The 144,179-nt window shown below is 36.5% G+C and overlaps 4 protein-coding genes across 4 annotated transcripts in view; 1 reads left to right on the top strand and 3 right to left on the bottom strand.

Annotated features, from left to right (window-relative positions):
* Positions 1 to 36,840: 36,840 nt before the first annotated feature.
* Positions 36,841 to 77,340, top strand: pdx1 (pancreatic and duodenal homeobox 1). Its single transcript, XM_028801053.2, has 2 exons — positions 36,841 to 37,249; positions 75,820 to 77,340. Exons 1-2 carry the CDS (start codon positions 36,844 to 36,846, stop codon positions 76,194 to 76,196), a joined length of 783 nt encoding a protein of 260 aa, XP_028656886.2. The 5' UTR covers positions 36,841 to 36,843; the 3' UTR covers positions 76,197 to 77,340.
* Positions 77,341 to 82,910: 5,570 nt separating this feature from the next.
* On the bottom strand, positions 82,911 to 89,302 carry LOC114650052 (homeobox protein CDX-1-like). Its single transcript, XM_028799488.2, has 3 exons — positions 88,656 to 89,302; positions 86,252 to 86,397; positions 82,911 to 84,022 (listed from the first exon to the last, which is right to left on the bottom strand). Exons 1-3 carry the CDS (start codon positions 89,077 to 89,079, stop codon positions 83,822 to 83,824), a joined length of 771 nt encoding a protein of 256 aa, XP_028655321.1. The 5' UTR covers positions 89,080 to 89,302; the 3' UTR covers positions 82,911 to 83,821.
* Positions 89,303 to 94,516: 5,214 nt separating this feature from the next.
* urad (ureidoimidazoline (2-oxo-4-hydroxy-4-carboxy-5-) decarboxylase) lies at positions 94,517 to 105,187 on the bottom strand. Its single transcript, XM_028799490.2, has 2 exons — positions 104,960 to 105,187; positions 94,517 to 95,155 (listed from the first exon to the last, which is right to left on the bottom strand). The coding sequence occupies exons 1-2, from the start codon at positions 105,132 to 105,134 to the stop codon at positions 94,806 to 94,808; spliced, it is 525 nt and encodes a 174-aa protein (XP_028655323.1). The 5' UTR covers positions 105,135 to 105,187; the 3' UTR covers positions 94,517 to 94,805.
* A 3,231-nt stretch (positions 105,188 to 108,418) lies between these two features.
* flt3 (fms related receptor tyrosine kinase 3) overlaps positions 108,419 to 144,179 on the bottom strand; it is a 127,565-nt gene continuing 91,804 nt past the window's right edge. Inside the window, exons 11-24 of the mRNA XM_028799487.2 lie at positions 141,114 to 141,222; positions 140,421 to 140,605; positions 138,256 to 138,362; positions 138,045 to 138,177; positions 137,812 to 137,916; positions 135,765 to 135,875; positions 133,735 to 133,888; positions 132,688 to 132,812; positions 132,384 to 132,508; positions 126,404 to 126,526; positions 121,760 to 121,871; positions 119,952 to 120,051; positions 118,617 to 118,722; positions 108,419 to 110,877 (exon numbers count right to left, since the gene is read on the bottom strand). Coding sequence (XP_028655320.1) covers positions 110,803 to 110,877; positions 118,617 to 118,722; positions 119,952 to 120,051; positions 121,760 to 121,871; positions 126,404 to 126,526; positions 132,384 to 132,508; positions 132,688 to 132,812; positions 133,735 to 133,888; positions 135,765 to 135,875; positions 137,812 to 137,916; positions 138,045 to 138,177; positions 138,256 to 138,362; positions 140,421 to 140,605; positions 141,114 to 141,222 — 1,670 coding nt within the window. The 3' untranslated portion in view covers positions 108,419 to 110,802. The remainder of the gene's footprint in view (positions 110,878 to 118,616; positions 118,723 to 119,951; positions 120,052 to 121,759; positions 121,872 to 126,403; positions 126,527 to 132,383; positions 132,509 to 132,687; positions 132,813 to 133,734; positions 133,889 to 135,764; positions 135,876 to 137,811; positions 137,917 to 138,044; positions 138,178 to 138,255; positions 138,363 to 140,420; positions 140,606 to 141,113; positions 141,223 to 144,179) is intronic.

Below are 144,179 nucleotides of genomic sequence, written 5' to 3'. Positions count from 1 at the left end.
TTTTTTTTTCCGTTTGACCTTGTAAGCTACACAAGATGCAAAAAATTAACTTTTCCACCTTTCCATTGTCTGAGGGATTCTTACTTTATAATGCCCAGGTTCTCTGCCAACTTACTAGGCACATCCGCAAATGAATGAATGAAGAAAACAACCGCTAAACATATATACTTAATTACAAAATTCACTTTCCTAAACCTTTTGAATATATAATAATAATTAGTTAATGCGCTTACATGTTATGCAGTGTATAGGTGCTTAACAACGTAAAATATTTGAGAAATACACGGTGTATTGAACATGATTCAAAAGGGTGGTAAATCACATAAGTATAATTTTATACTGCTTTATCCCCTAACAGTGAAATATTTAAAACCATGGATCTGAAACATGTCAAATGAAATTCATGTCATTGTTTAACCCACTTAATCCAGACCAGGGTTGCAGGAGCCTATCCCAGCTAGCATAGGGCACAAGGCAGGAACAAACCCTGGGCAGGGCACCAGTACCTTGCAGGGAAACCACACACACCGAGCACATTTAGCATTGCCAAATCACCTAACCTGCAGGTCTCCGGACAGTGGGAGAAAACCGGAGCACCCAGGGGACACCCATGAAGACAAAGGAAGAGCATGCAGCCTTCAGGCATGGAGGACCCAGGATGTGAACACTGGTCTCCAGCAGCACTAAAACTGTGCCACCTGCGTATGTCAAGTGAAAGCCTTAAATAAATTAAACCATATTGTTACTTTATATTACATCACTCATTAATTCATATTTTTAACTGATGTTTGACATTAGATGGTAATTGAAAGTCAGAACTTAACCTTTACAGAACCGGCCCTAGTTGAAGACAATACTGGACTTGTTGGGTGTCAACTTCAAAGGTACAGTTACTCACACTCATACATATATATTTACTTGGTTTTGCAAAGACAATAAATCCATATTCAATATCTACTTTTAAATTAACAAGAAACCAGAGGTCAATATGACCTGTTAAGTATGGTGTGAAGAAATATATACCTTTTAAAAGATAAAAATAAAAAGGAAAAACAGTAATAACCTGGAAATTAATATAATAAAAGGGGAAGGGTGTATGCAAAACTTAATTTTAATAAAGAAAGCAAGCAGAGGTCAGACACCAGAAAGTTAAAGGCTGTCTTATTTAGACTGTCCAAATGCTTGGATACAGGCCATCAAATAGTGGTGGTGTGAAGACATCACGATTCACAGTTTTAGCAGTAACAAATTAAACTGTGAATGTGGCAAATATAAACAACATGGTAATCTCTATGACAAACCACCACAAAGCGGTAAGGATCATGCTGAAAATTGTGCAAATTCACACTGTGACTGTGTCACCGCCATAATAATATAAATAAACAATGACTACAAAAATGAAATGAGCTGACACAAAAATGTGCACAAATGAATCCTGAAATGTCAAAATTAGGTTTAATGATAGACACAAGCGAAGAAACTACTCTGGATAAGACCCTCACAAAAGGCTTATTTTGAATCACCAGATAATGCAATGCATTTGTGCTGTAAGAGGAAACTCGCATTTTCACGAAAACTCCCACAGTGAGACCAAAAAAACATCTTAGTGGAGCGTTAGGGCAAACATTGTCATACAGGTAATGTAAGAGAAAACAGATCAGACTGTGAAAATACAGCCAAAAGATAAAACTTCTAAAACAAAATCTAAAAGAGGAAACAAATCCTTCTTCCTTAAGAAATAATTTTAAGTGTATTATTATTATTATTTTTATTAGCAGCTTATCTCCTCTCCCATGTTCTGGTAACTAAAGAAGTCTTTTCTTTTATGCTCCTGGCACTTTCAGTTCCCACATAGACTTTTTCTCTTGAAGTAAAGAAATTGCATATTTTTTCAGTGCACCATATTTACAGATGTTTACTCTTCTAGGTCAAATATTTCTGTCCTTTTTACTCTTTACTGTTTCTCTCTGTTATTTATATGTAGGCCTTCTTTTCATCCTGGCCTACTACTTTATTATGTATTGTAATAAGAAATACCTAATTAGCACTTCTTCTAAATTTTAAGGCAAGGCTTTGTCAATTGTGGCCCAGGTGTCTATCAGTTCTTCTTCATCTTGTTCTTCTTGTTCTTGTTCTTGTTGTTGTTGTTGTTCTTCTTCTTCTTGTTCTTCTTCATCTTCTATGTGGGGCCAATGTGCCTGATCAGCCTTCTCCATATAGCTTGATCCTGCACCTTGTCCCCAGTCAGATCTTTTTAATAAAATCTTCATTTACTGTACTTTATCCATCCTAATCCACTTTGGCCTCTTCACTTTGTCTTCCCATGTACTTTTTCCATCACACTTTTGCCCACATATTCATTGTCTGTCCTCATCAAATATCTATACCACTTCATCTTACGGCCCTGTACTTCCTTAGATATTCTCCCACTTTTGTTGTACCCCTGATTGTCTCATTTTTTATTCTGTCCTTCTTTGTATCTCCACACATCCATCTCAACATTCTCATTTCTGCCACAACCAACTTCTTCTCTGTCACTGACTTTACTGCCCATGTCTCAGTTCCATACATCATTGCTTTATTCTTGTAATCTTTACTTTCATTCTTTAACTACACAATACTGATAAGTTCTTCCAATTGTTACATCCACACTGCACTCCGTGAGTTATCTCTGTTTCTAATTCTCTAATTTTGGCTGCCAGTGATCCTAGATACAGTATTTAAGCTTATCCACTCTTTTTAATAGCTGTCTCTGCAGGCTAATTTCTCAATCCAGATCATAATTAAACCTCATATATTCCGTCTTCATTCACTTTATCTTCAGTCCTCGATCATCTAAAGCTATTCTCCATTCTTCCAATTTCCTCAGAACTTCCTCTTTTCTGGTGCTACACAACACAATGGCATCAGCAAACAGTATGCAGAAGTGGGATTGGTCTTTTATCCCATGAGTCAACACATCTGTAACCAGATCAAAGAGGTAAGGACTTGAAGAAGGTCCCTGGTGCAGACCGACTCTAACTGGGATCTTGTCTGTTACCACAACACTGCTTTTAACATGATCCCTCATTCATTCATACATGTCCTGGACAATCCTCACATACTTCCCTGGTACTCCTTTCTCTCTTATGCACCTCCAGACTTCATGACGTGATACTCTATCATAAGCCTTCTCCAAATCAATAAACATCACATGCAAACCTTTCTGTTTTTCTTGATGCTTCTCTATGAGCTGTCTCAATAAAAAAGACTTCATTGGTTGTTCCTCTCCCTGCCATAAAACCAAACTGCTTTCCCCTATTGTGGTCTCTTCAATAAGCCTTCTCTCTATAACCCTTTCCCAAATTTACATTGTGTGTGATATCAGCTTTATCCCACTGTAGTTACAACAATCCTGAATATCGCCCTTCTCCTTATATGTGGACACAATCACACTGTTCCGCCACTTCTCTGGTACTCTCTCCTGTTCATGGACCTTCTGTACTGGTAAGATTTAGAAATTCGATACTAATAAATTACAAATAAACAATATGAAATCAATTAAAAATTGAAAGTGGCCAAAACAACAGATAATCTGGGGTATAAATAAAAACAGCAATAAAAGCAACATGAAAAAATCTGCATTTACACAGAAAAAATTACACACAAAGCATAGTCCTACAGAAACTGCATGATGTTAGCATAATAATATTCATCTCTCTCAACTTTTCTAGTGAGTATTAAAGACTTAAGAAAACAGATATACTTTCTCTTCTTTCAGGAATCACTTGAAAAATGTTAAGACGTTTATTTTAGAATTTCAGGTAAACTGTGGTTGTGATGGAAAACAATAAGGCAAGGCTCAAGAAATTGAAAAAAATTATTAAAAAAGAAAATAAAATTGAAAAGTAGATTTGTGGAAGCCAGTTGGCCACATTTTTTCAATTTGTTTTGTACCTTCTGTCATTTATTTTATTTTTCATTTTTGTATTACATTGCAAGTAATCTTACTTTTTTCAAGAAGTCCAAGACAACACTGAGGCATCACGTTGAGTGTAGTTTTCTGATCACAGTGGAATTTTACACCTGCTATCTAAAGAAAGGATTGGATTATAAGGTCTTATGATCATTTAAAATTGGCAGACTTTTTATTTTTCTAATTGGGTTTTTAGAAATTTTTAAGAATCTTTTCCATTTGTGCTTTTGCATTCTGCATATTATCTTCCTTACATATGTCAAATGTGTTTTCTTCTTTGTGCTCCTTTGTTTTGTTAGTTTATTTTGCATTTTATGCAGCACTGCTTCCATAATAGTTTAAATAGACAGGTGCCCACAATGACTGTGTAGTCATGGGATGGATCAAGCTCTTGCATGGTATAAATGAGGGTAAGTCAATAATTATCTGCACTTTTGTGATAATTTTGTTTGGGATTGCTGTATAGCTTTCCCAGCACACATGAAGAAACATGGTTTGTCTGTGGTCACAGTGGTAAACTTTCAACTTTGATTAGTCATTTGATCTTATACTTTTCCTGGAGTAAACATGGCCATTACGCTGTCCATTTGCACAAAACAACAGCAGTGAACAGTGATCTCCTTTTACTGGGTAGGGGTAATTTTTTATCATGGTGGAGTGATTATGAATGAATTGAGATGTTCAAAAATAGTTGCACCAAAGAAGGAGAGGGACATCTCTCCATGTCTACTACCGATGACAACTTTAAGTAAGTCCATACCATGATTCTGACAAACTGATAAGGATTTATACAATGGTACACCTTAGGCCTATAAAAAAACACATCAGTGCTTGCTGCTTTTCTTTGGTGCAAATGTAGAGTGGAGTGGCAGTGTTTACTCCTAGAAAATAATGAAAGAAACTGACTGTTCAAGGTTGAAACCACAGACACATCATGTTTCCACATGTGTGCGGGAAAAGCTGTACAGCCAACCCAAACAAAATTAATACAAATGTTTAGATAATTATTGTCTTACCCTCATACAAAGCAGAGATCTTGACTTCCAGTATTTTACAGGGCTTCATATATAACAGAATATATATATTAGCATTTTGTTGCTAAAACATGACCATAAACAAATGTAAATGTATATGATACAAAGTTACATGTTTTTTGTATGCTCACATGTCTCCACTCACTCATTTTAGCTCAAGAATATCATCTCCAGAACTGGGGGTTTATAGCTTTATGATAAATGGAGGTCTACGTAAGGTATGAAAATTTAACCCATGAGAATGCTAAAAAAAATCAGTGGGCATAAGTGTGCCACGTAGAAGAGGGGAAATAAGTCATGGAGTGGAGGTAACCAAAAGGATTGGGCTGGGATGTGGCCAGAGACAGGCAATTGGTTAAAAATACCAGAGAGAAGACCACCATACCAATTGCCAAAGTCCATGTGATTGGCTACAAGCATTACCATAGACAAGATGAGTTTCCACCACAAAATAGCAGGATTTTGATGTCACCATATTAAGAAGAAAAATAGCAAAAACGGCATCTACACATCAGGAATCTTTGAATTATGACAAATTAACATATGCACTAATGCAAGATTACTTCTCATATGGTCATCATGAGAAGATAATAACAAAATAAGCAATAATTATATCTAAACTATAAAAAGATAAACATGAAGGATTGAATGAATAATAGTTTAGATATTGTTCCCTGCCTCTTAGATGTACCACCATAGTATGATGCTGTCATCACCATACTTCACTGTAGGGATGATATTAGGCAGATGATGAGTAGTGCCTGGTCTTTGTTAGATATAGTGCTTGGAATTATGCCAAAAAATAATTTGTTGCTTTATTGGAATAGAGAATCTTTTTCCTCATGCTGTCAACAGTCCTTTAAACTCTCATATGCCATTTACTCGAGTAACGTCTGTTTAGCCACTCTACCATAAATCCCTGATTGATGGATTGCTATTCAGATGGTTGTCACATTTTAGCAGAGTACTTCTGAAGCTCTGTTAGAGTGATCATTGAGTCCTGATGGTTCCAAACTTCTTCCATTTCACATTTATTAAGGCCACTATGCTCCATGAAACACACAAAACTTTAGAAATGGTTTTATACCCTTCCCTGATGTATATATCTCCACACTTTGACCACGGAAATGTATGGAGCTTTCCTTCGATTGGTTCATGGATTGTTTTTTACCCTGACATACAATGTGAATTTCTTGACCTTATATACAGAGGTGTGTGGCTTTCAAGACTATGTCCAAGTAATTCAGTTTATGACAATTGGACTCCAATCAAATTCTAGACTCCTCTAAAGCATAATTAAAGTAAACAGGACATACTTGACCATAATTTGGTGTATCAGCGCAAATGGTCTAAATGTTTATAAATGAGGGATTTCAGGTTATGAATCTGAATACATTTTCATATCTTTCTGAAAACATGTTTTCACTTTGTCATTATAGATCATTGACTGTTAACTGAAGAACAAAACATACGAATGTATCTATTTAAAATTAAATCTACAACAAAATAAAGTGTACAGAATGTGAAGGTATCTGAATATTTTCTGAATCCACTGTGAAGTACACTTACACAGGTAAAAGCAGCCAAATCTCTAAATAAAAACTACAAACAACAAAAAAGCCCAAAAACTGATAGAAATCACAACACTAGAATATAAAATACTACTGGAGCTCAAGAATGAAGTATTTTGCAGTGACACAAAAGTGCACACTAGTAGGCACACTTCCATCCAAATGTGCCTTTTTAAACTTTTGTTACACTCCCATTATGTTACATATTAAGTATTGCATAACAACAGACAGATATGCCAGGGCCAATAAGTAAATAATAAGCAAAAGAAAAGATATAAGCAGAGTCCTAGCCACCTCCTGATGATAACAGTTAGGGCCCCAGTTTATATCCAATATTTTACTAAAAATAAAGTAGCTGTTAATACTAGACCTTGTCTGAAATTGTATTACATAATTTTTATTAGGCATTCAATATCATGCCTTAATAGCATTATTCAATTACAATTACTGCCACTGCTGACTGATTAGAAATAGGAATTCTCCATAATAGAATCTACTGCTGACTCAGTTACTTAATTTTATAACCTTTCGTCTAGGTGATATTGTTTCAGCTGTCATGTGTCACATTTCATACCCAGGTGTCTTTTTGTTTAATTTTTCCCAATTGGCTAAATACCATGTACTGTACATCACTCTCCCATGTTTGCAGAAAAATGTCTCTACATTGTTATGACAATATCAAAAAAAAAATTAAAACACTAATGAACTTTTACACTGCACTATATAACCTATCCGAACTGTCCTAACTGGATGCATCAACACATTTTTAAAGAGATGTTGAACAACAAATAAATAAATAAATTCCAAAATATAAAGGTTAACTTTGCATTTAGCTACAACCACAAGAACCTACAGAAAGTGCTATTCAATTATATGTGCATGGGTGCCTACCTACTTGTGTTAAAATGAGCAGATGAAAAGAAGACAACATCACCTGTTAGCGTTCTAGTGTAATGGCAATAATTGCAATTATTTATTCAACATGGTCAAAATAATTGACAAGTGTGCAATTAAAAACATTAAATTAGACAGAGTTCAGCTTCATGCAAAACTGATTTTCCTCAGAAATTCCATAAAGCTCAATTTCCCATTTGCACAAAATATCTGTTTTTCTCCCTATTTTCTCCAAAGGTCCAAAAAGGAGTCACATGTTTTCTGGTACATAGAAAATGTTGTGTTAGCCTAATTTTAATGAGATATTGATATAATGCAAAAATGTTTGTTAAAGGGTTTTCTTCACAGAACAGAACTTAAACACTACCAGCAGCCACCTGCCAGCATGACGATGGCAGATTCTATGCCCCTGTTCCCAGTGGGTCCACGGCGTGCCTCTGGTCACCCGGGCGAACTTTCGCTCAGTTGTTAAATGGTGCAACTCAAACCACCTACAACTGAACACCAGCAAAACCAAGGAGCTGGTGGTGGATTTTAGGAGGACCAGGCCCCTCATGGACCCCATGATCATCAGAGGTGACTGTGTGCAGAGGGTGCAAACCTATAAATACCTGGGAGTGCGGCTGGATGATAAATTGGACTGGACTGCCAATACTAATGCTCTGTGCAAGAGAGGACAGAGCCGACTATACTTTCTTAGAAGCCTGGCATCCTTCAACATCTGCAAAAAGATGCTGCAGATGTTCTATCAGACGGTTGTGGTGAGCGCCCTCTTCTACACTGTGGTGTGCTGGGGAGGCAGCATAAAGAAGAGGGACGCCTCAAATCTGGACAAACTGGTGAGGAAGGCAGGCTCTATTGTTGGCACGGAGCTGGACAGTTTGACATCTGTGGCAGAGCAACGGGCGCTGAGCAGGCTCCTGTCAATCATGGAGAATGCACTGCTGACAGAGGAGCAGCTTCAGCGACAAACTGCTGTCACTGTCCTGCTCCACTGACAGACTGAGGAGATCGTTCCTCCCCCACACTATGTGACTCTTCAATTCCACCCGGGGGAGTGAACATTAACATTATACAAAGTTACTGTCTGTTATACCTGCATTTTTATCACTCTTTAATATTGTATTTTTTGTATCAGTATGCTGCTGCTGGAGTATGTGAATTTCCCCTTGGGGATTAATAAAGTATCTATCTATCTATCTATCTATCTATCTATCTATCTATCTATCTATCTATCTATCTATCTATCTATCTATCTATCTATCTAAAGTAGAGCAAATGATTAATTTTTATGTGCTTCTCATGCAACCATATTTTAATTTACAAAAAAACAAACATTTTAAGTGAAAGTTGTTGAATTTTCATATAACAGTGAAATTTTGCAGGTTCACAAATTGTTGGAGGCATTTCAAATAATCCTGAACAATTATTTAATTAAAACCCAGATAAAAACTTTCCAGTAGCTACACGTTGACATTCTCTTCACAATGACAATTTCACTTGTTCCCAGGGGTAAATGTGGCAATTATTAAGACAAAACCGATCATAAAAAAGAGAAGAGGAATCAATTATTTTCAGGGAATTTTGAGTGAATGAAAAAAATGTAATGCTAATCTATTAGAAGTGCAAATATGCAACTCTTCCAATAATTTGTACCTGTTATGTTGTTTGCTAAATGAAAAACTTTCATGGGCTTTTTGGAATTTGTAGAACTTAGTTTCACTTTCATTTATTACTGTTGTTTCAATTCATGATTTTGTATTTTACCATCAAATTTTAGATTTACTATATGACATCATCTTGATTTTTATGGGTGCCACAATTTTGTGCAGTTTATTTTAATAAACTTACAGATTTGTACATTTAGAAAGTGATAGCAGAAAAACTTTGTGTTTAGAGCCTGTTTTCATTCCAAAATCAATTATCAGTTAGAATAATCAAGCAATTGCGGTTGGCATTGCGGTTTGTGCTCTACTTGTCCAGCATGTGATAGGTTTAACAATTCTTTATGGAACAAGCATGCTTAAGAGCCTTGCACTTTACCAGGAAAGTAGGGAATTAATATTTTTAGGAATTGTTTTTGAATAAGTAATTTTTTTCCAGAAATAAAGACATTAATCTACGCCAGGGCCTCTTACACTTTTTTTTTCATTGTAAACCAATCTTGGCCTTCTTAGTGCCTTCGAGGTTTGATGATCATTGGAATTGGGGGGGTTGTCCTTGGTGATTCATGGAAGGTCGTCACAGCAGAGTGATCAGTACCAAAGGAATTGGGTGGATTGGAAAAGATTGCCACAGCACTGTTGATTGCTTAATCAAGCCATGGACACCCACCACAACCCACCTTGCAAACCAAACGCAACACATTCATATTAAATACAACAGTAACTCGCAACCCACCGGTGGCAACCCTGACCCAAAATGTGCCTACATAATAACTTTAAAACTATGATCTCTAGATTATTACCACTTTCCATTTTAATATTTTGAAGGTATTCTAACCATGCATGAATCAAACTTGTTGAATATATGATCATGTTTGACAAAAATAATACTTGTAGTTCTGTTGGAGATTTATTTAATGTTAGAGTGTGATTGAAATGACTGAATCTCTTACTTTAAGGGCAAGGAAAAAGTGTTGTCATTAAACAAGCCAGGGTCTGTAAATGTGAATTAAAATCTTTAGTCAAAACCAATATCCAAACTACTAATTCATATTGACAGTCAAATACAAAAAGTTCATAAGAAGATTTATTTCTTTTATATCATAAGGATTTGGTTGTCATGTCTGGATGCTGTTTTAAATCAGTCATTTTTAATTACATGGTCGCCATGATGGCATGGGTCACATGGAATACCTAGAAATCAAACAGAATTAAAGTCCAAAATGGTGGCACCCATGAAAGAAAATACACAAAACAGAAGTGTTCATAAAAACAAGCACATACAAAAAGGTAATAAAATGATGTTGCCAAATATTAAAATTCTTAAAATAAAAATGAAAAATTAACATTCAGAAATGAAAAAAAATTATTCAAATGTCAGATTATGCCCTCACAGAACAAACACATAGATAGTATTTTTTTTTACGCTCCACTCAATTAGATATTCCATATATTTTTATTGGCTTTCCCAGTGCACTCCAGTTTCATCCAAAATCCCAACCACATAGATAATTAGTGTGAGCTATTAATCAAAATAGATATCACCAGGCTCATTTTTCATGTCCTCTGTTCCATCACAACACAATCTATAAGACCCAATAACTATTAAAGGGAAGGATCAGGGGAAAGGGAGGGACACAAAGAGGAAATGGGGTGCATCCCAAAAACAATTATGACCAATTATAGAAATCTGTGAAAGAAACCATGGCCTTGTCTAGCCAATCATTACATTTGTGTGGTCATTTCATCAACATAGGGTCACAGAACTATGTGATTGATTACTATTATTTACATATAATTGTGTAAACTGAAAAAAGAGACATGAAATGATTGGTGTCCCAGCAGACAATTGCCTTAGGCAAAAGGGTAGACATATATTTAGTCCATTAGCAGTGATTGAAAATAATGACAGAAGGTCTGCATTTGAATATAATACAGTTGTAATGTCAAATTTTCTCCACTCTGGGAACAAATGTGGAAAGTATGCTACAGACTGTGTAATACTCCCCATCTTCCCCCTATGCCCAACCGAATCAATCCTCATAAGATGCTCACTTGACCCGCTTGTTTGACAGCGGTTGAAGTGCATACATCTTGTATACACGTGTACCTACTTTTTGTTTGACCGTACATGCTAGATATAAATCTTAAAAATTCAACTCATTTGCCAAGAGTGAAATGGAAAAATTCAAAATTTTAAAGATAAAAACTGCAATAGACAATAAGAATATAACTAAAAACATTTTACTTCAACCTGTGGCTTTTAAGTCATTAACTGGAGTGATTTTCTGATGTTTTAAGTTGTTTATAATTGTGTCTTTTATATATATATATTTATTTATTGTTTGTTCGGTGTCCTTGAGTTCTCTGAAAGGCACCTTTGTATAAATAAAATGTATTATTATTATTATTATTATTATTATTATTAAGTCATTAACAAACAATATATAATGCTTAACAGATTTTTAGTTCAATTAAATTCAATTAGTCATTAATGTCATAAAGTAACAATTCAGTCATTTTTATTCATCAATATAAAGTCCAAAGACATGCAGGTTAGGTGGATTGGGAATTCTAAATTGGCCTTAGTGTGTGCTTGGTGTGTGGGTGTGTTTGTGTGTGTCCTGCGGTGGGTTGGCACCCTGCCCAGGTTTGTTTCCTGCCTTGTGCCCTGTGTTGGCTGGGATTGGCTCCAGCAGACCCCCGTGACCCTGTGTTTGGATTCAGCGGGTTGGAAAATGGATGGATGGATATAAAGAAAATTGAAACATCTTCTATCTGTCTTTTGAGATTTTCAGCTTTGTTTGATGTTATTTATCCATTTTGCACACTTAGGGCCTTACTTCAACCCTCAGATTACATCTTGTCTGCTTGTTGCCTATCACACAAAAATGGCTCAACCAACTTTCATAAAATTTTGCATGTACTTTAGTCCAGCTTAACATAGAGTCTGTATTGTGTTTCAAAACTTTCACTAGGAAGAGGGATTGTAATGGGGGACAATCCAAAAAATATGCATTGTTCCAAAACGGTCATCTTGAAATTGTGCATGTATAATAAAACTAAACCTACCTAAAATCCAAGCTACGTGGTATTTTAAAATGTAAACAGGAAAATTGGTGTGTGTGGTGCATTACTCTAAAATACGAGTGACGTTCAAAAAGTTTCAGCACTTTTTTTTTTTAACTCTATTTATTTAGAATTTCAAAAACAAATTACATCACTTTCTACATAGTCACCTTCATTTGCAGTGCAATTTTCCCAGCATCATACCAACTTTTTAATGCCTAATTGCTACTCCTCCAGAATTCACCATTTCCAATGAAAATATATAAAAGTGCAGAACCTTTTGAACGTCCCTCATAGTTCAGTCAAGGTTCGTGAAAATTTGAATGTATATTAATGTTAATACAACCTAAAAGCTAGACTTTAATGCCTTTCAAAAGTTCTATCGAGAACTGTTACAATCAGAGGGGTGCAAAACCAAAACTGCATTATCACACTGAAAAAGTTCAGCCAATGGTAATTAATTTAGCATATTTTGTTGGTTTAGTCCTACTTACAGAGAAGGCTACATTCCCTGCAGTGATTTAATGAAAATGGTACAGTGGATGTGACGGGAGACCAACACAAACATTGAGCATCACTCAAAAATGGTTATACAATCTTGGTTTCACAAAATGTACATGATTGTTCATGTAATTTAATATACAGTATACTGCAGGCTTCAAAAGGTTTTGGGAATCTTATTGCAGAATTGAAACAGGAGGGTCAAAACCACAAAAAATATGCATTAATGCAAGCAAAACAGCTGACTGGATATTTAAAGAAATTTTCTATGTATATATCAGTTAACCATCTTAATATACACAATTTATGGAGTTTCAAACATTTCATCATGAATGTCGGTTCAATAGACAGAAAAACACAAATACCAGAAGTTTTGTCCAGCTTACATACTGTATCAAAGATTCAATTATTAAGCAAACCATCTATTTTACCAAGGTGGCTTTAAACAACTATTAATGTAAACCAGAAAATAGGAGGAAAATAGCAAGGAATTTCCACAATTATGGACTCCAAGTATGCAAAAAAAAGAATACATTCTCGACTCATGAGAGCAGAGAAACTGACAGAGAAACAGTGTAGATGACTTAAGCTGGACTTGCATTTCAGCCAGCATGGACAAAGGGTTAGCATTTGAAAAACACATAATATTTGCTTTCTCACCTTAACCCATTTTACAGATATACCCAGACAATGACATGTACTTCATTTAGTTAGTTATAGCTCTTTTTACACCATCTATTGTAAAGTTAAAACTGTTCCTGCATTGTAAAAGTTTGTAGATGTTTACTAATGAAAGTAATAGTTTTATGTCAAAAAGGGGTACTTTTGCATTTTTGGAAAAGAAATTTAAAATTGCCCACCAAGAAAAAAGAAACCAACATAAACCATCTTCTAAAATACAAAACTACAAGAAACTCTAAGAAAATGTCAACTTACATAAATAAATATTAGCAACTCCTCTTGGCAGCCATTGTGCTGTTCATTCATAAGAAATGTTTGCAAATAAATTCATACATCAGCTGGATACAATGGGAATAAGTTAAAAGATAAATGAATGCAAAATGATAGACATAAGAAGTAAGCATATTTACCATAATGACTCAGTGGGAAGTCTGTTGCTTAAGTACAACTTTTGAAGAGGAGTTGAAAGTCTTGGTGAACTCAATATGGTCATCAACTGGGCAGTGTATGGAACTGACTAAAAAGGCTAACAGAATTATTGTTATACAGCTGTGTGAATCTCAATTTCAAGTTAAGAGACGTTATGCCTAAGCTATATAATGCACCTGTGAGACCTCATCTGAAAAATTGTGGACAGTTTTAGTTTTCAGGCTACAAGGTTGGACAGTCTAGAGATGAGAGGCAAGAGTAATTATATCGAGACTGTGGGCATGAAGTATGAGGAAAGGTTGAAGGAGCCAAAGCAAAGAAAGCTTAAGAGGACACACAAACACAACAGGACAGTTCATTAATTTTAACTAAACTTGTAGAATGTCTTGTAGATACCACGGGTTAATGTTTATGTTTATGGTTTATATGACTGATCTAATGGTTAAGCAGCATTATTGCTTACAAATAAATATACAAGGGACATCAGTCTTTCTCTGCAGTTTGAAGAAATCAGCTCACTTAATTTTAACTGACTGAAATAAATGCTGCCTTGAAAAACTTGAAGATCCCGTCAATAACATATCATGAAAGTATTTTTTAAGATCAGGTAAGGCTGATGGCAGTTGTGAAATATGAATATAAATGTATGTTAATCAAATTATAAAAAATGTCCCATTACACAAGAGACAAGAGGCATGCAGGTGCAGTTTTAAATACAATCAATACAAATGACCACCACTACTTTCTTCAAAATGGAAATTGCAAAAGGAATGTTTCAGAGCTGGTAGATTTGTGTCGGTTAAGATATGAATGAATCAAATTAAACATTATAATGTGTATATGATTTTTTGTTCTTTTTGAATTGCTCATATCTGCAATTCTTCACTCAAAATCTTTTCCTTTATAAGCCAACACCCAACCTTTTCAGTCTTTTCAAAGTTCTTTTGTGAAGAGACGTGTGTTTGAAACAAACATTAGATGTATTTCTAGGCATTTGACACCATGGCAACTATAACTGTTTACTTCTGTTTGAATTCCTCATTGCCCGTGAGATGGAGCTTGGCTATGATAGGCGTTATCTGTTTTTCTTTTTGGTCATTCTTGCATACTGTAGTATATTACACATTTGTACATGTTCATGCTTTATTCATGTAATGTTTATTTTGTTTTTAAAGCAACAGTTGTATTTCTTTTCCTGATTTCTACCTCAGACAAACGTCTTAACACAAAAAGTGCCATAATGTCAGTGGGGCATGTAGGTAATCATCTAATGTTATTTTTAAAGAAAAAGTTTTTAGTACATTTTCAATTTATCTTTCACATATAGGCTGAGTTTGCTGTACTCATTTAAAAATATAATATAATTAAATAAAACACAAAATACCATTTTAAAAAATTCAAAAATATTCTTATGTGCACAATAACACTGTTCAACATACATATAGAATGTTTAAGTGGCTTAGAAAAAGTTAACAAATAAATGAATATTTCATTTTTTTTAATAAATATTGTGACACACTTATTAGTGCTGCTGACTCACAGATCCAGCATCCTGGTTTTAAATCCTGCAATTGGTCATTTTGCATGTGGAATTTGCACATTCCCTCTCTAACTATTTGGGTTTTCCTCCAGGTATTTCAATAATTGATGATTGGAATAATTGATAATTCCAAATTGGCCCCTGTGTGAATGTAAGTGTCTTACATTCATTCAGTTGTGTGTGTATTTGTGTGTGTGTGCAATGTACTGTCACCTGGACAGGCCTCTTTCTTGCTTTGTGCCCCCTGCTGCAGGGATAGGATCTGGGTTTTGGTGCTCTTTCTTGAATTAAGTTGGTTTGAGAATATTATGTTTTGTGACTGCAGCAAAGCCTGTAACTCAAGCCTTGAAAAAAGATTACATTGAGCAGGTTGTATTGCTTTAGCCACAGAAAGCACAAGAGCCCAAAGGTTACCTGCTATAATGTCTAAAATTACTCTAGCTGTCCTAAAATTGGCATTTTGATTACTTGTAAAATATTATGTAGTATCAGAAGATACTGGAGAGATAAAAGGTTGTTGCAGGTAACCAAGTTAATGACTGGGAACTTTGGGAGTACACATCCAGTCAGGGATGTGTGAACTCAGGCAGGGTCTAATAAGGACATAAGAAAAGATACATTAATAATTCCTGCGGCAGAACTAGTGATATATATATACAGTCATATGAAAAAGTTTGGGAACCCCTCTTAATTCTTTGGATTTTTGCTTATCATTGGCTGCACTTTCAAAGTAGCAACTTCCTTTTACTATATGACATGCCTTATGGAAACAGTAGTATTTCAGCAGTGACATTAGGTTTATTGGATTAACAGAAAATATACAATATGCATCATAACAAAATTAGACAGGTGCATAAATTTGGGCACCCCAACAGAGATATTACATCAATACTTAGTTGATCTTCCTTTTGCAAATATAACAGTCTCTAGACGCCTCCTATATAGCCTTTGATGAGTGTCTGGATTCTGGATGGAGGTATTTTTGACCATTCTTCCATACAAAATCTCTCCAGTTCAATTAAATTTGATGGCTGCCGAGCATGAACAGCCTGCTTCAAATCATCCCATAGATTTTCGATGATATTCAAGTCAGGGGACTGTGATGGCCATTCCAGAACATTGTACTTCTCCCTCTGCATGAATGCCTTTGTAGATTTAGAACTGTGTTTTGGGTCATTGTCTTGTTGGAATATCCAACACCTGCGTAACTTCAACTTTGTGACTGATGCTTGAACATTATCCTGAAGAATTTGTTGATACTGGGTTGAATTCATCCGACCCTCGACTTTAACAAGGACCCCAGTCCCTGAACTAGCCACACAGCCCCACAACATGATGGAACCTCCACCAAATTTGACAGTAGGTAGCAGATGTTTTTCCCGGAATGTGGTGTTCTTCTTCCCCAATGTAAAGCGCTTTTTGTTATGACCAAATAACTCAATTTTTGTCTTATCAGTCCAAAGCACTTTGTTCCAAAATTAATCTGGCTTGTCTAAATGAGCATTTGCATACAACAAGCGACTCTGTTTGTGGTGTGAGTGCAGAAAGCACTTCTTTCTAATCACCCTGTCATACAGATGTACTGTATTCAGCAAATTGCTCTGAATTGTAGAACGATGTACAGATACACCATCTGCAGCAAGATGTTCTTGCAGGTCTTTGGAGGTGATCAGTGGGTTGTCTGTAACCATTCTCACAATCCTGCACATATGCCGCTCCTGTATTTTTCTTGGCCTGCCAGACCTGGGTTTAACAGCAACTGTGCCTGTGGCCTTCCATTTCCTGATTACATTCCTTACAGTTGAAACTGACAGTTTAAACCTCTGAGACAGCTTTTTGTAGCCTTCCCCTAAACCATGATACTGAACAACCTTTGTTTTCAGATCTTTTAAGAGTTGCTTTGAGGATCCCATGCTGTCACTCTTCAGAGGAAAGTCAAAGGGAAGCACAACTTGTAACTGACCACCTTAAATCCCTTTACTCATGATTGGACACACCTGTCTATGAAGTTTAAGGCTTAACGAGCTAATCCAACCAATTTAGTGTTGCAAGTAATCAGTATTGAGCAGTTACATGCATTCATATCAGCAAAATTACACATTATCAAAATTTGCACAGCCAGTTTCTCACATTTCATTTAATTTCATACAACTAAATACTGCTTCACTAAAAATCTTTGTTTGGAAAACACCCCAGTACTCAGATGTTCCTAGGAAATGAAAGACATACCACTGTTATCATTTTTGTTGAAAGTAGAGTAAATTATTATGCAGGCTGAGAGGGGTTCCCAAACTTTTTCATATGACTGTATATATATATATTTATATATATATATATATTCACGGCATTCGTAGTCTGTGTCACAATCTGATTGTGTGGGTGGTTACCTACCAGGTAACGCTTGTGGTTGGCCAGCAAGTCTGCTAACATCCGCCACGGTGCCCTCAGTTGTGAGAAGCAGATCATAGAATGGTTGAAATAGTTTACTGTCAAATAATGCAAAGAGTACGCGACACGTGTTTCGCCCTAATTCTGGGCTCATCAGGCGTACACACTCTACTGCACTCCCTCTCGAGAATCGAACCTCGGACGTCAGAGCCAGAGGCTAAGCTCCTAATGTTGCGCCACGGCGTGTGGTTCGTTTATTTGACAGTATGTAGATCGGGGTAATTACATTCACGGCATTCATAGTCTGTGTAGGGCGAAACACGTGTCGCGTACTCTTTGCATTATTTGACAGTAAACTATTTCAACCATTCTATGATCTGATTCTCACAACTGAGGGCACCGTGGCGGATGTTAGCAGACTTGCTGGCCAACCACAAGCGTTACCTGGTAGGTAACCACGCACACAATCAGATTGTGACACAGACTACGAATGCCGTGAATGTAATTACCCCGATCTACATACTGTCAAATAAACGAACCACATGCCGTGGCGCAACGTTAGGGGCTTCGCCTCTGGCGCTGACGTCCGAGGTTCGATTCCCGAGAGGGAGTGCAGTAGAGTGTGTACGCCTGATGAGCCCAGAATTAGGGCGAAACACGTGTCGTGTACTCTTTGCATTATTTGACAGTAAACTATTTCAACCATATATATATATATATATATATATATATATATATATATATATATATATATTGTCACACATGTGCGATTAGGTGACAATTTATGGCTCAAATAAGTATGATTATCTGCCAGACCAAGGGCTAACACTGTCAGGTAACATTTTCTCTCTCACCCCTTTATAAATAGCATTTTGTCTCATATTACTCAGTTCTCCATTAAGTTCAGTCTATAAAGACAATAATTACTTTAAATTCTTCACATACTGTATTTTCAAGTATATAGGGCAGTTACCCCAAACCTTTTCTGTTGTTCTTTTGGTTTCTTCACAATATATATAGCAAAATAAGCACAAACAAGCACATTAAGTATTGGGGATTCTGCCCGTATACTTGCCAATAAAGAACATAAAGAAAATGTCTTTACAGACACAATTTCAAAATGGTACTGGATAACTAAAAAAATGGCAGTTATATATTTTGGAGACGGGAAGAGGCAGGTGCAAGGGGACTTGAACCAGAAGTGGCATAGAAGATGATAGAAGACGAGTTCTTCTGATGGTTTGCAGAGGGAGAAAAGGAGAAAGTTCTCAGAGTACAATGCCAACCTTTGGCCCAGCTGAGAAACACATTTATTTGAGCCTGTAAACTGTATCCCATGCGCATGTGCATATATATATATATATATATATATATATATATATATATATATATTTTTTTTTTTTTTTTTTTTTTTTAATTAAATATTGCAGTGTTAGATAATATCAGTTATTTAGTAATGTACCATGCATTACTAGAAATCACTCCCATTACATTTGTGAAAGGCTAAAGTTAAAATGTAATCTGGGGATAGATATTGGATGTTTCCACCAGTGCAAATTTCACAGCCAATCCTAGTTAGCACAATATGTGGACAATGACTCCTGTTTTGTGATAGTTTGAAGTGACTTGTAAAAAGAATGGTGAAAGGAAAGAGTGGGTGTTTGCTGTTATGATTTGTTTGGATTTGTAGGGGTAGCATTGGGCAGAACTCTGGTAGATGACAAGAACTTCCCATAGAAATACACCCCCAAGTATAACCTGACCAAATGCTAGGAAACACCATGCTGCCCAGTGTACAAAACATTATAGAAATAAAATTATTTGAAGTTCCTAGGAAATAATTTAATGAAACCAAAAGTGTAACTGCCAGGTCTGATAACTGATGCAACACATTACTAATGAAGGTATTTTATATTTTATATTCAACTGATCCAATACACATGTTATTGTATTGCATAAGTATGACTCTTTTCTCCATACTTTTTATTCTGTCAGAGTATATTATCCTATTCATATTGAGCCTGTTATCCTATTCACACTGTACAAATAGTCAACTCACATTCTACAATTGACTGGTATATCATAATTTGGGCTCCATCCTTATTCTTTACTTCACTTATTGTAAAACAGTGTAAAGGAAGCAGAGGTCTACTGAGGCAAGATAAGGAAGGGCTCAACCCTGGGGGGATTGTCAGATCATCCCAAAAACAAAATCTCTCAAACACAAATTTAGGGAGACCATTTAGTGTAATCCACATGTTTTACTAAGATAAGAGAGGAAACTAGAGTCATTGGGGAAAGGCCAGCGAGACAAATGGAGAGTAAGCAAACTTGACACAAACTGTGTCTAGGCTGGTTAATGAACTCTGGATCCTGGAATTGTGAAGCAGCGGCACTAACCACTCTGCTGCACTTCAGATGCATTGGCTAATTTACTTTCTACAAATATAAAACATTGTACTTTAGTTTATGAGCATCTCAAGCTACAAAATTAGCTGATCTTAATTGATCTACTTTGTCTTTTCTCCTCTGTACACTCTAGGCTTATTTCCCTACATAAAAATCAACCAAACTCCTATTCAGGTTTGACTATCACCAATTAGAAAACTGAATTTGGCCTATATCAATTTAAAAGGCATTAACATTCCGCAGGGGTTAGTCTGCCTTTATACCGAGTGTGATAAGGCAGCAAGCCGTCGCCACTGGGCAAGCAACTTTTATCACATTTCACAGTCTTTGACATATGTCAGTTTTTATCAGGAGGCCCTTTGTAACATTTCATATAGCAAAACTTTACAACAATAAATCATGCATTGTTTCATTGATATGTTCAAATCCAAGTTCCAAAAACCTGCCAATCCAATCAGTTCCTTAACTTTAGTTTGGTTACTTATTGGGCTCTAGTAAAGATATATATATATATATATATATATATATATATATATATTGTAACACATTCATGCAATGTCTGCTAAAACACATGTCAATCTATAGCTCAAGCAGCTGGATTTGTTATTCATCAGTGCAGGGAAGCATTATTTATTGCAAAGTCATTAAATTCACTTCTTAGCTCTGATACATTATATTTGACACAAAGTCTCTATTGTGCGTAAATGGCTCTCCTCTTGCACACTAACATAACAGGTTTGTTCTGCATTGTTACAGCTTGGTTAATTTGGCAAGATTATGATTTTCATCTTAGCTAAGAAACAAGCAAAAAAAAAAAGACATTTTACATTTATAATTTTCTGATTAGGATATGCTTTTATCCAAAGCAACTTACAAAAGAGGCCAATACCATTTAGTAGTAAGCATTACAGGACAAGGTTAAAAAATTGATTACCACAAGTGAACGGCACAGAACAAAATACAAGCCATCTACAATTCCTTGGTTACAAAACCTAACAGCTAATATCAGTCAGAAAGAAATCCCCCAAACAAAAGGGTCTTCAAACATATTTTAAACACATTGGGGGAAAGCGACAAAATGTTGTTTGTTGAGCTAATGCTGCATTTGTTTTGTTCCATTCTTCTTCAATGCAAAGAGTAATCATCAGTTCAACACTAGTAAACACTTTCATACCCAGAAACTATTATAATTTTAATTGTTTAAAATTGGGGCAGCACGGTGGCGCAGTGGTAGCGATGCTGCCTCACAGTAAGGAGACCTGGGTTCGCTTCCCAGGTCTTCCCTGCGTGGAGTTTGCATGTTCTCCCCGTGTCTGCGTGGGTTTCCTCCAGGCACTCTGGTTTCCTCTCGCAGTCCAAAGACATGCAGGTTAGGTGGATTGGGGATTCTAAATTGGACCTAATGTGTGCTTGGTGTGTGGGTGTGTTTGTGTGTGTCCTGCGGTGGGTTGGCACCCTGCCTGGGATTGTTTCCTGCTGTGTTGGCTGGGATTGGCTCCAGCAGACCCCCGTGACCCTGTGTTCAGATTCAGCAGGTTGGATAATGGATGGATGGATGTTTAAAATTGTCTTTCCCAAAGATGTGTTTTTCCTTATAACAAACATATAGCGTGTTCACTCCGCATCTACTGCAGCTTGATAATGTATGTTTGGACTTGAATTAGTATCGTGAGCACCAGAAAGAGTCATTTAGTCTCCAGAGCTAAAGAAACAAAGCTACAAGCAACATTCTTAAGTTTAAGGACAAATAGTCTGCCACTAGATTCTTCTTTCCCAACACATAGTTGACCTGGAACATATAAGGTTGCAGGGTTAGATGCCACCTGCCTACACAGGCTTTCGAGGACTGCATTCACTGTAGAGCTCTACACTCACATTCTACCATGAACTTATTACCTACTAGATAATGTCTCAAGCTGTATATGGCCCATTTGATTACTAAGTTGTGTTTCTCTATAGCTGAACTTCTTATCTATCAATGTCCTGCTCATGAATTACACTACATCTTCACAAAAGATTTCTTTAAACTGAAGAAAAGCTTCAGTTATCTATTTAACAATTCTAGATACTGTGCCTTTAAGCAGATCAGTGAGTGGTGCAGAAATATTCGAAACTCTTGGCACAGATATCCAGTATCCACTAGACAAAGGAATGACCAGACCTGCTTCTTGGTCTCTAGACAAGGTTGGTTTTGGATAGCAACCACTTTGTCAAACTTAGGTTGGAGGATGCCACCTCCAATGGTGTTACACAGATTTTCCACTTCCTGTCTCCTTATCACACTCTTTCAGTCTTTTAAGCAATCAAACCATCTGCTTTGATGCCATCAAAGATGTCCGGCAGGTGTTGCAGATGCTCTGGCCACAACTTGAAACCATGATGACATCGATGTATGCCCTGGTGTAAGCTTCAGCCTTCTGTTAAGCACAGTCTATAAGGGTCTGAAGATTTGCCACTTCACCATGTGATCCAAATTCCATGACACTGAATTGGTATAATCCACCTTGTGCCCAAATGAGTTAAACAGCTTTCACTCAGGTGTTGATGGAACCTGCCAGTACCCTTTACACAAGTCAATGATGGCTAAAATCTTGGCAAGACCTAGTTGCTCCACTAGCTCATCTAACCTTGGCATAGGGAAAGTAGTGAAGGCTGCAATTGAATTTAATTAGTTATAGTCCAGGCAGAATTGCATTTGCCTGATCTTTTAATGACCAATTCAACTTCCTTGGATGTCTTTGGAGAATCCACCTGCACCAGAGACAATCTTATACAATTGCAAAAGTTGTTTTACTTAATAAATTCAATGATCTGTTCTACTGTGTGCTTTTTAGGTTGCTACCATTTCATGTAAAGGTCTTTCCACTGTGCCAGTAACTCTTTGGAAGATTGACCTTACTCCCATTCCAAAGAAGTGAAACAAAGCCTGGTCATTTAAGTGCTATTCACATACTTATCTAAGATGACACTCTTCACTGAAACATATTGTCCTGACCAAAAATCCTGGTCTAGCTTTTTCTCTTAACAATGGTACCAGCTAAATTTCCCACTCTGCCTTTGGTACACTGCAACCAGTGGACAGGTAATGGCCTACGTCCTCTGTCTCCTGGAAAGGCAAAACAAGTGGAAAATCCCTCATTCAGGCAGATGCACCTCTTCTTCTCTCTGCAGGTTTAACAGGGGTTACTTTTTTCAAGAAATCTACAGAAATTTGTCAATGTATTTTATTTCAATTAGTTCTCATCACTCAGGATTTTATATGTTCACCCCATGTCTGTGATGATTTTGTATTCTGGGTTTCCCCCCACTTCCCAAAGGAGTCAGATTAATTGTTCATTTCTAATCACTCCGTATGAGAGTGTGTGTGAGTGGGCTGTGTGATGGACTGGTGCCACATATAGTGGTTGGTTCACCCTTTGTACCAAATTCTCTTAAGGTAGGCTATGGTCTCTGAAAACCTGAACTGGATTAAAGGGTTCAGTAATGGGTTGATGGACAGTCCTTCTCACCTTTCCTAATTCAGCTTTCCATTCATTTTTTAAGTATTGGCCAACAACTCATTTTTCAATCAATTTCACACCAAAGAGGATTTCATGAAACCTGTAAGGATAAAAATTAATACATGAATGCATGTTAAAAATTACATCAAAATACACTTAATTGCTAACCTTTTAAGAAACACAAGTCACAGAATATGAGATAACTTTGACATTTCAGACTGCAAAATGAAACTAAAAACAAATAAGTGATTTGTAGTAATAAGGACATATTTTCATTGAAACCAACTACTTAAGCAGAAGATGAAAAATTGTGTTTAATAGCCTTAATTAATGACCTGTAGACATACTTTGTTTCTGTTAATGAATATAATCTACAAACTCAAAATATTTCAGTATTCTGGACTCAGTTGATGGGCAGAAAAGACTGGGCAAGATACTGCTTGAATTAGATACAGAATTGATTAAAAGAATAAAACAGCCTTTAATTAAAACTCTTGAAATTAAATTCATTTTTCAAAGAAAAGGGATTGTATGCCCTTTATATAAGTGAATGATATTTATGGCTTTGCACTAGCTGAATGACAAACACTATGTTTATCTTTTATCTATTCTAGATAACAACATTTGCATTGTCTTCCCATTCCTAGCAGACACAGTTTTTGAATAGGGAAGTGAAAGAAAAAGTTACAATTCATTCAATTATTAAATTATTCAGGATATTTTGAAAATGGCAAAATACATCAAACAGTATGCTCATAAGGATTCATTAGTCTTGGATGTGCAGAATGTGTATTCCCTAGACTGTACTGAAAATATCCTGCACAGGCCAACATATTTCTCCACCCTTTAAGTGCATATTTACTTCTTTTTATGCCTTTAAAGTGTCCATGACAATATACATACATATGATCTGAAGAAAGGGAATTGCATGGCCAGATAAAAAAAAAGTCTCATTAAGCACATTTTAATATACCATATATAAAAGCAAATCAGGTTGTTATTAAATTCTCTACCTATCCTCTCTGTCTCTTTCTATCTCTTTCTGTCTGTCTCTGTCTCACACATTATTAAAATGTATTAAATATTTACTCTAATTTGATTGTCCACATTTCTTAAACAGAAATAAGCCTCGAAATTGCTAAGAGAGATCAGAGAAAGAATCACTTAAACATGGTGCCATACTGAACCAAGCATTTTAGAACTTCTAAATGGCATAATCAATACATAAAAGTTTATTGTCAAGTATTTGTCTAATGTTTAATAATAATATTTAATCATTTCATATGGTCAATCCTACCAAATGTATGGCATCCAGTGAATTTTTATTGGCATGCACTATTTAACAGGTAGCACATCACTATGGTGTGAAAGAGAAGAAATACTTTACACCATAAACAGACTATTACATAAAATATATACATATGCAAGTGCCAAATATAAAAAAGGGGTTTAGTTTAAACAAAATACCTCCAAACAGTGATTACAAACACAATTCTTCGGTCCTCTCTACTACTACTACTCCTAAGCAACTGTTCAACTTGCCTGGACAAGGCAGTGAGGTCTCTTTTATTGGAGTCCCGGTATGTAGTTCTGGTACCAGGGCTTCACCCGTTGGAAGTGTCCAAGAATAGGAAGTGTAACTCCCTGTAGCACCCCCTACCAGCACCCACGGACTACAATTCCTGGCATTCCCTGCAGGCATCTGAATGGGTACCGCAGCCCAGGGATGCTGCCACCTAGAGTATGAGGGAAAGGCAGTAAGCTGAATACACTGCCTTCCCCTGTCCTTCTGTAATGTTGGTAACCCATCCGGGGAAGGATCCCACATGCCAGTCCCCATATGTTGTCTTTCACAATATATATAATGTGTTTTCTTATCTCCTTCCATACCTCCCATATAGTCTCATCCACTCTTCTCCCAACTCTGACTACTGGTGCAAGCAAAACCGGCTTGTTTTCTACCAGTCCTGGGAGTGCTTGATGTGCCACACCCTCATACACCGGAAGCACTTCCAGGCCAGACTGAAGCCATTCACAGAGGATATTGTGTTGTCCTGCAGGTCCCCGTGGTGGCACCCAAGGTCCCTTACAGGGCTGTCTAATGTCACTACAACTCTCAGCTTATCCCTACAGCCATCCACATGGGAGTACCACCAGTGGGATGCTGCCATCGTGTGTATGGGAGATAGACATAACTCCCGGCAGCAGCCACCTTCTGTCTTTCCAAGCAGGCCTGGTATGAAGCTGGCAACCCTCCCTGGTTGGGACACAGGACCATCCTTGTCCTTCCGTTATGGCCTCCCACCCTGGCAGGGGACCTGCCTCCATCCTGGCCAGAACACCAGTCTATTCAACATAGCACTCACAAAAATTATATTGTGGCAGGTGGCCGGGTGTGGTCATCAGCCGCCTGCCTATTTAAGGAGCCGCCTCCCCTCATTAAGGACTGGAGTCAGGTGAGGAGAAGGACGAGGTCTGGGAGGAGGCAAAAGAGTGGCCCATGAAGAGAGAGAGAGAGAGAAGGCTGTGTGAGAAGCCTGGACTTTGGGGGAGTCTTGGGGTTTGTTTGTGTGGCACGGAACTTTTGTAAATAGTGTAAATAAACGTGTGGTGGTGCAACTAACATGTCTGCCTGTCTGTGTCCGGGGCTCGTTCACAGTGGCGTAGCAGGCAGGATGCTCCACCTGATTCAAGGCGGGGACCTGCAATAAGTAAGAAGTCTGTGGATGGCCCGGCACAGCAGGGGAGCCCACCCACGGGCCGCAGGGGTGGTGTGCGCACAACCCCGCGAGAAGGACTCGTACCTCGGTACGTTACCGGTCCATCGAAGGACCATGTTCCCCAGCGGAGGTTGGACGACACGGCGGCAGCAAAGGGTGCTGCCGGGAAGGAGAGGCTGCCGCTTAGTCAGCCGCAGCAGCCGCGGAGCTGTCCGGAGGTTTGTTTCCGTATTAGGAGGGGAGACGAGATGGCCGCGGACCGGAAGTCCCTCTTTGTGATAGGCATGGGATTGGATAGCGTGTCCTGTGTGCCCACCAGCGAGTGGATGGAGGCGGGACCAGGGAATGTCCAACCCAATTGGGCCGGAGGGAAAGGCCTATAGAAAGCAGTCGGCGAGTGACGCTGATCGACAGGTAAGCTCACCATCGACTGACTTTCTCTCCTTGGCAGCGGTTCTGCGGATGTTGCAGATATGCCTCCTGCTCGCCGGATCGCCGCCACCAGAGTTATGTGCCCTCCGAGCAGAGACGCTAAAGCCGGAGAGGAAGACAGTTGTGTCAGGACAGGCGCTGCCAGCGCAGACGGAACGACGCGACGCTGGATCTTCCGACCAGAGAGGTACAACGGGGATGGTGAGTAGAACTGGCCCCGTACGGACACAGGCGGGACAGGATCTGTCTTTCTATTTTAGGCAGAGCCGAACCGTCACAGCCTCCCAAAGAAAGAGGAGGAATCAGAGAAGGAAAGCCGACTCCTCCAATATGAAGGGACGTGTTGCTGGGCGCACACGTCCCGAGAAGGGCCGCCCTCTGCCGAGGCAGAGGGAAACCCCACTGCAGGCTGAGGGGACAGGAGTGTGTCCAGTCCTGTTGGCAGTCCCATGGCAGGGGACACGGAGGTCTCGGAAGGGGAGGCCGGGGTGCTTGTCGGAGGGGGGAACGTTGGCCCATATACGGTGGAAGGGCGCCGGGTGGCGGCGTCAGGGCAACGTCTCCGCCCCCTGTTTTTCTTTTTATTTTGCAGGACCGGGCCCTGAATTAAAGCGTGGCGGTCTACCTTCGAGGAAGACCTGCCCTCGCGGGACGGGCCACTGGCCCCTAGGGGCCTCAGCTTGTGGGGGAGTACTGTGGCAGGTGGCAGGGTGTGGTCATCAGCTGCCTGCCTATTTAAGGAGCCGCCTCCCCTCATTAAAGACTGGAGTCGGGTGAGGAGAAGGACGAGGTCTGGGAGGAGGCAAAAGAGTGGCCCATGAAGAGAGAGAGAGAGAGAGAAGGCAGTGTGAGAAGCCTGGACTTTGGGGGAGTCTTTGGGTTTGTTTGTGTGGCACGGAACTTTTGTAAATAGTGTAAATAAACGTGTGGTGGTGCAACTAACATGTCTGCCTGTCTGTGTCCGGGGCTCGTTCACAATATACACACACACACACACACACACACACACAATGCACACACATTCTGCTGCATAAGTTGAATTGAAATAGTGGCAAAACTATGAAGTTAGTCTAACAGTAAAGTAAACTTTAGGAAATGATTAACTTTGCAATACTCAACAAATTAACAGAGGTGTCTGGTTTACCAAAGAGTTCAATAAGATTGCAGTCCATACACCATAAAGGCTTAAAAAAAGTTCATGCATTTCCTATGGTTTTGCTTAAAAATAAGCTTCAATTTGCAGTGTTTGTTCTGTTAAGCATTTTATAGTTGACATTAACTGTTTCCGTCCAATGTTTTTCAGTGAAGTCTGAGCAATGATAAAATTGTTTCCATTACCTAAAGGCCAACTGATCCTTAGAAAGTTAGGAAATTCAAATAGAAATTCTACATCAAGATGCTGGTTTGATTCCACTTGCAAAAAATAGGTAACTGAAACAATAATAACATGTTACATAAGTAAGTTATAATGATAATTTTGTAGCATAACTAAATTGTACACTAGGCTTAGTAATTTAAATACATATTTTGTCATATTGTGTATTTTTTGTGAGCAGTTGTGAAAAACATTATTGGAAATCTAAAATCCTTATGTTTATCTGATGTGATAAACCCAGGGCGGCAGTGAGCCCCAAACCCCAACACAATCACAAAAACACAGTCCTTTATCAAAAATAAATGAAGGTTTTATTTAAATACCTCCAAAAGTATTACCAATACACACAAAACACTGGTCTTTTCTCGCCACAATATGTTCTCTCACCGCACTGCCCTCCTCCAGTCAAGTGTTGCCTCTTTACCACCCAGCTCCGACTTACCTGAATAAGGGAGTGCGGTCCCTTTTATTACAGACCCGGGAGTACTTCCGGTGCCAGGGCAATTGCCCGATGGAAGTACTTCCGGGTCACACGGAAGTCCATTATTTGAGTAAGGAGCTTGTTTCCCTGGAACGCCCTCTTGCGGCACCCCGTGACTCCAGCAGGGCTGCCCTGCCAGATTACATTTCCCGGCATGTCCTGCTGGCTTCCCACTGGGTGGGGATATCTAGCGTGCTGGGGGGATAACAGTTCCCTAGTGATCTCTCTGCTTCTATAAGGGCTGTCTGTCCATTTCTTCCTTCCGGGTCTGCCTCCTTTCCTGGCCGGGATGTCCATCCAGCCCATGTGGCATCTACACTGAGCTTGCATTTGAGGAAACATTTTGGAATCATAAACTTAGCATCAATACCTTTCCCGATTATGCTAGTTATTAAACAACTAGAAAAGAAAATGACTTCAAAGATTTGGTTTCACTTTCTCAGTCTGTTTGGTGTTTCATAGCCTTTCACTAGTTCCTAGAATATGAAATGCAAGTCATTCATATGTATGGAACTCCTTAGCAGAAATTCCTGTTGGATTTTGTGTAGCCTAGCATGTTACACTGTCATTTTGAAAGTGACACCATTGAGTATTTGAGGCAGAGGGTGACTCACAAAACACCCAGAAAAAAACATACAAGAAAAATGTTTCAGGGAGACATTTATTAAAGAGATAAACTAAAGAAACAACAACACTATGCTTTAAATGCAATAAACTCAGTTTATTGAATGTTCTTGTTCTAACTAAACAATACGGTAATACTAGTGTCACATAACATGGATAACTTATAAGGCATTTCTTAACATGTAGTAAACCAGCCCTACTATTTAAGCAACCTCATAAACACATAAAAAACACCTTTAGGACTTGTATATTTTTACCTTATGTAAAATCAGTCCTGTTAAAAATAATAAGATCAAAATTAATAAATCTGTGTATTTCATTTTTGCTATATCTTTAAAGCACTGATATCTGTGCACTGTGAAATGAACAGCCTCGACACACAAAAAAGGTTTGAGGCAACCACCCGTATACTTGAACCTGGCAGCAAAAGGGCAGATTTTGAGCACAAATGAATACAGTGTTGAATCCAAAACAGAACTAATCAATGGAGGGAAGATGGAAGGTTTTAAAGGTCTGTCAGGGGAAGTGACATCCTCAGGGTCAGAGCCGGAATTGATGTCCTCGGAGCCAGAACTAGAAGTGATGTCTTTAGACTCAGGCAGAATTTCACGTATCTGGTCTGCAGAGAGAAAAGAGGAAGGTTTAGTGCACCCCACCACCCCTTAGCCTGGAGTGGAATTACCTTCTTTTGGTTCTTTTGGCTGACTCCCATGTGCACGTGTGTGATAGCACCATTTAACTTTGATGTTTAAAGTATAGGGCGTAGCATGAATACAACATTGATTTCTATCATTAATTAATGATTTTAGAAGCTTGCATTACTTACTGTACAGCCCATGAAGAATTTTAATCAGAATTATGGTGGTCAGTTTATGGTGTCATATTGCTTTATGGTTAGTGGGACTGACATTCCAGTGCCCTGGTCACAGGACAGACCTCACATGTATTTGGCAGGCAATTTATTGTGTGCATTTGATTTACCATATCTTCTTGTTTCTTTGTCATAAGCATAAGTGTCTCAACTTGCACACAATCGGGTCTCAGAAATTATGATGAAAAAGCCCAGGCAGAAAAGAACCAAACAAAGGCTTAAGAAAATATATGGACAGTAGTTGACTGTACAGACTGAAGAAAAGAGAGAAACAACAACTTTTATATAATTAGTAACATTTTAACACAATGAAGTGCAAAAAAAAAAACTAAAAATAAAACAGAACTTGTATTCTTCATCCACTACATTGTATTGCTACACAATACTATTGACTTCCTACTGTTTTAGCGTTATTAGCTTTTTCCAATTAAGGTTAAAATAATTTTCAAACAATATAGTTATTCTGGGGATGGGATGGTGGCAAAGTGGTTTGTGCTGGTACCTCACAAATCCAACTTCCTGGTGTCGAATTCCATGCCTGTAAATCATCTACATGGAGTTTGTACATTTTTGTAAGATTTTTTTTCTGGACACTACAGTTTTTCCCTCACATACTCAAAGTTGTATACATTGAATTAATTTGTAATTCTAAATTAACCTCATTACATCATTCTCTTTTCCTCTCTTTTTCATCCCCTTTAAAAAGTACAGAGCTCTCAAGATAAAAGGTCATGGCATTTTTATCAAACTTCTAGATGTTGCTGCAATTTTTTTTTAAATTGTTTCTCTCAAAAAATGACAAAAAATATAAATCAAAATAAATTTAGCAAAAGTTCTTTAACGTCAAAGGTCAATATAATAAGACAGGTAGACACTGTCAGGTTTTCAAAAATTGTTTACCTTTGGAGTTTTAGAGTCTCTGAACCCAGTCAGATTAAAAATAAAAGATGTTCAATTCAGAATACCTTGCCTCACCTGATGATTTAAAAAACTTAACATCTTCTCCCCAAACTTCAGTTTTTCAAAAATTTTCCAAACACCTTCAATATCTTGATTTACATTGGTACTAGATAGTAGACTGCCCTTTGAGGTTCATACCCCTGCCTGAACTAAAACCTCATAATCTATGAAACACTAGCTCTGATTGTTAAATAGTTAGCCTTGCTTTTATTATTAATGTACTTCTTTTTATACAAATCTCCTGGTGAAGAATCATGAGGTGACAGTAAATACAATGGCTCAGCTACACATACAATGTAAACTTTTTAGACAGGTGACATCTCACACTGCCCTTTTACTCTAAAACCAAGTTACCCATCTATCAGTAAGTGTGTGGCTCATACTTTTGTAACTCTTTTACAAGGTAAGTTGTTGAGGTTCCACTTGTATTGACTTTGATTTTTTTACACATTCAAGCACTTAAATTTTAGGTTAGTTGGATTTATGATGTACCGGCATCTCCTCCATAGTCAATACTTGCATTGCAATGACCATGTGCTGTGTAAGAAGCCATCTAGGAAAATGGATGGATGGCCTGAAAGCCATTAGATGTCCAATTTAGAAACAATCTGTAGTAGAAACAATCGATATACATTAGGCCAAGTTAATATTTTTCTAATACTGCTCCATCTATAGAGTGTAACCCCCTCTAAATCAAGATCTTGATTTACCATACTCGTCCTGCATCCTGTCATTTCATGTAGCCTTGAAGTTTGCACCTGAGGGTCAGAAATCTGCTAGCAAACTAACAAAAGGCTGACCTAAATAAGACCATCTGTAGTCCACTGCTAGTATACTAGTTGTTTAATTAACTCTTTAAAACAAAAGTGGCAAAGAAATTCTACAGAGCAATGACATAGATGGAGTGGTGACTCCATGGCTAAGAATTTGTGCTGGTATTTGGAAGGTTGCCAGTTCAAATCCTATTACTGCCAGAAGGGATCCTACTCTGTTCACCTAGAGTTGCTCCAGGGCTGCTGTATGATGGCTGACCCTCTGCTCTGAACTCAAAAAGTCATGCAAAAGGTATAGTTTCTCCTCAGGGATTAACAAAGTTCATCATCATAAGGGAATCATTTTTGGTTACCAAAAGATCCATCCACATGAACGTTTCTGGCAGAACTTTTTTTCAAATTAGATCCATAACTTGTCCCATGCATCAATGGTAACAAACTTGTGAAAAACCAGTGGATTGCTGATTTTGCAGGCACCCTTGCTGCATCTCTATATATGTAAAATGCAATGTCTGTCTGTCTGTCTGTCTGTCTGTCCGTCTGTCTGTGTTGTCTGCTTTTCATGAGAGAACTACTTAACGGATTTAGATCAGGTTTTTTTCTAGAATTTGCTTGCTTGCTAGAATTTTGCGGCTTCTTGCATTTCGTTAAGTAACATAGTTTGCTTGCAGGAGCGATTTATTCACACTAAGACAGGAGTTACAGGCCGAGGGGAAGGGGAAGCGTGACATCAGGACTGTGGAGCCAGACGGGGCCCTCCTCACTCACACACCAGCTTCCGTTCGAGTCGTCCACCTGTCGCCACGTTTTGGAGTGTACCTTGCCTCCAGTTAGCTAGTGATACATGTTTGTTTATTGATTTTTAAAGTTTGTCCTGTTACACAACTACGTGGGCAGAGCCGAGTTGGGCAGATAATAAATAATAAATAAAATGGCTAAGTTTAGGTTTTCCAAATAGGGGTATACATCAAAGATTTCTGTTTTGTCCATATATTAAATATCTTTTCAAAGCCCAAATAACTGAAACCTTCCCGGAATTAAATGGTTCTTTGTCAAGTAACACTTCTATTAGGAACCCCATAATCCAGAAAAGTTTCATTTTAGAGACACTGTTTTAAAGTATGTGTGAGCATAGTGTCTTAACATTGTTAAAGTTGCTTTGTATAATAAAGATTGAGTGCAACATCTTCATTTTCCATTTCGAGACATCCTCTCAGCTGCTTCAAGATGACAGATTGCAATTGGAAGATCATGTCAGAAATTAGCACAATGTCTGGAAGAAAAACAGCAAATTCATGTATCTTTGTGTCGTAACACAGAAAGACAAAAGTCTTACTTAGATATCCATTTTCACCGCACTGTGACAGAATTATTGTAATTCATCTGTGACCCTACTGACACTTTGGTTGATTATTAGAAACAACAACCTTGTTTCTCCTTCTCCTTAGCATTTTCTTCTAGCTTTGGGTAAACCAGTTCAAACAATGGGATTCTGTAAGTGTTAGATTCGCTTAATTGATGATTCGATTTGCTTTCACTTCTCCACACTTCACACTCTTAACAGCACTCTATCATATTTCAATTTTCAAACAATTTGGCTCGACGTGCTGCAAATGCATTTACTGACAAATGCTGTCATGTTTAAAAACAATGAACAAATACAAATACCATTAAGCGACATTAAATTAGCCTATCGGTGTGGAAAAGGTACTTTAACTTTATTGCCACAATTACCGGTTCCATTAGGTTATATTCTGTTCTGATGCTTTATCTTTTAAATACGTTCAAGCAATTGCTATTGGACGAGTAAAATACATCGTTACATGAAAACCACTTCCTACTATGTACTTTTTATATGCTTGTTAAAAGAAAGACATGGTGTAATACGGTACATTAACGCTGCTGTGCCTTAACGATGTGCGATATATATGACATGCTGAATGTGGCTTACAACAATACATATATTAGTCGCTCATCTACTTCACATCAGTGTATTCAACCATTACGTAAATAATAAAAAATGCATTTTATTGATATAGAGCCGTTCCCATTCTCAAAGAGCTTCTCAAGTATTCAAAATGGTAAAATAGCAATAGAAGCATGGAGAAAGCTATAAATATAAAAATCACTATCAAAGCATGAAACCTTATTTCAAGCTTTTGCTTTAATTTAAATAGAACTATAATTAATCATTATATATTTGTGACGAACACAATTTCATATTACCTCTATTTAGTTATATGTCCCCGAACATCTACCTTCACATTTAAGTCGATTTCTCCTTAACAGGTCCGTAATACTCCAGAGCATATCCCGCCGGTAATTTAACCAAGCCAGTATACAGCCTCGGGCGGGACGCCGGTCCATTTCATTCTTATCATTTTACAAAAATATAACTTTGTTATTTATTACTTTACCTTTATTTGCTAGAGAAATGGTTCATAAGAGAAAGAGAACACTTTTGTTCTTGTCACTAAAGGAATAAGTTCCCTATCAGTAATTCAAACTAATAAAATACTTTTTCAGTAGCCTAAGTATAATTGGTTTACAGCCTTTTTTGTTTATTTATCCATAAGTGCTGCTGTTAAATGGCTCGAGAAAGTAATTGCCTAATGGTTCCATACTGAGTAAAGACGTTCACTGCCCGTTTAAGCACAGGCGAATCAAATCATAGCGGAAACCTATCTGGACGCTAATGGACTGGGATATCAGCAAAACGTGGACTGTGCGTTATTAAATATAAATTACAGATGCGAGGCCTTCTTGTTGAAAAAAATTGCACTTTTGCATCTCTTGCATTATGAAAATAAATGCAAATGTTAACATTAGTCCTACAACATTTTTCCCAGAACTGCAATTCTTTCTTATCAACCGTCCCGCTACAGTTAGTATTATGCATTAGAAATCGATCTGAATTGTACACCTTGAAACTTGTCCGTTTAACTTTACGTTTAAGTCAACAAAAAATAGGATGAATTATTTAATAACGCAGCTTCCAAAGATACAGGTAGGCCTAGATCTATTGAAAATGACAACGGCACAGTTATATCAAAAAACACTTTTCTTTTCCATTTTTTTCTTGTAGGCCCTGAAAAGAAATGTTAAATGGCGTTAAATGAAGCATTTCAATGCGAACAAATTTACAGAAATGTACAATTAGACGAAGAGTGCAAGGCAAACATGCTGTGTATGTGAGAAAGAGCCGGCGAAAGCAGATATACTAACTTGATCTTTGTCCTTTTCAGTAGCTCCCGCCTTCTCATATCCCAGTCACCAAGTCAACCACCACAAATTTCTCACTGATTATCTTTAAAGGTCAATATATTTGAACTAGAGGGCCGAGGTGGCCTAAGAGAGCTATTCCTCGGGATAATCGATGCGTTTGCTATCGGTCGCTATATTGATAACATTGTATTTGCCCCTAAAGTTAAATGAGCACATTAACTACTTGAAAGGTAAACATCAGAGTATATGTTAAAGTATAGGGCAAGATTTATAACATTTTCTGCTTCTGCATTTTCTAGTGAGGAATTATAAATTCGTGAATAAAATCAAACACCTATGAAAGCCAAGACAAACAAGTCCATCAAATGACCTTTCACACCTGCTTCTCTACCATAAAGCTGCAGAGCACCAGAATACTTAATGTTCTAAACAACGTTGCAGACCTGAAATTTCATGTAAATTAGCCACTCAAAATTGGGACAGTGCGAGTGAATGTTGCAGTGTGAGTTAAATCTTTTCGCGACAGGTCCACCGCCAGTCTAACGATGGTTCTTGCCTTGCACCCAGTGCTGCTGAAATAGGCTCCGGTCCCCCAAGGCGTTTATGAAAATCGGGTTTAAGAATAAGGTGAGTGAATTAAACAAATAAATATAATGTAATGTTTATAGTTGATTTACCTTAAATGCTAAGTTTTAGCACTGCAAAAGGCAATATGGCTCTTTGAATAAATTACGGCAACATCGAATCCTTTGTGTTTCTTCGTCTTTAGATATTTTACTGGTATAGAAATGCGTCTTAACTCTCTGGTTTGAAGTTTGTTCTCATTTGAGGCAAACTGGCCTGTTTTCCATATGTCTCTTGGGGCTTCATTTGTCAATATACTTCTTATAGGTTTAACGTTATGAGCAACTTGAGACTGCTGTCAGATAGATAGATAGATAGATAGATAGATAGATAGATAGATAGATAGATAGATAGATAGATAGATAGATAGATAGAATTAAACATAATTTTATACGCCTTTCGTTAAATAAGATGTACAAATTTGACTGATAATACATGATAATCAGTTGTCTTTAGTATTGAATTTACTTCAGGAATGTTACCATGTCAGTCCGTGCAGATGGTATAAATGTGTCATAGTTGCTATAGCAGACTAATTATTAATCGCCTCGGCAGACTGCATGCAGGCAGAAAACAGGAGCCTATCATACTCTCTGTGTAATGGAATCAACATCCTTTGCGTTTTTATCAGTGGCCTGGGCCTCTGTGACTAAAGACTGGATAAGGATGTCAATATTGTGACTGACAGTACATCTGGCGCTTTGTTTTACACAGTTCTAACTACAAACTGCGGATTACCTTGGCGATGTAATCTCAGTAGAACTTTGGATATCTGTCCACCTGTGTTAGCCTTGAATTGAAAGTTTTTGACACATAGGTGTATCACCAATACCAATATGTAAACGTTTGTGTTTGCCCAGGGGATTGATTGGAGCCTACGCAATTTTCCACTATTATCAGACTCTGGAAAGTAGAACAAAAACCGCGTTAAAACGGAGAAGTTTGTCATCTGATCGTATCTTAACAGGCAATCCAATAGAGGCTAGCCGCCAAGTCACATGACCGCACAGACACACCTATGTGAGTCCATAATGTGGATTTTCCTTGGAGCAATTCAAAGTAGGCTTGGCCAATATTAAAGATACACACTTATGTTTCCTCTTGAGCTAGACCCCTTACAGAGATGAATAGTGAGGGACATTATTATAGCTCAGCTCAGCTGTATAAGGATTCCTGCGACTATCAAAGGCCACATAACCAGGACTATAACCAAAGCCCACCGCCTTGTCTCTACATGGGGAGACAGCAACAGGGCACTTACGCCGCGCCTTCTCTCAGTGCTACTGATCAGGAGGCACCGCCAGAAGTTTCTGCTTACGAAATGCCCTTGTTAACGGAAGATCCTACTTTGTCTCATCTGCATCACCCTACACCTCAGCATCACCACCCATCCCATCAACAGGTCATGGGATATGGGGAAACACCGGATATGGGGTTACTTGACGATCGCAACAGGTTCCAGTTGCCGTTTCCATGGATGAAATCTACGAAGTCCCACGCTCACCATACGTGGAAAGGACAATGGTCAGGTAAATATTCCGTAAAGAGCCTAAAATCTAAATTGTTTTACTTAACTTGTGATAAAATGTGTATCAGTGCATGGTTTACATCTTACGCCCTTAACGTTATTTACGATTTGGAACCCACAGGTTATCCACATAAATTAGGTTACATGGACAGAACTATCCTTAACATTTTATAAGGTATATATATATATATATATATATATATATATGTGTGTGTGTGTGTGTGTGTGTGTGTTTTTGCAAAATATTTCTGCTTAGCTAGACATGGGCCTAGAAAACACTTCTTGTCCTTTAAGGCCTGGGGTAATCGTTTTCATTCAAGGGCTTTGAAGCCAGAATGGCCGTTTGTTTTGCAGGTTTTCATCATATCTATAAAATTCGATGGACACAATAAAATGTGAGTTCTTTTTAAATGTTCCTCTAACACTGCTTTTTTCTCCTTCTTTCTCATTTTATGTTTATAACCCACGTGGATGAAAATCACTTCAAATGTCAAAATTATATTCAATGCAATAACTAAACGCTTTTATTCGTCACACATTCATAAATGTTCAGACACAATTAAGGAAAATAAAGTGTACACTAATGTTTTAAATAATTCTTGAACAAGCCCTTAAGCCTTTCATTTTCAAAATAATATTTTTTCAAATTATGATTTTTTTTTCATATATACAGTGTTTAAATATGTGCTTTTAATGTGTATGGTGTTTTCAATTATTTAAAAACATAAAACAACACCATTAAAATATCTTAAATTTTAAAAGTATTTTAAGATTTGGCTATTATTTTTATCATATGATGGTTTTCAAAACACATAACAGTACACTACAAATCAATCTTCAATGACAACTGTAATAATATGAAATCAATAGCTACAATAATTTAAAATGTGAAATGGAAATGTTGAGACATTTCAAAGAATCTGAAAATGTACTCACATCAAAGCAAGATATGAAACATTCAACTGAAAATGCATGTGGGTGGTTTTACGGTATGAAAGGGCAGCCAGGACATGAAACAGCCAGGACTTTTAAAAAAAATTAACTGTAGGAAATATTGCATACTGTAAAATGCATTACCCAAGGACAGGCATAAGGAGAAAAAAACAGAAAATGGGGGACAAAAAGTAACAAATAAATAAATTAATATCTTTGCCATTAATGTTTTCCTATTTTTATCTTTCTGAAATATGGCAGTCTTCATAGACGACTGAAATTAATAAATTGAACTATCCAGGAAAGCAAATGTAAAGCCATCAATCCATATAACCTCGTTAACGTTCACCGTCGCCTCAAGTGTATTCAGTCAGTTAAAAATAAACCAAAAGTGTATGAGATAATAAACATGCAAAACTATAACAGTATTAATGACCGCCATTGGCTTTAGTTGTAAGGCTCTTGAATGGTCACAGCAGTGTGGCGTAGTGGCTGATTTGTTGACCTGTAACCCAAAAAGCTGCCTGTTCAGTCGCGTGTTCGGCATAGTGTGACCCTGAGCGAACCACGTAAACCTGTCTGTGCTCCATCATAAAAATAATAAGCTTCAAATGCATTTTATAGAAAAACTGAGTGTGGTTGCTGTGAAGATTAAATGTTTAAAGTCATCTTAATCGCTATTTCTGCATTGCCATATATGATTATTTTTATCATAATTCTTTCTGAGAATAGTACTTTATATTGCTCTTAAATTTCATGTAGACAAATTTCTGAGAGAACCTCTTAAGACTTGATTAGACTAATTTGCACGTACTATTAAAGTAGGAATTGGCATTTAACATCACGATGAGAAAAATTTAAAAAACTATTATTACACTATACATTTAAAATAGAAAGTCTTGAAGAAATCTATTTTAGAAATAATGTGGAACACTTACAAATTACGCCGTTCAACGGATATATATACATATGCTGTATAAAGATTTCAGACGCTTTTGAATTTTAGCATGGAACCATGATGGTTGTATTGATTAGGATTTTTCCTAAATACAATGCACTGAGTAAAATGTTGATATTTAGTTTTAATTAGCTTAAGATCTGCGGTGGGCTGGCGCCCTGCCCGGGGTTTGTTTCCTGCCTTGCGCCCTGTGTTGGCTGGGATTGGCTCCAGCAAACCCCCGTGACCCTGTAGTTAGAATATAGCGGGTTGGATAATGGATGGATGGGTGGATTAGTTTAAGATTTAAAATATCTTTTTCTTCCACAGTTACCTTGATAATTTGCGAGCAATAATTACGCTTAAACTGCTACTTCTGGGGAAAGCAGTTGTAAGCCAAAATAATTTTAAAACAATTGGCCCTTTGGTCAACGATTTTAAAATCAATTGTTGGTGCTATAAAATGTGAATGAAATGTTGTTTGAAGCTGATCAATGTTAATGAATGCCGTGCACATTCAGACTTTTCTGAAGTCAAGCCTACCCAATGTGCATTAATCCTTACGTATTCTAGCAATATCTAGAAATATAAATTTCAATACAAAACTGAAATAGGAGCAACATTACGTTTGGAAAACTGCAAATAAACCCGGTGTTAAGGAGGGTGTTGGGGGCAGACAGAGGAGCATTCCATGTGCAGGTCCAACGTTGGTTTTGATGTTAGGTTCACTACTGAATTATATAAAAGGTGTTAAAAATGAAAATGTGGATGATTGCACGAATCAAAATGATACAATGGGAAATATTTTTCAATTCACTTGTTGATTAATTAATAAATTTAACAATTATTGCCCACCTGTGTCAAATTTATTTCAACACGTGCTGTTTTTGTGCTACTACCTTCTTCTGAAGAACGGTAACGGTAACTGCAGACAAGTAAAGGACTACGTTTTAGAATTTGTATTTACCCAGCTTCTCTTTCACCACTTGTTTTCTTCTGTATTCAGATGAGCCATTATAAAAAAAAAAAAAACATGTTCCAAAATGCTGTTGCCTGAACCAAAATTAGTAGGTTTGAAAAATTAAGAACAATCGACAAAAAAATGAATTTGGAATCTCTTGAGTTGCCTTTTTATTTGGATCATTTCATCATCAACTTGAAGTCGTGCATTGTTTTCTTTGTCACTCCACTTAATTGATCTTCACAAGAAAATTGTGTCTATCTGTCTGTCTGTCTTTACACCTGTAACGTAATTGACACATCTGGACACGGATTTAGACGTTCAATATAATTCTGTCATTATTCTTACACTTAACTCACCCACGGCGCCATAATTACACTACAGTTGTGGCACAGCTGTTTCACCCATTCACCCACCCATCCTTTTCTTAGCCCGCTTATTCAGGGCAAAGTCATTAAACCGAGGGCCTGTCCTAGCAAGAATCAGGCACAAGGCAGGAGAAATCACTGGACAGGGTGCCAGACCAACTGTATTGTTAACTGTTTCTGTTTCGTGGAATCAGAACGCGAAAAACCCGTGTATATATTATTATTATTATTATTATTTATTATTTCTGTGCGTGAACAATATATGCATTCTGTGACGTATTCGGATTCGTCGTTCATCACGTGACACTTCAAGAATAGATCATTTACTGTAGCGGTTTAACAGACAAATTAATATTTATTTATTTATTTCAGCCTTTTACTATTTCCTGTATGTAGAATGTTAATTGAGTAAAGTATCATAACCAGTCCAAAGTTAAAATGGTTTGTGAGTAAGTATACGCTACGATATTTCACAGAACAACTGAGATAATAATTATCGGTATTTTGCATTTAAATGGAACAGTTAGTAATGTTTTTCAGCGACTCTGAAATGGATCTGCGGGTGAAAAAAAATTTAAAAGGTTTATAAAATTTGATTTATTGTAGGCAATCGTTTGATAAAAGATCATGTCGTAAATGTTAGATGTAATTTCTCCTGTACATATGAACTTTATATTGAATATTTAAAATTCAACTTAATATTTTTTTCTAGTTAAATCTCAATGAAAAATATTCACTAACAGTTTTACTTTTATTTTATAACATGCAATCTATGAATTAAGACTGATTTGCCTCGTGCTTTATCCAGACATCAGAACAGAAACGTACCATTCTATGTTTAGGTGTCTAGGTTTGTCACAAAAATCCACAAAGCAGTCTTGAATATAACTGAAGTTGAAACAGAGGAATATTTCATATTAATCATTCAAACGGAAATTCTTAGTTCAGGACATCTGAAGACGGATCAATTATTTCTGATTACATTCATTAAAGAATCGGGTTAGCATTGCTTTTCGTTGTTCATTAAGATTTGCTGGAAAAGGCTCGTCAAATGATCAGATGATTCACTCCAAAATCAGAACATAGGATTAGTAAAAGGTTATTTCTGAATCCGACATAAGGCAGGTAAAATCCCAGAGAATTACACCAGTTCATCTCAATACCCAGCACGGGCAGATGGCCACAATGAAATCACTAAGTAAACTAAAAGGCAGTCTGCAATGCGTGGTTAACGACCGGGTAATTCATTTTAAGCCCGGGACACTGGAGCAGTCAGGAGACACCCTAACCACTGCGCCATATGTATAGGTTCATCACATTTAATATAAATTACACTGATACACATATTTGAAATCGTGTATTATTTTGTTTTTGATTCTGTATTATTGTGCTTACTAAAAACGCGATTTTTGTTAAGGGCCAATATTACGAAAACAAATAATAGGTAGCAAGAAAGCATAGTAGTATGCAACAATAATTAATCATGGATTGACCCTTCTACATACAAATTCTCCAATACAGGGAATCGCAAATATTATTATTGTCAGTGTTTGACTTTATTCGCCAAACTTCTATTTTTGGATGAACATTTTAGTTGTTCATTATATATTGTTTTATATAGTGCAGAGCTTCATATTTACAGTTTAATAAAGGAACTTCGTTACAAATCGAAGAAGAATCGTTTGGATTTTCCAGCATCTATTTACGATTGTCTATGGGATACCAATAAGCTAACAGCGGAGTGATGTGCAGAAGGTAATGCATGTGGTTGGGGAGTGCAGCGGCGTGGATGCAAGATTGAGCGATTTTTTACTCTTCCACTTCACCACGAGTAACATGCTTCGGGCAAATACTTTGTTCTTTTTTTTCCTTTCTTGACGATTTAATTTACTACTTATGATTTTAAAAAACGATTCATGAAATAAGGTATTCGCCCAGGGCCGGATTTTCCTATAGGCTAACTAGGCTTCAGCCTAGGGCCTCAAGATCAAGAGGGGCCTACATTCAAATTGTTAGCAAAATTAAAATTACACTATTCTAAAAACAGTGAACACTAAAACACTGAACCGAAAATAAGGAGAAATTCTACGCATATGACTAATAAACAAACATAAAAATGTATTGGTTAAGATCAACGCGTATTACGTATTTTATTATCTCTCATGTAATTTACAAACTTAAAAATGGAAGGTGAAAGGGCCTCATAAGTGGAATAGCCTAGGGCCTCTTTTCATATAAATCCGGCCCTGTATTCGCCCCTAATTTAATTCTTTGTATTAGGTGCATAATGCTCCCAACTGTTTTCTGTGCTGTGCGTCAAAACTCTAACCCCTTGCTAACTCGTTTGGTTTTGAACTCGAAGCTACCTTTCGAATTCAGAGTCTTGGGGATCTCCGGTTTTTCCTGATAGCAATTGGGCGCAATAGGAACCCACTTGAGACGGGACGTCAGGACACAAGCGCAGACTACCACCACTTTACAGCCCGTCATCTGCATGAAAGGGCATCTCGACAAAGAAGTAATTCCAGCCTGGAATCAAAAATCTGCCTTGTAAGTTGGGAATGCTGATTCCAACACAACTGTCTTCGTTTCAGAGCACTAGCCCAGTGGGCGCCTATAGATATGTGCAACACTGGATGTGATTGGACTGGCGTCCTGTTCGGGGCTCTTTACTGACTTGCACCAATTACTGCCGAAATAGTCTTCGGCCACCCGGCAACCCTGAATTGGAGTCAATGGATATATAAACGTCAGACAATATATGAATTTAATGCTACACTATACTATACTATACTATACTATACTATACTATACTATACTATACTGTAGTACAAAGCATTGAACAGTTTATTTTAAAAAGTAACAGTAATGACAATAGATACAGAACAGTATAATAATAAATTTGACGCTTTGCTTTTAAACTTTGATTTTTTAATTATTGCTTGTTCATTAGCTAGCTTTACATTATTTCCTTATTCACAACAACACAACACCAGTCCTTTACCAGCGTCAGTTCACTACATGGCACACCCTCACACACCTGCATACCTGTGATAATTCGGAATCGCAGTTAACTTAACTTAGAAGTTTTTCTGATGGGAAGAAATCAAAGTACCTTGAGAAACCCAAGAGCCCAGAACTGACGTCAGTCTCTCTCCGAGCTGAAGGATTTTTCTCCAGGTGTACATGTTTTCCTTTCACATCCTAAACAGGTGTCTGCCTGCTAAGTTACAGGTTACGTTCAAATTATCGAGGTATGAGTGACTGAAAGACAACTTTGTCAGTGAATACCTGGCGGTGGGCTTTAGCTCTAACAGAAGTGCCTGATGTTGCGACGTTAGACTTGTGAATTGAATGCAGTGAACTTGAGACTGTTGTGGTCGTTTAGTTTTGTTATATCCTAAGAAGGTTTTTTTAATACATAAATACATTTAATTATAGCTAGCTGTCTGTATACAAAACAGAAGCTTTTTGTAGTGGTTAAATTTAGTTAATTAAATAAAGTTTATAACATATAACCAAAGCATTCCGTTTTAGGAGAAGGTCAAGCACAAGAGGCTATGGGAAAAAATGGATATGACAGCTAATCGCTAAACAAATTATCTGGTGTTCTATAAGAAAAAAAAGTTTGAAATAAATAAATAAATGTGCAGATATTTCACATAATTTGTGTACGTTATAGCTGATAAGCAGTTAGCGATATTCTTAGTTTTCTTTCATCGAATTTTTTATATTTAAACACCTTCGTACTTCATCGTTTTTTTTAAATCTGAAGTTACACCATTCTGAATTCACGTGCTGTTTCAAGGTATACTACATGACAAATTATTTACAAGCAATCATCTGCCTTTCTTTAATACCAATTTGAAATTTTACGGGGAAAGCTGAATAGTTAATTTTCTGATTTTCTAAATCATACCTGAAGGTCAGAATCTTTTTTACTTGAATTTTTTAAATCTACTTAATGAACCGTTTAGATTAACAAAAGGGGTTCTGCGGTTTTTTTCTGTGATGATGAAAAAGAACCTTCGATGAATATTTAACACGTATTTAATATTAATTATTAATACATAGTTTAAAATAACACTATCAGATCCGCTATTTATTACATGCATGTTAATCCGTTAATTAATCATATCATATATTATCATAATAGTATCATATAATATTTGATACTGGAATCAGAACGGACCAAAAGGCAACATGATCATACTCATAGACAGCGCACCAGGTGATTTATTGGTGTAGAATTACTTTTATTTTTCATAAAGCATTTTTGATGTACCTCTATGGCTGCTTTTCATATTAAATATGCAAAAAGTCTACACTCAGTTTTATTCACACAACTATCTAATATTTAACCCCATGCAACATTGGGCTTAAGGCGGTATCACTCTTAAAAATAAGGGTGCCGAAATAGTTCTTTAGAACGATGCCATAGGAGAACCGTTTTTGGTTCCCTAAAGGACCATCCATATGAAGCACCAAGCTCAGTTCAGGTGGTCTTGATCTGTTATATCCTAGGTATACTTCTATACACTAAACGTCTCCTCTTAATCCACATGTTAGGAACCTTTTTTTAGCCCAAAGAACCAATTCCATACGCAAAGTACACGTTCCAGAATGAAATGGTTCTTTGTCAAGCCATGGAACCACATAACCAGTAAAGGGCCATTAAGGAGCCGGCATTTTTAGAAGTGTGGGGTGCCACTCACTCATGTACACACCGTTTTCGCGACAGGATTTGGAACTCTATGAGGCAATACTGTTAACCATTGAGCCATGCGGTTCCATTCGTCGTTGGTAGTGTTTATTAGTTTTTTGAAGTTTATTTTTCTTGTCTATGTGTGGTTCCGATACGACCGCAGTTTTCACCCCTGCTCTTAGAACTGCCAATTCGGAGATACATAATAATTTTTTACAAAATTGTGTCAAAAAGGTTTCTTGTCAAAGTTTTACGGTTTATTTCTTGGAAGACATTGTTTTCGCAATCACTAAGGAGTTCATCAAAATTAGTAATATATATATATATAATTTTTTCTGCATACATAACTAATCGATGTTTTGGTTCATGAAGTGTTTACGATCTTCATAGTTGATCTCTCCCGTTAGTTGTTAGGCTTACTTAGTGCAAAGCACATATACGACATGGACCGGGGTGGCAAGATGACGTTGTTGTCTTTAGAACTCCAGAGGCCTTTGTATAAATCTTGAACTGCTCCAAGTCTGCTGGAGTTTGAACGTTTTCTTTGCATCTGTGTTCACTTTTCTTCTGGTACTCGAGTTTCACTTACTCATCCAAATTACGAGTACTGTACATAAACTGACGCCATTAAGAGAGTGCACCCAATTCGAGGCTGGATGTTCTTGTTAACTCTGATGCTGTTGCCTTAGGCTGCATCCAGGAACCCTGAAAAAACTTTCGTAAATAATGAATAATAATAATAATACATTTTATTTATATAGCGCCTTTCCCATGCTCAAGGCACTGAGACATTTTACCAGTGAAATATTCGTGATAATTAATTTGTTATCATTAACACCCATTTTCACACTCTAGTTATAAGGTTAGGAGATCACTGGGACTTGGAGGTTGTCAGTTAGGTTAGAATAATCCTTTTTTTTCGATTTTATTAGTTTTATTAAAATCAAATAACATTCCATACAAAATAAATCAAGTTTTACAAAAGTAGGTGCGAAACAAATCAACCCCCACCCCTGAGAAAGAGAGCTAGGCCAGCAAAGTAAAACTTTAAGCTAGTATAAAAATAAGTAAATAGATAAATTAATACATGAATAAAGACAAATGGAGTAAAAGAGGGGAGAGAACCTGTTAGAATAATCGTAACTGGGTTAGAGCAAACCAGTGACACACGTTTACTCATACTGGACCAATTTAGTATCAAAACATGCAAAATTGTGAGACCTGCGAGAGTTAACCACGGAACACGAAGAAAACGTACATAGAAAAGTGTAATGAAGCATGAACTTCACAGAAGCAATGGCGGGACTGGAAACTTTTAATGTGCCAGTGTACAGTAAAAACAACAGAAGTAGCAACAACAAAAAGAGCAAATATAGTCATCATCATCATCAGTAATAATAATAATAATAATAATAATAATAATAAAGGCGACTGAAATTCTTCGGGATTATCTTTTTAAATCAGATTCAACCGTTAAAATAGCAGTTTTATAGTGCATTTAGATTACAAGTACTGTATAGAAATGATACAAAAATAAGAAAATCATAAACGTCAAATTTTATTTCAGTATACGACTTAGCTACAGCTTTAGGACAAGGAACGCTGTATTTTTAAGAACGATTTTTTTAGGAACCGTTAAGTATGTGAAATAATATTGTAGCAAAAATTAATATAATAATAACAAGATAATTCTTGTTATGTTTATTATATATTATATTTTGTTCTATAATGTGTGTGTGCCCTGGCTTTTCAGGCATTCAATAAGAGATGTTACACCTCAGTCCAAAGAGAATGAAATAATGTAATCGAAACAAAATAACTGGGAATGGTTTAAGAATTTTTAATTTTAACTAAATTAAATGATCATTGCCCTGTAAAAACTAGAGTAAGATTGAAAATGATGTCAATATTTTCACACTTGGCTGAAGTTTTGTGTTTAAATGACCCTAGAAATAAAGGTCGGAAAACGGATGGATGGACGGATTTGTGTTCAAAATTACAGTGAAGTCGTAACCTTTAGCTCATTTTAAAATGTGTATCTTTTACACTTCTCACGTTTACTTTACATGCCTGAAATCACTTTGACTTCACAGAGTATATGGTCTATAGATGAATACCTAAGAAAATGGAAAAGAAAAGAAGTTAGAAAATGCATGGTTTTTTCTTGGAGTTAGAAGGCAATATTAATTCAAAGCAAATTGCTGTACTTAACGTTCACAATGATGCTTTTATAAAAAAAAAAAATTTAATCTTGCTTTCCTATCATTTGTTAAGGGACATGTTTCTGGAATAATCTTGTTTTTACTTTGATGAACTGTTCACTGAATGTTTGAATATTTGCGGTTTTGTAATATAAATGTTCTGTAAAATAATTTGTAAAACGCCCTCTCATTTCATGAAAGGCACTTTATAAAATAATGATTCAGGGATATTGTGACCATTACAGATATTCTATGTCTATCCTAATTGCTCAGTGTTTTAATAAGGAGTAGTCGTACACATGCATAGATTTAAGTATAGAGCTAAATAAAAAAGCAAAGATGCATGTACACTATAATAACAAGAATTGGACATATAATAATAATAATAATAATAATAATAATAATAATAATAATAATAATAATAATAATAATGTCTGTTCGGAACACTGTGTTATGCCCCGCGAATAAAACCTCTCTTGAAACTTAGAGTCCATAAAGGCAGATTCGGAAACAACGCTGAACTTGTAATAGATTGCAGCCCCCGCTTCCACAGGACCACCTTAAAATCAGAGGAAAGCCCACGTCAAGTTGAGGACACCGTGCAAATAAGGACCAACGCTAAGAAGCGCACAAATTAAGCCGTAAAGACAAAGGACTAACCACTGCGCCACCGATTGTTACACATGCTTTGAAAATGGGTGAATAGCGCAGCTTTTAGGCAAGAGGGAGGAATACTGCTGAACGAAACACGTCAGCAATTCTACATTTAAACGCTGTCCCACATTCTTAAACAGACCATTTAAAAACAAGATTACTTTTTCCCTTAATAAAATCTTCGTAAGATTGGACGTAAAGACGAGGACGATGGGGTATTAACTGGGCTCTGATTCATCACAGGGCTCACTCATATGCAGACATACGTTTATAAATTTTATTAGGCTACTTGGTGATTACTGTGTGTGTTTGAATGTTTGCATGTGAAGAACGGATGCTCTCTTCCAGGATGGTTGCTACCTTGCACACGACGCATTAAGTTCTGCTGCCCCTGAATTCGATTAAACGGGAGAGAAAATCTGATTTATTTTTGTAGGCGCAAATTCTTTTCACAGAGTGTGACCTTGTCATGTTACATATTGAAAACGATTACCGGTAATCCAATCAGGCATATGCCATTACTCGTTATTTAGACAGTGTTGTTGCTGTGTGAAATCAATGGGAAAAAAGCAAAACGAAGGAACAGAAACACCATCAATGAGAATGCTGCGAGTTGGTTTGGGAACAACATGTTTAGCAATGAAAATTTTATTTTGACAAGGAAAGAGACATGCGGAACACCATGTCCGCCAAAGTCCGCATCGGACAAGGCACCGGGAGAGAGAGAGAGAGAGAGAGAGAGAGAGAGAGAGAGAGAGAGAGAGAGAGAGAGAGAGAGAGAGAGAGAGAGAGAGAGTGAGAGAGAGAGAGAGAGAGAGAGAGAGAGAGAGAGAGAGAGAGAGAGAGAGAGTTCTTGTTTTATAATGCGCAATCGAAATTTCATTAACGAATTCGTTTTTTCAAAACAATACGGGGAAACCATATGACAAAACGAGGACAACAATAAAAGTGGGTCTGAAACCTGGACTGGAAGCCAGTTCTCCGCAATGAACACGCACACTATACCATTTTAGATTAAATATGCAATTTGCTGAACTTTACGCGACAAAGGTGACCCAGATGACGCCTACCGAACACGAAAACGGCGTTCCGACAAGGGATTAGACTGCACATGGCCCGAGCACTGAGGCGGCGAGACAACTGGCAGTGATTGAGAAGGTTAATATGTTAATATTCTTGGGATATGGAAAACAACGAGCATAGAAATAGTTTAGATTGACATAATTTGAGTAAAATTCAAATAGAACAATAACGACTGGTTCTCTCGGAGAGTTTATCATAATTTCCATTTTCTTTATAGAATTCAAGATTTAACGTTCTTCGAGAAGGAAGGAACATTTGCTGTGGAAATGCAATTATCCCTCCGTCCAAAATAAAAGTTATTAACTATTGGAACGCCCCTCAAATGAACCTTAATGCATAGGTTTTATGATAAACTTTAACTTGGACATAAAGGTAACGTGTATCCTGCAATAAAGGTATAATACTGTTAGGCTCAGAAATAGCATATGGAAAGCAATCGATAGACGGTTACATGCGAGTGGAGCTACCAGGCAACACCGAAGGAAGAGAAACGTAACATAATTTATATCATTAATAAAGGGTTGTCTACGGTACTTACACAGTATGTACTATGAATTTTCTGTGTAAAGTGGGAGAACGGGTGTTTATTGAAGTCGTTGTTGCCAGGAGAGTTTCTGATACTCTGCTACAAGGGTTTGTTATAAGCAGGGGAAGAAAAACGAATGGGCCAGGCAATACTAAAAGTATTGTCTATCACAGAGAATCTCTTAGGGCTTAGCGATTGTGCTGGTTTGTTCTGTAGATGGCCACCTTCGGTAAAACTTTATTGTGTACTTACTGTACATGCTAGTGCATAAACTGTAACGTATTAATTCACACGCATCGATTTTTTTATTTAAAATGTAAATCATCCCGATAATTTATTTGAATAACAAATAATATTTTGGCACACACTTCCCTGACAATACTATCATACAGCGTATTGACTCAATTTCGTTTATATGATCATTTTTATTATAGACGTAAAGTATTTCTAAATAGTGTCACTGTGTATGCAAAAGAATACAAGAGTGTGTCTAAAATTTCATTTTCACCTCCAACTTATAGTCCGTTAACAACAGAACGAAAATGGTCCGGTTAAAGCAGTATCACATGGTTCGTTATAGTTGGGTGAAACTCCAATTTAAGAATGGGATGCAGGCTTTGAAAAGAAAAACAAATCTCCACTTAAAGTACGAAAAGTAATAATTTAGATTTCAAACCGATGCATATTTTGCACTTTCTTAAAATATTGTCTACTTATTATCAAAATCTTACTAATTAAAAAAGAAGAGTCTGTCATCTCATAAAAGGATGGACACTACTGCGGCTGCGATGTGCATTTCTAAAGGGTAAGGATCTAACAGCATTGTGTGTTCATAAGAATGACTCCGCTTTGAAACCATTTCAGTTTGTTTGTTTATTTGTTTGTTTGTTTGTTTGACCGGCACCTCTTGGCTCACTGGTATGAGAAATTCCCCACATATGATACACCGTTCAACATGCCTGGATGTCTGCTTGAAGACCCTTCATTTTTAGCCCCTTTTTGGTCTTTTACTGGGGATCGAGCCCCATATAGACCTGCGTCAGACGATGAAAATTTACAAATTTCTGTTGCAGTCGATACTTTAACATTTCAGTTGAAGCACACGTTTTAATTGAAGCACATGTTTTAATTGTATTTCATCAACCATTCTTTTTATTGTTAATTTCTACGTCATGAAGTATGTACACACAGGGCGACTTACGCTAATTCAGAGTTTTATTTAGGCCATCGCGGTGTATTTAAATGCTTTACGTGTATTTACTAATTTCAGTACTGCTATATACTATCCTTTTTTTAACAGACTAGTTGATGTAGTTGTATGACGTAAAGAAGCTATAGCCATTATTCTAGTGTGGTGACGAAGATGCCACCTCTTCGCTAAAAGCAATATTTCCCTTCTTTTAATTTTACAATAATTTAATAAAATAGTAAAACTGTTTGCGTTTAATTTCATCATTAAAATTAATTAGCGTTTAACCCAAACAGACGACAGCATGTAGCATGACATAATGACATAAAGCAACTCCACCAAACAAACTACCTGATATCCCTATTGTCAATAAGAATTCAGCCATCGATATTGTGTGCAATTTATTCTTGCATTGAATACGAGGTGCTGGGCATCTAACCATGAATGAAAATCAACAACTTTACAGCACGCAAAATGTTACATTTCGGAATATTTGATCCTGGTCTACAGTTGACACCTATCACCAACGGCGTCGCCCCCTACTGAGAAGTCGCTTCTAACTTAACGGTTACGCGATTTTCATTAAAATATGGTTGCCTAAGTATTTTAAATGATCCGGAAATTTTTCGTTTTTTACATCTCAATCCAATGAAAACAAAAATTAAGATACAAATGAATAAATCTGAAATGTATAACAATTTAGCTTCGCTACACCGTCGATGACGGCCTGTCTTATGTCTTTGTCTTATGTGTCCGCTGGTACCAAAAACACAGCTTTTATGCTTGAAGGGAACAAACACTAAATGGGAAGCCAGTGGTCAATCTCCGCCAAAAGCTTGGTTAACTTTGAAGTGCAAATCCAAGACTTCCGAAACGATCTGTCGATTACCTTTGCTTATGCGACGGCGCCACCGCAGTGGGGAAAAAAGGCTCTGTTTGAAAAAAATATAATTACACTTGTCTAAGGTGGTACATTAGGCTTTCAGATTCAGTTATTTACTTCTAACGTTTTCATTCACTTCATGTATTTCCTTTCTGGTCTCTGCAGTACTTGCTCTAGTGCCTCCTCTATCTCCTTATCCTCTATCTTCTCTTTAGCAAATCAAGGCGTTGAGGTTCATTAGAAGTCACAGTGATCAGTGATCTCATGCTCATAATTAAAGTGATACAAAGGAGATTTAAAAATAATGCCACTTGGTTAATTTCCACTTAATTTCTTTTAACAAAATATACGCCTGAATAAGACTCAGCCAAAACAGAAATGGCTTATAGTTAGGGCCAAAAAGTGTAATCCTCAGCAACAATGTTCAAAAACATTTAATTACCTTTACATAAGAATAGTCAGACAAACTACTGGCTCTGAGAAGTACCAGGGCAGTAGCTACTCTAACCTTAGCCAATTCCAGCAAGACATTTTTTTTTCCAGAACACAGACTAGCTTTCCATAAAGTTGTCAGTTAGTTAGTACTGTTTTTAAATGTATAATGTTTCAAAACTCTTATTTTGTGATATTGATAAAATTTGTAGCCTGTGTATATGCTATGGAATCAGATCATCAGAATATTCTTTAGTATTGCTGACTATTTACCACCATGAAACAGTCATTTAACCAGTTGATAAAGTCCTGAGTCCATCTTAACAATTCTGCTTCTCTTGTACTACTCCATTTTTCTGTATTCCCCCTAGTAATGAGTTCAATGTTACATACCATTTTGGTTATGTCCCCTGTCTTTTCTGAAGAGGACATTACAATTTGGTCTGCATAATCTGTAGATTTGTTTCCTTACTATTTACCTATAAGATATAAGAACAGACCTACTGACCATATACAGTATAACATGACAGATTGAAGTGCCCTGACACATTTACCATTCAAGCTTCCACCATCCACAACTGAGTCATTTTCATAAAAGTCTATCTTTACCTGTCCTACTGCCACAGTTCAAATAACATATTTTGTCAACATTTAATTTCTTCACAGGCATATAAGTTAAAGAGTTGGAAGGTTTTCTAAGTATTAACTATCTACAACTCTTATCAATATTCAACACATTTCCATTGGAGAGATTCATGCCAACCTGCACAAGTAGTTCGTTATGCATGAAGTTATTTTCCATTTGATTACCTCCCTGTCCATCATATTCTCACTTTCTGACAGGATTTTTCAATGATGTCAATTTCCCATGTCTACTTATACTTGTCACTCATCACTTCCATAGGTTGGACTTGCAGGCGATAGATTATGAATGTCTGTTCACACTACACTGTCACTCATAACCAAAAATTAGTTCCTGTTGTAATACAGTCTGCTAGCAAGTGCAGTCACCTCAGCTGAACTGCAATAATGAATCCCTTCTGGTAGACTTCATAACTATAGGAACAAATGCCAAGATTACGTACATTATACATGTGTTCTTCAGCCTCTATAATGTCCAGTTTGTCACCAGTTAATGTAATATTTACCTCTTTGTTAAGCCCCTTATGACATGGGTAGAACATACCAGATTGCAGCTTGTACCCAAACTCCTAGAGGCATGAAGCAGCAGTACTAGGCACTGGTCCACAAACTGGTGCACTGCATTTTTTTCTTTTGTACACATTTATTTTAGAATTTCTCCATGTCCTTGTGTTTTTTTTTTTGTTATTAATTACAAACCAATTATTGTTGTGCTAAAAACAAATTATTTAATGCAAATTGATTTTTTTTTGGTAATTGAAAGCTATTCCTCATTGAATATAAATGAAATAAATGAAAAGTGTCTTAGATCTTTTATTGATATTGAAAGAAATTTGCATGATGCATGATTTATTTTCTTCAGAGGTATTAGAACCATACTAAAACTCTTGTAATACTATGAAAGGTTTCTTTGTTATGATACGATCAGAAAGACAATACATTGACCTCATATTATTTCACAACAGATAACAAGTATTCCATATGTTGTGCCATGAGGAGTGACCACACAGTATATAGAGGTTCAGTGCACATTTTATTATTGGAATGTTTTATAGCTCTAAAGATAGATACTAGTATATAATATATTAATTATTCTACTTGCTGACTGTATTTTTCAGAACTTTCTATTATGTTTCAAGCTTGAAATTTAGTTACAGCTCTGCCTTGTTACATAATAGTAAGCATACCAGGCAAATAAGATGAGCCTGGAGACCAAAAGAAAAATATGTGAATTTGTTTGTGTGTATACAAAAAACAATGAATGCGTGAGGCATAACACATAAATATTGTATACTAGCTGTCCTGCTCTGCGGATCCACCTGCATAGTAGCGAAACAGGGCAAACTGTAAAAATCAATAAACAAAAACAGGTAACACTAGGTAAGCGGAGCCAAAGTGCGCTCCAACACGTTGCGAGAGGTACACCGACTCGAACAGAGGCTGGCACGTGAATGAGGAGGGCCCCGCCACCCTTTCCTCGGCCTGCAGCTTCTCTCTCAGATTAGCATGAATAAATCCCAGATTAGGACCTGAGTGCAGCCATGCAACAGGTGACACCTCAGCACCACAATAAGTTCAGATGGAATGGAACTTGTGTGAGGATTTTTATGGTGGCTGGAGTACCAATTCTGCCACCAACCCCCAGGCTTATCCCTGCAGGCTGGAGGGCCTACATGCAGGGCTGGATGCATATTAACGTCAGGACGGAGCAATTGCAGGTTAAAGGTCTTGCTCAAGGGCCCAACGAAGTAGAGTCACTTTGAGAAGTCATCCAGAATGTTCAAGCATATTATAGAAAAAAACCCGATCTAAATCCGTTAAGTAGTTCTCTCATGAAAAGCAGACAGACATACAGATGTTGGATTATATATATATATATATATAGAGAGAGAGAGAGAGAGAGATGTGTGCTATGTCTATTTTTAAATCTGTTTCATATTGCTAAGCTTTGTAGCCAAAAGGCAGCTCATTGACTTTGAGCAGTCTATAGATAATAGGCAAACCAAAGATTTTCTTTGCTGATTTTTGAAACTGTGCATTACTTTTCATATAATCTTTTTTTTTTGCAGAATTACTTTTCCCATAATCTTTCTAATGAATTCTGTCCTTTTATATGCAAATTATTTATGTGAAGTTCAAAAACCTTTTCAGTATTAATTACAACATGTGATGACATCTTAGTTTGCTTACTGTTGAGAGCATCCCTCCTTAAAACATTACCCTGAGCATCTGCCAACTCCAAGATTTTCAAATACTGAGACTGACAAAACAACAGATGCATGGCATGCATACACCATGTACATCCAGTAGACTTCACATTACTTTGCAGTGAGTCTCTCTCCAAGTCCTGTCTCTCGGTTCTGTTCCTCAAATACTTTTTCTCCATATGTTCTGGAACTGAACATGTCTGTCTTTGAAAACTGGACCTACATGTTAACATTTCTTTCATATGTTCTAGCCACTAATGTTCCTTTTTCTCAGACTGTTTTTCTTCTTTTAGATTTCTCCTGTCCTTCTCTTATATCCCTCCAACAGAGAATTTTATTTCATTTCAGCTAAACATGCTTTGACCTCTAACAAGATGGCATCCAGTTGCCTCTCTCTCATTTCCTGGAAAATGCTCTTTTAATAATCAGATGCTCCTTGAACTGTCTTCTGTGTAAATCATTTGTGTTTCTAAGGATAACTGTAAAAGAGGTCTTTAGTGGTGGACCAAATGTACACATTTTTTGGTGATTTTTTGCCTTAAAATAACTGGCCTCGGGTAACCTTGGTATTCTTTTACTGGTACCATTCCATTTCTATAGGAGTTCTTCTGCACTTTTATCTTCAACCCCATAGATTTCCCTCTTTCACTGGGCAGGACATGATGGAGTTAGGTTGGGTGGTATGGTGGGTGTGCATTGGTCGAGAAGAGGACTTTCTGTGCTTTTCTCATACTATACCATTTTATGACTCACCCAACTAATAACATTATCATAGTTTTCATGTTTTTGCTTTTTTGAAACTTTACAGCAAATATATGTTCACAAAAAAAAAATATTGAAAACATCACCTGAAGAAGTAGTTTAACTGCTGAAGCAACTTCATTCACAACTACAAACACAGCTTGAAAGGTTAGTCATATTGGATTGACTACCTGTTAGCAGTATGTACTGACTATAAAGATGAGTAACAATTAGGACTTCAATATGTGGCATCTAAATGAGTTCTAAATAGGCCAATAGGCATCTCCCAAGTTGCATCAATCACAAAAATTGCAACATATATCATATGTGAAGATGAATAGTGTCAAAACCAATGACAGCATATACAAACAAGGACAAATTGCATTTGCAAAGAGAAGCAGTGGTCACAATTTAAAATGCACAGGCAGGGACAGAAGGACACATCACAGAATATCTGCAAAACATCACAAAGTATAGTCTCAAAAATTACTACACAACCGAATCAGCACATCTGTCATCCTGTGTTAGAAAAAAACAGTTCTGTTGTGAGCCAATTACGAAAATGTCATGTCCACATAGACAAAAGAGAAAAGGACTGGGAGATAAACTAGGTTTTAAAGAGATAATCAAAATAGTGGTCAAATGGAATTGCCCATTAATTGAAAGCAAAAGGCTATAAGTGAGAAAACCAAAAACACAGATTTGAATGTTAAAGAACAAAGCCAAAGGCCCTAACTGCACTAAAATAACCTTTCTCTAAAATGCAACTAATATACAAAACACCAAATGTTACTTATTTTATCCAACACTTAAATGTTGTGTGCTGCATGTCACCAGTTTTTTATATTGTTAGCAAGATGATATTGCATGCTATTACACTGAATATCACCTGTCTGGCAACTGATTGTGGCAACAGTAAACAATATGGTATTACCATGGAATAAATATAAAATGCAGATAAGCAACATGGCAGCACAAAAATTAATACAAAATAATTTGTAACAAATTTGAAATAGAACTAGAAAAATAAGATATTCAGGATCTCCATAAAGCTGGAATTCATGGCAGGGTTGCCTTTTGGAAACCACTTAATGTGATCTTTTTTCATTTTTGGATTATTATAACCATTTCATAGGTGTGCAAACATGTAGCACTTTCCGAGTATTTATGTTCACATTTCAAAAGTGCACACCTAGTAAATTAGTAGAAAGTAAATAATAATAATAATAATAATAATAATAATAATAATAATGCATTTTATTTATAGGGCACTTTACATTAGCAGTAAATCTCAAAGTGCTGCATAAAAAGTTTAAACAAAGGCAAAGCAAGATAAAAACAGAGATAAAACAACACTAATTATAGCATTCTTGTTAATAAGCTTTCCTAAATAGAAAAGTCTTTAGCTGTTTTTTAAAACAGCCCATAATCTGCTGTGTTCTTAGGCTCTCTGGTAGGGCATTCCAGAACCGTGGAGCAGCGGCTGCAAAGGCTCGGTCACCCATTGTATGAAGTTTGGTCACAGGGTGGCGAAGGTGGTAGGTATTTGTAAAACGGAGGTTTCTGGCAGTGGATTGTAGTATAAGGAGTTCTTTAAGATATTGTGGAGCATTTCCATGGATACACTGGTGAGTAAACAAACAGAGTTTGTATTTGATACGGAGATGGATAGGGAGCCAATGAAGTGACCGAAGGATTGGTGAGATATGTTCATATTTCCGCACCCTCAGCAGGATTCTTGCAGCACTATTTTGAATTTCTTGGAGCTTTTGAAGGATCTTGCTGGGGATCCTGATGAGGAGTGCATTACAATAATCCAGCCTGGATGAGACGAAGACATGAACCAGCTTTTCAGCATCACAGAGGGAGAGGTAGGGACAGAAAGCATTAATTAACAAAGTAGCGTACAACCATCACAGCTTTGGCCATTTTTAAAACAAGAAGTCCCAAAGGACCAAATGATGAAATGACACATCAAAAGATTTTTTTTCTTTTTGTACAGTTATGATAAGACCTGCAGCAGCTCTCAAATCTGATTGGACAGGAGAAGTTCAGAAATTGAGCAGATTGATTGATATTTTTAGGCTTGCTTTCTGAGAAATCATTGGTAATTACTGTTAATCCTGTGGCTAAACTTGAAAGTGTGACCAGTCTCTTGGCTTTCTCTGTTTGCTTGAAACTGGTAATGTATTTTTCATCAAGAGTCTCATTGTGTTCGCTTATTCCAAATCAATGCAAAATCTCTCTTTACTTTTCTTCATGCACCTTGAATGTCTGTATGTCTGTTTCGCCTGGATTCTATGCATGTTTCAGTAAGGCGATTTTACAGTCGAGTCATTTCTTATCAAATTTCAGAAAGCATCATACCACACTCACCACACTGCTTAAATGGCAGTTTTATTAATTCATACCATCACTCAGAATTTTTGTGAAAGACTTTTGAATTTCTAGAAATATTGCACACCTCTGGAATATTTTTGGCAGGTGGCATATAAGGGTATGCCAGATTGTATTACTGATACTGTAAAAAAATGTTTCTTTCAATCCAGGTGGTCAAACTCTAATGGACTTTATTCTGATGCATATATCTGATTACAACAAGTTTCTCTCCAATATATTAGTAATAAAACTTTTCGCAAAAAAATGAAGTAAACAAAAACAAAAAAACTAGATTAAAACTATAAATATTTTATTTTAAATATTGGCACAATTATCTTTTATGGCTTAGTTTTTAGTAGTAGTTCTGCCTAAAATCCATTTTTGAATGTTCAACTTTGGATTTCATTTCCATACTACTTTTATATACATATTATATATGAGGGATGTTCAAAAAGTGTCCACACTTTTTTTAACTCTATTTATTAAGAGTTTCAAAAATAAAATACATTAATTCTCTGCATAGTCACCTTTGTTTGCGATGCAATTTTCCTAACTTTTTAATGCCCAATTACTACTCCTCCCATCTTCATCATTTCCAAAGGAAATATAAAAGTGCAGAAACTTTTTGAACATTCCTCATATAATATGTGATGAAGCTGTCTATGTTCAAACAAGATGGTTTTGTGTTTAATTCCATCAACTTTAACCACTCTTCTTTAATAAGGTCCATAATAGTGGATTGAATTTCAATTTTTAAGTTAGTCATTCCCAGAAAAGTCTCTTGTCCTGCCTTATTCCATGACATCTGCTTGATGGCTTTATAGTCAGCTCTCTTACTATGTGAGTTTATGCCTTAAATGGCCATCTTCTCTAGATTGTCTTTCCAAATAATACTTCTCAATCATCGGACCATATAAGATTTTTCACACAAAGCCTTTCACAAGCTGTTTCAACTCAACTTTGGAAATTCACTCTACACAACAAAAATATGAAATGTTCCTGTAGAAAACTGTACCTGCCTTCTACTAATTTAACTATAGTTAAGTAAATAATATGTCAGCTTGCTTGATTTCAAGTATTCTGACAAGTGACTTTATCTTGAACATAACCAGAAGTGGAATTTAGGTAAGGTATTCAAAAGGGTGGATTTCATCTTTTGATCTCCTTATCATAAACATTAAGAGTTAATCTATTCTTCTTATGTTGCAGATCACTATGGTAACTAGGAAAGTGAATTGATTTGTATTTATTAATATTTAGTTAAGTATCGAAGAAAACCAATGAACCTAAATCATGTCAGAAAAATGCAGGGAAACCATAGTAGAGCATCCCAAACTATATACGGTCATATGAAAAAGTTTGGGAACCTCAGCCTGCATAATAACAAAAAAGATAACAGTGGTATGTCTTTCATTTCCTAGGAACATCTGAGTACTGGGGTGTTTTCTGAACAAAGATTTTTAGTAAAGCGGTATTTAGTTGTATGAAATTAAATCAAATGTGAAAAACTGGCTGTGCAAAAATTTGGTTCCCCTTGTAATTTTGCTGATATGAATGCATGTAACTGCTCAATACTGATTACTTGCAACACCAAATTGGTTGGATAAGCTCGTTAAGCCTTGAATTTCATGGACAGGTGTGTCCAATCATGAGAAATGGTATTTAAGGTGGTCAATTGAAAGTTGTGCTTCCCTTTGACTCTCCTCTGAAGAGTGACAGCATGGGATCCTCAAAGCAACTCTCAAAAGATCTGAAAACAAAGGTTGTTCAGTATCATGGTTTATGGGAAGGCTACAAAAAGCTATCTCAGAGGTTTAAACTGTCAGTTTCAACTGTAAGGAATGTAATCAGGAAATGGAAGGCCACAGGCACAGTTGCTGTTACGCCCAGGTCTGGCAGGCCAAGAAAAATACAGGAGCGGCATATGCGCAGGATTGTGAGAATGGTTACAGACAACCCACAGATCACCTCCTAAGACCTGCAAGAACATCTTGCTGCAGATGGTGTATCTGTACATCGTTCTACAATTCAGCGCAATTTGCACAAAGAACATCTGTATGGCCGGGTGATGAGAAAGAAGCCCTTTCTGCATTCACGCCACAAACAGAGTTGCTTGTTGTATGCAAAAGCTCATTTACACAATCCAGATTCATTTTGGAACAAAGTGCTTTGGACTGATGAGACAAAAATTGAGTTATTTGGTTATAACAAAAAGCACTTTGCATGGTGGAAGAAGAACACCACATACCAAGATAAGACCTGCTATGTACTGTCAAATTTGGTGGAGGTTCCATCATGCTGTGGGGCTGTGTGTTCTTGTTAAAGTCGATGAATTCAACCCAATATCAACAAATTCTTCAGGATAATGTTCAGGCATTAGTCACAAAGCTGTAGTTACACAGGGATTGGATATTCCAACAAGACAATGACCCAAAACACAGTTCGAAATCTACAAAGGCATTCATGCAGAGGGAGAAGTACAATGTTCTGGAATGGCTGTCACAGTCCCCTGACTTGAATATCATCGAAAATCTATGGGATGATTTGAAGCAGGCTGTCCATGCTCGGCAGCCATCAAATTTAACTGAACTGGAGAGATTTTGTGTGGAAGAATGGTCGAAAATACCTCCATCCAGAATGCAGACACTCATCAAAGGCTATAGGAGGCGTCTAAAGGCTGTTATATTTGCAAAAGGAGGCTCAACTAAGTATTGATGTAATATCTCTGTTGGGGTGCCCAAATTTATGCACCTGTCTAATTTTGTTATGATGCATATTTTCTGTTAATCCAATAAACTTAATGTCACTGCTGAAATACTACTGTTTCCATAAGGCATGTCATATATTAAAAGGAAATTGCTACTTTGAAAGCTCAGCCAATGATAAACAAAAATCCAAAGAATTAAGAGGGGTTCCCAAACTTTTTCATATGACTGTATGTGCTATGCAACTTCTATAAATGTGCATTTATTAAAACATGATGAAGATGCTTTTTTCTGCTTCTCAGGATAAACAAGGGGGATTTGTGGAGTACAACCTAATAGTATGCCTCTGTGTGAAGTCCCACTTGCAGTCAAAAGTTCTAGATTCATTTGTCTGTTTTAAGTGAATCTTTAATGAATACATAGACATAAGAAGTTGGTCATTCTGTAAAAGTCTCCTTCCTTTATGACTGTGCCATTTCTAAAACATAAAGCTAAGTAACCTTTATCATTGAAACTCCCACCAAACATGTCTCAAAATATCAGCACTCCTTCTAAGTCACTGAGATCTCTCCTTTAAGGTTTAGATGCTAACACAACAAGTAGGTCTGCCCAATATTGCCATGCATTACATTTAGCATTACAGGATATTCATTGCTTAACTATCTCATTGACCACATCGGAGAAGAAGCACTTGCTTTCAGTAAAAGTTGTAACTCAGGTGTTTCCATCATTTTGTCAATTTCCTTTGCATCTTCACCAAATAATGAATGCATATTTTCCACTGAGTCTGGAAATAAAGGGGTATATTCAATTTTTGTCATGGTCTTTTCTGTTAAAACTCATAGCGTCTTACAAAAAAGACTCAAGAATCTAACTAGTTTTACTTGAAGGACACCTATTCATTTTAACAGGCCCTTTGTGCAGTTCCTTTTTTGGACCATAGCTTTACATGAAGTTTGCATTTTCTCCTGCAACAGTAACCCTCAGGTACCAAAAACAGATCAAGAATCATGCTGAAGTTACAAGTTTAGAAGCAGGAACAGTAAAATTGACATTACTTTTATGTTAATTAAGAGATTAATATTTGAATACCTAGACAAAAAAGAGATAAAGAGGGCACCAAGATCCTTCTGTTTGTTTTGAAGCTTTTTAAAACTCTTAACTCATTTTTTGCCACTGTTTTCTTTGGAGTTTTATTAAGTTTATTGATCACACACACATAACTAATACAAACATTTTCAAACATTAATGTTAGAAATTCCAGAAAGGTTATAATCAAAACCCCACCACTACAATTCAGACAGGCATTTAAACAAAAGGTTTATTATGAAAAAGTTCATGATGAATTTATAAGAAATTTAACCTGTGTTCCAGTAAATGTAAGAAAATGCATAACAGAATCAAAACATTTTGAATATATTTTACAAAGTATTAAATAAAACACAAATTGATTTATTATATTTTAAAACTGATTTTAGCGCAGCATATTTTACAAAATGAGTGCAGATCCATCTGGACACATTGATTACACTGCACTGGAAAAACTTGACTTGATGTTCTTTTGGAGATACTGTATTAGAATTGGTGACCTTTGTTGGTTTGAATGGCTTGTTCTCATTAAAATTATTGTAATAGTCTAAAGTTCTTGATGCATTGCACATACGGGCAGCATTGTTCAAAAGAATTATAGTAGTAGTAGTAGTAGTAGCCGAAGTATTAAAATCTGAAATACTTCACTTGCTAGGGGTGTTTTATAGGTTACATAGGTGGAAATGTTCCCTATTCTAACACTGAACTATTCATTTTGGTTACTTTAACTAGATATTTCAAATATACATTACAATCTCTCTGTCAAAGCAACATCAGAGAATGGCACTGCAGTTTCAGATTTGTAAGACACCTGCCAAACAGAACTGTTAGTGTGATGTATGAGACACTTTGTGAAATGTGAATTTCCCCTTGAGATTAATAAAGTATCTATCTATCTATCTATCTATCTATCTATCTATCTATCTATCTATCTATCTATCTATCTATCTATCTATCTATCTATCTATCTATCTATCTATCTATCTATCTATCTATCTATCTATTTTGTTTACTAGAATAAAATATTAACAATAAGAACACAAGGTGAGGCTGTCTAGAACTCATACATTAAATCAAACATCAGTTTGGTAATTTTGTGTCAGCCAGACATACATCATACACATGTCCATGGCAAGACACAGTTATGTAGGCATTCACTCGTAGAATATTAATCAATCTTGAAGGAAACCCATAGTGCCCAGAAAAACTCTCCAGAGAATAAAGACAAAATATTTCAAATTTACACTGACCAGGAATTTGAAACAAAGTCACTGTAGCTGTGAGACAGCAGTGCTTCCATTGTGCCACAGCTGAATTTAGTTTAAATTATTTTTATTAGGTATTTTCCCTTTCCATAAACACTAATGCTTAAAATGTTGTGACATCTTCTTCTAAAAAGCGTTGAGCTAAACAAAGTGAAATTTCATGTCAGATATTAAAACTCTCAAAATCCTAGAGCAGAATAAATTATATACTGCTTTCTTTAGTAATGCTATTTATGTATTTCTTTCTATTTCACTAATAATAATAATATTTTATCTGAACTATACTAACATAAATAATAATGTACTATTTAGCATATTTTTACATAATACTGTTCATCTCATACGTAAATCTCTTGATATGGTAATGAGGAATCCACAAAATAGGATGGATAGTCCAGTAACCAACAGTAAATTTTTTACAGTGTAGTCTGTTGTCTTAAAACCTTAAAATTCCCATTCAGTTCACCAGCTCAATATTATAATTATCCATGTTGTCTCCCTAGTGAAAGCTCTGTCACTAAGAGCTTTTTCTCCGTTGGTGGCTGGACAGGTAAAGCAAGTACTGCAAGAGAGTCCTCAGTTCTAGTGCTTTGAAGAATGGACAGATAAAGATATTTATAACACAATTTACTAGCAAGTTGCATTTAATAATGTTGTTACTTTGTTGTATTAGGCATTCACTTATTGGTGCATCATTTGTTTAAAGTAGACACTGAAATGTTTGATTTTTACTTAGGCAATTAAGCAATTAATTCATCATTGAAAGATTTTTAATGTAATTTGAAAAGTATATACATACTCTGTGCCACTCGCGTATGTGGATTTCACTTTCACCAAACAACAAATCTTTTAATTCTTGCGGATAGGCCTCTTCATTGGGAAGAAACACTACTTTTCCCTGATGGCAACACGAATTAGACGATCTATAAGTCTCCGACTTAAAGTTTAAAGCCGAGCAATAACTACATACTTCTGTCATATCACCTACTGTATGTCCAGATATTCGATCTCTTTTAGCTGTTCCGTCATTTCACCGAGTAATAATTTTTGTTTGTTAGCGGTAATGCGATCTTTACTATCAGTTTTTTGAGACTTTCAAATTTTAGTACTTTCATAAACTCTAATCTGCTCTGCATGTGTATCGTGCCAATGTTTTTGAACCTCTTTAGGACATTCTACTTTTTCTTCTACTATTTGTCTTTTATTTCTGACCCAGCTCAGAGCTGAGAGCGCAGGAACTGTGTTTGACAATAGCATTCACATGAATAAGAAGTGATTGGAGCATGGGTGTGGTTGTAAATGTTTGAGAGGAGGACGGGACTTGTCAAAATCTCTTGGCAAAAAGTCTCATCTCGCGGGACCTGAAATTATCTCTCGCGAGAGTTGAAATTATCTCCAAGAAAGTCTTGTCCCAGGATTTCCTTTTATAATAGAGAGATATAATGGAAATTATATCAGGGAGGTGTAGTGGTTAGTTCTACTGCCTCACAACTCTGGTGTCCTAGTTTTCTTGACTGGATTGAGTTGCATGTTCTTCCTGTGTCTCTGTGGGCTTCCTTGCACATCCCAAACATGCATGGGCATGTTAGGCTATTTTGTGACTTTGTATTGCGTTGGTCTGATGAGTGTGCCATGTGATGAATTAAAGAACCATCCAGGGTTGGTTCGTATCTTGCACTTAGACCTACCAGGACAGGAATTGGCTCCCAGTTAGAGAATGGAAAACAATGATGGATATTATTACCATACTATTATTCCTTCATGTTTCTGTTTTACTGCATAATAAATAGGCCTATAAATGAGAAGACAATTGCTATTTTACAACATTCTGCAGCTCTCACGGTTATGTAATGGCTTGGGGTGCAGGTGCAAATGTAGTGAAAAGGTAGAAGAAGAGCCATTATAAGATCATTTGTCATGCATTTTTCACTGTCCAGCTCAATGTAAATTGAAGTTAACTGCTGACATGACCTATTTTTCTTACTGTAGTTTTATTATTATATTTTATTTATATATTTTTTTCCAGACATCTTACTCATTCTCATTTATTCACCACTGCACTATTTCATTGGTACTCACCAAGCTTCAAAAATTCCAAATGATTTCCCAATTTCTTATTACTCCAATCCCCAAATTTTCTAGAATTTCCAAGTAGTGATCATACAACAGTCATAGTTGGAAGGACCTTTGTTCTATGGTCTGTAGTTGGTGCTTTAGCCTTCCCCAAAATGAAATAAGGACCAATAACATTTTGGTCCATTAAAAGAAATAAAGAAAACTTAATGCTAAACACAAGTAAAGACGGTGCAAATAAAATGATGGGAAAAACAAATAACCAAGAGTTTCAATGGGCCTGCTTAAACAATATTTATTGCTAGGCACAATATGGGATGTCAGACCTTTTCCTTTAAACTTCCATTATATTCATGTGCATTATTAGGAATAATAATGTCTCTTAAACTTGACATATTTATTTCAATGACATGGAATCCAGGATTACCACTGCTAGGTATTTTCACATCAAATTATTTAATGGCTCGTCTGAAGTCCTGCATATTCTACAAAATTGCAGCCCCAGTCCTGAGTGGGCTGATGTTTATGGCATGTAACACACAGAAGCAGTAAAGTGCATATTTCCATGATTTCTGTTTGGATGGTAATTGCAGCCTGTTATACATTTTTCTGTTGATTTGTTTCTTGCCTGTATGTTCATCCTCCTGCTACAACTAATCAATACAGCCTCTTTTTCAAATTAAGTGTTTAGGGTCATTGAAGGGCCTGCATCCCAGTTATTCATTAATTTATTACAGGTACTCAATGACTCATCTTGGTGCATTAGAACATGCAAAATCTGTCTGCTACACTTTAAGCAAGTGTTAAACAATACAGTACCAACATAATTCTCCACACAGATATATTGTCATTGAGTAATTAAAATTAAAAGCAAACACACACACACAAGTAATAACACAAATGTGTGGTATGAGAATTAACAAAAAAATTTAAATTGTAATAGCATTGTCCTATTTTATATTTATTTAGCATTGCAATTAAAGCTAGTCCATAAAAAAATGTGTAATATACTAATCATCCTATTTTCACACTACAAGCACTAGAAGTTTAATTACCTGAACCTATGATGAAGGCTAAGCCATACACCTTATGATTTGAAGTCTAAAACCTTACCATTTGGTATACTCTCCGAAATAAAATAATCTTAAGTGCTGTTTAGTCTGTACAAATTAATGATGTTCTCAACTTTAAAGTAGTTGTTCACTGATCTGATGAGCTTACAGAAGTATGCATGTTAAGGTAATTATTTTGCGCTGTTGGAGAATGATGAGCACTATTGTCCTTAAACTGTATATTTTATATAAAAGTTGTATTTGTCTGAGTTTCACAAAATCAACTTTCATGCAAACAGCATTGTTAAAAAGAGAAAGGTAAAGCATATATAAGCAGTGCTATAAAGCAGTCTGGGTTATCTGAAATTGCAGCCCTGTAAGTCAAGACCAGAGGTATAACAATAAATTCAATATTGGACAATGTCCTAACAAGACAGTGGAAGGTTTATACATTCATGACATTTGAACCAGGTTCTCATTCTGGTAGCAGCATTTTGTACTTTTTTTAAGTTTCTTAATACTTTAAATGGAAAGCAATGTGACTTTATTTAGTAAGTAATTGAAAATTTTGACCTCAACCTGCCATATTTATCCTCTGTGTCACGGCCTCTGACATGTACAGCATGTGGTGTTTGTTTAGCTACATACCAACATACTTGGCAATTACACTACCTAAACCTGGTCTCTTTTTTTTTGAGGCTGCTTTATTATTATTATTATTATTATTATTATTATTATTATTATTATTATTATTATTATTATTATTATGTTTGGTTTTGTAACAATACAGGGGGGGATTAAACTCAACGGATAATCACCAGATTTATGAATCCACCCTGAGGTTGCAATGCTTTTATTTCTTAGAATCGGGGTAGAAACTAGCAACAAACCCTGCATATGTGCGTATTCCACCTTAGTGCAAAAATGTTTTTAAATAATATGTTGATTTCACAGTGATACAAGCAGTATAAACGTGTCTGAACTTGAAACACAACTGTGCAACAGACAGTGTCAATCAAACAGTAAATTCAAATAGACCAGAAATATTATTTATAAACAGTGTGGGTGAATGTTAAAAAAAAAAAAGAAATAAAGTCTAGGTGATCATTAATCAGAATTAGCAGTTTTCCAGAAAGATATAAATGATTCTGTTCAACCAGTGATATTAGAACCAGCTTGGATCTCTGGGTGAAATTCTGAAGTCATTCCGAGTCCTGTATACCAGCTGGCATTTATTTCAGTTAGCTACATCCTACAGCTCCTGCACCCTTAACAGCAGGCATATATGCACAGCTGAAAAGTGGTGAAAAACAAAGTACAAATATTCTAACATGATGACCAAGAAAAAAACAATGACCCCTAGGTGTCAGGCTTTTCTGGTTTGTACTGGTAGGTTTTGATTATCAGTTACAGCTAATATCTATTTAAAGGGCTCCATACCATTTCCTTCTTGATTTGATGCTTTCTGCATATTATTTCTATGTCCCCACTTTCCATTGCCAGGCAATGTCAATAAGATGGCTTTCATTTGAAACTTATATTTAGATCAAATATGTTAAATAGTTATGGAAACTCTTAAATGTCCAGTTAGTGCTTCTATTATTAATGACCAAGGAGTTTGAAGGATCAGCTTAGCATGAAGAGGTTTATTCTTTGACACTTTTGATTTTTCATAAGAAAATGAGAAGGATAAAAGTCAAAACATAGCAACAATTTAAGATAGAGCATACATGTGTATTTTGTTTAAACTTGCAAGAACTGTAAAGAGTTGTGCTGTATACAGGGGAAAGCCAAGTTCCTTTGTGAAGCAAGTGTTCTTTAGAAGAAGTCTAAATGCTAGTAGACTACCAGTAGACTGAATGTTCATTGAATGCTTCCCAGGCTTAAGGGCAAAAACTCAGAAATAAATTAAGTTTTTAAGATAAGAGCAAATTTGATGAGGAGGTCATTCATCCTAACATACCTTATCTACTGTATTAATACTCACCCAACTTTTGTAACATACTATCATGTCATGTTTTGAAGGTCCCCACACAATTTGATAATTTATTCTGCATATCTGTAATTTCATATGTACCATTGTGCTGTTGTTGAAGAACTAATTTTACAGTAACTGTAATCAACAGCAGTGTTTTGGGAGTGGCAAGCAAGGTGACCAACCCAGGCCCCGCACCTAAGGGGGCCACACTTTTGAGGTCCGTGTGTCCCATTCAAGCGGATTTGTCAAGTTATATTCTCCAGTTATATTTTGATAAAGTCTGCGTGTTATCTTGCAAAAATTTGAACACATTAATGAGAAAATCTGGTGTATGTTAACATTATTTTTATTAAAAGCGCGCACAAGTTTATACAGTTCACAAATACCGGTAACAGCATTTGACGTAACTGGCCCTGCACACCCCTAAGGCCGCCTCTGACTACAATTCACTGTTCTAATTCCTTTCATAATTCTTCTGTTATCATTTCTCCTTCAAATCCCAATTTGCTTAAACTGAAAAAGTTAAACTTCTTTAATTTTTCCTCATGTGTTACAGGTTAGGTCTTACTAGAGTGTTGTACAATTTAAGAATAACCAATTTGGACTCAACACATTGTGCTATGCAACATCATATTAACCTTCTTGACAGTTATGTGGCATTGTTTGGATGTGAACATTGACAGTACCACAATGTCTAATAAGACCTTGATGCAAGCTGCACTTTTAGGCTTATATATATATATATATATATATATATATATATATATATATATATATATATATATATATATATATCCACATCTGAATTCTGTCTAGGTCCATCTATAGATTCTACTGAATCTAGGGCTTCTTCCACTTCACCTACACCATCAGCACCAACCATACCACTGATCCCCATTAGATCCCATGTTTGACATGACATAATTTGGAAAAGGTTTCTTGCAGCATGTTGCCTCTGGTGCTTAAGCCAACAAGTTCAATGTCCAGAGAAAAACAAATTGGAGGGGTAAAGCAAAAGAAAGTTTCAAATATCTAATCAGAAGAGGACCCACAACCAATCTTTGTGGCACACCTGTGAAGAACCTCTGAGAGAACATTCAGAAAAGTAAGATCCTAATGAGAAGAGGCACAGAAACTGTGATTGTTGTAATACAGAAAGATAGAAAGATACTTTGTTTCATTAGTGATATTAAAATCTAATACAAGGTTGCAAACGATAGGGCAATAGAAATACAAAGCAGCTCAGGCAGAGCCAAGAACATTTGCTGCTAAATATAATGCAATATCAGTGGAAAATAGATTGCAGAGAAATTGCAGATTGTTTGTGAAAATAATAATAATAATAATAACCAGATGGACAGTAGTGTTTAATAGTAGCCAAGCTGACAAAGTGCTTTGTAAGGATGGGGATCACATCAGTCTACTCAAAGTCTGCATGGAATTCACCTATCTGCCTTTACATTTGGCGCCTATAATTTGATAGGCCATCTTTTGTCTGTCTTTCTGTATTAAATTCGTTTTCACCATTCAGAGTCATATACAAACAAGAAGTGTTTCTGAATATTGGTCGCAGTCTAACACCTGATGTGACTCCAGATATTATAACTACATGTGTGTGCAGCTAAACACGTAGCCCAATTGCAGAGGACCAGAGGCAAAAGATCTGGCATCCTCGTTCAACTCATGAAGCAAGGACTACAGCAACCACTGCAGGAGTATGTCTATCTAACGCTCACTGATAAACAAAGTCAACGAACTGCAGCTGTTAATATGTACTAAAATAGACTTTTCTTTTTTTATCTGCTTTGTGCTTCACTGAAACCTGGCTGAATGACTCAATTCCCAATTGTGCTTTGGACATACCCAACTTCACACTGTATTGTGCGTGCCGCTTTATTGAACTTTGCAACAAACCAAAAGGTAGCAGAGGATTGTGTTTCTACATTAATCAAGGTTGGTGTAATGATGTGAAAGCTTCTTTTAAATCATGCTCACCTGACCCACTGTAGAATTACTTATTATAAACTGTAAGCCGTTTAATTTGCCACACGAGTTTTCCTGACTGATTCTGGCCAGTAGTTACATTGCCCTTGCACTAATGCTCGTGAAATACAGTGACGACTCACTGATGTAATTACTGAGATTGAAAAAGACAAGCCAGACTCACACATCATTATTTTGGGTGATTTTAACCATGTCAGTTTTAACCTGGTCCTTCATAAATATCAACAGAAAATACAATGCCATTCCAAAGAATATTCTGGTTCAGTGCTATGCAGCTATTAAGGATGCTTATCATGCCTTCTCCCTTTCCCCGCTTGGTAGTTCTGACCATTCTATGATTGACCTTTTTCCTGCTTACAAATAAAATCTGAAAACTATAATGTCAGTCAAAAGAACAGTTAAAAACTGGACCAGCAAGGTAATAGGAGAGCTTCAGGACTGCTTTGCCAAACAGACTGGAGCGCCTTCAGAACTGCCAGTTCCCAACTACACAAATACACTGATGCTGTCACTTCATATATTAGTGTTTGTGAAGGAAAAAAGCATCAAACAGTCTGGCTAATAAGTTAAAATCAGTTTTTTGGTCACTTTTAAAGACAGTGGGACATAATTCTCAGATTTACTACTCTACACTCCTTTTTAGCTTCCCCTTACTGTCATCAATGCAGTTTTTTCAAAAAGCAAAATATTTAAAAAGTTGCAGGCCAGGACCTTATTTTCCCTTTGACACTCAGGCACTGTGCAAACTAGTTGTCTACAGTATTTTCAGATATTTTCCAATCAATCTCTGGATCTGTGTACTTTTCCTGCCTGCTTCAAGACCTCCACCATCATTCCAGTAGCATAAAAATCAAATATCACAGGACTGAATTGCTAAAGACCAGTAGCTTTAATCTATGGTAATGAAGACCTTTGAACACTTTATTCTGAATTACCCTCAAGAATGCTACATAAGAGTTCCTGGTCCCATTCCAATTTTCATACAGAGTCAACCAGTCTGTGGATGATGCAGTGAATTTAGGTCTGGGCTTTGTTAACCAACACCTTGATAAGCCAGGGATCTTGTTTGTGGACTTTAACTTTGCTTTCAATACAATCATCCCAGGCCTATTCAATAGGAAACTTACCCAGTTCAACTTGTTGAGTTCAATCTGCCATTGGATCACAGACTTTCTTACAGATAGGAAAGAGTATGTGTGGCTGGGCACAGATATGTCTGACCCATTAACACTGAGTACTGGTGCACCACAAGGATGTGTCCTTTCCCCATTACTTATCTCACTTTATACAAATGACAGTACCTCTGGTAATTCATCAATTAAACTTCTTAAATTTGCAGATGACATCATATTAATAGATGTCAAACAATTAGAAATCCACACAAAGACCAGAGGTGTAAATTCTGTCATTGTGGTGCAGTACTAATAATTTGGTCCTTAACATTCAAAAAACTCAAGAGATGATCATAGATTTCAGGAGTCAGTCACTTACTTAACTATCACTTGTTATAAATGGCTCAGCCGTTTGGATAACAGAATCATTTCAATTTCTGGGCCCTGTGTTGTCACAAAACCATAAGAGGGACAATAACATCACGTGTATCATTAACAAAGCCCATCAGACAATGTTTTTTTTGTGTCAGCTGTGGAAATTCAATCTTTCTCAAGCAATATTGGTCTACTTCTACACAGCCATCATTGAGTCCATTCTGACTCCATTCTATACCTGTCTGGTTTGGTGCTGCCTCTGTTCAGGCGAAGGCCAAACTGCACCGCATCATCAAACCCTCATAGGATGTAACTTACCACACATTCAAGGTCTACATGAGTCCAAGGTGAAGAAGAGGGCCGTAAAGATCATTGCTGATTCAACTCACCCTGGGGATCACCTGTTCCAAAGACTTCTCTCCGGCAAACATCTTTATGCAGTGAAAGCTAAAACAACATCACCTAAACAGTTTTTTTTTCCACATGCAGTTATTCTTCCTAATCAGGTCTGAGCTTCTACTTATCATGTGCATACCTGCCCACGAGACTGCCTGGACATTTTAATCCTACTATCTCTTTATTTTTTTGTATTAGTGTAACTGGTGTGGCACATGGGTGGGAGTGGTACCCAGCCGGGACACCCAAGAGGACCGGAGGAGGGCTTACGCCTCCTCCAGACCATGAGGGGGCAACCGCCCTGCTGGCTTTGGGGACCACGGGCACAGAGCTTTGAAATTCAGCCCTGTATGGGCCTGTAGTCACCGCCAGGGGGAACCCCAATGCCTACAGAGCCCTGGACCTCAGCACTTTCGCCACACCCGGAAGTGCTGGGGAGAAGAGGACCAGGGACACCCGGAGTGCTTCCAGGTGCAGAGCTGGCACTTCCGTCACACTGGGGAATGCCGGCGGAAGCTTATCGGAAGACACCTGGAGCACATCCAGGTGATCATAAAAGGAGCCGCCTCCCTCCGTTCGATGGCTGGAGTCGGGTGAGGAGAAGGACAGAGCTCAGGTGGAGAGGAGAAGAGGCGGCCTGAAGAAAGTGAGGCATTGTATGAGGGCCTGGACTTTTGGGGAGTTTGGGGGTTGTGTGTTGCACCTTGTATATAGAAATTTGTATAATAAACGTGTTGTGAGTGAACCAACAATGTCCGCCTGTCTGTGTCTGGGCCATGCTCCACACTGGCAATAAAGTGAACTGATTCTGATTCTGATGGTGTGGAGTCAAGAGGAATTTAAAAAGAGGCCATAGTGGCAGGTCTTTGATTGTAAAGCAAGTTGAGAATTTGCATTGAAATACATAACAATATTTTGAATAAATTATTTTAATGAGGAAATGTCTGAGAAGATATGGAGACAGGTAACTTAGTGTAAGCTATGTCATAAGCACAGGGGCATAAGATGACTGGCTGAAAGTACCATCCACAGCCAAAAAAAACTATCAAAAGTTACCAAATGTGTAATGAAAGAGTGTGGGCAGAGACAGTAATCCATGGGTTATGGAAGTGTGGGTTTGGAGGAAAAGGGTAGAAGATCATTTAAAAGAACTGGTGAGAAAGAAACAGCAAGTGAAATAATGATGCATGGAATAAAACACCACAGAAGAAGGGGACGCATAGTGGGATGGCAGTGAAAGGTAATCAAGGTGATAAAATAGGCTTTGGAGTGAGCAAAGAATCAAAAGATACAGTGACAGAGGGAGATGACAGTGGAATGGATATTAGAGAGTGCTGTCACAAGGGAAAAGATTCTTATTGTTAAATGAAATAAGGGGACTTAATTGAGAGCAGGAAAAAATGTAGAAAAAGAAAGTAAAGAAGTATGTAAGACATAATGCATATTTCTAGAAAACATGGTGATCATTGAAATGGCGGAGTGAATTAATATTTAAAGATGTTATGTAACAATAATGTGGTTATTAATGGATCTAAAAACAGACCAAAGTTTAGCACCAGGTCTAAAATGATAAGATGACAAAAGAAAGTGTGCAGATTTTAATTTAAGTAAAAAGATTAAAACAAAAAGAAAATAAACATTTGAAAGGCCAGTTTTGTTAAACATTTAATTATTAATAAATATTTGGTGTTATTAACATCAGAATTTAAAATGTCTTTATTTTGGATTGACTTAATTCACTTATGGTACACTCAAAAAATTATTTATTCAAGGAATGTAATTCAATTACGGGTAACATGTAATGTATTGCATAGTTTAAACTCAATTTAAACTAGTTACTCTATTCAGAATGGAAGGAATTAGGTAAATATAACTTTTTTAAGTTACTCAGACTTATTGTATTTAAACTGATAAATATGCAAATTGTCTAATCACTAACCCTAACTGCATCATTGTAAAATGACATTGCCAAGTAGCCAATCACACCTAGGTAATTAACATATTACAACAGATCATGTTGTCACAGAAGAAAGCCTGCTCATGTGGCTTAGGGTGTACAATATATTTGCCACTTTTGATGACAGACATGTTGAAAGCCAACTTCAAAACTACAGAAATCTATGACACTTAAATTACTTTCTCTAATGTTAGTCAAATGGGTGAAGACTGCTAAAATGAATAAGGCATTTTTTATCACTAAAAATAATTCAAAACTGCTAACACATTTTGGAAAATTTCCAAAAAATAGTTCTCTGAAATCCTTTTTTCCCCCAATGGAAAATGTAAATAGGAAACCACTTGATGAGGCAATACCGTATTCTAACATGGTTGCCAATGAAATTAATTTGGTTATTATAAACACAAATTAAATTAGTTCTTATGTCAACCAAACAAATTATATCAGTTGTACTAGAAATAAATACGTAACGCCTACAGACACTCTCATTTTCTCTTGAGTCAACTTAAAGTAGCTGCATGACTTTTCTTAATAATCACATTTTAAATCTTAAGTTCATTTTGAGTAAAGTCATTTGAAGAAAATTGGATAATGGCAATATACCCAAAAACTGATTTCTGTGAATGGTGCTCTTAATTTAAGCAATGAAATCCTTTCATATTGTGTGTATGCACATTTCTTAATGTGACACCCAAGGTATTTTTTTTTTTTTGTTCTTTATTTCGTCTTATACGATTTCTCGTATTAGAAATTTGTTAGTTTTCGCATACCCCTTGGGGTCAGAGCGCAGGGTCAGCCATTGTACAGCGCCCCTGGAGCAATTACAGGTTAAGGGTCTTGCTCAAGGGCCCAGCAGAGTAGGATCTCTTTTGGCACTGACGGGGATTCGAACCGGCAACCTTCAGGATACCAGCGCAGATCCTTAGCCTCAGAGCCACCACTCCACCCCACTTGAGTCAGTTGTACTAGAAATGGTTACATAAAGCCTTACAAGCTACTCATTTTGAGTAACGTCAGTTTAAGTTAGCTGAGTAATTGCAACATACCCCAAGAATCATTTTTTTTTTATAAGAGTATGAAATTATCATCTAATTTGAAAGCATTTAAACAACATTATGTTGACACAAAATAATATAAACATAAAATAACAGTTTGTTATGAGACTGGATCTTTAAAATATCTTTATACAATGGCATAGCATTCATAAATTCACAACAGCAAAGAGACGTAAAATGTGTTGACAGCACTGGACACAAGGCAGGAGACAACACTGAACATCATGGCAGTCCTAAACACACACCTACTCATGAAGGGCTAATTTGGAATCTCCAACTAACTAACCTGAAAATATTTGGGATATGAGACAAAAGCTGCATTTACCCAGAAGAAATTTTCAGAAATGGGCCCAAGATTCGAACCCAGGATACCATATGACAGGCGCAGCTCCAACCACCATGGCACACCATTATCTCACTTTATTAAAAATAATTTACACTGCAGTTAGAGTTTGACTAGTGTTAATTTAGCCACAGTCAGTTGTGCTTGAATTAGTTCATAACAATTGAATTACTTTATTTGATTTTTCTGTTCATGAATAAATTGATCCAATGAAACATTTTAAATTGGAATATATTATATTTTCTCTTATTTACATAGCATTGTTGTATCATTTATTTTAAACCATCATAAATTATGTTTGCTCTTTTTTTTCTTTTTATTTGCAGGTGGATCCTATATGGTAGAACAAGAAGAAAACAAGCGCACAAGAACAGCTTACACAAGAGCACAGCTGTTGGAGTTGGAGAAGGAGTTTCTCTTCAATAAATACATTTCCAGACCGCGAAGAGTTGAGCTAGCTGTAATGCTTAATTTGACTGAAAGACATATTAAAATATGGTTTCAGAACCGAAGGATGAAATGGAAGAAAGAAGAAGACAAGAAGAGAAGCAAGATTGATGATCCAGAGCAGGATTCTTCTATTTCATCTGGGGATTTGAAGGATGAGGCTTGTGGCCAGTCTCTTACACACTCACGGGATCTGGTTACTGGTAACATGGCATCCTCTCCACAACATAACATTCTAAAAGGTTCTTCAATATGAAGTTCATTGTGATCTTGATAATTCTGAATACTTTGTTTGGTGGAACATAGCCACAATACTTAAATAAATTAATGACAAAATAGGGCAGGAGAAGAACCTTTCTTAACAAAAAGCCTTATGATGTCTATGTGTCTTATTGACTTATCATGATATGTTTGTTTTGTTGGATTGCATCTTTTCTTATTAAGAAAATGCATTCACTGAGATCATTCAGGTTACATTAAAATGCATCCTTTTTGAGTTTTACTTTTGCACTACCATACTAATGCACATTTGTGCATGTCGTGATATTGTTGGAAAAGAGAGAGCATTTGTGTGTAATAATAACCATTATATTTTACCTCAGCTATACTCCAGAAAGCCATTTCTCCTTCATGAAAGCCTTCAATCAGGTAGTGTTAATAAAAATTGGTGCCTTCCGGTGTTTAAGGAATATACATGACTAATGCTGAACATGAGCCTATGATTCTGTAATATGTTATGAAAGATCTGACCTGTAACCTTTTGAGAAAGCAACATATTTAACAGACAAGGGATTTGAAGATAAAAAGGTATGAGTTTTACTTGTTGATTTTAAAACATATTTGTATAAGCTATCTTTTAGTCTTCAGACATACTACTGTATATTCCCATCATCTAAGGCGTCTTTATATATTCTGCAAAGACTTGGGGGCTTTGATTGCTTAACCACTGGGTACTGGAAGATGACGACTACTGGAGGATCAGGTGTCCAAAATGTATATGTAAATAATAATGATGTATTTTGCATAATAAAATGTTATGTAAGTTACTTAGTTGACTGTTATAATTTATACTATATGTGATTAAGCTAAACAGTGTAATTTAATAGAATGTAATTCTGCTACTATCGTAGCAAATGTTTTAGGAAACTACTGTGAAGTGGGATTGTTTGCTAGTGTTTTGTATTTCTTCCTTTTTTTAAGGAGTTGCTATATGAACATCACATTTTATTTTTATGCATGTGGTCATCTTGTTTTTAAATACTGCTAGGTAAAATTATTATAGGAAAAGATTTACCACTACTCTATCTATAAAGTAATATTTTCTATACGCTTAATATTGTTATTTTTTTATGCCTGTCTCACGTTTAACTATAATTTATAGTACTAACTTTTCAAGCATGACGAAAACTGTTTTATGTTAAACGCTGTTCATCGCTTGCAGTACTAAGTTATGCAAAAAAATAAAAATGTGTTGTAACAAGCTTACACTTAATTCTGTATGAAGGCTTCTTTATTGTTTTGTTCATGGTCTTTTTTATATATCACTGGAAACTCTCATAGAGTGCATAGTGCGTGTATTTGTATTAAAGGAAAAAAAGACTGATAAGTAACTTATCTATTCGTTTTTCATATGTTAGAAAAATCACAGAAAGAGACGAGATGGAATATCACAAATGGAACGAGACAGTTATACTCCAATTTTAAAATCAGTACAGACGCCTGCAAAGAGAAGAAGGTGTGTTGCGCAATAAAAAGCCATACCTGTGCAAATCGGTTCAAAATCCAATTTAAGTAAAGTCATCCGAGTTTGACGTCTGGGTTAACCTGCCATTTTTCTTTATTTTCTTTTATTTTATTTTTTGTTTTATTATTATTATTATTTTTCACTAGATGTCTGGAAGCGTGCGTGAGTGTGCCTTTCAAACTGCTTAAACTTTTAGGGTAAAAAAAAGATACGATTTACATTTAAAACGCGTGTAGTGTGAGTTTGATATTAGGCGATGTAACAAGTGCAACAATCAAACACAATTGGAAGCAAATGGCAGGGAACCCGGGCCCGTCAAATAACGCTGGGCTACATGTCAGAACGAACTACATCAAGTTCTTGTAACATATTCAAGTGAAGCATTTGTAAGTAATTTTACTGACTATCGGTCACAATGAGCCAGCTCATGAAGTTTACGTAAAGTACACCTTATGTAACATCTCAAGACGCAGTGGAATCTTACTGTTCGGTTTATATTGGATTTGTGTTCGAAAGGGAAGACAAGAAGAGCAAGCACGAGGGTGATCTTATACTGATTAAATAAACAACGAAACGGTAAGCTACGGAAAACACCGATACATGAAGCAAAACCTTATCTTTTCTGGTAGCCTACCTAAAGCCACCTTGCTTGTGTGTGTCTTGATTAGCATAAACTCTGTTCTTTGTTTCATTATTATTATTATTATTATTATTATTATTATTATTATTAACAAAAGTGAACGCGTAATGGAAACAAGTGAGACCTATACCATTCTATATTGAGAATTTGTGGTGGTAGGGCGGGAGAGGTCTTAGTGAATCAGTGTAACTTTACTGCCATCTAGAGAATATTTATCACATTCTATTTAGAATTCTCTTTCTGAATATTTTAGGGGCAGTTAGACGTGATTTTAGCCTGCGATCATTGGTATATCCATCCATTATCCAACCCGCTATATCCTAATTACAGGGTCACGGGGGTCTGCTGGAGCCAATCCCAGCCAACACAGAGCGCAAGGCAGGAAACAAACCCCGGGCAGGGCGCCATCATTGGTATATTGCCGCTAAAAGTACACTCTTAAAATAAAGGTGCCAGAGTGATTCTTCAAAGCGATGCCATAGAGGAGCCATTTTTGGTTCCCAAATAGACCCATCCACATGACGGTTTCAGAAAGAAACTTTATTCATTTAGATACGTAGCAGAGTACTTACGGTAAATAATCATTAAATAGGCGGTAACAGATTTATAAAATACCAGTACGTTAATCATTTCAAATGACTCTTGCTGCATACAGTAACACAGGATAAATCCAGGCTTTCTTAATCTATTTAGTGTCCTGCCAAGCAGCCTACTAGACGTTAAAGATCACAGCTTCTTCCTACATGTTAGAACCAAGTTCATATGCAAAGAATCTGTTCCACAACGAAATGGTGCTTTGTCAAGCAAAGGGTCAACAACCACGCAACCCAGTAAAGAACCATAAAGTGCCAACGAAGAACCATTACTTTTAAGATTGTACTAAAGCAATTATTATTCCCATATTTTAGAACTTCTTTTAGTCACTTCAACCGTCTCCTCGTCAGTACTAAAATATAGGAAGAAAATTAATCTTACCAAGTAACAGTTTATATTAGAATGTTACCTATGAGACCGGACAAAAAGCATAACACTGGTGATCATTCTTTGTGTATACACTGGGCAAAATCTTACACAGTAATAACCCGCAACAAAATTTAACAGAATTACAGTAATAAAACGAGTTTAATTCGGAAGAATCATTTACGTTTATAGGTGACTGCAAATTGAGGGTTCAGATGGGCAATGCAAATTGTTTCTTTGTGTTCAAGGCGACTGGTAATTTAGTAAGGGCGAGTGCAATGTAATGTCTTGCTATTTTTTGTCGCCTTAGGAGCATTTGTCGTGCCGTTTGTTCGATTTGTTCCTGGTTCATCAGGGTTTGTTCCCATGTCCAACGACATGCTGCGATTATTCACTGCTTAGTAACACTCTAAGTTAGTGTTGATACACTGCGAGGTGAAGGCGCCCCCCCTTCTTATGAGCGCTTTGACATCATTTGAGGTGTATTCCCATTATTATTATTATTATTATCACTATTATTAGTATTATTATTATTATTATTTTGGTTGGCGTCATAGCTAACCGGTAAAAGAAAACCTCCACATATGATCAACCGTCCGACTCGGCCGATGTCTAGCTATGCGAGACGTCGAAGTCTTGGGGCTTCCCCACTATTCTCCCTCTAGCCCAGAAAACTCCAAATTTGGGGCCATTGTTTTGAACTTGTGATAAAGAGGAAATCGATCGGTGTCGTCAGGAAAAATAATCATGACTCGAAGTTGTGCATTACATCTAAACCGACCCCAGGGGTTCACTCTGTAATGGGATACGAGAGATCAAGTTTTTCTTTTTCACAAAACTTGGAAAAATGGGAGCGGGTAATATAAAAATGGAGTGTGGTTTAATGCTATTTTAAGGTTGCTGATCACGAATATGATCATATGTTTAGTATTTGATTCTTTACGGGTGGTCCTAGCCTTCTAAGGGCCACTCCGGAGGGCTAAAAAGATAACTTTAAAACATTTGCATATGGGGTATTGTTTTCAAGGAAAATTGTCCCATTTTTGATTTTTTTTTTCCTGTTACAATCGAGAATATTTAGCCTTTAAAAATTTAAATTGAAGAACACGTAATATTTTAAACATTTGACGTAACTATTCTTGTTTATTTTGTACTTTTACCCCATGAAGATCCATCCATCCATCCATTATCCATCCCGCTGAATCCAAACACAGGGTCACGGGGGTCTGCTAGAGCCAATCCCCGCCAACACAGGGCATAAGGCAGGAACCAATCCCAGGCAGGGTGCCAACCCACCGCAGCCACATGAAGTTAATCATTAGATTTCTTATGAACACTTCGAATTAGGTCGGCTCACGCTAATTCAGACTTTTTGCCATTGTTGTTATTGTTAATTTATGTATCTATTTATTTATTTTCAAAAATAAACGGTCTTCAAACTTTGACCAAATAAACATATGTTTATAGGCACCGTATCGTCACATGTACAGAGTACAGTGAAATTCTTCCTTGCTTGTTTTAATAAACTTGCAATATGTCACTCTCCGGCGCCAAAATTAGCGAGGATATCTGCCTTACCTCGAAACTTTATTATCTTCCTGCAGAGTTTACAGCAAACTTTAGAATACATATTGTATTATGTTTCATTCAATTACTGATGACAGTAAGCTATGCATATCTATAATCCCGATTAACACTTGTTATTACACTAAGCGGGAAGCTTACATTTCTCCTAGTAGTTACATATAATAATAATTCTTTGCATTTATATAGCGCTTTTCTCACTACTCAAAGCGCTCAGCAATTGCAGGTTAAGGGCCTTGGGGCCCAACAGAGCAGAGTTCCTATTGGCATTTACGGGATTGAACCGGCAACCTTCTGATTGCCAGTGCAGATCCCTAGACACAGAGCCACCACTCCGCCTACATACTCCGATACATTTATATTGCGAATATAAATAATGGCGAATCCTTGAACATGATATTTGGTGTTAATTCATATTTCTTTAAGGATATGCACATTTTTCCTGATTCCTAAAGTACAGAATATTCTTACAGGAAAGGTTCATTTCTAACTTGACTTCTGAACCTTTATCTGTCAAAGCAAACACCATTTTGATTCACTTTGTGTTTTAACTTTTAAAAGGATTATTCGACTACATTTAGCAGAAGCCCACAACTGCTGTTAACAAGAAAGTTACACATTTAATGTATTATAATAATGTGTGTGTCAAAACAGTATTTACTGTAAATGTGAGCAGGCATCGTTCGTTACAAGGAAGGCAGTGTTCATTTTTCTCGGTGTTCAGGGAACAGGCGTTCACTTCTTTCAGTTACCTTATCTGTCTCTTGTGCTGATCGATACATTCTCACAGGACTTTGATGACTGGCGTTGTGAGCCTGGGAAAGGTGGCCAAGAAAGGGATTGGTTTAAAGTCGTCAGCAACCGTCCCACCCCACATTATCTTTAGTTTTATTGATGCCCGAAAGGGTGAATCGACCCTACTGCCTCCAAAGGCACGCCCAATATGTATCTCCCCCCCCCCCCCCCCCCAAATGTAGCTGCAGTGTATTCATCTGCTCCAAAAACACTAGAATTGTTTTTCTCCAGAATGTTGCTATATTTGACTTCAAGAAAGTCACCATGTTGAATCGATTAGCTATTGTACAAGGTAATCTGACTAAAGGTTTTCTTTCAATGTGTGATCTCCAGCAAGGCACCTTTCGAATGAAGGAGTTCATTCGACCCTTTCCTTCTGTTTATATTTTATTAGCTGTCTCCTGAGTTCACCTTAAGGCATTGTTTCAAATCGTTTGCGTTACTGTACAATTTTTATGATCGCTGTTACCTACAGAGACAGTTTGATTGTGCAAAACAAATTACCCGAGCAGGCACCACGCGACACTGCGCTGGATAAGCGGGCTTCAAAATGACTGGAAGGCTGGGCCTAGAGAAGTGCCGAAGGCCACCACGGTAAATGTCATATTTTAACTGAGAGATATGGGAGCATTTTTTTTTATTTGTTGCCCTCCTTATATATATATATATATATATATATATATATATATATATATATATATATATATATATATATATATATATGAGAAAACATGAAAAAAAATATCAATTTAGGACTAGTGATGTTCGTAATAGTTATGGAGGCTACGCAATCGCAAAAGGCACGTTCTTACCTTGCACTTGATCTTGCTAGAAAAGATTCCATCCTCTAAAGAGAAATAAGTGGGTTCCAAAAAGGTATGCAATGATGAAATACCTTCATAACAGTTCAATAATACAACATAACAATCTTAGTCTAATGCACAAATAAAACACGCAGTTACCTTTAGTGTTCTGCAAGGTCGCACAAAATGTGAAGTTCTGCTTTTTGACAAGTAACACAGCACAGTCACCTGCATTAAATTAACCGATTGTGTAAAAGTAACCCTTGATGTAATATTTATAACCATTGGTATATATGGAGAGTGTTTCCATATACTGTGTACATTTTAGGGGGTTATTTAAAACTGGCAATTTTGGTGTGAAACGATTCTGATAAAATTGCAAGATGACACCATTCATAACGGATGTAGAATTATCCACACGTAAACACATAAGACAACAAAGCATGACGTTTGCCTTTTAATTTATTTCATGTTATAAATTCCGCTTGCACGGCCATTCCAAATGGCTTAAAAATGGTTTCCTAATAATCCAAAGTGCAATGCAAATGTTGGTATGCCATTTTTTCAATACTGAGAGGACATGTTGTAATAACAAAAATCAAGAATGAAAAAATAAAATAATCACAATGTGGGGATTTCCTCCAAAAATGGGTTTCATAAACAGTACTTTACTTGCCAGGAAATGGGGTACAGATTCACACATAAATCAACGAGGAGTGCTTTTTAAAAATGAATATTGGAGTGAGTATATGGGTACCGTTTTGTTTAAAGTAAATGGCATTCAAGACAGCAACGCCTTTGAGCCGTATGGAATTCACTCAACGTTTAGCTCTGTTATGATGAAAACCTCAAATAGTGTTCTTTTAAAGTACAATTATTGTTGCCTTTGGAAGAAACTAGGCATTGATTGAAAGCATTTGTGCGTGGCTTTAAGTACCCCTTTTTAAAACAACTCTACAATATTTAATGATCCCTGAGACAAAATGCATAAAGAATTATTTTTCACAGAATACACAGAAAAATATGTACACAAATGTATTTAAACAATCCGTTAACAACACGTAAAAAGTGTCTATTCAAAACTTACAAAATAGTCTCATTTGGAATTTCCAAAAATGTGTAAACGTCAATGGTGTCGTAAACAAATGACCATTGTTGTTCTTGGAGTGCTGCTCTAAATTATTTTTTTCTCTCAGACATTTTCTCTCCAGTTGGCCTCAAAATCAATAAAGGTTACCCAACCGGGTTATTAAGTCTCTCAAGCTGTAGCGTTGCTTAACAAAGGTAGCTTCTTTTTTGCTGATATCGATCATTCACCTTGCCAGTCTGTGCTTGAGGCTTTGACTTCACTGAGATCAAGGTGCGGGCAGAGTAGAGGTGCTCTGACAATGGACTCCTCCGCCACTTTCCACCGGTATTAGTGCCGCAGAACTCATCGCAGCAGCTGGACTAAAGTCATCAGAGCCACTTTGCATTAATCCCGAATGAGACTGTTGCATTTTTTTCTTTGCTAGTTTTCTTTCCTTGGCTCTTCTGTTCTGAAACCAGATCTTCACCTAAACAATACAGACACAAGAAAAATGATAGGTAATCAAAACATAAATTCATAGATACGCAGTAGTAGTTTGATAGATATATTAGTTAGAACAAACAATAATAATAACAGAACCTACAAGAGTATAAATTACTATTTTGATCTTCACTTTTCGTTTGACTTTTTAAAATTTCTATAATTATTTCTAATTAAGGAGTTAGTTCAAGAGATTCAGGTTTTATTTTTTTTTTTGTTTAGTTATTTATGTATTCATCACTGCGTTTCTTTGTATTTCTCAGAAGGTTTTACTGCGTTTGATTTTTAAACTAACAGTTTTTCCACGAAATTTTTAATTATAAATCACTATTAACGATACAACAGTAGACCTGTTAAAAAGGTACTTACAAGGAACTCTCCTAATTAATTCACATCACCGGGCGACTTGGTGTGTTTAGTTTGCACTTTTACGTACTCCAGTTTTCTCTCGTTTTAAATTTACACCTTAATATCTTGTTCTCCGACTCTAAACTCGTCCAGTGTGACTGTCCTGTAATGTGCAGCCGGGGTCTCTTTCCAGAGTATGAACCTGGGCTAGCATACAGTTCTAGTGCAGAACACCACCGCCTAGATGCAAAGAACTCCGTCGGAGACTAACCGAGCTTATTACGAATGAGAGGGTGTCTTTTTCTCGCCGGTTTAAGGCTGTTTGTACTGGATGCTGTCTAGATACCCTCTGGTCCCCCTACGACCATACATCTGGACTAGTGTCTTTTGAGTTATTCGAAGTATTCTGATTTACAGCAGGTAAAGTTACACGGACTTGAATGACTATATTTCTATACCGCATTAAGTTGTTTAGCGTGATTGTTCACAATATTTCATTCAAGGAAATAAGTGATTGGCTTCGGCACTGTGTAGCTTCACTATTTTAATGTAAAAAATTATTTAGACGTTACATATGAAAAGAATCCCTTTGTTGCGTTTGTATAACATCGATGAGATGTCACCTGAAACCGAACATTCAAATTTCACTACCTTGTGTTTATGTACTGTTGTAGCACGAGTAGTGTCTTATTTAATGAATACAATAATGCGGATTAACCAGAAGCTACATGCAAAATTATTTTTTAAATATTCTACACTGCCTGACGTGCGGCACTAATTGAAGAGCAAAAGGACGATACTGCTTCACCTTCAAAAATGATTTCTTAGTTTTATTACATTATTTTTTACGTTGAGTTCAAACACTTTCAGTAAAATACCATTAAGATTTTATAACTCATTAATCTCCTGTAAATAAATAATCTTTTATAGCAAAATCAAGTTGAATGAGGTTATAAAGGTTAATTGACATGGAAGTGAGTATCTCTCATAAAGACAATCCATTTGCAAAATGCGCCGATTAGCCCTGACAGAACACTTATGTAAATCCACACTCACATGAAGTACATTGAGAATAGTCTGTTTTTGTAATCCGTTATAGTTAACCATCCATATTTAACCCGTTTAATCCCAGAGTCAAGGGCGCAACTAGTCCTGGACGGGACGTCATTCATTTGCAGGACATATTCTTATGTAAATACCATAATAGAAATGTAAGTTTATATATATTCAAAATTCATCAATAGGTAATGCTACTGAACTCATAACACAATGAGATGTTAGAACCTCTTCATCCAAATCAAAAGAGAGGAGGGCTGCATAAGCGCAAGGCAGGAAACAACTACTATTAATTAGTGAACCGCAGACAACTAATATAAAGAAGGGGCCTGAGTTGCCTCGAAAGCTTGCATATTGTAATCTTTCTAGTTAGCCAATAAAAGGTGTCATTTTGCTTGGCTTTTCTCTACATTCATAATGGCTAACACGGTACAACACCCTAGTACTACAGAGTACTGTATAAATATTCAATCCTTCGTGCCTATGATTTATGGACAAAATGGCCAAAATGCCTACAAAATTTGAGTAAAAGGCTCTAAGTAATCCCACAGTATTGGTCTAATTTTTAAAAACTCTTTAATTCACTAAACAACAACATCGTAGGTAAACTAGGGTAATTCAATGCATGTGCCAGAACACATATATTGAAGCAAATGCAGTATATACACACATAGACACTATATATAAAAATATATATATATATGGAAAGAGAGGATAACGTATTATTTCAGTTTTAACAGTGGCGTCCACTAAAAAAGTCAAAACTTGAAACTTCAGCGTTAAGAAGAATAAAATCAAAAGTTGAATTTACCTGCCTCTCAGAAAGACCAAGAGTCATTGCAATCTCCGACTTCCTTCGGATTGTTATATAGCGACTATAGTGAAATTCCTTTTCCAGTTCGAGTCTTTGGTGATCAGTATACACAACTCTGTATTTGTCTTTCGTTCTGGTTTTACCTGTAGCAAAAAAACATTTATTTTACATCGCTTAATTATATTTTCTAGCAAAAAAAGTACACCTAAAAACAATTTAATTATTTGAAAGCAGTAAAAAAAAACACTGCTATCCCCTTGCCGCGGTTTTTGAAACAGCATTTATTTACGGTTTTACGGCACCATAATGTTTCTTGAAATGACCCAATAAAATAAAATAAAAATAATAAATGTTTAAAACATATTGTGGCAAAATGTGTATTGTATAACTTCTGTTAAATTTCATGGGTCCAATGTATAAAATTAAGTCAAAAGGAATCCAACATAGTTTTGGCCATTTAGAAATAATACCCACACCGATCCTTGAGAAACGTTAAGTTTAAGGTACTGTATAATAAAATTGACAAATTTCATGCTATTAAATTGTAAGCAAGTATACATCTATATTTAAAGCCAAACAATTGTATTTCGAGAAATAACTGATAACCAGATATGTTTTCAAAATACAATACGCAGCTTTACCAAATCTGTTTCCTAAAGTGAGCCGTGAAAATCTTTGTACTTTCTTCCTCCAAAGTGATATACAGTGTGGAATAATGTGGTTTATTATGCTTAGTGTTCATTGATTTGCTGCATGGTGGACCAAACATTAAAAGAAGAATATGGATTTTTTTAAACATCAGCCGTTTTCTGTGGGTGCTGGCGCTTACTGTATGCCCTTTGTAGATTTCTCCCCCTCTTGTGAATACAAAATGGTCGGAGAGATCACAGCAAACGAAACGCAAATGTGCCTGTAGGTGTTTAATGCCTGACAAGCCTCACTTTGTCCAGGTAAACACTTTCAAGCCACAACAAAGGCACCCCGCTGAGACAGTTGTGTGATCTGAGAGAAACTCTCAGACTTGCTCAATGGCTAACAAGACCTCAAACAATGTAATACAACAAGATCTTATCACCCGGAGCAGTGGCCATTCACAGCAGCAGTTCTGCTTTACTGTTTGACTTGCTCAGCCAAGAGTGGAAAGGCTCTTAATCCTTAAAAGCTCATTATTCATATCTGTTTGAATTTCAAATCACGGACGATTTCTTAAAGACATTACTTAATCCTGAGCTAAATTAACCGTGTTCATTTTGAACATGAAAACAAGCTGACATACACGTCGTTAAAGGCCAGTGAAACTGTCAACTTTAAAGTGGTAATAACCAGGAAGTGCAGGCATGATACATTTGCAACATTGCATATTCAAGTATCTACTAACAAGTCATTTGAAAACAAAAATAGCACATGGAATACATGTTCGATAATTTGTTTATTTTTATGATTATTATTTTGTCTACGTTTAACGTCTGTGGCCACTCCTTTCTTGCGCCGTGGAATTAAAACCCACGCGTACAATGAATATATTATTTGTAATTGCACGTTTGTTTGTTTCTTCAAAAATGACACCACGACGAAACCTATCCATGTTTAAGTATACCGATCTGAAAACTACCCTATCTGTTTATTTCACCTCATTGACTACGCTATCTAAACATAGAATTGTGAAGATGAACCATTTTCATACAGTTATTGTATATTTTTATTGACGGAATTCCCTGGGCTTAGCGGTTTTCTCTTTTTAAAGTGAATTGAGCCGTGTGCCATATACACATGCAAGTGGAGTTGCACGAAAACTGACGGAAAAATGTACATCAGGTTTCGTAAGAAACTTTATCAATTACAAAGCAAGGAGGTGTGTTGACTCTGCGTAATCTGTTAAATCTTAAGTGGCGCGATATTCAGTTTATTGACATTTTATCACACACATAATATTCTATGTATTTTTTTTTTTTGATAATCTATTTCTGCCAAGTCTCATATTATGTTATTCGGCGGTTCTAAGAATTTCAAAATTCTTGCAGAATAATGTCTCTGGTTCGTGCAGAAGAATTAACACAATTCTTCTTGGTTGAACAAAATACATTCGCGTTTTCCAGTTGTTTTCCACGCTCCCAGACGTACATAGAATTGTGTTATTACCTGCTTTCTTTATTGCTCTTCTTGTCATTGCAGTTTGTAAGTCGTGCTGTTCATGACATGACTGAGCATGGATTTATTTCCCCTTCAAGGTATGGAATGTAGCAAATAAAATGAATGTCCAATTAGCTATTATGGAACAGTTTGCATGCCTCATTTAAGTTTGGCTTGTTAATTAAAAAGTATTTAATTGAAATTCACCGTGGAAGTGACTGAGGCATTAACAGAAGCCTTTTCAGAAACGCCTTACCATTTTTGTTTTTACCTGAATTAGAAGAGATGGGCTGACCTGGCTTTCTTATCCAGTCGTAAGAGGGTCGAGGGCTGTTGGACGTAACGTGCTGCTCCACTGAGCCACCGTTAAGGGCCTGAATAACCCCAGTTCCTGGTGGCGGCATTGGGTTCACGTCGGTGCCGTTGTAAGGGATGGTCCCGGTGGATACATAGGCCCCATTCGTATGCGCAGTGCCGTACATGCTCCAGTCCTCCCGCGAAGGTGCGTACGTGTTGTGCCATGATGGAGATGGCTGTGGTGCGCTGTCCAAATTAACCCCAGGTACGTGATAAGCTCCATAATCCGGGTATTGCGGCGGGCTGACAAAATTTTGAGCACCAAGACCAAGTCCAGTATGCCTGACAGAAGTTGGGTACATGCTTACTTCTTTTTCCAGAAGGTAGCTTACGTACATTGTGGCAGTGGAAATGGCGCAATCCACATAGTGTTATGAAATAGAAGGGAATGACATTTTTAGCCCATCAGCTCCCTCTTATTTTCTTTATGGAACGTTTCAAGTAGTTTCTTCCTCTGGTGATCTGGACAAATTGACCGAATTCCACATCATGAATGATTGTTTACAAAGTTGCTGTTACAATATGACGTGACGTCACCTCATTTGGTATAACTCCCCCCACCCGCACTCCCCACCCCCGAAAAGATTTGCATTTCAAAAGATAAGAAAAGGGCAAAGAACTAATCACTGCTAAATATTCAGCTTTTATTGTCGCAGAGCTTCCTCCCGATTTTACAACCTAATGCACTTTAACCTCACAAACAGGTTCAAATGTGCTTGTTTGAATTTTTGAGGAGGAAGCGTTTGTTTTCTGCAAAGAATGAGGCGCCACGGCTATAAGTAAAGTCTATTCATTCCCGGCGCAGCAGCGAGAGAGCATTAATAAAACAAGACCCACGAGGAAGTCGTTGGGTGCTATAAACCCGATGGACATACTTGTGGGGGACTGGAAGAAGCGACGATTTTATGGTTCCTGTGGGTGATGTTAGGATAACAAAGTACATTGTGTTTAAATTTTGTATGGAGGTATATTGAACCATTAGTTGTTAGAACAAACACTCATGTTACTGTATTTAAGACCTTCGAGTGGTTAAATATTCCTTAACAAAAACTTTTTTGGCAACCTTTTATACATTTTCTCCTGATTCGCTTATAGAGTGCTTCTGCCGAATATTGAAGCCACCGCTAAAGAATAATTCTGTGTGAGCCATAAGATTTTTCTACCTTATCCTTGCAGGTAGATATTTTATACTTACAAGTTTAAATTACACAATGACAAGAACTCTGTCAATTAGTTATCAATCTTTGCTTTCAAGCTTTGGTGTTTTAGTCATAATTTACTAACATGCGACATTTGAAGCTGAATGCACTTCGATTTTCAATCGCGTAAAGCGATTATCTTTACGCTTTAATCCAACTGAAACACAAGTCACATAAACAAAAACATTTTATTATTTTAATATTACCAGCAATGATAACTGTATTTGTCACTTTCGATAACTGTCTCACAATAAGAAGTCCCGCAGTTTGCTTTTTTCTTCATTATTTATAGTTGCATATTTGTCTAATATAGTTGCATATTTGTTAAAGAAATTCTTCTGCTGCGTAATATAATTTATAAAAGTCAGAAATGTGTTACTCTTTTACTATCGATGTACCAGAGATCTTGCACTGCACCTATTCCCCAATACCACTTTTAAATGTACTGGGCAAAAAAAAAAAAATGCTGTTGATGCTGATCTTTAAGTAATCTATTTTACTACAGTATATAGTCTGCGGAAACTGAAAAGTAGAATAACATTTTATTTTTTTCAAACCAACAAAGGTGTAAAAAATTTTAAAGTCAGCTTTGAAAACAACTCGTCCTTTCCATGATACCGATTACAGAGGTGCTCATTAGGCTCGTCTGCCCAATGTACGTAATATGCCGTAAGCTCAACTCCATAGACCATTGTTGTAATAATAATAATAATATTAATAATAATAATAGTTGTTGTTGTTGTATACATTTTAGTTGGTGTAAAACCCAAAGAGAAACCTTTCCAAAACTCCTTAAAAGAACATTGTGACATGTTAAATCGGCCGACAACTGTTGTGTCAATCAATAGAAACGTTTTATATACAGTTCTTTTTATATATTACAATTGAATTTACACGCGGCGTTTTCCTCTCTTCTCTGTGATTAGAAATTAATGGAATTTGTGAGAATCTCTTATAAATTGCAATAAACAGAACGAGTGACTGCAGTGTGCATCATAATGATTTACAGAGGATTCAGAAAGTATTCATATCCCTTCACTTTATGTACACTATTCTGTTGTAGATTTCACTTTAATTTGTTACATTTCCCATTTTGCTAATCAATCTACACTCAATAACTTACAATGACAAAGTGAAAGCATGCTTTCACAAAAGTTTGAAAATTTAAAAAAAAATCAAAGGCTGACATTTCTCATTTATATAAGTATTCAGACCCTTCCCTGTGGGTGTCTGTGGTCAGGTGCATCCTGCTTGCTTTAATTATCCTTGAGATGTGTCTAGAACTTGATTGGGATCCATCTGTAGCAAACTGAATTGACTGGACATGCAGAAAGGCACAAAGCTGTGTATACTGAATAAGGTCCTTCAATTCACACTGCATGTCAGGATAAAAATTAAGCCCTGAAGTCCAAGGAACTTTCTCTGTAGACCTGCTCTGCAATCAAATTATGGTGAGGATTAGATCAGGGCGAGGGTTCCAAGCAATTTTTAATGCTTTGAATGGTCCCAGAAGTATAGCAGTTTCAATAATTGTGAAATGAAACACGTCTGGAAACACCAGGACTCATCCAACTGACCAAATTGAGTTAACCAAGCAAAAAGGGCTTTGGTCAGGGAGTGAACCGAGAACCGAATGGTTACAACAGAACTTCAGAATTCCTCTGCTGAGATGGGAGAACCTGTCAGAAGGATATGTTTTCCACATGCATGGTCATAGAGAATGAAAAAAAATTATCTGGTGTAATGAGACAAAAATTCAACTCTTTGGGCAGAACTCCTAAAGACCTGCTCAATACCAGTCTAATATCATCCCTGCTGTGAAGCATGGTGGTGGCAGCATCATGCTTATGGGGGTCCTTGAGAAAAAACCTCCTCCAAGGCGCATGTAACCTCAGACTGTGGCAGAAGTTCACCTTTCAGCACACCAATGACCTGAAGCACACAGCCAAGACAATACTGGTCTCTGAGCACAAACCCCATGGAACAAGTATGGAAAGCCCTAAGATGTAACTTTACAAACGCTTTAGTGCAAGCCTAATAGAGCTTTATGGGATCAGCTGGAGAGAATGGGATATTTGCAGTCCAGGTACCTCTTAAAGGTTTACCCAAAAAGGAAGCTGTAACTGCTTTCAAAGGGGCTTCTTCAAAGTACCAATTTAGGGATCTAAATACTTAAATGAATGAGAGACTTCGTTTTTTGATTTTTCATAAATTCACAAGCTTTTCTGAGAACATGTTTTTTCTTTGTCATCATGGGTACTTTGAATGACAAAAATGGCAGATGTATCAATATAAAAATAAATCTACAACCCAAAGTGTACAGAGAGTGAAGAGGTCTGAATACTTTCTAAATCCACTGTATGTAACGATTCTATTCATGCAAGAATTATATCTTTTAGAATGATCCCACTAGTTAATTTAATTTTTTTTGCATCCTCAATAAAGACATAATTTTTTCCATTTTTGTTTTTTATTTTACCTTTAGTTTTCCAGTAAATTATACATGTCCACAGTGACCCTCCGATCTTGTGAAAGGTTGTAGTAATTGTGCTGTCCAATTTTGCTCAGTGCTCTCATCCATTTGTACGTTTGGGCTCTCATTTCAGTCACAATACTGCATTTAAAGCGGCTTCTATTGTTTAGACTTCGCCCGAGGCACAGAGAGTGCCTAATAACTGGTATTAAAATAACTTGTATTTAAATTCCATATACTAATTGGAAGCGCTTTCAAATCAGCATTTAGTTATTAATGACCAATAATAGTATAATTAGTTTATAGTTTATACACTGCTATTAGACGCCTGCTTTTGTCAGTGGCGTCTTCCTGTGTTACATTTCGGGATATTTTGAGAGTACAGACCTTTCTATTGAGGCTAGCATTGGAATTTAAAACATTAAAAATTCTGCTTAGTTAATTTTGCGCGTATGTTTATTCACTTAGCTGACTCGTTTATCCAAGGCGACTTGTAACATTTTAGATGGAACTGATTGCATTTCTTTTTTTCCATTTGGAGCGTTGCAAGTTACACAGCCTTGCTCCTGGTCAATCTCAGGGTTTGAAGCCGAAAGCCCTAACCACTTACTGCGATTAACAGGTACAACTAGAAATATTTAAAATGAATAGGATGTATAGGACTGGTGACAGTTTTACTTTAAACTAATTTCTTGAGGACACGGGGTGTTATGACTCTGAATTCTGCACTGAAATCTTGTTAACAGTGGTACGGATAAAGCTAGCAGGTTAGTGCAAGATATCGCATAGTTATTAAAATATTTTTAACATGGAGTACACAATATGGATAGATGTTAAAAAGTGTAGTTGATACTGTATCACATGGGGCCATTCAAATGTCGAATCCATGTCATTTTGGAAACCTTAATAGGTGCGAGAACTAATGGGTTGAATTACGTAGTTTTTCTTTTCCAGCGCCTGTTAATAAATAGTACAGTATTTCGATTCTCTTTCAGATTTTAGAAGCATTGCTTACAACTCACACTTTAGTGTTTGGCATTGTTTCATACAGCTCATGGTAACTTTTATCAGCTGTAAAAGGACATCCGACCTCTAATGATCCCGCGCAGCCCTGTGAAAGGGAGTCACGATTTATGATAGGAAGCGTTAGGAAATCGAGCAGCCTGGAAACCAAGGATCTCTCGACTTCAACAATGGAGGCATGTTGATTCTCTGATTGGATCTCTGAACCGTTTTCATTTAATTATCTTACACATATAGAAGTAAGAAGGAAAAAAACAATGCGTAACAGACTTTTCTCCTAACCTCATTTACAAACCGAACAAGTAATGGTCACTGAGCACTCAAAAAGCGATAAATAAAAAGCTAAATGTGACCAATAAAAAATCGCTGCGAGGGGTCAAGCAGGCCATGTATATTTTTGTTTGTGATATATTTGTTTCCATGTCCATACTGTATACTGTTTTTTATTTTATTTATTTTTTATTTTTCTTAAATTTGCATGCAAAAACAAACAGATATAGGAGAACCAATACAATTAATATTTGAACCAATATTGCACAAATCAATATTATATATGCTTAAACCGATGTTGTGTGCAAATCGACCGATATAACCCAGCACTATACAAATATTATATACTGTATGTGGCCTGTTTGGCCCCTTAGTCAGCGTGTTCTTTTTTTCGTTGTTTTTACAATTTGATGTTAAGATACCATACGACTAGACCATTAGGTTTGGACAATGGACGTTGATCTGATAATACAAAAGATGCTTCGCGTGGTCTACTAAATGCTTAAAAAAGAACATGTACAGAATTTGGCAAAATATTTAAGACGCGGTAAGCAGTAATGTCTAAATGAACTTTAGGGATAATGGGTTCATTGGAAAGAAGTGGGCGTGAGAGGAAAAGTTCTTACGAAATGATTGCTTTTTTACAGTTTCCTACAATCTTAACATTTACAATCATTGAAACTAATGGCATTTTCATATTTTTTTAGAAAATGAACTGAAAAAAATCATGTGCGTCTGTTAGTGTGTGCATGTTCTTCCTATTCTAACAAATATAAACAGCTTTCGAGTGTTTTAATGAAAATACAATAAGCAAGAAAAACTGTATTTGTAACAAACCATGCATTCAAAGGAAACAAATGGTATTAAAGATATACGCGTGCTCTTAAATTATACTGCTTATTGATTACAAATAAGTTGACTAAACAAAACACATTTTTGTTCCCATTTTTTTTTAATTTAGAATGTAGTTAAAATCAATGTGATGAAATTCCAGTTTATAACTTTTGTCTTATATCGATTATGATTTTATATTATGCAGTAAAGTAGCAGCTCCTTCAAAAGATTATTTTCTCCAAATGAAAACCTTTATATTGGTGCATCATGGCTTGGTCACAGGAGATCCACTGAAGATGTCGTGGAGCCTTAGGTGACAGATCTTTTTAACTTCTTCAATGCCAGTGCGCAGCTCGGCCATCGGGTCATTTAAAAGCCTTTCGTTCAGTTGCTGAAAAATCTTGTTTTTGTCGCTCATTCTGGCGCAAATAACGAACGGAAAGCCAAACTTTTCCTTGTATTGTGTGTTCAGCTGGTCTATCCTGAATTTTTCCGTGCCGTCTAATAAAGTTAGACCTGCCCCACTCTGCTCTTTTTGGGACTCAGTTGTCAGTTGACATCTCAAAGCTTCTCCTCCTGCCAGATCCGGGTGACACCTCAAAATGCCTTCTTTTCCTAGAGGGAAAGAGAGAGAACCAATTTACTATGAGATTTACATTTAAACTTGAATATTAACGTTCATTTTTTCAATTAAAACGACATTTTTCTTTTAGAACAAGCATTAAGTGTTGCATTTATTGCTTACAGAAGTTAATGTTTATAGGTGAGTATTTGTATAGCTGCTTTTAATCGATGCATAACCGCTTTGGCTTGGCTTTCGCTTCTGAGTCTGTTCCCGATACGACACGGGTCGTCTTTCCAAGAATTTCAATTAAATTCAGAGGTGATGAAAACGAGTTTAGACGCTCCTGTCCATTACAACTTAATATTTTTGTCCAATGACTTACGTTGTGTGGCGCTGAAGCCAGTATTCAACAGCAGAAACATGGACCAAGAGTGCCCCCTAGTGTTAACCAGATAGAATCCAATATCTTACTTACTAACACAGTTGAACAAACGCCAACTACTGTAATGAAAAACTGAGTACTGTACTACCATTCCAACAAAAGTCAAGCGCATCTCTAATTCTGTTGCGCTCAGTCATTTGCGTGCCCCCACCATTACCTTTATAAACACAGTAACAGACCACCTGTCCAGCTGCTCCCTGGATAAAGATTGATCGGACCCACTGACTACCCCACGTATGTTTCTGGGAACTTTGTGGTCAAACACTGAGATGTATAGGTCCCGGTAACCCTGCTGAAAGATCTCGGCTTATTCGCAGAAAAGTATTCGATTCATTTACCCAAATGATAATAATTACACTATTAGATACAAAACAATGCTGGCTGTATGAATACGTATAGCTACAAGACACATAAAGATAACTGTTCAAGATAAATTCGGAGAGCCCGTTTTACTCACGGATGAAGACTTTTGAAATTGACCGTACTTACAGTCTCAAACGTAACGGTTCCGCAATGTCACTTTATTGGGTTTTATGGTTACTTCTAGTTCCATTGCATGACAAAGAACCTTTTAATTCTGGGAAGGATTATTTGCATGTGAAACTGGTTCTTAGGGCTTCAAAAAGGTACTTTTATATGCAGACGATACAAAAATCTTTAATGTCTAGTAATCTACTTCAGGATACAACATATCAAGAAAACTTGAACTGGGCTTGTATTATTGTGTGCAGGAAGAGCTCTTTTAAAATCTGGAACCCATTGGTATTTCACAAATTTATTACCCCGGCATGGCTCCAGTTTTCTCAGGACCCTGACCTGGTTTGGTGGATGGATGGATATTTTTGATGATTTTGTGTGGGATATTTTTTGGTTTTTGAAGTGTATCATTATGAAGATTACATCTAGTGCTACCATTTGGCAATTTGTTGTTTAAATGACCACCATCATTCTGTGTTTTTTACATGTAGGGACAAGTATATTGTTGATGGCAACTCTGCCTGCTGCCCTTCATGTGGCCATGGCACATGGCATAAAATGGATATTTGTGTGTGATATCATCATATTGCAACAATTTAAGGTTGCAGTAAGCAGTTGTCAGCATCTGAACTTTAGGATATAGTGATAAGAAGTATGATTTCATGAAGACCTTTATTAAAGGAATTGGGTTTGAGTTGGGTTTTATTTCTGTCGCTAGAAACATTGGTGTTTGGCTTTTGAGGATCTCTGTGCTTAGATCTCTGCCTGACAAAGGTCTTCTCTTTTGTATTCTCCCTAAAGAAAGTTAATCCTTCACTGCAAAAACTTAAAACATAGGTTTTCAGTACAGTACCTGCCAATTTGCCAATTTCTAATTTGGGTAAGAACATTGCTAAGATACAATACAATACAATACAATTCATTTTTGCATAGCCCAAAATCGCACAAGTGTCACAATGGGCTTTAACAGGCCCTGCCTTTTGACAGCTCCCCAGCCTTGACTTTCTAAGAATACAAGGAAAAACTCCCAAAAAAACCCTGTAGGGAAAAAATGGAAGAAACCTTGAGAAAGGCAGTTCAAAGAGAGACCCCTTTCCAGGTAGGTTGGGTGTGCAGTGGGTGTCAAAAAAAGGAGGTAAATACACAGAACAGAACACAAGTAACCTTTAATATAATAGTAAAATAAAATATTACAAGTACAAAGCAGAATGAGATGATATCACATAATACAATTTGGATTTAAGATACATTTAGATATATTTAGAACACTTCACCCTACATTCCACATGACAAATATAATATTTGACCCCAAATGTTTCAAATGTGTCTGTATACATCAGGGTACACTGCACTGGACTGGCATACAATTGAAAGTTTAGTGCCTTGTACCTGATGCTGCCAAAACTGGCTCTGGTTCTACTACAACCTCATATTGACAAAACAGTTTTAAAAAAGAACAGATTTTAAAAACAAAAATATAAAAATGAAGAAGCCACAAGGCAAGACAAGACAACGGTTTGTCAGTGAGTCAACATGTGAAAAGCATCTGGTATGGAAATCAGCTTAAATTAATAGCTGTAAGTATATATAGAAAAGCTTAGTATGGCTTATTTATATTTATTGTTCATGAACCTAACTGTATTTTATTTAATGATTGTCAAACAGTTACAACTAAATGATTTAAAAAGCTGCATCATAAACATCTATTCGTGTTTAATTAATTTTATCAATTAGAGGCCACCTTATTAGTTACTGCCTGTTTCCTATCGAGCTATGGAAGTTTTACTGCTCAAATATATTGCTTTGCATCTTCCTTTAATGTTGTTGCTCATGTTACGGCACCGCCCTTCAAACTGAATTACTTGTAAGGTTGGTTGAATGATTTTACAACCACAGTACAATAGGCCATTTTGTTGGGGGCGGAGGGCTGCAGTGGCCATTGCCATTTCTCAAGTTGTACTTTATAATGAACCTTAGATCCCTTACCTTGGACTCTATAGAATTGCTCATATTAGCTGTATAGATTCTAAATGAATGTACTCTGATTTTTGAGTTACAGACCAGTTTTTTTTTTGTTTGTTTTTTTATACTTTTCTGCTTATTACCTTGTTATTTGATAGAAAGGATATTTTGGTGTTTAACTGTAGACACTAATTTTACAATATTTAAGGAAATCTTTAAAAAAATTTAGAGATGTTTTTGGTGGCTCAAGAGGAAATTATTGGCTAAAAGTTGTTTACTGAGCAGAAAACAGGAAAACTATTCTATTCAGTAGATACAGCGTGGACTGATAGAATGATAGTGCTTTAGTTTAGGTATATCATAAAAGTCTTTCTGATGATTTCTAAGAAAAAAGCCAAGCAAAATGACACCTTTTATTGGCTAACTAAAAAGATTACAATATGCAAGCTTTCGAGGCAACTCAGGCCCCTTCTTCAGGCAAGAAAACATCTTGCCTGAAGAAGGGGCCTGAGTTGCCTCGAAAGCTTGCATATTGTAATCTTTTTAGTTAGCCAATAAAAGGTGTCATTTTGCTTGGCTTTTCTCTACATTCATAATGGCTAACACGGTACAACACCCTAGTACTGATGATTTCTAAGATAAGATGTTGGGTTACAATATTGATAAAACTCTGCAGTTAAGTAATCAGTTTAGGTCTAAAATTGAACTCACATTTTTACAAAAGATGTCTGCTAATCAGAAAATAAGGAAACCTGTTACCAAAAAAAAAAAAAGACAGTCAAGCACAAACGGAGGTGGTTGATTTAACTCAAGGACAGTTAAGCTGGTGGGTTGGTTCAACCTTAAGGGTACTTTGGAAAATAATTTATCTTTTGGCTTTTGAGAATGGTGCAGCCGCCAATAATGTTATGTCCTTATCCAGCATGGTCAAGTAATTTTTGTTTGTTCCATAAACTGAAGGTTAGAATAAAATTATGAAACTGATGATAGTCCCATTGGGATAGGTTTTATATGAAAAAATAATTAATTAGACTTCTAAATTGTTTTGGGAAATGAATTCTCTGCATTAAGCAACACTGTTGTCATTTATCCATTCGTGTTTTCACAGGCTGATTTATAAATCCATACTGACTTTGTGTGAGTGTGTATGTGGATATTTGCATGAGTGGGCCCAGCGATGGGCCAGCACTCTGTATGTTTTTAGCTTTTGCACAAAGGGAGTTTGACTAAACAATTGATTTAATTCTTGCTGGTTTATTACATAAAACTAGACTGTATGCGCCTAACTGGCCATAAGACTAAAGCCAAGAAGATTATACTGTATATCTGAAATACTGTCCAATAGTTTGATTAGACCACATTAAAAAATAAAAGAAAAACTGTTGAAACAATGAACTTTTACCATTTATCTCATCTCTATTAAATTAAGTGTGCAATCCTAGATTATTCGCCAAGTTGGTCATACAATACACCTTTAAAGTAATATGAGTATCCTGATAAGCTTTGTGGACTGGCCAATTTACCAGCATAAATTTAATCTTTCAGAGGTGTCATTCAAAATACTTTTGAGTATTTCGGATATGGTGTACAAGTGGGAGAGTTTGATTTTTTCTTCACGTATTAAATCACACAAAAGTCATTATAATGAGATTCTAGAGAGATTACAAGAAAAAATCATTTGTGATTTACAAAAATTAAATTTCTACAAAAGCAACAAATGGTTTCTCGGGTGGATCCTGAGTTGGGCAGGCAATTTGAAAGTGGCCTGTTCAAAATTCAGTTAAACAAGTTCAAAGATATTATTGACTTTGCTCAAGTGTGCACTTTTCATTTAACTTTCACATTTTATGAGTTAATATAACACTGCCGATTTTGCTGTGCAGTGATTGGATAGGAGCAATTTCATCCCAGACATTTCTTTGTTATACCTTTGTGTCTTATCTACCTACAAAGTAATCCAGACAAACAAAATGATATTGTGAGCAACTGAGTAGTTTTAGGAATGAAATCACCTTGGAGGAGAGTAGACAATGCCTGAAAGTGTCCAGACATATAATTGTAATTTTTACTGGCTGTAAAATCATTCTAACTGGAAAAAGAGTTAAATTACTAAATCCCAGACAAACCCAATGTGTACCATATTTGAGAAGATTGAATGTTTTCATCTCATCTAGTCTTGGAGAAAAAAATGGCTCAAACATTCTCACAACAGTGTTAATTAAAAAAAAACTCAATAGTCCTCTGAGCTAAACTTGTTTACAATATATATAGTGCCCTATTTACTATAATATTAGTTACTGTAAATATGTTTTCTAAATACAGGTTTCTCTCAGTCCTCCAGCCCCTACACCATACTCCCCCACCCTTCCCCACCATCAACTTGTGATCTTAATAAAGCCTTCTTCTGCATCGCAGCTTGTTTAAATCTTTGCTTCTGAAGTTTTTTTGCCTTCATGCAAGTTTTCTCCTTTTATAGTACACGGATGAGGTCCATAATTTAGAATTTGGTATTAGAAATACTGTATCTTCCTTCCTTTCTTAGAATTATGATAAATTTGGCACATGCTTATCATCTAACAGCAATTGGTGAAACTGAATTTTTAAGACTTTGAAAAATGTTTAATGGCTTTCTAAATTCATAGGGCTTGAGTGAGATGTACAGTACTTCTAGGGCATTCATTGAAGGAATGACTTGCCATAACTGAAATTGAGTAGGTAAGTGGTTGGCATTTATTATAGTTGTGGACTGACTGCAACAAACAAACAAATGAGTGTGCCTGGTATAAGTGTACAATGAGCCAAAGGTCAATTATTAACTTAGTTGCTTCATTTGATCAGAGGTGATATTTTCTACTCATACAGTAAAATATATGAACGTAACTTCTGCTGGACAGACCTGGAAGACCCAAATAGTCAGAGAGAGGATATACTGGAAATGTCTACCAGATGCCCCTATCAAATATGAGTTCAGCTCTAACCTCAAGAGGAATGTCTTGTGCATCATTTGCCAGTCATGATGGAAACATTAGGTCCCATTGATAGACAATAATGTTAAGGGAAGGAAATCAAGTTAAAGGTAGTGCTAGCAACAGGGGCTCTGCTCAGTGCAGTTGTTAATAAGCTTTATAGGGCCAAGAACACTGCAGGGGGTGAGATCTGACTGGAAATGCTGAAAGTGCAATACATTGGGAGTGAGTCATCATTATGACATCTGTTCAAAATAGCATGTAAAACAGTTTGCTCAACCTCCTCAGACAAACCAAGCTGGAAGAGCAGGAAAAGAACTTATAAAGGGGTCTGATAACTCAAATTATGTTATACTCTTTTTTTCAGTAGTGAACCACAAATGCTCTAGACAAGAATGTGCCAGGGAGCCTGAACCATCCAAAAAAAGACAAAAGGAGAATGTCAGAAATGTCCCTTTCAATTAGAGTGTCTCAGAGGGTAATATAATGGGATGCAACATGTAACAAGGCAATTCACCCATGCTTCCGGCCAGAAACAGAGCTCCGCGACAACTCCAGGCCACTATTAACATTAGAAGGGGGTTACCTCCACTTTACTAAATGGGATGACTCATGCTTAGTTTTCCTGCAAGGTGTTTTTTAAATGTAAGATAATAGAGGCTGCTCTTAGTTAATGTGGGGAGTATGGGCAGCAAGGAGAAAAAGAAATATGTGTGTTTTGGCATTGATCTGAAAAATAATAACTCCAGCAAGTATAGAATGAACAATTTGGTCAAGGGACAGTGATTTGAGACTAATAGATTAGAGTGGTACTTACTTTAAAAAAGGGGACATGTTCAAATTACTGTGGAATCACATTTCTCGCTCTCTAGTCTTACACCATTGTATTACAATGCAAATTCTCATTTAGAGTCAAGACTTGTATCCAGGAGGACCAATATTTAATTTATTTTGACAGTTGATCAGGTCTTCATCTTTGCAAAGGTAATTGATAAGTTGTAGAACTTGGGCAGTCCAGTCTACATGTTCTAGGGCCTTGAAGATTTATGATGATATATTTTGTTGTATTTTGTGAACGGTGTTTCAGGATTATTTTGTCCTGTGTCTTCAGTTTTGTGTTGTCCAGTCCTGGTATTTGGTCAGTGAAATCTCACACACTTGGAATTAAGGCGAATATATATTGAAAATCATCATAGGACCTCATATAGCATGTCTTGTCTCCTCTGTTATTTAATATTTTTATAGACAAGATATCAAGCTAAGCAGAGGATTGGGGGTGGGGGGTCCATTTTGAGAAAATGCAGGCTGCAACTTTGGTTTTTGCAAATCATTTCCTCTTGGCTTTCACTGACAGTGATCTGTAGCATGCACCGTAGCAGTTCACAGTCAACTGCAAGAATTGGAACCTCCAATCTGAGGTTATAGTCCTCTCCTGGAAAACAAGTGACTGTACTTCATAGGTGAGGGGGAATGGATTGTTTTAAACAGAGAACTTCAGGATCCTGGTAGCTTGTTCATGAGTGAAGTAAAAAGCTGTCACAAGACTGACTCATGGACTGTAATGGCATGTTGAAAGGACATGAAAATATGAATTGCAGTGTGCTCTGTACAAGTGGAACTACTACTACTTCTATTACTACCACAAGGCATTGTACAAAATGAGGGTGGTGCAGTGGGAGTCAAGGTCTTAAAGCTTTTGATTTACTAGTTAATCTATGTTGTTATTCTGAACTTGCTTAGTGACTAAAGAAATTAAAAAATGATTTGTTCAAGTAAAAAAGAATTCGTAATCATAGATATCTTAACATTAATAAATTTAGATTTCTTTTATTCTTTCATGATTTTGAACAATTAGGAAGTTTATGACTCTGACCTTTAGGTCATGGTAAAGATGTCATGTGATGCACACTACCTATCGTGCATTTCAAACCCTACATTTCAAACAGAAAAACAATAGTAGCGCCCATAATAAAACCAAAATGGTGTGAATGGGAAACACATTTCAAAAATAACTAACTCACGAACATTCTAAATCAGAAAAAATGATCTACGTAATTGATCAAACGATTGTAACTCTAACAACAGTGTAAAAAACATTTTAAGATCAGTTGTTAACTTACGAGTGTTTCTCAAGCCCCAAACCCCAACATAATTCAAGTAGAACATTGAATCCTTCGTAATCTATGTGCTCCCTTACACAGTCATTAGTCGCTAAGTGCTTCTTAAATTGGCTTCCTTCTTCCGTGAACACAGATTCCGTTACATTTACATTATGACAGCTCTATGCACATAATAGTAATAATAATAATACATTTTATTTATACACACTTTTCTTTATGCTTATTTATACTCTGTCATATGTGATTATTAAAGTATGGTGCCATGTTTGCTTTATATTACTTTTCCCAGTTTATTTCATTCCAACAAACATAATTCCAATAATAAAACCATGTAATTATATTAACAATCAATTGCTTCTCATTCAACTTACAATGTTTTTTTGTCGGTGACTTCAGGGGTAGAATTAACTAAGTAGTACTTTATGCTCGTATAAAACAGGTACTTCAAAAGGGTTTTGAGAAATGCATGAAAAAGCATCTCATACTCAATAATACTCTATAATGTTCACAAATCAATAGGATTAGGCCCAGATCATTAAATTTCCTGACCTCTAAATCCCCTACAATAATATCTCCATTATTTGTAGAAGCAAAGGAAACTGCTTAAAAATATCAGACAAAGCTCAGATCATGACACTAGCGAAGTTACAGTCTTAACTGTTGAATTGTGCTGCATGATTCAATTTAATTTATTTCTATTTATTCATGTTAAGTGCAACTTCCACTTAGAAGGAAAGATTGCCATATAATAATTGTAAACAAAGTATAAAATCAACGCAGTGTTGAAACATAAGCATACACTACTGTACTGTATATACAAAAAAATGTATATGTCTATATTACACCTCTCTTAGGTCATAGATAATGGATAGATAGATAAATCTACAAATTAACAAAAACAGTTTAATTTGGAAAGATACCTGAAAACAAGTCCATCGTTTGTGATAGGTTATCTACTCTAAATTCAAGTAGTATAACCTTGAAAGCAAAGTATGAATTGACTTTAACCCATGTTTTCACTGGACATCTAAGTGATTAGGGTCCTCATTCTTGAATTTCCTCTTCTAGCCAGAAGTACTAGGGTGTTGTACTGTGTTAGCTATTATGGATGTATTGAGATGTCAAACAAAATGACACCTTTTATTGGCTAACTAAAAGAGACCTGTGCTGCTTCGAAAGCTTGCATATTGTGATCTTTTTAGTTAGCCAATAAAAGGTGTCATTTTGCTTGACTCCTCACTACTCTTTTAGTCAGAGAATCTTTGAATTGTGCTATGGAAAGCTTTTTTAAATATGATTTTCACAGCTACTCTTTTTAAAGGTGAATATATATGTTACTTCATGACTTTAGACTAATTTTGTTTTTATATTACTGTATACTGTGCAAGCACACTTAAATAAGAATCTTTTCCTACTCAAAATAAAATGGGTTGTCATTCAGCAATATTGAATAAATGCTTTTCAGTATGTTATAATTTTATATTATTCTGCACTGTAAGGCAGAAAAGGCAAAGGGTTTTATGTGATTTGGTTATATTTATTTTAAACACAAACTATACGATTTTGTGTTACATCTTTATAGATTAAATGGTAAATTATGCAATGAAAATAGAATATAGTTAATAGCAATGCAGCCTATACCTACTGTGGAAGGAATTGTTTTTGCAGTTCATTTTAAAGTTCTAATTTAATATGAAAAAATACAACAACACTGCATTGGATGAAGCAGGAATTAGCAGACTTTTGTAGTTTATCCTAATGATTAAATACATACTGTAATACAACAGTTACATAGTTGTAAACAAATTCTTACATTTCTTTTGTCCTTTAAGTCCATTAGTGATACAATATTACCTTCATACAAGATACATTGCATATCTTTCTTACCTGAAGTAGGAAGGTTATCAATGAATTCTTGTATAGCAACTTCCAGGTCAAATGGATTGGAAAAAGGTTGCTGGGACCAAACAGCGGCACAAATGATAGGACATTTCTCTATAACATTTCCAAACACTTCAATGAATTCTTCATAAGAAAATGAATTCACTTTAGTTATATTCATCTTCAGTGAGCTGACACCGTCCTCTTGTTGACCTGTTTTGCTAACATGAGCAAAGTACAGATGTTAAAAGCAGAAGAGTTTGTTTGCATATGGAAGATCCCCCGGTCCTTGCCCTTTGAAACACAGTTAAACTCTCAATTGTCCTCATATTCAGATATAAATAAGCAATAATCTGAATTTAAATAACGAGAAGCCAAGTCTAAAAAAGCATGAATTTTGGTCTTCATATATTTGTGTTAGATGATTTTAAAGATGAATTTAGCTAGCCCTGAAGACAGGGTCTCTAACTGAGATATTCACTGCCGTAGAAGGAGTTTTCATATAATAGAGGAGGAACCACTGGAATACTGCATTGATAGTTCTGTTCAGACAGAGTTATATCCAAACTATTTATTAACCAGTGAGAACACAGATTCCATTTCCTTAAATGATGTATAATATTCAAAAACAGTTTGATCTGTAGCTGTGCACATACAGACTTAAGACCAAAAGAAAAATCCAAAAATTAGTTATTTATTACCTAAAATTTAAAATCCAAACTATTTCAGTTGGAACTCATGTTATTTTGCAATTTAGTCCCCACTAAAGTTCTTTTAGCCATTAGATAACTGATGAATCTAGTCGTGCTTTTAGTGACATCTGCTCCATTTGTGATAATTTAGGGTTTGTAGCATTCTCAGAAGTTATCTTTTTATGTGAATTTATAGTAGTAATGTAACTAGTAATCATTTTGGGTGTAACCCATGCCAGTCAACCCATTAGGTGACAAAGGAGGCCACCCTGATCTGGGGGCGCACTTGCTTTGTCTCAGATGGTGTTTGCTTGTGCCATTATGAATACGCACCTTCTTTAACTCAAATATATGAAAAAATGTGTTCCTACCACTAGACTGACAGATCCAGTCATCTTTAAACTTTTTCTGTTATTCCTTATGTAACTCGTCTCCTGCTAATGAACAACAGGAGAGATGAAAGCAGGCTGTCAAAGCAAATAATTAAAAGCAATTTGTTGTGTTAAAATAGTGACAGCCTTATAGTTTATAATGTGGTAGATATTAAATTTGGAAAAAAGGCTATATTAAAGGAAGAAATTTATCCTCAATGAGGGCATCATTGAGTCAGGAACCAGGCAGGAGGAAACTTGTTCAATTATGTCATTTATTTCTCTTCATGAAGAGGGTGCACCTTGTATAGCAGTTTATAAAGGGACAGTGCCCTGGGCAGAAGTTGCCAGCAAATGGTCATAGAATATAAGCAGAGAGCTATAGTTATAGATAACTGAATTTGCATAACAGTTTTGAATTAATGCTTACTTTGATTGGTTCATTAGCTTGCATACTCTCTGATTGGTTCAATGGCTTACATGCCCAAATAAACACATCTAAATAAAAGTCTCATTTCTACCTCTTATCCTTTCATGGAATTCCTAAGTACATGACTACTGCTAAAATGGCAGAAATAACTTCTTATTGGTGTTTCTTGTAATTGGTCATCAGTGTTTTGCATTGACTTGGAGAAATGTTTGCTCTCTCCTTCTTACAGAACTCCTTCAACTTTCAGAAGTATTTTCTACTAAAACTTTAGAGAAGCAAGTTCATGCAAAGGTGAGACAATTTTTTGCTCACCAAACAACTGGAATTGACTGAATGATGTTTTCTTATCTGTTTCATACCTAGAAATCAACACATGACACATTTTAATAACCTAGTATTTATTTACAGTATATTACTTTAGACAGAGCTTTTTTCTACCTCTAATCTAAAATAATTGGAAAAATAAACAGAACATTAAAAGAACAAGAGCTTAATTCAGTACTAAGGATAATTATTTACATTTATTAGAATGGGATGCGGCAGTTAGATTCCTTTAAAAAAGATAAAATATTAATCTCAGTCTTTATTTTGCATTTCCTAACATCATCATTTGACATCTTACACACGTAAAAGCTAGTAGACTGTAATCCATTGTTACAGCAAGATAAAGACAGCAGTTTAACACATCAGCACTTTAGTATGCTAGTAATGCTTTAGAATAGGGACTGTAGTGGCTGGGTCTAGTGCATCCATTAGATATTTTATTGCTGTTTAAAAGAAACAAAGTCTTTGCTAGCAACATATTACACTGCAGTGTGAAATACTTGCACTATAGGCAGTCCCTTATTTTAACATGTCGCTTTGAAAGTCTCAGTAACACTAAATACAGTGACATTAAACATCAGTAATTGACCAACAGATGCACCCACAGAAGACAGACCCTTTCTCTATGATGCTAGTGTGCAACACTAATTTTGAAAAACAGCCAAATAGAAGTAAATTATCCAGTGATGAAATTTCTTATACAGAGAAGGAATGCTTAAAGGGAGAAACATATGAAAGCAAAATAAAACTGAGGCAAAATAAGCTCCACTTATTAGATTATTCATTCCAGTGTATTGGACGTCCATTTGCTAATTTAAGTAAACCAACATTACAGCTCAGCCATAACTCAAATTATTAGACTAGAATGAAAAAGAACAGATAAAGAGCTGCCTATAACCTTTACCTTGAAATTTATTCAGGATCACACACACACACACACACACACACACACACACACACACACACACACACACACACACACACACACACGCACACACGCACACACACATATTTCTGCAAAATCCAAGAGTTGACACACAATTTGCTAAACCCTAGGACCAGTGAATGACTGATCTCACTTTTGTTACTGGGATTAATACCAGTTGGCAGACTTTTGGTTATTTGTCAGTGATGATATATCCCTGTGTGATTGTGGGTGAGTTTCTGTGTTACACCAATGTTTCCATTCCCACCAGACGTGATCCGGAGGCCTTTGGATTACACTGCCTCAACTCAATGACCAATAAAGGGGAACTGCCCCTGCTCTGTGGATGGAACAACTTCTATGTCTCAGCTTCCTTGTGCACACAGCTGGACTATCACAACAAGAAATTGCCAGGATATGATCCAACCCTGTAATCCTGAAGTGCTTTAAGCAGTTTTGGGAATGTTATGTCTATATGATGAGTTTGAAAAGAGTACCCTTGAAACAGACATATCAAGAGCACAAGGGTGAGCTAGATGGGTTATATAGGCACATTGACAACATAGTTCATCTAAAGCAGTAGGAGGCAGAAGTATCCAGGTAATGGCATAGTTCGAACCCAGATACCCAGTACAGAGCACAGGTGACCCAAAATTGTTTAAGAGCTTTAACTGAGAAAACTAGAAACTTATCAGTCATTGAAACTAGTAAAGGAATAATACTAAAGTGCGTGGCAAAGCCCTTCTCTTTCCAGAGCAACTTTGAGTCTATGGCTGGAGGTCTAAAGCTCAACCGATTTTCACCAATCCTATGCTATTTCTGCCCTTTGTAGCTTATCACATACAGTATTACATATGCACTACTTTCTTTTACCATTGCTCTCTTCTTAGACAGTCAGCAATAATGATGAATGTAGTTTTATTTAAGTCTTTTAGTAAATTTAGTGATTCAAAGTCTATGGTGAAATATAGTTTAAATAGTAGAACACAAACCAACACACTAAGAAAATAATCAAACTTTATTAAACACAAGTTTTAAATATTACAAAAGAGCTTGGTATTAAAGCAAATATCATTCTTTAGACTAAATAATCCAAGTATTAAAGTATAAAAAGGACTGAAAGTAACTGTAAAAAATGTATATTCCTGGTAAAGAAAAAAATGTTTTTGTTCTGAAGTTAGCATATTTCATAATGTAACAATAATTCTCAGCTGACAGTTTCTTAAATGAATCCTGTGTCACATCTAAAAAAAGTATTTGTGTTAGCATTTTCAAAAGTAAAGAAATACAAAAAAATGGTATCATAACCAGATTATTTTTTTTTAAGATTGCTTTTAAATGTTTGAGTGTTTTATTAGCCAGAGAAATATAACAGGCAGTTTATTGTGAGCCTAAATAATGTGTGTACTAATTTTAAAGTCAAAGTTAATATGTCTGATATTGCTACTATACAAATTCATCATGTATTAATAGCATGTGGATTGTGCAGGGACCAGGTGGTTCATTTTCTGACCGCAGTGCTCGAGTCTCATGATTGTATCTGGGATTTGGTGCCTTCAGTGGGGAGAATGAACGCTCACTTCATGTCAATATGTTTCTCCTCCAGTGTATTCATTGATCTCTAAAAGGCAGTGCTCAATTGCTCTAGCATAAGTGTGGGTGTCTGTGCATTCTGTGAGATCATCTGTTTGATTTAGCTGCCACATTTACTATGAGCGTGTTGACCTGCCAACCATCAGCTGAGCCTTCTGTTTTGAAGCAAAAACTTAAAGATTGTGGTTTAAGCAAACTTTACAAAATATATATTAGTATGACAAAAACACGAGCAATGGGTGAGATCAGACCTAGAAAAGACAACATTTTAGACATTCTTGGTGGCATTATATCAATTCAAGATACAGTAGATATTTATGTACACATTTTATCTTTTGATTTTTGTTGCTTAATAGTTCTGGAAAAAAATCTGTCATTAAGGAAAATAAAAACATGCTCTTTTCATGTCTATCCAAATAATGTTTGCAAAGCTACTCAGATGTATAACCATCTAAGGGGTGACTATATATTTTATTAGGACATTGCAGTGTGCAGCTATACAAAGTACCAAAGAACTTGTTGCTTTGTTAGTTTTTTTCTTTCTAAAAAGAATTTCATGCAGGCAAGACTGAGCACTCTTTAAAAGGTGTTCCCTGCATGCAGTGCCAAAAAACAATAAAAAAAAAACCCAAACATTTATTTATGTTATGTCTCATTCCTACCAGCCCCATGCCAAAGGGGCATTGCTTTAGAGAAAAGGCTAAGGACAATAAGTCTATTCTTATTGTATCAGTAATACACTACATTATCAAATATAAGCGTAACATTTATTGCCTTAACAAGTCTAATATTCACAGTAAGCTACTGTCAGGAATGAAGCCAGGTTAATCAAGCCTGGAAAGAGTCACACTTTCTTTCTCCATTAAACTTAAAGCCACATAAAACAGCTTATTTAGAATTTCTTTTAGCCAGCAACCCCAATATGCAGTGCTGTATTCTCACTTTCTTTCTTTGAAACCTATAAGGAATGTTCTCTGAAAATTTGCATTGCAACTATAATTTTTGTCCTCTTACAGATGGTTCATCCTGTTTGGTGATTGCTGATCATAAATTTCTCAAATATAGCTCTACCATCTTTTTCTTTGTGACTCCCCAGTACATGATGTTGACCAAGAGTTTATATTGCATATTTGCTGTTTGGAGTACAAAGTTGCTTATCTTGGCTATGTCTTACTGATATTGTACTCCAAAAGTAAAGATGAATTTAAAATCATTTCAATAGCTTATTCTTATTTTAAACACTCCACTGTTTTTTAAATGTAAATACTGGTGTCAGAAGTTGATAGTAACACTGATGCTATAAACAAATAACTCTCCAAAAATTTGTCCATAATTATTCAGTTTTTGTTAATCCATAACAAATTCACCAATTTAGGTATACAACATGAAAACTTTTGTTATAAGGATTTGAAATGCCTTAGAAGAAGCCCCAGATCGTTTTCCTTTCATTCTTTCATTGTTCAGCAGCACATTGCAAAGTCACAATTCTGGGTGTATCTTCTTCTCCAGCAGATTTACAAAGAAGGAGACTTCTGATGAGCTTTAGCAACAAAACTTTGATTGTTTCTGCATCGTGAGTTATGATAAAGCTGGGTAAAAGAAGAAAAGAAACATTTTCAATGACTTTTTCATTAAAATAGTAATATAAACATTTCATTCATGTAACAAAACATTTTTAAAACTATTTTCCTATTAACATATCATTTTGACCATTAAAATTCCCAGGTGTCTATTTACTAAACTGTTTACCTTTTGCAGGCTTCAAGTCAAATGTGAGTGTACCATGCAATGGATTGGCAGCACATCTAGGACTTGTTCCTGCTTTGAATCTGATACCACCCAAACACGCCTTAACCCTCATACTGTGACTTGGGCAATGCATGTACAAGAAATTGATAAATGGATTGATAGCTGGCTTGCCATTTATAGGAACAGAGAGGTTTTATGATAATTGTCTAATTTTGTCTCCGCTGACAAGTGAATTGAATAATTCCCATATTTACTCTGTCTTACCAGTTGTCAGATAGCACATCTCAATTTTTTTTCACTGAAAAGATCTCTTATGAAAAAGTGTAAATATACATAACAAGCTGTACTTCAGTGCCCGTGGTTATCCAGAGTCTCAGATTTACTCCTAGGAAGTGCATTAAAACTCCTGGTAAGATCCTGGAAAGGATAAGAATTTGTCCTACCTCAGAGAAGTATTTATGAAGCATCTTACTTGCATTCCCAGTAAGGACTAAGAAGCTAAATTTGAGAAAGAATTTTAATGCAACTCTGAAACAAAATGGTGCCCATGATATGTTTTGTAGTTTTCATATACTAACACTAAGGCTTCACCACAAACATTATAATAATAATAATAATAATAATAATATTTAAAGTACCAGAAGAAGAAGAAGAATGAAAACATAGGATAATGCACTAAGCTGCATGTAATTATTGCCACTTCTTAATAACCTCAAGAATAATACTTTAATGAGCATCAAGATGGAAAGACCAAGAGACACAAATTAAAAGAGATTTAAGCCTGATAGGCTGGGAGCATGAACTGAAAGCACGTTGCTGCATGCACCACATGACAAACCACCTGGATTGGGATCCTGCCTCCAACCTCCAAGTTTTCCCTGTAAGTGTGAGGACCTGCTTGCAGGGATCGATGCAGATTAACGTCATATCCAGGACAAAGTAATTGCAGGTTAATGGCCTTCCTCAAAGATCCAACAGAGTAGTGTCACTTCTTGCATTTATAGGATTCAAACCGGTAACCTTCCAATTGGCTGTACAGATCCCTAGCCTCACAGCCACCACTCTGTCCCAAAGCCCAATAACAGGAATGTTTATTTAACAATAAATGATCCGCAGCCACACATTCAGAAGAGTCACCTTCCTATTGTTATAGCCTTGGCAAATGCCTTTTAAAGTAACAGCTATACTGAAATTAGCCACAGCTATTCCTGCACTGTTGCTGAACTTGCATTTACTCTTTCAGTGTACCTAATGATCTTCCAGAGTCATGTGTCGTTTGATCCCCACTTATTCTCTGCGACTATGCTAGTCTATGCTGGCCTTCTAGAACCTTCCTGGACTTTTAAAGAATGCTCCATGTGTTTGTGGAATGGAAAGCTCAGTGTTCCTGTATGATATTTTTCTGTCAATCACCCATCCAGCCGCACCTATGTTCAGGGTATTGTACTGGCTACTACAGTACAGTTTGCATCCATTTCCACCTGTGTGTTGATACTGTGAAACTGCTTGCAATTCACATATCTGTGATCATTCATACTTGGAGCAACAGGGCCGGGACAAGGGTGAGGCAAGCAAGGCACTCACATCGGGCAAACAATGGGAAAGAGCACCAAATTGCAAAAGAAAAAAAAAAGAAAAAAGCCAAATGTCTGTTGCAATGTTCGTCAAATACCTTAAGCAAACTGACAATTTGCATTGGACACTCTTGTTCGATGCACTCATTTCCTCATATGATATAAGGAGTAATAGATATTTTAATATCACAACTTAGACGGAGATACGAAAAACTACATGGGATTTCATCTGATTTCAAATTTTTAACAGGTGAAAAATTAAAGTCGATGGATACAGAAAATTTTAAAAAAGCAACTTGTGGTTTATCCCTTAAATCTCCAAATGATATAAATTCTGTAGAATTCTTATCAAAAATAATCAGTTTCAAAAAATCAGGCAATGACGTTAATTCCAGACCTTAAAGCAGCTACAAGTTTAGATCATTTAAAAACAATTCATGAATATAGTATAGTTCAGTCCTATCCAAATTTAGAAGTTGCACTGAGAATAATCCTAACACTACCTGTTACTGTAGTTTCTGGTGAAAGAAGCTTTAGTAAACTAAAAATTATCAAAACATATTTAAGATTGTCACTTGCTCAGGAAAAATTGTCAAATATGGCAATTTTATCAATCGAACAGGAATTGACAAAACAAATTAATTTTGATAAAATAATTGATGAATTTGCTTCACTAAAAGCAAGAAAAGTAAAACTTAAAAAAAGATTTTATATTGGACATTTATTTAATTATTGTAATTATATTAAATTTTGTTTTGTCTAAAGTATTATTGATATTATTTTGTCTCTATTATTAAATTAAATTACTGAAAATTTTGTAATATTCTAATTCATCTCATGTGTAATACTTATTTTGTTTTTCTTTTGTTAAGGTTGGTGTGATTTTATTTTAATATGTGCAATTTTATGTTCCTATTACTAATGTACTATTACTGCATTTTGTGATTTTTATTTAATATATAATAAATTAATTTTTTTCTCAAAAACAATTTATTTATTTTTATTTAATATATTTCAGTAATAAAAAACTATATACATAGGGATGCAAATTTATCCTCCTGCCTCAGGTGAAAATTCCTCTGGGCCTGGCTCTGTGGAGCAATGATCTTTAAGGGTGTACTGATTTGCCTAAATGTAGTTTGCTTTAACATTACCTCATGTGGATTTGTGATTAAATATATGAAACTTTGTATAACCTCATGCCTTGTAAGGGCATTCAAGATTTGGTGGAAAATTCAAGAAATAGTTGGTTGTGGCATATCTAAATCATTGCTGTTGCAAAGCTGCATTTTTTCTGTGGCCATAAAGTATAATAGTCCCAACACTTTCATTTTGGCTGAGAGCACATGGCTTCTTTACATAGTTGGATCGATCACATAACCTACAAGAACTGTTGTAAATATTATTCCATCTATCTCAAATTGATATATTTTTATGAGTTCATTGCTGTCCAGCATTGTCCATTGTTGGCAGCTCCAAGCGAGTTAAGACAGCTCATGAGCTCTCATAATTCCTGGTGAAACTATAAGTAGTTTCCTAATTTAGGAAAATTTTTAAATTGCTTTTGCACATGCTGCTAACAGAAGGTGTCACTCTGAGGTTTTTGAGCCAGCTTAAACCATTTCCTACTCTAAGGCACTTCACTAATGTGGGCACAGATCTATAATTGAAAAACACCTTAAGATTAAGTTTATATAGAAACATATTCAATAAAAGGCTGTCTTATTAAGTTAGCACATTGTCCTAGTGCCCTTCACATGTCCGCATCACTTCTTCATTTTACACTTACACCTGCACAGTTTTCTTTGAGTGATTGAAGGTTCCAATCTGTTCGCCAGCCATACCATTCATGAAGGTGGGTGCAGTTGGCTGTGCAGATTGGTAACTGGGCTGTTGGGGTACAGCCCAAACTGATCTGTTCCACAACAACCCTGCCACTGGTAACCAGCTGCGAATTGTTTCTATTTGTGTGGGCAACCCACAGTCTTCATGTGTTCCAAAAATTTGAAAACCTGCCAGTTTAAATTGAGCTGTGAGTGTAGAAACAAAGATGTACTTTAACAGTCAGCAAATACACCAAAAAATTAAAGTACACTCTACCCTGCCATAGGAGAAAAAGGATGTTAGCTTGCTATGCTGTGTGCCCCAGTAACTTTCAAATTCAGTCTTGTGGTACCCTATGGCTGCAGGCTTCTATTTCAACCAGTTTCATAATCTGTGATTAATTTTTACTTTTAATTGATCTCATTCTTTAGTTATATGGTCTACAAATATTGGCTAGATATCTGTTTAATATGCTATAGATGTAATGGATACATTTCTTTTGCTGTTTTTCTTTTTTATGAAACCCTTTTCTATGTATATGGTATAGACACAGACACAAACATCATGGGATGCTAAAGGGGAGCAATAACTTCACTACCATTTTCAATAGTCTGCTCTTTAAGAGTTGTTTCTTATAAATAAGCAGACAAGTCAACGTGGCACTGAAGTTATTGCTCTTCTTTAGCATTTATCAGCCTTTGAATATAATTAAGATAGCTATATAGAAAAGGGTGAATTAATAATAAAATGAATAAAAGAAAACTATGAGTTTAAAGTTTTGGTTAACATACACATATTTTGGAATCTCTTAGAATAAGAGAATAAAAGGAAAGTTTACTAAACAATGAGATTAAATAAAAGTAAAAATATTGCACTGATTCTGAGATTACCTGGAATAAACACCTAATCTCAGTGGTCCCCCAGAACTGAGAAAAGACTGCTTTACAGTACAAATGGTGAAATCAGAATGACTAGCTGTCACTGTGCCTGGAGCAAGGAAGAGAGACAAGTGACCAGGAAGCAAAACATAAGTATGCTGTGCTTGCCGGTACCACACGAATGCATGGGAATAAAATTAGATAATTCTGGCAGATATAAAGAAGACATTAAAACAGTGCTTGGGCAAAAACTGTTTTAAGAGTGCATAACACAGTATAATAGGGAATGCGTGGAGTTTGCATGTTCTCCCCGTGTCTGCGTGGGTTTCCTCCGGGTGCTCTGGTTTCCTCCCACAGTCCAAAGACATGCAGGTTAGGTGGACTGGCGATTCTAAATTGTCCCTAGTGTGTGCTTGGTGTGCGTGTGTGTGTCCTGCAGTGGGTTGGCGCCCTGCCCGGGATTGGTTCCTGCCTTGCACCCTGTGTTGGCTGGGATTGGCTTCAGCAGAAACCCTGTGACCCTGTAGTTAGGATTCAGCGGGTTGGAAAATGGATGGATGGATGGATACTTTCACAAGAGAGGCCATGTGCTAATATAAAACATAAAACATGATAAGTGACATAAGAATATAAGAAACACTTGTTCTGGTGTGTCCATTCAGACCAGCATAGTTCATCAGCCTCAAGTCACAAAACATTACAAAATATTGTCAAGATCTAAAGTCCTCCAAGGTACCACTATCTACTACTCTACATTGTAAATTATTCCATGTATTAGATAATTCTGTGTCTGGTTTAAGGTTTTTCTGACAACAAATTTTCTCTAGATCAGTTTGTGATTGTGCAACTGTTTTATGTGAATACCTCATTTTGAATTAGCAGCCTATTTCCACCCTAATCATTCCCTTCATAATTTTTAATACTTCTACATCTGTTGCTCACTGTTTATTTACACACAAAATGGTCAGCTAGTTCATCCTTACCTCATACCTCAACTGTCACTGTCTAGCATCTCCCTGCTGGACTTCCTCTAGTGCACAGATTAAATTCCTAATAAGTCCACAGAAATGCATTGTACAGCTTATGGATAACATCTCTGGGCATGTACTTCACATTATATGCTAAGTACTTTTCAAATCCTTCTTAATTGTTTCTGCTTTGAGTGTACTTTCATGGTTCAAACCTCTCCCCTTTGTGAAATTTTATCTAATATTTTTACTTCCTATATGTAAAAAATTACCAGTCCTTAAACTTCAACTAACACATATCTACTGAAGTCTAATTTCTGCCTACATGCATTGTTAATGATGATATTGCTGACCTCAGGGCTTTTGGGAACCCACCTAACTAAGCTTTTTCATTATATTATTATCTACATCATTTAAATTAGTACAAACCACAACCATGAAAACCTCAATACATATTAAAACTCCCACCCAACAGTGACCACCACACACAGCACCCAAGTAGCAGAAGTTAATCTCAGAACAGAGAAGGCACAGCTGCACAAAAAATAAATAAATTAAAACAATGTGGACATCAAGTTACAGCCCCCTTCCAAGTGAGTCTGAACAAGTTATACAGTACATAGAACTGCCAATTAGAAATATTGGAGCCAGTTGCACCAGTAATTCTAGCAGCAGTTAAAAAAACATAAGATTGTAGAAAGTGGATTTCCAGAAATAAAGGGATAGCTAGGGCAAACTTTGCAGCAAATGTGCCCAAAGAGAATAATCTCCACCTGAAAGAGAAAGAGCAGAAAGATCTGAAGGAGAAGGAAAATTTAAGGAATAAAGGATATTATAGGGGAGGTCAGAAGAAACAAACTGCTAAACAGCTCACCAAAACAAAGAAGATCATCAGAAGGGCCTATAACAAAACATTTATGGGAGTACTGATGACTCTGATTATTAGAAGAAAAAGTTATACAGTATTCTTAAAAATCAGGTCTCATTAAGAGGAATAAACAGTGATAGATCACAATTCCAGACTGACTGAATGGGCAAGGGCTTGGAGGTGGTCTTGCAAAAAAGACCATTAATAGCAAAGTTGGATTTTGTCTTAAAGGGTGGAGAATGAGAAAAAAGTTAAAAGGGAAATTTCTTAAGACCTGATAACAAATCAAAGTTGAAGATAAAAGAAAAAAGAGGCGGATGGAATATAAAATACAGACCTCAGCAACTGAAATGTTCTGAGCCCCAAGCCTTCAAAAATATTACTAAGGGTAATGATGCCACACATTACCCAGCTCAGGAATGAGATCATTTAAAAAGATAAGAAGAGTGGTAGCCACAGCACTGATCCATCCACAGAACCCTCTTTTAACATTGCTTAACTTACTTGTTAACCTCCTGCGTTTAATCCAGTTTTAGACCCAGCCACATATTATTACCTTAAATTCCCATGTTTGTTAGTTTGATCACTGGACTTTTATGTAGTTCATGATCAAAAACCTTTTTTACAATGAATATAAATATCATTTGCATCCCTATAATTTAATGCTTTCTTGAATTGTCATAAAATTCCAGTATATAAATGAAACTTGATCTTCTATCTAAACCCATGTTGACTGTAATAATTGGCAACACTTCTTCATATTAATGTTCCTATGATGCTAGATAGAGAGTCTATTGTTTTAATATTGGCATGATTGCCTTTTTTATGTAAGGCATTATGTTTTCTAGCCAGTTGTTAGAAAAATTCTTTCAGTGTTCAGTGATTTACAAAGAATATGAATTGGAGGTACAGTATATATGGACAATATTTCTTCTGGTTACTCCAATTTTCCACTCATGTCCTTAAATAAATGTCTTGTAAGTTATGTTACAGTTCCAAACTGGCCCTGTGTGGACGGACACCTCATCCAGGTTTGGATCCTGCATTGTGTTCAGTGCTTCCAAGAAAGGCTTCAGTGCCCCACATTCCCAAACTGGATTAAGCAGGTTTAAGACTGTTATGTTTGCTATGTTCTAGTTACCATACATTTTCAGTATTAACTTTAGCCCTTCTTTTTAGTCCTTGTTCTTGATAGTAGATTAGCATAAAAAATCCAAAATAGAGTTAACTCACCCATACCACCACCACCCTGACACTCACACAGGGCCAATTTGGAATCAGTAATTAACTTAACCAGCACACCTTTGAGGATACTGGAGAAAAAACAGACCACCCAGAGGAAAACCCATGCAGAAACAGGGAGATCATGTAAACTCGAAAAAGACAACCTAGTGCGTGATGCAAAGCTAGAAACATAATTCTGTAATAAACAAATAACAATCATAATATTATAATGAATTTGCATACTTCTTCTTCTGCTTCCATCAGCTCACTTTCCATGAAAGAAACAATATGTGAAAATCCAGGTCTTTTCCTTGCTTCAAGTGCCCAACAAGATTTCATCATAGTGTAGCTAAAATATAAACAGCAAATGGCATTGTAAACTGAAATTAACAATCAATATAAAAAAATAAAATCATATAAATAGTCATTTCTGACCATTTAGATTGTGCAGACTTAAGCATGTCAATTATAAATCAATGTAATCACCACATGTGTCAGAGAAGTCCAGCAAGTTAATAACTTTACTTTATCATGCCATATGTTTAAATGAAGCTAAAAACACATTTCCTGTCTTAGCTTCCTGAACAAACTAAATTATTCTTCGGTCGTTATGAAAACGTAACATTTAAATTATTTGTGTACTTTTTGTGCCAATTGCTGTTATTAATGTGTAGCCTTACAAAGAGAATGTCAAAACAGTGCAGTACAGTATTTTTGCTATTCCAGTTTTATTTAATAACCTAATTTAACACAGAGCTTTTATCAGAGAGCTTTATGCATCCCTCGGTAGCAGAACGTTTAACGAATAATTATACAAAATAATTTATTGTTATAGCTGTATCCAGATGCTTTATTAAATGTAATTTCTCATCTTTTGGTCAGTGCCATTTATAAATTAGGCAAAATTCAATGTATTTCAAATTAATTCTTCAAAAGGATGACTAAAATATCCAATAACCAAAAACAATGTAAGTACTCTTTCCTGGTAATTAACTTGTCTCTTCAACTTTTGAAAAAATAACACACAAGTGCTGCTTGGGCAGTTGTAACCTGCGACCATGTGCTATCTAATTTCAGGCGTCATTGGAGGGTTTCACCTGGACTTAAGCATAAATGGTGTAAACCACATCTTTTGGACAGGCTGTTTATCACACATCTATCTATCTATCTATCTATCTATCTATCTATCTATCTATCTATCTATCTATCTATCTATCTATCTATCTATCTATCTATCTATCTATCTATCTATTATTTATAAAGCTTACACATTTTTTTCTTTTTTAATTCTTGCATCTGTGCTCATCATCAAGTTATATAAATAATCCCAAGACTAAACTTTTTTTTTTATGCTCCTTGGTTTTCAGATGTCTTCTCTTGCAGTAGTCAAGGTAAAATGTCTTCTCAGAGCAAAGGTAAATACAGTACAAGTATTTTCAGTTTCAATAGAAAAGATTAGAAGCATGCATTGTTCTAAAAAATTCTCTTGCACCAAATATAAACAGCAGCTTTTAATTATCAGTCATTTAAAAATACTGTATACTTAACTAAACTATCTGACATGTAACACCTACTTACATTCTTTCAGTAGCATAAAAGGGCTGGTCCATTTTGAATCCATTTTGTATAAGCTTATAGAAATTTTGATCTACTTGAATTCCAGGATAGGGATTGACACCTGTATGGAATTGTTATAAAAAATGTTAAAGACTCAATCACAAATTAATTGCTAATTTTCAATGCAGATACATTGTTTTACTCAATGCAGTGCTTACAGTTATCCGGATGTCCTTAGAATAGTTTTCACATTCCACAATATCATTTGAGCAAGCATTCCTCCAAGAGGAAATTGTATTTTTGCATGACCTTTGGGGGTCAGAGTGCAGGGTCAGCCATTGCACCACACCCCTGGAGCAATTTTCAGGTTAATTGCCTTGCTCAAGGGCCCAACAGAGTAGGATCCCTTCTGGCAGTAATGAGATTTGAACCAGGAATCTTACAGATACCATAAATCTTTCACCACGGAGCTACCACTTCATCTTGTTGTTAGTTTTCAAGGAAGCTATAAACATAATAATGATTTCATTGCATTCCAAAGCATAACAATCGAGGGTATTCTGCTTATATAATATAGTGTGCCCCCTTCTGATGCATCCGGCGACTTTCATGGGCTGGTTTGGCCTTGAGACCAAGGCAAAAAATTATTAAATAAGGGGTGAGAGTGTGCATGTGTTTTTCCTGGAAAATTATTTTATATTTTATTTTACCTTTCATAAACTGTAAAATAAAAACATATGTTATAAATGTATTAATTTTTTCTTAGTGAAGTAAAATACTAAGAGAGTAGTAATGTCTGGCAGAAAAAGAGCACAAGCAAGCCATCTTATTGCATGTTACAGTAACCACAAGAATTGTTTTTTAAAGAAGAAACTAACTGGTAGAAAAAAACAACTGGAACTAGGAGTCATGATTCTATTACAAGGCAAGCGTTACATTATTTATTGTTTATTAATTGTCTGTAAATGTTAGCATGAAAAAATAAGTTATATTCTTGTTGTTAAAGAGGCGAATGACTGTTTCATGTTGCTCTATTTATTATTTAACAAAAACTTTACCTGAGGTAACTTTCAAATGTTAGGTTACATATTAGGTCTAGATCTTCTAATAAAATATTGTTCATTTAAAAAATATTTATATTTAACATATTTGAATAATATGTGTGGCACAGTGGCGCAGTAGTAGCACTACTGCCTCGTATGTTCTCCCCGTGTCTGCGTGGGTTTCCTCTGGGTGCTCCGGTTTCCTCCCACAGTCCAAAGACATGCAGGTTAGGTGCATTGGTGATCCTAAATTGTCCCGAGTGTGTGCTTGGTGTGTGTGTGTCCTGCGGTGGGCTGGCACCCTGCCCGGGATTTGTTCCTGCCTTGCGCCCTGTGCTGACTGGGATTGGCTCCAGCAGACCACTGTGACCCTGTGTTAGGATATAGCGGGTTGGATAATGGATGGATGGATGGATATTTGAATAATGTTTAAAACTAGTTTCAGAGTATTTACAAAGATTAATCAAACTAGTCCTATTACATTTAAAATGAATCCATTTATAAACTCACCCTCAGAAAAACATGATGGCATAACCATTCCAAGACCGAGTGTAAACTAAGTGGTGATAAATTTCTTAAAAATCAGAAAATCATTTGTGATCATATATTATCTCCAGATGTCTGTATTTTTACATAACTCAAAGAAACATATTAATCTTAGATGAGAGCCACACCAGAAAGGACCTTTTTAATCTTAGATAAGAACCACAAGCTCTTACTCTCATCGCAAGCACTCTGCACTATACAGAGATAAGTCGGGAAGGATATTAAACAAGCAAAATGTACCAAGAGAGAATATTTCCCACAGCAGTATGCCGTATGACCAGACATCACTCTGAAATGTGTACATGCCCTCAAACAAGCTTTCTGGGGGCATCCACTTCACAGGTAGCCGGGCCTACAAAAAAAAAAAAAGATTGATTTCCTCTAAGAGACAGCTTTTCATTAAACTGATGCTTTAAAAGAAGGTAAAGGAAACTCCAGTGTGAATTGTTCATATATTCATGTTAATACATTCTTGTTTATCAAGGCAACAGAGAGAGGTGATCATGTTGGTTGAACATGCAATTAAGAATTTCAATGTACACTGTACAACTGACAACACAATGACTAATTAGTACTGCAATTACCTGTTTGTAAAATAAATAAGCTCACTCACTAGGCTATCTGTGTCTACACTGTGCATTAAGCATCTGTGCTGTGTGGATTTGTGTTGTTAATCTCAATATGTGGATTCTGATGCTCCAAAACTTTCACTCTAAAGGTAATGCTGATATATGCCCTTATTTGCATACACCACTGTAACTAAAATTTTTATCTGCTATTCAATCTAATCTTAAAAATGTATGTAATCATAATATTAAGTAATAAAGTGTGATGTGACCCCCTGATAAGGGCTGTTCGGTCCCTGTACAACCGGTGTCAGAGCTTGGTCTGCATTGCCGGCAGTAAGTCGAACCCGTTTCCAGTGAGAGTTGGACTCCGCCAGGGCTGCCCATTGTCACCGATTCTGTTCATAACTTTTATGGACAGAATTTCTAGGCGCAGCCAGGGTGTTGAGGGGGTCCGGCTTGGTGGACTCAGGATTGGGTCACTGCTTTTTGCAGATGATGTTGTCCTGTTTGCTTCATCAGGCCGTGATCTTCAGCTCTCTCTGGATCGGTTCGCAGCTGAGTGTGAAGCGGCTGGGATGGGAATCAGCACCTCCAAATCCGAGACCATGGTCCTCAGCCGGAAAAGGGTGGAGTGCCCTCTCAGGGTTGGGAGCGAGATCCTGCCTCAAGTGGAGGAGTTCAAGTATCTCGGGGTCTTGTTCACGAGTGAGGGAAGAATGGAGCGTGAGATCGACAGGCGGATCGGTGTGGCGTCCGCAGTGTTGCGGGCTCTGCATCGGTCTGTCGTGGTGAAAAAGGAGCTGAGCCATAAAGCAAAGCACTCAATTTACCAGTCGATCTATGTTCCTACCCTCACCTATGGTCATGAGCTGTGGGTAGTGACCGAAAGAATGAGATCGTGAATACAAGCGGCTGAAATGAGTTTCCTCCGCAGGGTGTCTCGGCTCTCCCTTAAAGATTGGGTGAGAAGCTCAGTCATCCGGGAGGGGCTCAGAGTAGAGCCGCTGCTCCTTCCGCATCGAGAGGAGTCAGATGAGGTGGCTCGGTCATCTGATCAGGATATCTCCTGGACACCTCCCTGGTGAGGTGTTCCGGGCATGTCCAACCGGGAGGAGGCCCCGAGGAAGACCCAGGCACACTGGAGGGACTATGTCTCTCGGCTGGCCTGGGAACGCCTCGGGATTCTCCCAGAAGAGCTAGAAGAAGTGGCCGGGGAGAGGGAAGTCTGGGCATCTCTGCTCAAGCTGCTGCCCCCGCGACCCGACCTCGGATAAGCGGAAGAGGATGGATGGATGGATGAAAGTGTGATGTAAGTCATACTTTCAGTTAAAATAATTAGTGTGGAGCTTCTATGTTCTCGGAATTTCTGTGTGGGTCTCCAGGTTCACTCCTATAATCCGACAGCCATGCTAGTTTGATTAAACGTCTCTAAGTTAGATTTGTTTGAATGACTGTGGGTATCCATTTTAGTGTGCTCTGCAACAGACTGGTACCCAATCTAGGTCACGGCTGATTCTTAAAATGTGCCTATGCTCACCCCACTACTGTACCCACTTTATACAATTCAGAGTCTTGGGATCCAAAGTATATCCTGGCATCCTAGAGCTGAACATTCATGAATATGCGCATGGAGCACAATTAGAGTTTTAAGTCAGTCATCACTTGGCTCCTCTCCTTAATTTTCAATTCCAAAAAAAAAAAATGATAAAACAGTGGGGTTTTTTTTGTACAATAATCAGAATTTTGTCCTACACATAACTTTATTCAATATATTGCAACATTATCTTTGGCTGTGACATACATAATATTATGTCTGACTCTGCTATAAGTAAGTTGGCATTTTGTACTTATACTAGCAGGAAGGCCATGACTGCAAATGTCTGTAGTTTTTTGTTGGTGTTGGGGTGCGAGTTTGCATTGTGTACAAATGCAAAAAACTCCCACACCAATAGATGGCAGCACAGAGACATATTGCTGTTACACATTGGCCCCTGCTACATACTGTGGTAGTCAGACATCTACCTGATTGGGGTTCAGAACTGCAGGACACATGGAGTGGACAGCCCCAAGAATTCCAGTGTGCATTCTTGACACTGGAATTGGTCAGGAATGTCAACCAAAAAATGGTTACTGGATGGGGCTTAAAAGCTCCTATTGAACAGTATGCTAACAAGGATGGCAACAGAGGAACAAGGGAGTGGGATAGGAAGGAGTGTGCTTTGGAGTTTTTGCATGAAAACAGACCATCCTCCTACTGGTCAGTCAAGGGCTTGCTATTGTAATACAAGGCCCATTGGATTTTTTTGTTTGTTTGTTTTTCTTTTTTATTATAGTGTTTCACCTACACTATAACACTATGTATTTATTTTTGGTAATTAAGTACTGTTTTTCATTTCTCTTGGGCTTCCTTGGTGATATTCAGAGATTGGTACTGCCTAGTTTGGCAGAAAAAAAACATCTTTTTTGAGTTCTTGTAACTGTACATAAGTCTTTTGCAGCAACTTTGAAAAATATTCACCAACTTGTGCTTACAGAATTTTCAACTTTGTGATGTTTGTGAGCTTTTTTTTGCATGTACCGTCTGCTTTAAGATCAACCCACAGCATTTAGGATCCGAGATTTGACATAGAGGGCGGCACGGTGGCACAGTGGGTAGCGCTGCTGCCTCGCAGTTGGGAGACCTAGGGACCTGGGTTCGCTTCCCGGATCCTCCCTGCGTGGAGTTTGCATGTTCTCCCCGTGTCTGCGTGGGTTTCCTCCCACAGTCCAAAGACATGCAGGTTAGGTGGATTGGCAATTCTAAATTGGCCTTGGTGTGTGGGTGTGTTTGTGTGTGTCCTGCGGTGGGTTGGCACCCTGCCCGGGATTGGTTCCTTGTGCCCTGTGTTGGCTGGGATTGGCTCCAGCAGACCCCCGTGACCCTGTGTTCGGATTCAGCGGGTTGGGAAATGGATGGATGGATTTGACATGGACATTTCATACTCCTCGATTTCATTTTACGCCATTCTTTTGTGGATTTGCTTCAGTGTTTGGGCCATTGGTTTGTTTCAAGGTCTACGTTTAGCTTCACCTTTTTGACAGATGGTCTCACATGCACCTCAAGTGCTGTCTATTGCAATGTTGAATTCATAGCTGACTCTACAATGGATAGTTTGCCAGACCCTGAGGCAGAAAGCCAGCCCAAAACCCCTATGCTCCAAAATCTATGCTTTACAGTTGGCATGGGGTTCTTTTATTCAAAGGTATGCTTTCAATTTGTGCTAAACATGACATCTAGCATTGTGGTCAAACAGCTCTCCCTTTGTCTCATCTGGCCAGAGCACACTGTTCCACTAGTTCTATTCTTCTCCAGGTGTTGTCTGACAAACTTCAGTTGGGCGCCTATTCATCTTCATTGGAAGCCGAGGCTTCTTCGTTATTGAGCTTGTATGTAGGGCAAAGTTGTGACTCGTGCACTTTGACATTCTCAGGGTGAGTATTGCCTATACTTGTAAAAGACTGGATGTTTTTTTAAATTCTTGGAGACTTCAAGCATTTTTCAACCTGTGCTTTGGCTGAATTTGGTGGCATCTGGATTGCCAGTATTTGTAATATTTTTTGTTTGTAGATTATACTTTTTGCCAGTGGTGTGATGAACTACAAATTACCTGGAATGGTTTTGAAACCCTTCCCAGACTTATAGTTACCAATAATTTTTCTTCTTAGGCTGAAGGAGTTCTTTTGATCTTGCCAGGGTGTAGTCACACACCTTAAGAGAGGGACCTCTAGTTAATCTGTGGTAATGTCCTATTCACCTGTTTTCCAAATTCTAATTTTAGGCATTTGTTGCAATTATAAAGAAAAGGGTGAACTAAGGAATTTGGATTTTTGTTGATTCTGTCAACCGTATAAATGAGTTGCCTGCAAGATGCAAGGATGTCTCTCATTTAAAAAGCAAATTTTTTTTTTGAGAAAAAATAATATGATATTTCTTTATCTTGATAGGTTGAAAGTTTGCTTTAGCACAACAGAAGGATTCATAAACACCAGAGATCACCTTTTTGTACCCCAAAGGAGGAATGAATAAACAGGACACTGATATTTTATGTGCAGACTTCTGGTTTATGATATTAATTGGGGAAGAGGATGGGGTTTGGAGTGAGCCACCTAGAAGAAGATATCACAAGGCAAATAGTTAAAAAGTAGCAGACACCTCTCCTGTTGCCTGTGAGTGTTATGGTACACATGGAGGAAACATGGAAACCAGATAAAACCACTAGACACCAAACTAAACACAGAACTATTTATTATTGTAACATATCATGTTGGCACTTACATTGCCTTTCACAACATAGTTGGAATCATTCATGATGTCACGTGCCAGTCCAAAATCAGCAATTTTTGCAGTCTTTCCATGTGTGACCAAAACATTCCTTGCAGCCAGGTCCCTGTGGATACACTGCAAAACAAGCAAAAATTCATATTAATATTTAAATGATTAATTTTAAACTTGGGTTTATATTGTGCATAATTATTTTTCTAAATGTTTTCTATATTTCCACACGGTATGCATTATTGTCATAAAACAGATGCTCCTTCTCTCTTTTATTTGACCTTTCCAAAAGAAGTACATTTGTGCATTACAACAGCATATACAGTATGGTACAGATAAATGACTTATAATGACAAATGATTTGGGGTCTGCCATTTGTATTTGTTTGGTGCTACTGTAAAACTGTAAAAAAATACATAAATACATCAGTTTATCAGGTAAACCTCTCAGACGCAGTAGTGGTGCCTCTGAAGCTAAGGATCTGTGCTGGTATCCAGACGGTTGGCAGTTCAGCTCCCCGTTAAAACCAAAAGAGATCCTACTCTGCTGGGCCCCTGAGCAAGACCCTTACCTGCAATTGCTCGAGGGGTGCTGACTGACCCTGCAATCTGGCCCCAAGGGGTATGCAAAAACTAACAAATTCCTAATATAAGAAATTGTATAAGGCGAAATAAATACCAAAAAAAAAGAAGTCACTCTTATCAGCCATTATCTCTTAACTTTCTCTGCCTGTATCATTTGCTACATTTTGCCTATCACTCCTTGTTCTCTCCAAGCACACATACTAACGTTACCATTTTCTGTCTTTGTAGTCTTCTGTTTTCATATAAGTATGACCTTTGTCTTCTTTATGAAGGGCCATAGTATAAAAGTATTGATTTCCTAATTCAGCATTCTCTCATTTGTCTCTTTGTCATCCAGGGGGGTGCCAGTATATGTTTGTTTTTTAATAAAGTAAATTACTGAAGAAATTATAATCCTATCATTATAAATAGCAAATCATAGTCAGCATTTTTGCAATATTCAGTATTGTATAACAAAGAGAAATTAGAGTAACTCAAAAGCATACTGCCCAAGAATGACCCGAAGATAAGTGTGAGCTAAAACTGGATGGTGATCTGACGTGAAGATGAGCTTATGCCAGTAAGGTGTGAGACCAGTGACAGAGAAATAAAATATAATCGATTCATGAAGTAGATTAATGACACAAGCAATGAAGCAGTCTAAATGAATCTGTCAAGCCTGGATGTGTGATAAACACAGGGTGGGATGGGTTCTTTGATATGGGGTTGAAGACCTGTCAGGTAGAGGAGAGATACATACATTTGTTTCCATTCTAAGAATCCCATAGCCTTGCAATTTTAAAATTTGTCTAGGTAAAGGGTGGAGAAAGGACACTTTGTAAAATGTTGGGGATCACAACTAATATTGGAACACAAGTGCGCTTAGGAGACAACTTCAAGGCTCATATAAATTTAATTACACTCCCACCTAGGTGTTGGCTCTGTTGCCTAATGCTTTTTCTCATCCTCTCTTTCTAGAACCAGTAATTGACAGCTGTAACACCAATGACATCATTTCCAACTCCCAAACACCTTTTCAATCTGCCAAATTATATAGGTTTCACCACAGTGCACCAAATCTTAATCTGTTTCTGCTATTTATTCTTACATATACTAAAATCTCCCAAATTCATCACATCCACTGCCCAGAGCTTTTGCCTGCATATTATCAAGTAAAAGTATTGCCACTCCACATTTCCAAGAGCCAATCACCAATGAAAAAGCAACAGAAGAGTGACAGCCATTCTTCCTAAGAATGTCCACAGCTAATATTTTTGTTTCACTGGAGAAGAGCCTCATCCACCCCACTGTGCCATAAATTGTCCAGGGCTCTTTTCCTCTTAACATTCAAATCTAGTGTACTATCTTGCAGTGAGATGGGACGGTGTGGGTCCTGCTCCATGCTCCCACTTCTCTTCTGGGAGCCTCTGGAACCCAACACCATCAGTAATGTAACTGGATGAACTGGCAGATGGGGACAAATCACTCTTGGAGCAAGGGGATGGTGCAAAGTGTAAAGGTGCTTTTATTAAAAACAAACCAAACAAAACCAAAACAGCGTCCATAGTGCAGTGCTTCAAAATGTTTCAATAAATAAATAATCCATAAAAACAAGGTGATAAAAGTGGAGGTTAAAAATCCAATAAATATTCCCATTAAAATGAGGTTAAAATCAACAGGCTGGAAGCTATCCTTTTTTAAAAGCCTGGTGTCTTCTTTTAGCTTGCGGCTCCCCTGCTTATCCCAACAGGCTTTGCACAGGTGTGGCGATTAGCAGCTCACGGCATCAATTACAGACACGGGTGATCCCGCACCTGTGCATGTCAGTTCGGAAACGCCCACTCCCACATCGCGCCTAAGAAACGCTTAGGCCACACTACCACACCCCCTCCTTAAGACGTGAGTGGGGCGATTATTTATTTAAAAAACTGGCCATCCATTTAGAGCTGCAGACCCGCTATATCACATGAGACAGTAATATTTTTATGTGAAGGACTGAGAGAAACATGTAGTTGAAAAGCAAGTCAATTTCATAACTGAAAGTCTGTCCTACCATTTAAACATACTGGAAACAAAATGAGATGAGGTGGCTCGGGCATCTGATTAGGATGCCTCCTGGACGCCTCCCTGGTGAGGTGTTCCGGGCACGTCCAACCGGGAGGAGGCCCCGGGGAAGACCCAGGACACGCTGGAGGGACTATGTCTCCCGGCTGGCCTGCGAATGCCTTGGGATTCCCCCGGAAGAGCTAGAAGAAGTGGCCGGAGAGAGGGAAGTCTGGGCATCTCTGCTCAAGCTGCTGCCCCCGCGACCCGACCTCGGATAAGCGGAAGAAAATGGATGGATGGATGGATGGAAACAAAATCAAAAATCACATGTCAAAACCGAGAGCAAGAGATCAAAATCCAGGACGGAAAAAAAATGGTTAGAAACATTTTAAATGAGAGGATTATCCACCATCTCATATACAGAATGGTCTCAGACACAAACATTTAACGCCACACCTACCTGACCCCTTGATGTTGTGACCTTAAAGGTCCCACCCATGGCAACTGGGAATTGTATCACAATGAAGGGATCCACAAAATGGAGGCAGTAACAGAAAAAATAAAATGGCATTGCAGCAAAATGCTAATAAATCATAAGTTCTTCAAAAATGCATTAAACATGAAATTTGATTTCAAAATCAGAATACCTGTATTACAGAACCCCATTAAAAACATAGAAAGTCAGAATCCATTCAGAACAAAGTACAAAAAAATTAATGAAAAGTAGTAATCATAACAACTAGGACACAAACCTTCAGCAAAAGGGTCAGTAAGTCAGACAAAGTGGAATAAAATCAAAAGAGAGCAAAGGAATGTAAAGTAAGTAGGGCATTGGAAAAGTAGAGAGCTCCATTTGGGCTCAGCTTTCAGGTCCCACATAAGATCCATCCAATCAAACAAAACTGTCATGAAGAAAGTACTCAAGGAAAGCATTCTCCACACCATTACACAACCTCCACTAATCTGGACTGTTGTCACAAGACAGGTTGGTTGCATGGGCACATGCTCTTGTTGCCAGTTTCTGAGCTCACCATCTGTGTGCCTCAGCAGAAATTAAGATTCACCAGCTCAGGTTATGTTTTCCCAGTTTTCAGTTGTTAAGTTTTGGTGAAACTGTGCTTACTGCAACCTCAGCTTTCTATTCTTGGCTGACCTGAGTGAAACTCGATGTGGTTATCTGCTGTGGTAGCCCACCCACCCCAAGTGATTGACTGATTAGATAATTGCATAGATAAGCAGGATGTGCAGATGTTCCTAATGAGTGAGTGTACATCTGTTGATAAGAGGCTGAGCTGGAATGCTACTTTCAAAACAGCCTTTATGAATTCCTTCATAACAGAGATGTTCTACTTAAAAATATATAGGTCAATTTTTAATTATTATATTAACTTGCCTCACTGAAGAAAAAAGTTTTGCAGTAAGTGTATGGTTTTGTGTGACTGTAAAAAAAGCTGCCTCCAGGGTGTGGTACAAATGGCAATGTAATGCTAAGTGGTGTTCAGCAAGATAAACAAGCAAATAGAAATAATAAAGTATCCAACAAAATAAAAAAGAACAAGTAACAAAACATATGTATAGCGTAACATTGTGGTGTGTACAGAGACTTGGTTAGCGGTCTTTGAAAGTTGGAGCATTTTTACATTTTTGTAGTCACTTTATAAAAGAGATTGTTATGACAATGGTGTTACATATTTTTCTAAAAATTAGTTATAATTAAAAATAACAGTGATAACAGAATGTACATGTACTAGTAGTGTAGTGTGCATAAATTAGGATGTCTTAACACCATTTTACAACATAATGTGGCTGAAATTGCTTTCAAAAGCAGCAGATTCCAAGTCAAGTAATGACAAGATTCATGTGCTATTATGAATTGTTGTTGGATGTGGAGGGCTTGTGGCTAATTGTTAGTTCAAATTTCTTAAAACATAAACATGTTCCACAGAAGTGCTTGATGAAGATTTAAATGCTATGCTGAAGTCTCAAGCTAAAACTGTTAGCTGCATTTGAACTTGATAGATTGTAGATCTTTGAGGTGCTTTGCTGATACATTACAGTGTCAGGGAAATATTGAATCATTAAGATCTTTAGACGATGTATCCATAAGGTTGTTTTTAATGTAGCAGAAATGTTGAATACAAGTTTAGTGACTGTAGCATAAAGTACGGTGGCCCAGAAACAAAATTAAAAAAAAAAAAACAAAGACAAAAAGGAATTAATTTCTACACAAGTTAAGCTGCTTTAATTTTTTACATTTATTGCCATGAGGACAATATCACTTACCCGCTTCAATTTCAAGGTGGAGGGGAAGTGAGCTGTTGTGACTGAGTTTTAAGCAAGATGCTGTGCAGCCACAGAGACAAGAATGGGATGGAGTAAAGGCAGAAGCCAGACTGTTAGCATATAGCAAGACCTATGTCTGTGTTCTGGCACAGTAAGGGACTCTGTTTACCTTGTAGATGAATAAATAAACACTATCCTTACTACAATATTGAGTAAATAAAGACATCATTACTGGTGAATTGAATAAATCAATCACATCTACTGTAGTACCTTTCTTGTATGGTAATACTCAGTTTTACACCCCTGCCTATATCTGACCCCACCCTATGCTGTGCCCTGCAGTGGGGTGAACTTGGTTCAGAATGGGCAACTGCAGGTGTTCCACTATTTTGATGTCAGGAGCAACTGTCGAATGAGTAAACAAGAACAAATTAAAAAATATAAAAGTTGGAGTAACTGCTCTCAAGATAAAACTGAAACAGTAAACTACTGTAATTCATAGTTGAATTCATAATAAAGGGTTCACTCTTTCAAGATTAATGAATTCACAAATTTACCAATGCTTTTCAATAGAAGATTTTGAAATTTCAAAAATGTGTGCAGTGCACTGTTTGAGATATCTCAACAAAAATGTAACACTCCTGTCAAATTTCCTTCTGTTGATTTCAACAGAAATTGGTACATTGGGAGCGGAGTTGTTTCACATAGACGCACAGACAGACATGGCTTTCACCATAGGTGCTTTTGGCATTATATACATATGCACCTAACAAACAAACAACTGGCCACTACTTTATATGCTTTTACTGTGCAGGTCTTTGGTTTCCCTATTTTGTAACTTCTCATTTCATATCATGCACAAACTCTCTCTCTCTCTGACTCAAAGAATCTTGCACTTAATTTAGGAAAACCACTCGAGTCAATTTTTAATCTAAAATACTTATTCATGAAAAGTCTGGTTTTTTTTTCTATCAGTATCACCTACACAAAACTCACCAAAATTGGTAAGACGTTTCAAGACAACAGATTATAATTGGTTCACTGTTGTTTAAGCTTAAACAAGAGAAAATTCAAAACATTTTTTTTCTTACATTTTTTGATGTCAGAAATTCCATCCCTTTTGCAACCTGATGGGAAAAACTCAATAGATCTTCAAATGTAAGCACCTGTAATTCTCTTTCTTGATATATTTTGACATTCTTATAATCGCATCCATCTACAAGCAACAAAACAAAACCCATAATTATATACTCATTTTAGCCATTTCAAGTGTATTAGAAAAGGTTCAAAAAATATTTCCAAGTTTTCTGTTGGTTTCTCATGATATTGCATAAGTTAATGCAAACAAAATGATGCCAGCAACAAAATTATAGAACAAAATAAAGCAAGCCTTACGAAACGTTTTGCAGTCTTCAAAGTTTGAAGTATTCAGAAGTGTTTCTCTTTCTCCTTCTAAAGTCTTAACCATGTTTATAGGGTGCATCGGAATATATGATCCATCATGCTGAAAGTTTCCATTGCTAAAAGAACAACATAGAAGAATAGTCTGAATTCTTTGTTCCTTTTGTACTGTAGAACAATAATAATCCATTTTTTAAAATTCATCAATTTTTTCTTTTCTGAAACCTGCTTATTTCAATAAAGGGGATTATGAAGCAGACTATGTTATGGCAGCATTAGCACAAGAACATACTCAGTCCTGGTTGTGATGTTCATTAATTACATGGCACACTTACTAACCTTCACAAACCCAGCTATTGGGGCTACTGTAAAAAAATGGTGTGTCCTCAATGGACAAATAAAGTAAAGTCAATAAGAACCAAAATAATGTTTACAGGTTTGTTCAAAAGAATAGTGGAATGAACAGGCCAAAGTTGCTTAATCAAAAGTAAAACAAATCCCAATAACAAAACAAAACTAAAACAAAACTCAAAGTTGAGAAGTTCAAAAGCAGAAGGACCTAATGGTTAACAAATACCCTGTCATGAACTAAAACTTCATATTAATAGTAAATGTGCAATTTTCTGTCTATTTCAATTCAAATCATACACACTATGTACTGTGTGCAGCCATCATGTCAAACAGCTGCCATATCCCAAACAGAATGGCTGTGACCACCAAAAGACTGAACAAAATGGCGGCACCCATGAAAATAACTCAAATTAAAATATTCTTGCAATGTCATAAACAAAATAACTAATTATAAATAAAAGATATAATAAATCACAAATTTAATAAGTATAACTCCCAAATGCCAGAGAGTGTTCATGACTTAAGAGTCTTCAGTTCTCATAGCCTGTATGTCTCTGGGAGGAAAGAGGAGTTCCTTAAGGAAATCCTCACACACACATATAGGGAGAATATCACATTCCACACACACTTTGCTAGCCACTTTCTTTCTATACCATCTACATTTTATAAATGTGAATTCAAACAACATACCTTAAAATATGATCCTGTTGAATATTGTGATATAAACTGAGGCTATTCTGTGTTAAAACAATAGCTAATGTCTTCTGAAATTTGTCTCGATTGCTCCTCAGGTAGTTGAGAAGGTCACCATTTTGACAATACTGGAAGATCAGGTAAACTGGGCCTATTAGAAGAGAAGGACAGAGATCACTTGTTCTAAATGTATCTACGTTGATTCTGAAGCAAAAACAAAAATATGAGGAATCATATGTTAAACTTGAGTAATTTCTGCATCATTTTAATACAAAGGGAGGCCAGATTTATCATCCATAGAAGTAATTTTGTATATAAGGGAATCCCAACAGATGTTATTCTGGATTCTCAAATTTGTATTAGTGCCAAAAAATACAACATTTTAGGGAGTATCATTGACTTTCTCTAACTGAGTGAAGCACATGGTCATTTAAAATGTGAGAATCAGTGTATCTTCTCACCACCTTCTGAAATTTTCAAATAATTAAATCTATATAGTCCTTGTTGGTCAATGGAAAATTGCTGCTTTTCTACATGCCATGTTCTTTAAACACCAAAATATTCTTCAACATTAATAAAGACACACCACAAAAGTGAATGAAAGATGAAGAAGTACTGAAAATATATTTACAGAGTAAGAAAGGAGGAAAGAAATAAAAGTATTGTAGAAAACTGGACATACACACTCTAGTCTTTTGCTAAAAGGCAAACAAGACAGCAGTGTACCCAGACTGTATTCTTTAAATAACTTTATGGAAATGCACTAGTTTACAGCTGAATTATATTTTACAGACACATTAGTAATTTAAACAATTTACTGTATATAGCTGTTACAATTTTGTCATTTTTACATTTAAATGTTACTTGGAAGTTGTGTTTTAAAGGATTATTTCACCCAAAAAAGATATTTTTTATATATTGCTCACCCAATGTAGTTTACAGTAGTGGCTGAGAAAAAAATTTAATTTCATGTTTTCATTGAGAAAGTAAATAAAGATTCTACCAGAAAGGGACTCAATAGCAACCAATGTTGGACAATATGGCAAACAATATGAAAACAACTTTATAATTTAATTTGCATTGCTTCACATTAGATAACTATTTTAAACCACTACTTTTATCTAAGCTTTAGACAGCCACACCAATTAAAAATAATTTTTTTAAAACAAATTTCATTCAACAACAACAACAACATTTATTTATATAGCACATTTTCGTACAAATGATCAATTCCACAAGAGGAAAGTTTTAACTTCTCACCGATCCAGCAAGACTTCAAGAAATGAATGAAATAGCTTAGTGAGAGACTAGTGAAAAGTCCATTATTAAGAGACCTGCAAACAATTTTATTGATATTTGATAGTAAATGTGTCCAAGTTTGTAATCCAAAGAATCTGGTGTTACATTATATGCAAAGCTTTACTCTTGTTAAGATTTGCCTACCAACAATGATGGAAAATCCCACCACAAGTGCAAATCATACCTGATTCCACCAAAACAAACTGTGAATCGACCTAATGATATCAGATTTCATTATGAATTTAATATACAGAACAAGTAACAATAACAGAAAAGGGAAATAAATAAAGCAACTAATAATCAAGAAAACTATACAGAAAAGCCAACTAAAAAGAATAGGCAAAGCTCCAATACCAAACAAAAGCAGCAACCTTTGAATAACAATGAATGCAGCAAAGAATAATATTAAAAGACAATAATAATCCAAAACCTAATCCAAAACAGCAAAACAATACAAATAACCCAAAAGACTAAATTTACAATGCTAGAATTATTAGCACAGCTGAGGAATTAGTCACCCTTCTTAGGCTCAATCATAAATTTAAACCATTTATCTAATACAAGGAACATAATAAGGGGGATAAGAAAAGGCAGAAAAAGTGAGGGTGAGGTTCCATCTTAAACACAACTCTTAATCCTTCCTTCTACATGAAAGACCCTGGTTACGACATGTTACCTTGAAAAAGAGCAATCAGTGAATATTAAATTGAGTGAGTGCCCCATCATACCTGACACAGTGCATGCTCCAAGCAAATTAACAATATTTTCATGGTTCCCAATCTGTGTTAACATTTTCAGTTCTGCCATGATGGCATCTTTTTCAGAAGGCTGATATTTATCTGTGGAAGACCAAATAGTAAAAATGTTAAAAAATAAAATTAAAATGCTGAAAATGTTTAAAATTTAAAAAGTTAATTGGACAAAATGATAAAGTGTACATCATTCTGTTTCTTGATCAAAAGAGGATGAATAATAATTATTTAAGGACCAGGAAAATTTAGGATCTGATCATTCATACTTACTATTAATGCATACAGCATCTGCCTTCTGTGTCACTTTTTCAAAGGATTCACAAAGTAAATGCAAATGTTATAGAAAATACACTAAACATCTATGCAAAGCAATAATCCAAGGAAAAAATAAACCTTCTATAGTTAGAAATTTAAAAATATTTTTGTTTCTATTTTTTGAGTAATGCTTCTATACCAGGGGTAGGCAACGTCGGTCCTGGAGTGCCACAGTATGTGCAGGTTTTTGTTCCAACCCAGTTCCTTAACGAGAACTCAATTATTGCTGATGAAGCACATATTGCTTAAGTGACATTTTAATGCTTCATTTTAGTGGTCTCGCTTGTTAAGGTTCTCCAACCTTAATTGCTTATTTCAATCTTAAACTGCTGCATTCAGTGTTTTAATTGCTCCTTATTAGCAATAAGATGTAAAACAGGGATAGGCAATGTCGGTCCTGGTGAGCCGCAGTGGCTACAGGTTTTTATTCAACCCAATTGCTTAATTAGAAACCAACCATTGCCAATCTCAGACCTTATTTAATTTAATGGCTTGTTAGTCTGTGCAATGTAAGGCTTTTATATCGTAGATTTTTTTCCTTTCCAAGGATATCATCCAAATGATTTGAAGCCTAAAACAGATCATTTTCAGTCTGTCACATTTTTCTATTAAGTGTTTTATTAAATCAAACCGTGCATGATGAACACACACAGATGTAATTGGAAAAAAGCTAGCTGGAGAACTGCTGGCTGCTTTGTCTTTTACATCTTATTGCTAATAAGGAGCAATTAAAACACTGAATGCAGCAGTTTAAGATTGAAATAAGCAATTAAGGTTGGAGAACCTTAACAAGCGAGACCACTAAAATGAAGCATTAAAATGTCACTTAAGCAATATGTGCTTCATCAGCAATAATTGAGTTCTCGTTAAGGAACTGGGTTGGAACAAAAACCTGCACATACTGTGGCACTCCAGGACCGAAGTTGCCTACCCCTGTTCTATACAACAGTCTACAGACTAAAAATAATTTATAGTGCTTCACTTTTTTTCCAATCTTCAGAAAGGAAAGGAATCATTTTAACTTCCAGAATTCAATGTAATCTCTGGAAATTCCTTGAAATTTCTTATTTGCATTTAAAAAGTGAAAATCACTTTTCTTTACAAAAGCGCTCATTGCAACACCTTGTTCATATACTCAAATCATTTTCATATTCAGTTTGATTTAATTTTTATTTATTTTTGTATATCACTCTTCACTGAGTGTAGGTTTATAGAGCTGTAACAACTTCACAGGTAAAAAGCAATTACAGCTTTATAAATTACTAATTACATATTGCATGCACAGATTAGTTTAAACCCAAAATAAGACAGAGCAGTTCCAAACTCATTGAAATAAATGGAAGCTATCAATATCTTTTTGTTAAAATTATTGCTGAACTACAGCTAGTTGACAATGGAGGATCTATCTATCTATAATAACATCTTATCTATTATTCAGTATTGTTAACAGATAGATAGATAGATAGATAGATAGATAGATAGATAGATAGATAGATAGATAGATAGATAGATAGATAGATAGATAGAGCTGCCTTTAAAGTCAATATTAGTTTTGATAAGTTTAGAAAGATGTGTTAAATAATATTAAGACATATAAAAGCATGTGACAATGAGCTCTCATGCTTCTTTAAGCATATATTTCATGTAATTTTACTCACTTCTTGAAATAATGAATGAAATACACAAGCCTTATATTGTAGTTACTTACCTTTGAGCATTTTCACAGCTACTTGTAGAGATTCTCCTGGTTTAAAGATGCCAAAAGCATTGGCTGCAACTACCTTCCCAAAGGCCCCAGCACCCAGCTCTTTCCCTAAAAATGTGTGATATGCATGTAGTGTTATTTCATTTTTAAAATTTTCTGCCAGACACTTAAAATTAAATATTTTGGACCATTTTGAGAAAATATATGTGGTACACTATTTAAACATCACTTCTCACCAAGTTTCAGATTTTCCCTTGGAAATTCCCATTTTGTATCATACTCAATGTTTCGAAAATCAATATATATGTATTCATTATCCGAGGGTCCAATAAATTGTATCATTTGCATTTGATTCTCATATTTTGGTTTCTAAAAAAAGCACAACAAAGTAGTGATTAGAAACTATTATTTCATGTAATCTAAATGATACCAAAAACATTTTCTTACCCTTTTGCCATTATAGTACATGAAACATAACAGAAGAATAACTACAGGCACACCAACCCCAACTGTTGCATAATATAATGTTTTCTCACTCTTCTGTGGCAAATTTGCTGTCAAAAAAAATAAACATTGTAAAATATAAGAATAGCCTTAAAGGTTAAAGCAGTTTTCTATATAGTTATTTTTACTGTGCAAGGTAGGGTGTTAAGCACATTACTATTATCATATTTTTGGTAGCTGCTTTTATCCACGATTCACCACAACTGTTTCCACTCTTTTCATAGCTAGTTCTTAGACAAGTTAAATGACTCACTCAGAGTCACACAGTGAGCTGGAGATGAGAACTGAACTGGCAATACAGCGACTCAAACTCCTTAACAACACAAGAACTCCTACAATAAATGCATGCATGCTTTGAAAGCATTTACAGTATAAAGTTCAATTTTGTTACTTCAGTTCTATCTTGTTCTTTATTTCTAAATCTCTAAACAATAAAGAATCACCTTTACATCTATAATTTATGTTCACTGGATATGTGTAATTTTATGTGATGTTTTCTTGTATTCTTTAACAAATGTTCCATTCAAAGTCTTAATTAGAGATGCCACATAAGTCCATTAAGGCCAAAAATTTAGATCTAGGTCAGCTTTTTTTGGCTAATGATAATCTCTAGGCTGGCACAATTCTTTACTTAGTTTTTTTTTCTTTCTATGACAGGGGTACAGAAGAGCTGATACCTGCCTAATTAAACTGTGAGCAAGGTAGGAACCAACCCTGGATGGAATGTCCATTGTGGCAGGAGGCTGGGGGGCAGACCCAGCCGGGACGCCTGGAAGGAGATCTATACGTCCTCCGGGCCACTAGGGGGCAACCGCCCTGGATAGCAAGGGGAGCACGGGGAAGTAGCAGGGAGGCTCAAACCCGTGAGGGCCCGTGGCTACCGCAAGGGGGCACCCCAAGCCTCATAAAGCCCGGGAGATCGACACTTCCCCCACACCTGGGAAGGTGAAGGAAGGACCATCCAGCAACGCCCGGAGTGCTTCCAGGTGCTCATGCGGCACTTCCACCACACCAGGAAGTGCCGCTGGAAGAACGTTAGCAAGCACCTGGAGCAAGTCCGGGTGACTATAAAGGGGGCCGCCTTCCTACAGTCAGGGAGCAAGAGTCGGGAGCTGGAGGAGGACGAAGCTCCAGTGACAGAGGGAAGAAATGCGGCCCACGGACATTGAAAGGCCCGAGTAAGGGCGATTGGTGTGGGGCACTGTGTGTGTGCAAAACTGTAAATAAACGGGTGTTTTATAGAAGTACTGATGTCAGTCTGATGGCTAGCTCTCACAGCATCCAATGCAGTGCACACTCGCTCCAGTCACCTTTTTCCAGATCACATTTTAAGCATACAATGAACCTAACCTGGAGAAAAAAAAACCTCAATGCAAACAATTGAAGGAATTGGAACTGTCGAGCACCATTACTGTGCTATAACTACAATGTAAATTCATCAAGACTGTTGAAAATGCCATTGAATATCAACTTTCAACTGATGAATGAAGTCAGCATGCCGCTTCACAAACCAAAAAACAGACATAATGAATATTGTTGTATTGTTTGTACTTGTGGAATAGGAAGCTTAAATCCAGCTGATATACAGTTAAGTTTTTTTTTTTTTTTGCTATCTAGTGACCACAGCATTTCTGTAACTATGCATATCTGAATTTACTTAATGCCCCTGTGCTGACTTCCTTTTTAAGGTGTGCAGACTATCGACATGGTGCTTGCATCTTCTGTTAAAAGAATCAACAGCATACATCTGTAGGTGGGTCTCCAGTTCATACACTCAAAAAAATGAACAGAAAAGCTGCACTTGCTTTATCGGCAGCTTTCCCACAATGCCATAAGCACTGCTTCTTCACAAGCACATAAATGTTCCCCCTACTACTAGCATTCAGTATATTTCAAAGCAGACTTGTAGCATTATTGGCTCTTTCCTTTGATGTCATCAACTTTAAATGATGGACAATTATCATTTAATGATAAAAAAGTGAACTATCGATTCTCAAAAAAAGGTTCGGAAAAATCATTGTACTCAATTTAGGTGTCATTAAAATATCGGACAGTAAAGTACAAAGTTACTCTTAGAGTAGGGACTAGAGACTAAATAAATTACTTACCTTGTCCAACATTTTGACAAAAAGAACCATAATCGTTTTGTGCACAACATCTGATCCAGTGTTTTTTACTCAGTGAATTTAGGTCCAGTAGATTAGAAACCTTTTTATGGCCAAAAATTTGTCCATCAGTTACTGATGCAATCCCATTGTCGTTTATTTTCTTCCAAGATGTTTCACCACTACAACTGAAGAAAATGATATTCAGAAAGCAGGATCTGTAATACTTTTATATTTTAAATTTACCCTGGAGTATCCATTTTAAACCTTGTGCAACTTGGTTTCAGGTCACTTGTCTCGACTGCAGCAGCACCAACTGCCTTTCTGTGTCAGTGCACACATATGAGACCATCCAGACCTACATTGTTGGAGTAAGTACAAGTCCTGAAGTAAACCCACTTGAACACGATGGGAATATAACGTACATCAGTTTGTTCTAATATCACTTAACACTGAAATAAAAAAATAATGGCAAAATAGGTAACTGTGATAAAACTAATTATCTAGAAACTGTATACTGTAAATGGAAAAGCAACTTTTGGAATCACTCTATTTTATTGATTTTATTTTTGACACTTTACTCTAATGTGTCAATTGAAGAATGTTGTTCATTAATTTAATTTCCTAGACTGTCCTTGCAAGCTGGACACAGAATGCTGGATCTTATTTAAAGAAAGTTTGGTGCTTATGACTTACTTGAGCTCTTCAGGGCATTCCAACCAGGTTAAAGCAGGCTCAGGATAACTTTCACCAATACATGCCACTTTTCCGTCAGTTTCAAATGCTAAACTGATGTGTGGTGTTGCTAAAGGAAAATAAAGCAATCAAGCAGGTTAGCCATGGATTTTCTATTGATCCTGTAGCTGGCACTTAAAATAGGCAATCACCTTTACCCAAGCACGCTAATTATCTTCCCCAGCACTCCTTAACTTATAAAGTTTTCAATACATGAAAGAGCCTGGTCTTTGGGAACCTTAGAGATACTGGTAAAACATTTGTTTCCTTTGAACATCTCCTTCTTAAACTGAATCTTCTAGCAACCCACTTCTTTAAATTATAAGCAAGTAAGAAATTTTGTTAAATTATACGTGCCACACATCCCTAATGCTCTCTTTCTATTGATGACAGAAACTGCATTATCTTGAACTAATAAATATTTAAACAGGATTTTTACAATCCCTGTTGAAACATTCACCCTCGATCAAAAGACATTTCAGTCAGAATTTCAAATAAAAGACGGAATTCAACCAGTTTTCATCAATTTGTGCAAAGCATGCTGAAATTGAAGTAAACATCATACACTGCATGTTCTTATTTCAACTTATCTTATCTGAAATACCAAGCAAAGCCGTTAAATTTAGGTGATGTAGTCAGGAACCTGCTTTTCTTGGGCATATGTTTTTCAGTCGACCACATTCAAGCCATATCGAGTACAAAAATCTTTCCTTGCATGTCTGACAGAGTTGGAGCTGATGTTACTAGTAATCTGCTAATAACACGGTTCAGAGAATGACTAGATGTGATAATTCTGCAGGATCTGTTCTTACATTTTACACTACATTGTTTCTCATCTCAGCACATTCCACCAAATATAACACAGTGCAAAACTTGAAAAGAAAATCGGATTTTCTACTTGAGGAACTATACAAGATTTCTTTAGAATTTTGCCAGGATTTATTAACTTTGTTCTTGAGTAAGCATGTTAGGTCCCTTTAAGATGCTTCAATATCTTTCAGTGACGTCCTAATGGGTTATCTGATTTCATTTCAGAACTCCACAGAGGAGCTGGGGGTGGTGTTGAGTTTGAATGTAATATGAAATGTTGTATTGCTTACTGTACACTTAACTGTTCTGTACAGCACTTATTGTAATGAATTCCTATAAATTAGCAAGGGACATAAAAGAAAAGCAGGATAAAAGGCAGTTGATTTTTACAAGAATCAAGATAAATAAGAATTCTTATTCTTTATTATATATGGCATCCTTGTGTTCCTACTCAACTGTGACCAACTTTCTAAAGTTCAAACTTTATTTTATAGCCATGAGAGAGCTAAAGTTATAAATATGCAACATTTCATGCTTATTGTTTGATTTTCTTAAGTAAAAACAAGTCTTTCCTTTGATTAAACTCAGTATAGAAGCATCCCCAACTCATCATTCTTAACTGATATGATGACTGCCACATAACCAGTTTGCGCATGTGTAGCAGACCTTCTGCAACAGGAAAGTATCCCTGGAAACCAGTAAAGCCCTGATGACATCATCAAAGAAGGACCACAAATAACATTAAATCTATACTAATAAAAGGCAAAGCCCTCACTGACTCACTGACTGACTGACTCACTCACTCATCACTAATTCTCCAACTTCCCGTGTAGGTAGAAGTCTGAAATTTGGCAGGCTCATTCCTTACAGCTTACTTACAAAAGTTAGGCAGGTTTTATTTCGAAATTCTACGCGTAATGGTCATAACTGGAACCTGTTTGACTGATTCACTCACCACTAATTCTCCAACTTCCCGTGTAGGTAGAAGGCTGAAATTTGGCAGGCTCATTCCTTACAGCTTACTTACAAAAATTAGGCAGGTTTCATTTCGAAATGCTATGTGTAATGGTCATAACTGGAACCTGTTTTTTGTCCATATACTTTAATGGAGGAGGCGGAGTCACGTATTACGCCTCCTACGTAATCACGTGAACTGAAAACGAGGAAGAGATTTACAGCACAAGTCAAACGCGGGAACGAAGGTAAATGACGTTAATTGTTGACTGTCTTTTAATACTCCGTACTTGTTGAGTGTCTTTTAATACTGTGTAAGCATACATATTAACACATGTGCAATTAAACGTGTGCATTTACGGGGTGATTTCTCAGGCTTAAAAGCTTGCCTTTTATTAAAAAGTTAAATGCAAACTCTTTTCATTCTGAAGGGCACAAACCACGTTAGATTTCAGCCGTTAAACGCGCAAAAATGTCAGTACACCAGATAAATAAGCGCAACATATTATCAGTTGTATTGTATGCTTACAATACATATAGAAATGTGTTAATCGTTAACCAATATTATGGGATGGTGTTTTTCGACTTGCGCCTTGATTTAAACGATTGCATGTCTTGGTGGGTTTGCATAGCTTATTGTCAATATCTTTACACCTCTTTTTAAGACTTAATTTAAAAAGGTTTTCTTTTCTTCTTAATTATAATTTAAAAGCAATACTTCACTGCTGCGAAGCCCCTCTAGCGCTGACGTCAGACGTTCGATTACCGTAAGCGAGTGCAGTGAGTGTGTACGCCTGATGAGCCAAGAATAAGGGGGAAACAGGTGTCGCGTACTCTTTGCATTATTTGACAGTAAACTATTTTCATCCATTCTATGATCTGCTTCTCACAACTGAAGGCACCGTGCCTGATGTTACCTGACTTGCTGGCCAACCATAAGCGTTACCTGGTAGGTAACCACCCACTCACTTCACTCCAATACGGGAATCAAACCTCAGACGTCAGCGCTAGAGGCGAAGCCCCTAAAATTGCGCCACGGCGTGTGGTTCGTTTATTTGACAGCATGTAGATCGGGGTAACTACATTCACGGCATTCGTAGTCTGATTCACAATCTGATTGTATGGGTGGTTACCTACCAGGTAACGCTTATGGTTAGCCAGCAAGTCAGCTCAAAGTGATCACTCGAGTGAACGCAGCTTCACAAAAAAACAGATCCTTAACAAACTGTTATTGGTATATTTTCCCTCAATTTTAAAAGGTTT

This window comes from Erpetoichthys calabaricus, chromosome 4, assembly GCF_900747795.2.
Source record: "Erpetoichthys calabaricus chromosome 4, fErpCal1.3, whole genome shotgun sequence".
In the NCBI taxonomy this organism is placed as follows: domain Eukaryota; kingdom Metazoa; phylum Chordata; class Cladistia; order Polypteriformes; family Polypteridae; genus Erpetoichthys; species Erpetoichthys calabaricus.
This window is presented reverse-complemented; position numbering and strand designations above follow the sequence as displayed.

Bases quoted from the DNA above. Each gene is read 5' to 3' on its own strand.
- LOC114650052 (XM_028799488.2), bottom strand. From the start codon at position 89,079: ATGTACGTAAGCTACCTTCTGGAAAAAGAAGTAAGCATGTACCCAACT. The intron at 86,398-88,655 runs GTAAAAACAAAA...TTTTTGCTACAG, and splicing joins GCCCATCTCTTCTAATTCAG to GTAAAACCAGAACGAAAGAC. The intron at 84,023-86,251 runs GTAAATTCAACT...TGTATTGTTTAG, and splicing joins TTGGTCTTTCTGAGAGGCAG to GTGAAGATCTGGTTTCAGAA.
- pdx1 (XM_028801053.2), top strand. From the start codon at position 36,844: ATGAATAGTGAGGGACATTATTATAGCTCAGCTCAGCTGTATAAGGAT. The intron at 37,250-75,819 runs GTAAATATTCCG...TTTTATTTGCAG, and splicing joins GTGGAAAGGACAATGGTCAG to GTGGATCCTATATGGTAGAA.
- urad (XM_028799490.2), bottom strand. From the start codon at position 105,134: ATGAATATAACTAAAGTGAATTCATTTTCTTATGAAGAATTCATTGAA. The intron at 95,156-104,959 runs GTAAGAAAGATA...CTTTCCCTCTAG, and splicing joins TGATAACCTTCCTACTTCAG to GAAAAGAAGGCATTTTGAGG.